Here is a 144179-nt window from a genome sequence, read left to right as displayed (position 1 = left end):
CACCGCTCTCTAAATCATGTCATGAGAGTTCTCTCGGATTGCTTCATCTTCACACTTGGCTAGTATTGATCGGAGAAGAATGACTCGTGACTTCTTGAAGTCGTCTCAATGATAACTCAGCGTGGATATGAATAGAGGTGAGTCATTCGAGTGTCGTTTGGTTGATTCCAATTCCACTCCTCATCAATCAGCCACTTGCTCGTTGATTTCAAAGCACGCTTGCCTTACGAAGCTAGCAAACACTATCTACAAGGTTCAATCATGAATCGTTAGGTACGCCTAGCGTAAACTTACTTCCCGTAAAATTTTAATTATGTGATCATTGTCTATATGTGTTGTATCCTTGAATACGTGTGGTATAAGTGATGTAATGATTAAAAATTATTATTATTTTATTTCCGCTGTGCATGTTTATGAAACATGTTTTAGCATATATCACATTGATCATTTCCCAATAGTAGTATCAAAACCTGATCATATTTCGACATGATCGTAAAATTATTTTATGAGTGATAGTTGGTGATAGATTGATTTCTAGATTTTTTTTCTAATTTTTTAGGAAATTATAATTTGGAAAGATTCTAAAATAATTTAAAATTTTTCATTTTGAAAATTTTCTATAAATAATTTTAAAATTTTAAATTTGAAAGGTTCTAAATTTTTAAGATTTTTTTTTTATAAAGTTTCCCTAATTTGTTAGAAAATTCTAATTTTATAAAATTATGAAATAATTTAGAAATTTTCATTTTGGAAATATTCTATAAATTAATTTCTAAAATTTTCCTATTTTTATTACATATTTATTTTTTTAGAAAGTTTCCTAATTTGTTAGGAAATTCTAATTTTGAAAATTCTAAAATAATTTAGGAAAATTTATTTTGAAAATATTTTGTAAATTAATTTTTAGAATTTTTCCTATTTTTATTACGAATTTCTATTTTCAGAAAGTTTCCTAATTTGTTAGGAAATTATAATTTTAAAAAGTTCTGAAATAAATTGAAAATTTTCAATATGAAAATATTCGGTAATAATTTAGAAAATTTTAATTTGGAAAGATTCTAATTTAATAAGAAAATCTAATTTTGAAAAGTTTCTTAATTTAATAAGAAATTTTGTAAAGTTTCTAATATTTTTTAAAAAAATCATATATAAAAGATTATAAATTGATTAAGAAATTCTAATCATAATTTCCTAATTTTTTTGGTAATTTAAAATTAGAAATTTTTTTAATTGATTAAATCTTCTTCTTAATTGAGAATAATTTTCTAGATAAAATATATAATTAAAATATAGAAATTTATTTTCTAATTTAATTATAAGAATCTTGTTTTTTGTAAATCAAATTTTTAATCATACTTTATTTACAAATAATATTATAATATCTATGATATAATTTATGTTAGGTCATGCCACATATGTATGTCATATGAATGCATTAGATGTTTATACCATACGTGTGATGTGCTATATCATTATATATGTCATGTGTGCGATGTATAATGTGCGTAGATTATATACACTTTTATCCATACTTTGACGCACATTCACATAATTTATTTGCACTTGATCTGTGTATTTCTACACCTCTTATCATATGTTCAGCATAATTATTATTATTTTTATTTGAGATCTACTCTTTGTGTATTTTTTTGTTGACAGAAGTCACTTTTGGGATGAAAACGACGTTCATAGACGATTTGGAGAACAAGCAAAGACAAAGGGCTTGGCTGTGTGAAGTTCACAAGGTCATGCCACTTATCTGAGGTGGAGAAGACTTTGGTCGTGTGATCTACACGACCGTGCCAAGAAGTAGAGGAGGAGATGGCCATGATCGTGTGAAGCCACATGACCGTGTGGTTCGTCCAGAGACCAAGCAGAACATGGTCGTGTGAATCCACACGACCGTGTCACCTGACCAGAGGACAAGCAGAGGTTGGCCATGTGGATGCCACATGGCCGTGGCACGGGCCGAGCTAGGCTCGTGCCTAGCACTATTTAAGGGGATTTCTTCCCCTTTCTAAGAGGAGAAAGGCTCTCCCTTTGGGGGATCCAACTTGGCGCCGATGTACATTCTCTCCACTCCCCATTCGACAATCCAAGGCCGTTTTCATCATCTCATCGACTTCAGAAGTAAAGAATTGGATCCGAATATCACTCAACACAATTGGATAAGTTTCTTCTCCCTTCTTCTTCTAGTTGGGTTTTAATGCTTTCAATTCTTATGTCTTTGAATTCTTCCCTTCGTGCTATGGAGTAGATCTATTATTCTAGAATTAAGGGAGTAATTGTGATGTGGATTGATGTAAGAACTCATGGATACATCAATTTACTATCTATATGACATTACCATACCTTGTATCTATTTGATCTTATATGTATGTATTGTGTTTGAGCTTAATTCTCATATTTAATTGAATATTTGTGTAGAATTGTTAATTCCGTTGGGGGGAATGCCCTAGATTATATGACTGAGAGACCCTTGTGACAGGGGTAACCCGTTTCCAGATGTCTAGGGTATTACCTTGAAAGGAGAAGCAATTCCCTACAAGGAAGTAGGGAGTTAGACATGATTGTTATATATATCTCTATGGTTATTGAGTAGTGCATTCTTGTGATTTATGATCGAGGGACCCTAGTGATAGGAGTGACCTATTACCAGACTTCATAGGAATAATTTATATTTAATAGCATGGGATATTGATCCAAATAGCATTCCGGCTTGACTACTGCAGGGAAGAGTCGGTAATGAATTTAGCTTCCTACAAGTGTATGAGAATTGAGGATGGAAAATTGGTGAACCATGATACATTGATAAACATTATAATGAAACCAAACCCCTAGAATATCTCCCAAATCAAGTCTCTCTCTCTCTCTTTCCTTTTCTCAATATCATTTCTCTTTACTTAGCACGTGACTCTCAACCATTAATTGTTTAGCTAATTTTTTGTGAGAAATCACTAGTGCTTATAACCAGTTCTTGTAGGTTCGATAATCTTTTATATTACTGACAACGTTGTCGTACACTTACGGCAACATAACAATGTGTTATATTATTAATTATGCCATGATTAGATGTAATTATGTAATGCGTGTGTGATGTCATGTCATCATTTATGGCATACGTGTGATGTCATGTAGATAGTGCATTTGCATGGTGATGATAAGACTTAAATCCCTTATGTAAAATATTAAAATATACACCTTCTGTTAATATGGTAAAACTAGAGTTTGATTGATTTCTTTTTGAGTTATTGGCCAAAGTCAAACTCAACCTAAAATTAAATATGTTTAAACCATCGAGATACGATCTCATGATTAACGGGTTAGTTTTAACTTGAAGTGTTGATTTGTTGTGCCAAAGCTAAGGTCAACATGGATAGAGGTAAAGTTGAGTGATATACATTTGATGTATATTTGTTAATGTGTTAACAACCTGATGTTTATGTGAATATTCAATTGGTTGATAGCATAATTTGATAGTTATGTATATGTGATAGATAATCAGTATACGTGATACCTACCACTATAACTAAGAATGATTTGTTGGTCAAAGTCAAGGTTGTTCTTATCTATAATGGATATCAAATCACTTGGAAAAAACCTACGATCTTCCAAATTTTAAGTAAGAGCTTTTGAATTCGATAAGTACGTTGGAATCCATATACGTGTATAAATTATTTACATTTATGGAATAAATCATCTCTCTCATATTTGCTTGATTATGTATTTCTAGTTTATTAGAATAAGCATGTTTTTTTTAATTTGTGCTCAACTTTAGAAACCAACAAACTGATCAGACTGAACTTCTTGGATTGCCTTCGCAGCTTAAGAATTGTTCTCAAGGCTAAAAAGGAAGAACTGGCTCAAAAGGATCCATGTTACCATTGTGGTAAGATGGAATATTGGAGAAGAAACGGTAAGATTTATCTTGAGTGCATGAAGAAGAGAAAGACATCTGATGCCCTACCTCCTTCAAATTGCTTCGAGATTGAATAATACTTCTTCAATTATTTGGTATTGGATACTAAGTGTGTCTCACATATATGTAATGACATATGTGGGCTAAAACAATAGTAGACGATGAAATAATCAATTAGCTTCATACACGTGACATAGTCGCCTTAGCCATATAAGTAAGAAACACATGTCTGAATTACACAAGAGTGGAATTCTGAAATCATTTGAATTAAATTCATTTGATACATGCAATTCATGTTTAAAAGGCAAGATGACTAAGTTATCTTTTTCTGAAAAGGTGAACTAGTGGGAGAGTTGCTTGGCTTTATACATACTGATGTATGTGGACTGATATCAACTCTAGCACGAGGAGGTTACAGCTACTTCATTACCTTCATCAATGTTCACTCATGATTTGGATATATGTATTGAAATACAAGTCTGAGGCCTTTGAAAGGTTCAAAAAATTCAAAAATGAAGTAAAGAAACATCTTGGCAAAGGTATTAAAATACTTTGATCCGATCAAGGTGGCAAATATTTAAGCCAAGAGTTTCAAGATTATTTCAGAGGCAAAGGGATATTATCTCTATGAACTCTGCCTTATACGCCACACCATAATAGTGTGTCTGAAAGGAGAAATTCAACCTTGTTAAATATGATTAGGTCAATGATAAATCTTGTAAGTCTTCCCAAAGCCTTTTGGGATTACACACTCGAGACAATTATTTACTTGCTAAACAGAGTTCTAACTTAGGCAGTCTCTATTACTCCATTTATGAAATGGACTAGTAAAAATCCTTATTTATCTTATTTGAAAATATGAGGTTGTCCTGCTTATGTGAAGAGGACAGTATCAGAAAAGTTGGATGTTAAGTCTGATAAGTGTATATTTATTGGTTATCCTAAGGAAACTAAGGGTTACCAATTCTATCATCTCTTGGAACAAAAGGAGTTTGTTTCAAGGCATGTTGTATTTCTAGATAAATAGTTTCTCTTGTAGAAAATAGTGGGAGTAAGGTTGGACTAAGAGTAGTTCAAGTGACTCCAATAGACACACAAGAGATGCCTAATCAAGAATCACAATTGATTACTCATTAGGATGATGTAGCAGTCGAACCTGTTGATACACCACCTTTTTATAGATCTAGTAGGATATGTCTAATTCACAAGAGATGTGGATTTCTCATAGGTGAATGAGAGACCTATTACTCATTGAGGATGAGAAGCCTACTAGTTATAAAGAAGTTCAAAAAAGTTTAGAAAGGGACTCATGGTTTGAAAACCACGAAATCGAAAATGGATTCCATGTTTGGAAATCAAGTTTGGCACTTAATGAACCCGCCCGAAGGTATAATACCTATTGGGTGCAAATGAATTTTCAAGATGAAAATCAACATGGATGTGAGTTTGATTTCTCACAAAATCTTAATGCCTTAGGTGTACAAGAAGGTTAGTGGGAGTGCGGTCATATTCCTAGTGTTTTATGTTGATAACATATTATTTCTAGGAAATGATGTACCCTTTCTACAGTTAGTTGAAGTTTGGTTGTCTAAAATATTCTCCATGAAAGACATGAGAGAAACAATCTATATCCTTGAGATTAAGATCTATACAGATAGATCGAAAATGTTGCTTAGTCATTTACAGTCTACATATATCGATAAAGTGTTAAAACAGTTTAGCATGAAAAAAATCCAAGAAAGGTTGTCTTCCCATGTGGCATAGATTTACCTTTCGAAGTCTATGTGCTCGAGCACACAAGACGAGAGGATTCACATAATTTAGATCTTATATGCATTAGCTATAGAATCAATTATATATGTTATGTTATGTTATGTATGTGACCTAGTATATCGTACGCTCTGATTTTCACGAGCAAATATCAATCATATCCAGGTATGGATCGTTCGGTAATTGTCAAGGTAATCCTTAAGTACTAAAGATTTGTACTTGGTATATGAAAAGGGTAATATGATTATATGTGGGTATATTGATGTCAATTTCTAGATAGACAAGGATGATTCTAAGTTCCAGTTTGGATACGTATTCATCTTAAAATGGAAGCGCAATAAATTGGAAAGATTCTAAGCAAGAAGCCTTTGCAAATTCTATCCCTGAGGTGGAATACATTACAACTTCTGAAGTAGCAATGGAAGTGGTTTAGATCATGAAGTTCGTCACTAAACTTGGATAAGGTTCTGAGCATTGTTAAAGTAGTACCAGTTTACCGCAACAACAATTAGGCCATTGACTAGGCCAAGGGATCCAGGTATCATCAACGATCTAAAACATATGCTTTGCCACTATCACTTAATCAAATAGATTTAAATAGGAGTGAAATACAAATCAAGAAAATTCTTACCGAAAGGAACCCAGCGGATCCTTTGAAAACCCTCTACCTCAAAACTAGTTTGAGAGTTATGTAGAGGTCTATGGTATTGGATATCGTGGGGATTGACATTAGGCCTAGTGAGAGTATATTATATTTGAGAGGTGTCCTAAGGTAATCACCTTAAATATTGTATCATTTATTGGATACATGAAATTCACTATTTGAGTACACATTCCCTATGTGTATAATTGGATCTTAAACTCATACTAAATGTCCGCAATACGATTCATAGCATGAGAGAACTTGTGATTCGATCACAATAAGTGAGCATCTCTACATGTGTAATTATAAATGTATTGAAATATTCCCTAGTCGATGAATTGATGAGTTTGGACATCATCAATTTTGTAAGACTAGCATGAGTTATACTTTTTGGTCTAACCAAGCAGATGTTCCTCACTAGATGGAGACATTGGGATGTTGAGAGTTAAACATATATGTTAGTTATGGCAACTAGTTCATTGGAGTGATATGTTATGAGACTTCATATGGATCTCTACATATATAGATATGTCAATGAAGATCTCATTGCAGCTTGAGTGCAAGCTTCCTTCGACTCGAGGTATTCAAGTTACCTAAGTCATGGATACTTATAGTTTGACATCTTGAGCAAACCTCTCCTTGGAGGTGTGGACCCAAGATGATTGAGTATAAGTCAAAGTATCCGAAGGTGTTTGGATAGCCAACAAAGGATTCATCACTCCTTACAAGGAGATATATACCCTATGACTACTTATCAGGATTGTTACTCAAAGTTTTTAGCCAAAACATCACATGTTAAGAATATGAGACTCTTAGACACATGTACAAGTAATTTGAATCCATAGGACGAGTAAGTATTACTTGGGCTAGGTGTGACATAGTTAACCTAGTGGAAACTAATACATAGACCATGTCCTAACCAAGTGGATATAAGACGAGTGAAAGAAACGAGGCACGACTAACCATAGCTACTAAAAGGTTTAGAAGTGGTTCTAGAATCAACCGATGATTTTCAGGTCAATTTTGGATTATGATGTACTATTAGGTGTCACTCATGATCATTCTATAATTAATGGTTAATTATGGACAACCAACATAATCAATAACCTATAAGGTCACATACACTACGAGTTTATCTTAGAGACTTAAAATGAGTTTGAGAATTGAATTCTCAAATCAAGAGAGAGATAGAGTTTGGTTGGACTAAATCAAAAGGACAAATATGGAAAGATATTTATCGAACAGAAGTACGAATGGACCATGACTATTTAGGAGATATAGATTTATTATAATTTGATAATAAACCAAAAAGGGTTCTGTTTAGTTATGAAACAACTTGATTTAATAATAAATCAAAAGGGTTTGATTTAATTATGAACTAAGATGATTTTGTTTTGAACCAACCTTAATCTTAATGGTAATGGATCGGGTTGATTTTACTTATTGGATTTGGGAGATGACTTACTCCCCAAGTCATGTAGAATTATATAAATATCCTCTATAAGGAGAAGAGAGTAGTGATTTTATTTTTGAAAGAAAACCCTAATTTGATTAGGGCTTCTTCTCATCCTCTTCTCCCTCTCCCTCTCCCTCTCTAGCTACCGCCCAAGCTCTTGTCACCCAAGAGTTAGCGCCAACCATCTCCATGTTAGGATGTATACTAAAAGCCTTGTTTTTTTATGAACATTTATTTTAAAATTAGAATCACATTAATCAAATGTCTGCATTTAGTTAAATACAGTTGTCCATTTAATTTATATTATAGATAACATGGTGTGTGGTGTCACACAGAAGATCATGTTATCAGTTCCTTATAAATTATAAACAGTAGCTCACAACCAAGATGGATTGGGACAAACCATTGGAATGGTTGTAGTATAATTTGGTATTAGTTTATCTTGACTATAAAATTACACTAGTACACTATGTGTGTATTGAGCAGGACCATTTGAGGTTGTTCCTTTTATACTGACTGCATAAAAGAACATAACCTCTGTTATTATGGATGTACATACTCTTAATCTCGATATAATAACAAGCACATATACTTAGTATTTATTTCTTTAATTTATCAATGGGTGAGATTTATTCTTTAAATCAATAAGCTTGATAAGTTGGGAAATAATATTATTTATATAGTGTGTTGTTGATTATAGAAGAAAATTGTGTCATAGTTATCTAGGTTGATGATGTTCCCTTGAGGATCTCATAAGGATTGCCATGTAAACCTTGCAGGTGGACTTAGTCCGACATGACAATGAAGTTGAGTGATACTACTCTTGGAGCTAGATATTAATTAAGTGAGTTGTCAGTAACTCATTTAATTAATGGACATTCGATATCTTAAACACAGAGAGATTAATGCACTCATGATATGAATGAGCCCATAATGTAATATGGGATTGGTGCGGTAGTTCAATAATAACTTTTTAGTGGTATGAGTTATTATTGATGAACTTAAGTTTGGTGTTTAGGTCGAACACAAGAAGCTCAAGCTCATCGGGAGGCTAAAACCTATTCCTCCTCTCGGTTCCTGCTGTAGCCTCTATAAAGTCTCGCGTTCACCCGTTTTGATTTTCCTTCTTACTCAAATGAGGGGTCGGCCACATCCTTGCTTGGTGCCCAAGCAAGGGGCCGGCCAAGCCATGCTTGGTGCCCAAGCTGGGGCCGGCCATACAAGAAGAGAAAAGGAAGTTTTGTTGAAAATAAAATTTTGTTAAAATCTTTTCTTTTATAGCTTTCTACAATGGATTAAAAGAGATATTTTAATTTTGTTAAAATCTTTCCTTTTTTGTAGTTATCTACAATGGTTAAAAGAGAAATTTTAATTTTGTTAAAATCTTTCTTTTTTTTTAGTTATCTACAATGGTTAAAAGAGAGATTTTAATTTTGTTAAAATCTTTCCTTTTTTGTAACCAACCATTATAGGAATAAAAGGAAGATTTTGTTTAAAACAAAATTTTGTTATAATCTTTCCTTTTATAGCTATTTACAATGGTTTAAAAGAGAGATTTTAATTTTGTTAAAATCTTTCCTTTTTTGTAACCATCTACAATAGCAAATAAAATAAAATTTTATTAAAAACTTTCCTTATTAGCCGCTAGCAAAGATTATAAAAGAGGAGGAAGGGATGCTCTCAAAAAACAACCAAGGCTCCTCTTCTAATTTCTTGTGGTCGGCTCTTCCCGCTTTTCCCTTTCCTCTTCATAAGGGTCGGCGGCACTTGGAGAAGGACCTTCACCTTGTGGCCGGTTGCTTGGAGGAGAAGAAGAAGAAGGCATCTTCACTTTGTATTCTTTGGTGGTCGAAAGCTTGGAAAAGAAGGAGAATGTCGGGTGTCTTTGTCTTGGTAGATCGTCGCCCACACGTCCAAGAGGAGGAGAGGAATACAGCAGACGATCAAGAGGTCTTTAGCTACAAGGAAAGGTACAACTAGTTCTTTATTCCGCTGCGAACTAGTTTAGTTTTTCTTTGTATGGATCCTGAAATACCAACACAAGAGGCTAACGATTTTGAGTTTCGATTTTATGCTTCGATTTTATGTTTCAATCTTGTGCTTCGATTGAGGTCTCTTTAGTTAAACCTAGGGTTTACTGTGAGGAGTTTAAATATTCAATTTCTTTGAAAGACTTTGTCTAGGAAGTGGTGGATGATCTCATAACCAAGAAGGTCGAGTGCCTCGCCAACGACCTGGAAGTCAATCCTTGAAATAGATATTTAATCAACTTTTGTAATATGGTTTAACTTTTGAAGAACACATGAGTTGAACTTAGAGTAAAAATATTAAGTTTCGTTTCCAATCCAAGTTTAACTTATGAAGAACACATGATTTGAATTTGGAGTAAAAATGTTAAGTTTCGTTTCCAATCCAAATTTAAGAACACATGGGTTGCTAGGAAAAGTTATGTGCTTGTACAAATTTTTATACAGGGGAAACAGAACGGAATTCCAGGTAGCACCCAACACTCCAGCCACTTAATTTGGTACCGACAAATTCAGTGTCGACGATTTCGATGCTGACAAATTCAGTGTCGATGATTTTAGTGTCACACCGCCCTCCAAATCATGTCGTAGGAGTTCTCTTGGATTGCTTCATCTTCATGCTTGGCGAGTACTGATCAGAGATGAATGACTCGTGGCTTCGTGAAGTTGTTTTAATGATAACTCAATATGGATATGAATAGAGGCGAGACTTTCGAGTGTCACTTGATTGCTTTCAGTTCCACTCCTCATCAATCGATTGCTTGCTCGTTGATTCTGAAAGAGGCTTACCTTGCGAAGTTAGCAAACGCTATCTATAAGGTTCGATAATGAATCGTCAGGTACGCCTAGCACAAACTTACTTTCTATGAAAATTTAATTATGTGATCATGTCTAGTCGTGTTATATCCTTATATGCATATAGTGTTGATGTAATAATTAAGAATTATTATTATTTTTATTTCTGCTACACATGTTTATAAAATATATTTTAACACGTACCACATCGGGCATTCCCCAACACTACTCACATTAGTGTCACTATGCAAGTTGTCCCAAGAGATGACTTTCACTTGATGGTGAAAGATACATCTATACAAGGAATGAAAAGAGAGCAAAAGTAGAGTCGATTGATATTTTTTTGGATCTAGAAAATGCATTTATGGTATCATTGGTTAACAATGATTCCTTAATTGATGAGCTTTATAAATTAAACATTATAACTCCTATGGTTGACAATGTGGTTATGCATAGTAGAGGTACAAAATACAAATTAATTGATGAGAATTCATCTAGGGCTATAAATGAACCAAACGTTCGTGAACAAGCTTAGTGTTCAGCTTGGTAAGAGCTTGTTTATATTCTTTCAATATACACAAGATCAATTAAATAAACAAGCTTGAATAACTCGTTAAACTAAACAAACAACTTTGAACACATATGTGTTCAGCTCGTTAATGTTCGTAAACAACGTTCGTGAATAATATTCACGAACCATGTTCATTAATAAAACTATTATTAATATGCTAAATAAACAAAACAAAACAAAATAAAATAAATAGACTTGAATTATCAAGCTCCATAACTAATAAAAAAAGTACAAGTTTCAAACAATCAAACAAGCTTAAATTTAGAGCTCGATAACATCTAAACAAACCAAGCTCGAACCAAACTTAAATTTAGAGCTTGATAGCATCTAAACGAACTAAGCTCAAGTCAAGTTTCAAATAATCTCAAGCTTATAAAAAAATAAATCAAGGCAAGCTTAAACAATCATTTCAATGGCTTGGTTCATTTTAAGCTCGGCTTGGCTTGGCTTGACTTGGTTACCTTATCAAACAAACTTGAACACCCTAAAGCTCAGCTCGGCTTGGCTTGGCTTGACTTGGTTACCTTATCGAACAAACTTGAACACCCTAAAGCTCGGCTCGGCTCGGCTCGGCTCGGCTCGGCTTGTTTACAATCCTAAATTCATCCATGTTGTGGCATAGGTATTTAGGATATATATATAGACAAACCTAAAAAGGTTAATGTTACATGGAATTTTTAATTCTCTTGACATGTCAGACTTTGATGTCTAATTGAGTATTTTAAGGGGAAGACAACTAACAAAAGAAATAATAGAGCAAGTTGTTGTAGTGATGCTTTAGAGTTAGCACAGATGTATATTTGTGGATCATTCCCTAAGGCATCTTGAAATGGACACACATATTTTATTAACTTGATTCGACTATATGTACCTTATTCATGAGAAATTGCAATCTTTGGACATATTCAAAATTTTCAAAGCCGAAATTGAAAATCAATTAGGTAAGAAAATTAAAGTCGTTCGATCTAACGGTAAAGGTGAATATTACGATAAATATGATGGATCAAGTGAACAACATCCAAGACCTTATGCGAATTATCTTACTGAGTGTGGGATTGTACCTCGGTATACCATGTCCGGTACACCTAGTAGAATGATGTAGCTAAGCATTGCAATCAAACCCTAAAGATATAGTGAGAAGTATGATGACCTTCACTTCTCTACCAGAGTCTTTATGAGACGAGACACTCAAGATTATAATTTACATACTCAATAAAGTACCTAATAAAGCAATAACTAAAATCTCATTCAAGATGTGGATGGGTAGACAACCTATCATTAGACATTTACACATCTAGGCTTGTCCAGTTGAGGCTATGCCTTATAACCCTAATGAAAATAAATCAGACTCAAGGACTGTTAGTTGTAATTTTATGGGTTACCCTAAGAAGTCAATGAAGGATCGAAAAGAATTTAGATATCTCCACAATTGCATGATATTGTCCACTTTGGGCCTAGACCCTCATGACTTTGCTCTTGGGCTCTCCCCAAAAGGCCTCATGCCAATGGAGATATCTTTTCTCTTATAAACTCATGATCTTTCTCATGTGTTTCCAATATGGGACTATGTTTGCAACCTTACAACCCCAACAATCCCCCCCCTCAAACAAAGGACCATAGGCTTCCCACGTCCGATCCTCGACCCACCATGTCTTCCTGCCCCTCGGTCCACCCGACCTACTAGGACTTCATTACCTAGTCGCAACTAAGACTTCCTGCCTGGTGTCTGGTCCTCTTGATCCGAACATAGGAGCCCCCACTTTCTTTGTTCGAGGTCAATATTGTACCCACATGGCTCAATCAGACCATAGCTCTTGTGCACAGTCGGCGGTTAAACCTTCTGGCAGTCGGGGCTCTGATACCACTTGAAGGATCGAAAAAAATTTAGATATCTCCACAATTGCATGATATTGTCCACTTTGGGTCTAGACCCTCATGGCTTTGCTCTTGGGCTCTCCCCAAAAGGCCTCATGCCAATTGAGATATCTTTTCTCTTATAAACTCATGATCTTTCTCATGTGTTTCCAATATGGGACTATGTTTACAACCTTGCAACCCCAACAGTCAAGGGGGTATAAATTTTATCATCCTTTAATAGATTCTTCTTGAAAATGAGAGATGCCAAATTCATTAAAGATAGTAGGAATAATAAGGGTAGGAAAGTATCTTTTGAGGAAAGTATTAGCGATCCTCCTATGGTCACTACAAGTGTAATTAGTAGCAGTATGGTCACCATACCACACATTATGGATATTGCACATCTAGTGGGAGTAGTGAGTCGAGATATTCCCATGTCACTTCTAATCAATTGGAGGAGTCTACCATTGAAAGTGAGATATTGTCTCATATTGATGAGTAAGTACCTTAATCACCTCAAGTATAAGTGCCTTTAAGGTCATTCATAAGGGAACGGAGAACCACAATTTCTCATGATTATGTTTATCTCCAAAAGCATGATTTTACATTAGGTTAGAAAGTGATCTTACATTTTTCCAAGAGGTCAAACAATACTCTAACTCTGAAAATAGATTAACGTCGTGTAAGAAGAGTTGAAGTCTACGATAAATAATGATGTTTGAGAACTTGTCGAATTACTTGAAGGTTTGAAACCCAGTTGTAAATGGATATTTAAAACTAAGTGAGATTCAAAGGATAATATCAAAATGTATAAGACTTGTCTTGTTATTAAGGATTTACTCAAAAGAAAGGCATTGATTACAAAGAGACTTTCTCATACTTGTCGATAAAAGACTCCCTTAGGATAATCATGATACTTGTAGCTCATTATGATTTGGAGATACACCAAATAGACGTAAAGATTACATTCAATGGAAATGTTAAGGAGTCTATATATATGGTACAACAGGAAAACTTTAAGTCCTTAGACTCAAAGCACCTAGTATGTAAATTAAAGAAGTTCATTTATAGTTTGAAACATGTATCTCGTCTTTGGTACCAAAAATTTGATCAAATGATCATATCTTTTGGATTTAGAGAAAACTCTATTGATCAGTGTATATATGCCAAGTTTAGTGGAAGCAAGTTTGTTATACTTATCTTGTATGTTGATAACATATTACTTGCAAGTAATAATAAAGGTTTGCTGTATGAAACCAAGTAAATTCTATCTAGTATATATTTTTAAAATGAAAGATTTTAGTAAAGTATATTTTGTTTTAGGCATACAAATATCTTATAATCGTTCAAGATACATTCTTCGATTTTCACAACAAGCATATATTAAAAAGGTACTTATGAGATGTGACATGTAAAACTATGTACCTAGTGATACATCTGTGTCTAAAGGTGACAGATTCAATTTACAATAGTATCCACATCTTGAACTTAAAATAAAGGAGATAAAATAATTTTTTTATGCGTCAACTGTGGGAAGTGTCATGTGTGCATAGGTTTATACACGACCAAATATAACATTTATAGTGGGAATATTAGGTTATATATCTAAGCAACCTAGGACCGTTATACTGAAAAGCAGTAAAGAGAATGATGCAATATTTGTAGAGAACTAAAGGATATATGCTCACGTATCAGAGATCAGATCACCTGGAGGTGATTGGATATTCTGACTCTAATTTTTCTGGATGCTTGGATAGCAGGAGGTCTACTTTAGGCTACATTTTCATGCTCATTGGAGTGGTTATATCTTGGAAGAGTGCCAAGTAAATGCTAGTAGTCACTTCTACTATGGAGGCAGAGTTGATATTGTTGGAACCCCATGGGTGTTTTGGTGTGATCAACAAGTTAAGTTAGGTCCTGTGTGTTTCTAACCTTGTGTCTAAGTGTGCATGAGCTTAAGAGCACATGTAGTCGAGCGGAAGACGCAGCTAGCGAGAAGGACGGCAGTCCGAGGGACGAGGTGTTGCGGAAGAGTACACCGACGGACGAGTAGGAAGCGTACGGTGGTTCCGAGGGACGAAAGCCGGAGCGGAAGATTGCTCGGGGAGCAAGAGATGCAGCTAGCCAAAAGGACGGCACGCGGTGCGTCTGAGGGACGAAGACTGCGGATGAGTACGTCGGCGGACGAGAAGGAAACACGCGGCGATTCCGATGGACGAGAAGCCGGAGGGAAGCCCGCTTGAGAAGACCGGAAGTTGGGTTCGGGTAAGCCCTTTTCCGGATGGCAGAGATCACCCAAGCGAACGGATCCGGAGTAGAAGACCCTGACCGAGCCAAATCGGAGCAGAGGTCCCGGACGAAAAAGTCAACCACTGTTGACTTTTAGGCTCCGGGGCATCCGAAATCCTTCCAGACGCTCGGACCTGGTTTTTTCACCACATCGCGTCAAACGCGATCTAAACGTTGGGGATAAAGTTTTATCCCTCCAGGGCACCCGGAACCCCTTCCAGGCCCCCCGACCAAGGCTATAAATATAGCCTTGGTCCAGAAGCTCTTCATCAATTCAGAACAACTCATTATAACAACACTTGTACGCTCTCTCTAGTTTAGCTTCTCTAGTTGTGCGCTTCACTGCTGTAAAAAGGCTTCTCCGCCAGAAGGAGATAATAGTACGACGTCTTCCTTGGATTAACAACCTCCCCGGTTGTAACTAAGTCAACTCTTTGTGAGCCTTTCTTTTTCTGTTTTCTGTTTACTTTATTATTCTGCAAGTGTTCTGTTGAAAGTTCGAGAAGAGTCTTTGTTTATTCTTTTAGGGCTATTCAACCCCCCTTCTAGCCGGCCCAACGGTCCTACAGATATCATGCTATGAAACATCAAATCACGGGATTTGACTGTGAAACTTCATCACAGTGCTGTAGATCATTAATGACATTGACGGACCATTAAGAAGGATGAACTGTAATAATAAAGCTGCAAAACTTTATGCTAAGAACAACCGCAGTTCATCGAAGTCCAAGCACATCAACATCAAGTTTCTGGCAGCTAAAGAAAAGTTCAGAGTCGTCAAGTGATGATAGAGTACATCAGCGTAGATTCCATATTGGCAGATCTACTCACCAAGGATTTAGTGTTTAAGGTATTAATTCATGCACATGTTGTGGATATGAGAGTCTTTATTATGAAAAAAGAACTCATTTAGTGAGAGTCTGTATTTTCTTTATTACTTTATATTTTTGTTAATAAAAACAAACACTTTGTTTTGATTATTGTATGTGCTTATAGTTCAAAAGATTAATGGAAATTTTATTTATTTATTTGACACTCTGAAATAAAGTATCATGATTTATTGTTGTTGTTTAACATTGGTGTTTATAAATATGATATAGATTTCTTTTGGAATCATAAGGTTTAGATCATAATTTGCTAGTGTAGTTTAACATAAAATATTTTTTTTGTAAATATGATCAAACCCTTTTGGATCACTTTAGGACTAGTTGAAAATTTACATGTACTAATTACATTTTATGTAATTTTTATTTTACACATCCACATTTTAATCTATGTCATTAATGACATTGGTATTGTGATTACTGTTAGACTTATTACGAGCATATATAGTAGTTATGATATCTTTAGTCATATACTAATAAAATTAATGAACCAGATTATTTATAAGGGTATTATGTACTCATAAAGTTTCATATCAACTAAAGTTATTCTTGTATTTCATATACAACTCACGTGTAGCTAAAGTGGACGATCGTTAGATATTATTATCCCTTTAGTGGGCTTAATTGTATTATTAATATGAATACGAACTAAACCCGTTTAAGTGATATAACTTGAGGTTGTTAGGTTTTGATTTATTGGATGTGGGTTTAATGAGTAAAAACTTTTAGTCCGATCCGTTATCATCTATGAGTTGATAACATATCAAAGTGTTTATATAAGAGAGAGGTCACCAAGGGATTAGAGTATCTTGACATAGCCTTTATTCCTCATTAACGAAGGTTAAATGACATCGTCAACCCTAATTCCCTTAGAAGACCTTTCCTATTGTTTCCTCTTTTTCTTCTTCCTCATGGATACTCAGACAACGCTACAAAATAAGGATGACTCTTCAATTAGGTTCCTTGTCACTTTTGGTTAATACTTTTCATATGATATGCTATGTTTTCATTAAGACAAGATCCATGCTCATATATTATATTTCTTATTTCGAGTTCTTTACCGTTCTTAGAATTCATGCCACTTAAGTTATAGAAGTTCCAACATGCTCCACATATCGCCATAGTAAAAAGTTTTAGTAATGTAGTATTATATTTATTTATCCAAATTTCTATTTGAAAGAGTGAATTAGTAGATATTTCAAGATGACACTTTGTGTGCACTAAGACATAGGGTAATAACAAAGTCTTTGAACCACATTATTATCAGGTTAGCACATGCTTGAAAGGATAACCTCTGTTAGTGCTCCTCACATGATTTTGATATTTGATAAGCATATTTAAATAAGCAATTTATGTTTGACAATTTAATCGAATGTGTAAATCGACTTGCTTAAACCGATGGACTAAATGGATCAATTGAAAAGTATTTTGACTGTAAAGGAATACTTAAAATATTTATAAATTTGAATAAAATGTATCATATAAATTACCTAAAAACTCCAAAAAAAACAGAGTTTCAACTATTACTATTTATCATTTATTGACCGCATAATTTGGTTTAGCAATCATCAAATGATTATTGTATGATAGTTATCCATTAATTGATTTGGAGATGTTTTAGTCAATCAAATAATTTTTCTAGTAGACCAAAATCGCTAAATATGAAATCTAAATTTAAATTGAATAGAGTACTACGTAATTAGTATCATTGTAAATATTTACTCTAATAAATATTAAGATATTAGAATCATTGTAAATATTTACTCTAATAAATATTAAGATAAATTTCTAATAGATATAAAATATTTTATTAGGTGCAGGATCTTTTTTATAGAAAAGACTGTTATACCAGGTATACCTCTATATATATATATATTATAGATCAATAATACTGTATTATTTAGGACTAGTAATATTATTTTTTACTCTAATAAATATTCTTTTGGATGGTCTTGTCCTCCTTAAGTACTCGAGTTACGAGGGGCATCTTAATTTTTAAGACAATTGATTACATATTGTAAGGATAACTGTAATATTTATTAATAGGGGTGTTATAATACTCCTTAGTATTAACACCCATTGTGAAGGGGTATTATAACTCTCCCACTTTGAACGTGTTCAAACAATTGAATAAAATCTTAAAATTAGAAAAAATAAATAAAATAGGTAACTAATAAATAATAAAGATATTTTTAATAATATTATTATTTATTTAAATTTTATTTATTTAATATGATATAATTTTAAATGCACGGTGGGATCCATGAATAATGAATATTAACATTAAAAAGAATATGGGTAAGAGATATGTTGTTATAACGACTATATGACAATGGACACTATATTTTTTTATGAGATGACGAGCGTTATAACTCGGATGCTCTAAGTATTATGCACACCTCTATAATTTTTTTCATTGCAATTCAATAAAGAATTATTCTTACATTTATTCACTTATCTTCGTACTTATAAAATTATACTCAAGCTTATCATTGTAAAATGATATAAAATATTAATCAATTTTTTATTTGTAAAAAAAATCATAAAACCTTTTAAGTATTTATATCTATGTAAAAATAAATTTTAAATTTATGACTTTTAAATTACTATAATGACCTTCTCAGCCACACTCATTGTCTCTTCGCTTTCTTAATTAGAATTTAGGCTCTATATATACATGCGAAAGAAGTGAAGTGATGAGCTGTAGAATTGCGTCTCCAAATCCATGCACCCCTCCACCGGTTCTCGCCGACGCCCCATGGAGGCCGCCGCCTTGGCCGGCCGCTACGATTCCGACCGAGACAGCGTCCGATCCTCCTTCAGCACCGCCATCGACTCCCGCCGCAGTTGGATCAGCGACATCAGCTTCGGCAGTTCCAGCTCGGTCTCCCTACGCTCCCACTTCACCGCCAGCGATACCGGTGGCGCTGGCCCTCACCAACCGAAGATGAAGCCCCACAAGGCGAACCAGGCCGAATGGGAGGCCATCCGCCGCCTCCGCGTCGCCTCCTCCGGCCAAATCCGCCTCGACCACTTCCGCCTCCTCCGCCGCCTCGGCAGCGGCGACCTCGGCAACGTGTACCTGTGCGAGCTCCGCGCCCCCGCACCTGCCTGCCTCTACGCCATGAAAGTGGTAGACCGTGAGGCCCTTGCCTTCCGCAAGAAGCTCCATCGCGCGGAGATCGAGAAGGACATCCTTCGCACCCTTGACCATCCTTTTCTCCCCACCCTCTATGCTGACTTCGAAGCTGCCCACTACTCCTGCCTCCTCATGGAGTTCTGCCCCGGAGGAGACCTCCATGTCCTCCGCCAGCGACAGGCAGGCCGCCGCTTCCCCATCTCCTCCGCCAGGTAAATTTCTCAAATCCCCTTATCGTAATGCCACAATCCATCTCCGTACCGGTGGAGCATTTTGACAAACAAAACTCCTGCGTTCATAGGTTTTATGCGGCGGAGACGTTGTTGGCGCTGGAGTACCTCCATATGATGGGGGTGGTCTACCGGGATTTGAAGCCGGAAAACATCCTCGTGAGGGACGACGGCCACATCATGCTCTCTGACTTCGATCTCTCCCTCAAATGCGACGTCGTCCCCAAACTCCACATGATGCAGCGCCTCGGCAGCGGAAAGCTCCCGGCGAAGAGCACCGCCGCATCCTGCGTGCCTCCCATGCAACCCGTCCTCTCCTGCTTCTATGGCGGCGACAAAAAGGCAAAGCGGCCACCGCCGAAAAAGAACCCCTGCGCGGACGACCCGGAAGAGACCGAGCAGGAGAATCAGATCGAGGTCGACCCGGAACTGGTGGCGGAGCCGATCGCTGCGCGGTCCAAGTCGTTCGTGGGCACGCACGAGTACCTCGCACCGGAGGTGATCTCCGGCGGAGGCCACGGCAGCGCCGTCGACTGGTGGGCCCTCGGAGTGTTCCTCTACGAGATGATCCACGGCCGGACGCCGTTCAAGGGCGAGGACAACGAGAAGACCCTCGTCAACATCCTCAAGCAACCGCTCGCGTTCCCGCCGACGCCATCCCCAACAGATCCCAACAAGAACACGGACGACGCGGCGAATGCCCGAGATCTGATCGCGAAGCTGCTGGTGAAGAACCCCAAAAAGCGCATCGGAAGCACCAAGGGCGCCGCCGAGATCAAGCGGCACGAGTTCTTCAAAGGCGTCAACTGGGCGCTCATCAGGTCGGTAAGCCCACCGGAGGTGCCCAGAAACAGAGCAACGAGGAGCAGCAGCAGCAGAGCACCCGCTGTGACGGTGGCGCAAAAGCTGAACAAAAAGCAAAAGGATCACGAGCCTTACAAAATCCCTCACCACATTGATTACTTCTAACTACTCCGAGAGCGGTCTCTCTCTATCGCTTTTGCGTGCGTATATACCATTTAGAATTCCATCATGGCAAATTTTAATTTACCCTCTAAAATTTAATTTAATTTGATTTATTGTCTCAAGAATCAAATTAAACTTTAGAGGGGAAAAATTAAAAATCCCTCCACCTTATCCAGTTATTTAGCGTTGCACTATCTGTCTGTTATGCTTTTGCTCTCACACTTCGTTTCCTTGTTTGTCTTTTGGGTCCTTGTAGTCTTTTGACTTGAGAGTTATCATTGTCATGGTCTCTCTTTTGGTGAACTTGAAACCTTTCTTTAGGTTTTATATATATTTTGACTATATTAAAAAGGTAGCCAAGTGCATGCGTATGCATGGAAATCCTTCCTTTCCTTCCAAATCTCTTAAATACGCACGTAGCGCAGTATTTAAATACGTAGCGCAGAGGCATGCATGCAATCATGGAAGACTTTGCATGATTTGCATGCATGTATATCTGTATCTGCACCATGTTGACCAGTGGATCGAGTGTGAGAAAAAACCATAACTTTCTCATTATCTCACTTAGATAAAATATGATGGTTCATAATAACTAGTTTTAAAACATGCATGGGACTCTTGTCACTGTAATTATTCAACTTGTGATGGACAAAATGATCGATCTACCAGAGTAATCATGCATGCCAAGAATCCAATAGCTAGAAATTGTAATGGCAAATATCCATGCAATGATGGGACTCTCTTCCCTTAGATATGCCACTCCAATTGATCATTTTTTTTCACCTTGAGAACAAATGAATTTATGAAACTCTCCCTGATAAATAGCCGCCAATCATGCCTTCACTCTCCAACTCTTGAGTGCGTATAAAACACTCGAATGATGAAGTGCAATAGATGTTGGTTAGTTTCATGATACTACTATACGAGCTATATTATTAAACCATGCATGATTAAATGAGGTGGGGTTCATGGCATAATGCGATGAGAAACTATTTACAAGGCCATCATTAATTGCCTGAAGAGAAGTCCATTTGATGCTTGCTGTAATGATATGGATGGGACTTAAACACGCAATTATAATTATTTACTTAAGCAATAATTAGGCCCGGTGTTTAGGGCTAGAATCATGCCCTCTGTGATTTTTCACTAGCAAGATGATGAGTCAGACGAACGAGATGGTACGTGCTCTCTATCAATTTTCAATTCTAAGAGATTTTCTTTGATTTTAGTTTATGGTCTTGGCCATAATATATTTTGTCTTTTCTGAAATTGTAAAATTAATCACATTGTTTGTAATATACTTTCTCAATCATAAAAAGCTTTGCAGTGTTATAGAGAAGTTAATTCTATTGGAGTCACCAATGAAAGGTGCAATACAGTGAGAACTATATCAATACTCTATCCATTTAGGATAGTGTGAGGTATTAGACAGCTCTTCGTTGGTCTAATGGTGAAAAGAAGTCCATTGAAGGTATATGATTTGTATTATAGCTTATGTTGATAAATTGTTAAAAGTTGAATGCTCTAATGAGCAACCTTACTATAAAATTTTTGTTAAGAAATTGATTTTGACATAACAAACAAAGAGACTTTAGGCATGAACTCAAGCTCTTCAAAATCTCTAAGAACTTTTGATAAAAATGTTTGATGCCTTTAGAGAGTTTCAAATATATAAAAAAGAACACTTATAAATTTAGAGGACCACCAAGTGTATTGACATGAATTTGAGACCATTAGCTCAGTGGCATGGGGCGGAGGTTGCTGCAATGAGGCCATCGGGTAGAAACTCAGTGGCAATGGGGGAATAAATCTCCTATCCCTGTATCTCATCCGGTCCGTCCCATGTTAGCTCGGATGCTACGATTTACCTCCCTCACAATGACCGTGGGTCCGGTCGGTGGGGACCCTGGGGGCGAGGATTTCATCTTTTGCTGTAATAAATTTGAGACCATTAGAACTTTACACTTTTGACCTAAAATTTTTTTGTTCGTTAGATTCAAATTTAACATGAATCTAAGATTTTTAAAATCATCAAATATTTTTAATCAAAAGTTTTTATTTAAAAACTTAAAATCTAAAAAAAATTGAGGACCACTATAAATGCAACAATAGAGTTTGAGATTTTAGTATCATAAAAAAAACTTTTAGTTAAAAGTATTTAATAATAGTTATTTTTTAAAAAAAAAATAATTTTGGTGAAGGGTACGAGCCGCTGCACGGCACCGTGGTATCGTCCACCAATCCGCGATGCTAATGCGTGGAACAACGGGGCACACATACACACAAACGCCTCCCATTCGGCTCATATCCATCGTCAGATCTCCAGAACTTCCATCGCATCCACCGTCGGAAGGCTCTCGTATCCGCCTACTCCGCCCTCCTCCCTCCTCCCTCCTCCTCTGCCGTAGCCATGTCCATCAACCTCAAATCACACGCGTTCGCCAGCAACCCGCTGAGATCCAGCCACCCCAATTCGGACCCTTCTTCCTCCCCCACTTCCGCCCTCGACGCCCTCAAGTCTTTCCTCTCCGGGGGAGACAATGAGTCGTCAGCCGTTGCAAGAGTTTTGCCTTTTCGAAAGGGCCGAGCTTTGGCCCGCTCATCCGTCTCCACTTCCAATTCGGGTCCAAAGTGGATCCTTGGGTGGGTTTCTCCTGCGAAAGTCAGGGGTATCAGGGCGGAATCTTTTGTCTACTTGGGTTCGGATCCTGAGGAGGAAAACGGCATCGTTTTTTGGGCGGTTGACGTTTCTGACGCAGCAGACCTTGAGCTGGGTCACGGTGGCGATGGTTATGGCTTCGTGGATCTAAGAACCCTGATGATTGCTACTGATTGGACTGATGCAGATGCAATGGGGGAGTTGGCAATTGCCGGACACGTAAAATGTTCTTATCGTTTGATTCTTTTACCATTTTGTATGAGCCTCATCATCAGAAAAAGAGAAAAATAATCATATCGAGATGAATGTTTATACTTTATGGTTATTGATAGAATTAATTACAACAGGAGCTACCAAATCTATCATTGTTACCTGAAATCTCAAATAAGCCGATTATGTTGCCTCTTGCTTAGATTATGTTGCCTCTTGCTTAGATTATGTTGCCACTTGATGGTGCCCTTCCTATCTGTCATCTTACAGTTTCAGTCCTCAAGTTGGTTAAAAATGTCTGCAGATGTTTTTATCTGTTTCTTCTCTGTGTTGCCATGTTGTTTTACGTAAATTTTGAATTTTCATTCTTTTGTATGACCAGGCTGGGGCACTACTAGAGTGGCACAAAACATCACGTTTTTGCGGGCACTGTGGAACTCCCACAGCCTCCGTTGATGCTGGAAGGCGAAAGCAATGCACCAACGGGTCCTGCAAAAAGAAAATATACCCACGAGTCGATCCTGTATGGGTTCATCCCTCTACTTATGTCACTGTTCAATTGGTCACTTTGCTGATTGCTCACTGATGTGCATATGGATTATGCTTCGGAGCAGGTTGTTATTATGCTAGTTATCGACAAGGAGAATGATTGTGCACTTTTGAGCCACAAGTCAAGGTCTTCTCCTCGTATGTGGAGTTGTCTTGCAGGTTTTATAGAGGTATTGGTATCATAGTGTCATATTCAGACTAACTGATACCTTCTATTGCATCGTTTAGCAAAACAATCAGTATGACATACATGTGAATTACGTTGTGATGCAATTTGAACACTTGTTGTTTTTAATGTTAGTTTAAATAGTAATTTCTGCATTATAAGATCTCAACCTTTTATATGTTCTCAGCCAGGGGAGAGCTTAGAAGAGGCGGTAAGAAGAGAAACTTTGGAAGAGACTAGTATTGAAGTTGGTGATGTTGTTTACCACAGTTCTCAGCCATGGCCTGGTACCTACCTGTCTCTTCAGTTTGATCTCTTAAGGCATGGCATGTGGGGGTTATTTGGTCGGCTTTTACTGAATTATTGGCATTGCATTCAGAATATTTTTTTTTGAAATTACTCCTTTTTGTTACATATGCTCACAAGTTTTTAAACAATATTTAATCTTTTTTGTTATGAAAAACAATAACAACAACAACCAAGACCCATTCTACTAGGTAGGGTCGGCCTGTTATGAAAAACAATCCTAATCCTATTTTTTAAGCATAGTTTCTAAAGAGTAGAGGTGAGCCTTGGCGCAATGGTAAAGTTGTTGTTGTATGACCTAAAGATTAGGGTTTGAGTCTCGATAACAGCCACCTGTAAAATAATTTACAGCGTAAGACTACGTACAATAAACCCTTTTTGGGGACCCCTAATGGAATAAAAGGTTCCATAATTAGGATGTTTCCAACTAACATTGCTATAGCTATTCCAGGCAGCTAATACTGAAAAAAAACAAATAATTAGAAATTTTCAGCGACTTAAACCAGTTGAAGTTACAGTCTCCCATAGTATCAAGTTTCATAAAGTTTGGCAAAACTCATCTACCTAATCTTTTCCGAACATTCTTAGTTAAACTTGAAACCTGTGTCTGCATTTAATCATTTGGGAGATTCCTTATTTTGTGAAGATTCTGGTAGCTTTGTCCAAAACTATAACTAAATAAAAAGGTTTGTTGAATAAACTAATCCCCAAAAACCTCCTGTTGTGAGGGAGGAACCAGACAAATAGATTTTTGCTCCATTGTTTCTTTTAAGTATATAACTCTGTGAAGATATCTTGCTCTAACTCTCTCTGGCGAATACTATTTGCACAAGGAATGAAGCAAGAGAGTGAACTAAATACAAAATTTCATACACACATAATAAGCCCAAGACAGTGATACTCAAGTTAAAAAAAGGGAAAGGCAGTTTTGACTGTCAAGCTTAGTTGTGTATCTTAGCTACGTGAAATTTTGTTGATATTGTAATGCACTAAATGCTGATGCCACATGGTTCATGAATACTTCGAGTTCTTTTTTTTTTAATTTTTCTTAGAGAAGTTCGTGACAGAAAATAAACAAAATGTGTTGGCTCACTTTTTTGCATCTTCCCTGACTAGATGATAGAAAACAAGCATCGTTGCTCATGTTTGAATTTTCTCTTATTTTTTTTTCTAACAAAGGTAATTTTTTGTTTTTTTATTTTTGAAGTATTTGGTTTTCTCAGTTGGGTCTGGCAATATGCCATGCCAGTTAATGATGGGTTTCTTTGCATATGCCAAAACATTCAATATTCATGTGGACAAGGCAGAGCTTGAAGGTAACTACTACTCTCAATATGCGATGCTAAATTTTATAAACTATAAAACTGGTTTATATTTTCCTTCTCTTCTTTCCAGATGCTCGCTGGCATAGAAGAGAAGATGTAAGAAAGGCACTTACCTACGATGAATATGAAAGAACTCAGAAGACGACTGCATTCAAAGTCAACCAAATCTGCAAGGGTCTTGAAGGAGCTCAGATCTCCTCGGCAGACTTGAATACTGGAAGCCGAGAGCTTATGCAGATGTTCGTTCCCGGACCCTATGCAATCGCCCACCATCTAATTTCTTCATGGGTTCATGATGGTGTGAATTGCATCCATCAGTTGCAACCAAAGCAATTGAGTTCTCTGTCCAACTTATGATTCAGCTTATTGATATTTCCAGGTCAAAACTGGAGTTGAATACAGGTAGCCATATCTGCGAAGACACTGACATTTACATCTCTTCAAGATAAGAAAGAAATTAGCATTGTCTTGTAGTTTCGTGAATCTTTCCCCGCCATGGTTTGGTGTCCGGTAAGGGACAGGAATGTATTTCTCAAGAATCATAGTTCAATTCTCACACTGAGTAATTGAACTACTGGTGAAACTAGGGCTCTACATTAGGAGCCGCTGTGAGGTCGTACCATCTATTTCAGAATTTTATAAAAAAATGGATCAATGAATCGTTTGTCGTACTTGTGCGGTGTTACATGTTCTATTGTATCTGGTAAATAATTTCAAGGGTGGATCTTCTTAACCAAGAATTCTTGATCCCCTAGACCACACAACTGGTATAAAATTGAGCCACTCACGTGCAAATCATGTGCACACAACTGGTATAAAATTGAGCCACTCACGTGCAAATCATGTGCACACGTCAACGCCCAAAAGCCCCAAAAACCCTAGCCCTTGCGAACTCTCCTCCCTCCAGCGTCGAAGCGTCGCCTCCCTCCCTCCAGCGTCGGCCTCCAGCGCCCCCGGCGACCTCCCTCGTCGCCTCCAGCACCTCCCCTCCCACGACTTCGAGCGGCCTCCAGCATCGCGGCGACCTCCCTCTTACGACCTCCAGCGATCTTCGTGACCTCCAACCTCGCGAACTCTGCTACTGTTGCCTTCCTCGCCGTGGCGACCTCCCTCCTGCTGCCTCCAGCAACCTCTCTCCAACGACTTCCCGCCACCTCCAGCGACTTCCCTCACCTCCAGCCGCCTCCCTCCCTGGATTAGGTAATAATGGTTGAAAATTTTATTTTGTATATACAATTTGCAAACCTAAATGTGCTGCTGCTCAATTTCCACAATTGGCAGTTACTAATGATTTTCAGCTTTGCATCAAATAGGTAATAGTGGTTGAAAATTTAATTTTGTATATACAATTTGCAAACCTGAATGTGTTGCTGCTTGATTTCCACAATTGGCAGTTATTAGTGATTTTCAACTTTGCACCAAATAGTTCCCAAGCTTATTAATGTGTTGTTTTCGAATTGCTATTTTTTTAGAAGTTCCCAAGCTTAGTGATTCACTGTAATGGAGTCTACTAGCTGAAAATTTTATTTAAAAATATTTTTTTATGCATTAGACTTTATATGATTCACTAGTTACTCTTTGTTTATCTAGCTGAAGGATTTCCACTATTATATTTGTGTTTGAGTGCTACTGGCCATATAATAATTTTTCATCGCTATTTTTTTTAGACTATGTTGGGATCTTTGTGCCCAATGGAGGGGGGGTGAATAGCGGTTCGTCGCGCTCTTGCGTCATTTGCTTCGTCTTGATGATTTGCAGCGGAATACAACTCGAAGACAAACTATACAATGCTAACAAGTAGGATTTACTTGGTATCCACCTCAAGAAGAGGTGACTAATCCAAGGATCCACACACCGACTCACTCCTCCACTATGAAATACTCCTTCTCGGTCGTAGCTAGAGGCGGAGAAGCTTCGTACAAACACACAACACTACAACACTCACACAAGAAGAAAATACAAGAATACAACTGAAATACACACTTCTTCTTGCTTACTTGTTGCTTGTTGTTGTTGCTGTTGGTGCGATTAGCACTAACGGTCTAAACTTAGGTTTTGATGAATGACAAATCAGGTTAAGTTAGGTTTGTCGTGATCTAACACTCTGATCGAGTGTGCAGGCTAAGTTCAGACAGGTCGACGGGCTGACCGGATGTCTGGCACGAAGTCCAAGTGAGTCGACGGGCTGACCGGACGCTTGGCGAGAAGTCCAGCTAGGTCGACGGGCTGACAGGATAGCTGGCGAGAAGTCCAAGCGGGTCGACGGGCTGACCAGACGCTTGGCGAGAAGTCCAGACGGGTCGAAGAGCTGACCGGACGTCTGGCAGGTGAGTAAAGGTAAGTCACTGGAAGGGAGTGACTGTGAGGACGCGTTCCCGGGAAGGCAACATTAGGCGTCGATCCGGCTTAGATCTATTTCGGATATCTAAGTCGAGATCGTGACTAGATTCCGATGTCAGAAAGACGGAATCTAAGTCATACTATTTTTGTCAAACTATAAACTGAACTAACACTCTGTTTTGTAGGTTATAAATTATATATTTGCCTCAGACTAACCTTGTCTTACAGGAGAAGAAGTCTTCTGGAGAAAAGAGGTCCGAGCGCCCGGAGGCAAGTTTTATCCCATCGCGTCGTCGCCACGTGGAGCTCACTGGTTGGATCTGCCACGTCCCACCAGGGCGCCCAGAAGGGATCCGGGGCGCCCTGAGCTTTATATAAAAGAAGGGGCAGGGGTGGAGTGGTGTCGGCCTTTTTGTATGTCACGAGGCGTTCCAAATTAATAAAGATTGAAACTCATTAAAATCAAAACAAATGTTGTAGCAACGAGTCCCAAGTAGTATTTTTTTCCAAGGGTAAACTAGTAAATGTGTGAAAATTCTAGAATTTATTCAAATTGAATTATCACATCCACAAGGTCAAACTAGCATTTCCATTTAACTTGCAATTCAAATTCAGTTCTTCTAACAAGGTCAAGAATAGATTCAAGTTAGGTTGATCTCCTCTAAACATTATCACCTTCATTTCCTTCTCATCAAATAAGCATCATTAAATTGGATTGTATCAAATTATTTAATTCCTATCTCTAACAATTACAATTACAATCACGGTATCCATTAAATTCAAGCACTCAATATAACTGCAAAATCGAAATCAACATCTAATTCATCAACACAGTCTAATTCAACACTCAATCACCAAACTTCCAATTCTCAATAACCATAAACAGAGATAACAATCAAAACTTAAGTTGACCAATCTTCATTCAAGCAAGATCACAAGAACAAAAACCAAAATTAGAGCAAAGAATTACTAACTAAATCACAAGAACCTACAACTATCAGCATCAGTAGCAGAATTAACCTAACAGCACTAAGGTCAGCATCATTATCAATTTCAGGTCAATAGTCCGGGTTTTGAAAGCAAGGAATTGAAAACTGAAATTCAAAAACTCAAACAGAAATGAGATTACAAGAGAAATGTATCAGACCTAAAGATCTGAGCAAGGTTTAAGAACAATTTAAAGATAACAACAACGAAAGCTTAACCCTAACACTCCACAAACCAAATTCCGGATCTCAACTTCTTCACTCTGCTGTTCAAACATAGGTGCATCGGAAACCTCCCCTCAACATCCAACAGCTATCACCAAGCTCCAACTATTACCAGGTGGCGTTCACAGCTCTTGGAAACCTCCCCTTAAACTCACACCCGACTGGTAATCTCATCACCCGAAGAACAAAGCTAAAATCCTGTGAATTGCGAAACTAATTCAATTGATCATATCTACTTAGCTTCGCAGCAGAATGGATATCGGAACAGACTCAGAAACCTCAAGAAACCTCCCTTGAAGCATCTGTTGATTGCGAAAATCGTTGATCGAGAAAACTCCCTCTGCCAGGATCACGGCGATGAAACAGAATCCCAAATGCAGCTGAAGAAACCTCCCTTCGGCCACTCTTTGATCTCGGAAGGTGAACGCCGAAGCTTGGAGATCGCCGTCGGTGAAGAATGATGCTCTCGGATCTAGACTTGAGGAATGGGAAGCTCGGCGACGCAGAGAAGAAGAAGAATGCACTGTAGCTCAAAATCGCGAAAACGCCGAGTCCAGGGAAACATTGTAGCTTCTCAAACGTTTTAAACCTCTCCTCATCTGATCGGACGATCCAGATTGACTTGGGCTCGATCAACGGCTGTGATGTCTTCATATCTGGATCAAAACCTCTGGATCCTCATCTATGGCTCAGATCTATCCCTCATTAGGTTGGATGAGTCGGATCTTCAACGGATGGCTCAGATCTGCTCAATCTTGGATGAACGACCTATAATGCTCCGAGGCTTGATCGACTTGATTAGCCCTTGATTTGAGCACAAATGCAGCCTGATCTGATCGGGTCCACGACCCTTTTGATGCCTACAAAATAAGAATCAAATATTAGCACCAAATATCATGAAAATTAGCTAATTCGCAATTAGGTCCAAAATCAAATGCAATATTGAGATATGATGCTAATGTGAGATTAAACTATGAATAAACCAATAAAAACATGCATTATGATTCAAAATAATATAGCCAAAATCATGATTATCAAATCTCCCACACTTAATCTTGGGCGTCCCGTTCAAGTCAAGAAAACTAAAAATCATCTCCAAACAAATTTCCTAGCAATACCTAGAAGATGGTAAAAAGAATTTAACTACGATCATTTTAAAGATCACAAACATTCATGAATACAATCCAAACAATAATCAGTAGGTATGGTAGTTTCAATCCAATTGAAAAATTAAACAAGTTGTAATCTCACAAGGTATGTACCTATTATAGCCCTCACACTCAAAATATGTATTAGTGGAGCTCACTCAATGCAACTCACAACATTTCACTACCATAAGCTTGCTTAGTGTCTAATTCTCCACCACCATAAACATAGCATACATGAATCAAAAGGATTTATCATTAAGAATTAAAATGGAAGCAAAAAGAGCAATTAAAATGAATGAAGTAGCAAAGGAGAATGCTTAAATGAAGAAAATGAAAGTATTAGAAGAGTATACTTGATGAGTTGACCAATTTGATGTAGAAAGAGATGAATACCATTTGTTTTTAACAATTCAACATATCAAGCTAACCTCTCCTTCAATTTGATGGCAAACAAAGAATCTTGATACTCTATCTTCCACTTGATACTCTCTTGATGTGCCATTTTTCACTTTTTTACTTCACTGTTTTTTTTTCTTCTCTCTATCACTATTTTTCCATTTCAATTCTAGCATTTGGAGGCAAAAACAATCTCACATCAATTAATGAAGAACTTCCTCCCCCACACTTAAACTTCAATACGTCTCGGATTGAACTCAACAAGTGCCCAACTAGCAAACTGAGTTTTAACCCACATCTCTTCCATTAGCAACAACCAATACACAAAATCAGAAACCCACCTTATATCACTGACCTTAATTCAATTTCCCGGATTGAGTATCAAGATTTGGAATTCCAAATCATATAAGCATGATAATTGAATAGTTGAACTTGTCAATGTCCCTCATTAAGCATTCAATCAATAAAAACTTGAATTCAATCCTCTAATTGATCATATCATCAGTTAAAAGATTGGTACAGAAGTAGGTCAGTGAGTACATTTCAATTTCTGACCACTCAATCTAAAGAATTCAATACAGCAGCATTTTCTTTGCTCAACAATTCATAGTTCATTTTAAACCTTGTAGCACTTTTAAAATTCTATTAATCCGAACCTTTCATTACAATACCACAACTTAACAGCAAAATCTGATTTCAAAGATTAAATGAACAGCACAATCAAATTCTCTAATGTCAGAAACTTCCAATAGCTTGATCACAGAATTATAGCTCAATTTCATAACATGAATAGAATGATTCCTACCAATTGAATTTCAAATTTTTCTTCCCAATGTCAGATTCCAGCAGCTACCAGACCCACTGTTTCAGTTTTGTTCTTAGATTTTCAGAAATTCTTAACTCTGAAATTCTGATATAGAATTTGAAAAGATCATGGAGAGAAAAGAACACCATTTGTTTTTAAAAATAGACACAACCTTTACTTAGTTCCTCACTGATTAGAGGGCAAATGGTTTCATTTCTCTTAGCACAAGATTTCATTTAGCTTTGGAATGATTGAAACTTTAATTCGAAACATCATCAGTTGGCACACAAATTACTGTTAAAATCCTCAGGACAGTCAAATGAGCTACTGCTGGATTTAAATCTGAAATGATACAGAAAATGCAGAAATGAACTCATACTTCAGAATTGATCAAAAATCAGCATGCATCTAATTAGTTAGATTTCTCAAATTGAAAACTTCTCCTTTCATTGGCTTCCTTCTTTTCAGCAACTTGTGTACATCAAAAACAATTCTGATTTGATTAGTGATCCCATTACATTCTGCTTCTTGCATTTCTTCTTGAAAACAAATTGATTGGAGAGAAAGAAACACCTTATAGTTTCAAATTCATATTCACTACTGTTTCCTTGTGCCAAATGATCACCAAAATTGAATTGACAGTAGCATCAATTAAAGGAATTGCTAATTAAAAAACATCACTGTCTTTCTTCATTTCTTCTTCTACAGCTCACATTAGTCTTCATTTGCTGTCAATGGCACAAAAATCTATTTGACGTTTAACTTTCTCACTGTTCTCTAAGTGCCAATTCAGACCTCAACTTAAGGATTTAGCTTCAGTGACAGAATTGATGAATTGAAGCTAAAGGAGTTGCACATTTTGATAGTTTCCTATTGAAGCTTTTCAAACAGAATAATGGACATTTATAGCTCCACAGCTTCAACTTGCTTCGACAGCATTAGTCAACAACAAAATCTATTATTAGAAATCAGCTTCAACCCTTCCAAGTCCAGGATTAATCACATAAAAATTTAAATCTTGATATTTGCATTCCCATTGTATTGACGAAACAGATTAAACTCATCAAATTCCTTGCAGATCAATTCAAAATACCATCACTTCATCAACACAAATAGCTCTCACCAAATAAAGATATTACATAAGCTCTAGAATTCTGATTTCCCATCATTTCTTGCACTGCAGATACGTAGTTTCAGAATTCAGTTGCTGGAATATGAATCAGAATTCAACATAGCTTCATCTTCTTTACACCAAATCAGAACAACAACCCGTGGTCTCATTTAAAGCATCAGCAGATTTTTACACCAACATGAATTACTGATGCATCAATTTGAATTCCTGATTCTAGAAATCAGTAGCAAATTTCAGTACAATCTAGAGAAAGTTTCACTGGTTCTTGTTCCTTATACTGCTGGAAAAACAGAGCTTCCTTAATTGAGAGGTTTCAAGACTGAATTCAGTTTTTTTTTTCAGATTTCATTGCTTATCAGGCATTTTTCATTCCTGCACAGATTCCCTAGCAGGCTCTAGTAACCTCTTTAGCATTCCATAAATTCTTAATGGCATGCATCTTCAACACCTCAAATACTCAAATAGCTTCTCAATTAACTGCACAACCCATTCATTCATATCAGAGTTACTAAGGACACTATAGCACAAAGATAATCCAGAAAACATTTATTTGAATTAGTTTCAGAATTCCTGATATCAATTCAGATTCAATCTAAAATCTTTATGCAACATCAGCAACTTAGTATCACCATAGTATCAAACTCCAACATTCAAAGCTATTGGAACAAGCTTTTGACATGATAAACCTCAAGACATAGACCCATTTAGCATACAATCTCAAGAGCCCTTCATTCATGGCAATATTTTCAGCATTTTCTTTTCTAGAACAGTAGCATCCCAACTTTAAAAACCTTAAGCATTTAACCCCATTACATCTTCTCAAACTTCATCTTTGGCTTGGATTTTTTTTTCAACCATTAATAAGTGCATCCAAAAATCTAAAAACACTTCACACCTCCCCCACACTTAATCCTTTATCATCTTGCACAACCTAACTCATCAAGTATTTAACCAAAACACTCAATTAAAGAATGACAAGCAAGGAATATCAAGAATTAAAAATGTTAGATGAGTATAAAGAAAATTTTGAGGAAAGGAATTGGGAAACATCAAGGGAAACAAAATTGACAAAATCCTCAACTTCCATGCACACCAATGCTATTATGACTTTGAAAAGAAACTGAGCAAGTTCTAGAGTTTCAATTGCTATGAATGCATGCCACATAAGAGAAATAATGCGATATAGGCTTAAAGTGGACCTCACCAGGTATTTCATTTATGCAATCATGCTCAACTAATCAAATTGGAATCCAACACCATTTTAACCAATATCATGTAAGAAAAGCATCCAATCATATTAAATGACCTAAAATTGATGATCAAATTTAAGAAATTTTTACCATCTTGGAAATATTACTAGAAAATTCCATGGAAGATTTATTCAATTGAAATGCTATATACTAAATAAAATGCAAAGTATGGAAATAAAATGCAATTACTAAGTATGAAACTAAAGAAACGTGTGAAGCAAAAATAAAAAACAAGGAACAAACTCCCCTTGATTCCGGGCGGTTGAAGAAGATTTAAAAGAAGAATCTACGCCGGTAGTGGAGTATCCTAGGTTGCAATAAACTTCTTTTTATTCACCATTTTTCCTTTGCAAATCCTTTCTGGAGGTCTTAGGCGGTTCAGTTCAAGCATCCACTCCGAAAGCTTGTGTTCTCCTACCACATCAATAAAAGAAAAAACCTCTCATACATATGTGGAATAAAAAGAAGATAGGAGAATATTAGTGTGGGTAGAAAATTTATCAAGAATTAAATCACAACTAATAAAGTCAACAATTGGTACTTTAATTAGATTTTCTGATGAATCACAAAAAATACTCACTTTGTCGTTTTGAACGGTACCTGAAGTGGTGATTGTTACCTCTTCTTCATCATGATGTGGCTCAAACCGTGGTTCTGGTGATGGTACATCCTCATGTAGTGATTCTTGGGTACTTGGCTCCATAACACAAGTCCCTACACTTACATCTTCATCTTCATCAAATCTAGGTGATTCTTGAGATAATGCTTCCACTAAGCATTCTCCTACACTTAAATCATCTTCAAAGAAATGTTCAGAACCTGAATCACTAACAACATCTTCAGCAACAATATCAGTAGGATCAGAAATTTGCATAATTACATAATCATAACAAAAAATACTAGAAAAATCATGTGAAGTAATGGGAGTAGGGTCAGGTCTGACAGAGTCGCTACTTTCCATCTCTCCACTGGAGTTTTGTGCTTGCAGCTGATTGATGGTTGATGCAATTTGATCTATCTGGCTCTGTATGTTCTGAATCCTTGAAAATTATTGCTCTTGATGCTCACTCATTTGTTGCATGATCTCTCTGAGTTTCCATGTTGACTCATCCATCTGAGGGTCATTTTGTTGAAAAGAATTTGGCATAAATGATGTTGAAACTTCTTGGAACCCAAATGAACTCTGGTAGGCTGGATATGACTCAATGAATGGTCCTTGAGCACTTTCATACCTGAAACATGAATTATCCACCCAATTAGTATTAAAACTATTCGAAAATGACTCATACCTATTTTGTTGATCCATGTTTGGGTACAACTGATACTCAGGCTGAAAACAGTGATAACTCTCCATTCCTCCTCCAAAATTCTGAAAGTATGGATCAATGCTAAAAAATCTCCTGTTTTTCACTACAACACTAGAAATAAATGTTAGAAGACTCAAGAGCATAAAGTTTCAAACACATGAAAGTATGAACAGTAAAAGCACTTAAAAATTCAAGAATAAACCAACATGAAAATGCAAAAAGAATTAAGCAATCAAATCAATCAATATGCTAACAAATAAAATCACTCAATGATCAATCTAAAATTAACACACATTGCTAGTTATTTCCCCGGCAACGACGCCAAAATTTGGTGTCGGCCTTTTTGTATGTCACGAGGCGCTCCAAATTAATAAAAATTGAAACTCATTAAAATCAAAACAAATGTTGTAGCAACGAGTCCCAAGTCGTATTTTTTTTCCAAGGGTAAACTAGTAAATGTGTGAAAATTCTAGAATTGATTCAAATTGAATTATCACATCCACAAGGTCAAACTAGCATTTCCATTTAACTTGCAATTCAAATTCAGTTCTTCTAACAAGGTCAAGAACAGATTCAAGTTAGGTTGATCTCCTCTAAACATTATCACCTTCATTTCCTTCTCATCAAATAAGCATCATTAAATTGGATTGTATCAAATTATTTAATTCCTATCTCTAACAATTACAATTACAATCACGGTATCCATTAAATTCAAGCACTCAATATAACTGCAAAATCGAAATCAACATCTAATTCATCAACACAGTCTAATTCAACACTCAATCACCAAGCTTCCAATTCTCAATAACCATAAACAGAGATAACAATCAAAACTTAAGTTGACCAATCTTCATTCAAGCAAGATCACAAGAACAAAAACCAAAATTAGAGCAAAGAATTACTAACTAAATCACAAGAACCTACAACTATCAGCATCAGTAGCAGAATTAACCTAACAGCACTAAGGCCAGCATCATTATCAATTTCAGGTCAATAGTCCGGGTTTTGAAAGCAAGGAATTGAAAACGAAAATTCAAAAACTCAAACAGAAATGAGATTACAAGAGAAATGTATCAGACCTAAAGATCTGAGCAAGGTTTAAGAACAATTTAAAGATAACAACAACGAAAGCTTAACCCTAACACTCCACAAACCAAATTCCGGATCTCAACTTCTTCACTCTGCTGTTCAAACATAGGTGCATCGGAAACCTCCCCTCAACATCCAACAGCTATCACCAAGCTCCAACTATTACCAGGTGGCGTTCACAGCTCTTGGAAACCTCCCCTTAAACTCACACCCGACTGGTAATCTCATCACCCGAAGAACAAAGCTAAAATCCTGTGAATTGCGAAACTAATTCAATTGATCAGATATACTTATCTTCGCAGCGGAATGGATATCGGAACAGACTCAGAAACCTCAAGAAACCTCCCTTGAAGCATCTGTTGATTGCGAAAATCGCTGATCGAGAAAACTCCCTCTGCCAGGATCGCGGCGATGAAACAGAATCCCAAACGCAGCTGAAGAAACCTCCCTTCGGCCACTCTTTGAGCTCGGAAGGTGAACGCCGAAGCTTGGAAATCGCCGTCGGTGAAGAATGATGCTCTCGGATCTAGACTTGAGGAATGGGAAGCTCGGCGACGCAGAGAAGAAGAAGAATGCACTGTAGCTCAAAATCGCGAAAATGCCGAGTCCAGGGAAACACTGTAGCTTCTCAAACGTTTTAAACCTCTCCTCATCTGATCGGACGGTCCAGATTGACTTGGGCTCGATCAACGGCTGTGATGTATTCAGATCTGGATCAAAACCTCTGGATCCTCATCTATGGCTCAGATCTATCCCTCGTTAGGTTGGATGAGCCGGATCTTCAACGGATGGCTCAGATCTGCTCAATCTTGGATGAACGGCCTATAATGCTCCGAGGCTTGATCGACTTGATTAGCCCTTGATTTGAGCACAAATGCAGCCTGATCTGATCGGGTCCACGACCCTTTTGATGCCTACAAAATAAGAATCAAATATTAGCACCAAATATCATGAAAATTAGCTAATTCGCAATTAGGTCCAAAATCAAATGCAATATTGAGATATGATGCTAATGTGAGATTAAACTATGAATAAACCAATAAAAACATGCATTATGATTCAAAATAATATAGCCAAAATCATGGTTATCATGGAGCTTCAACAACAACTCTGCATTGACGATCTGCTGTTCTGTGCTCCTGCGACACCGCAAAGCTCCGACAACGCGCTCTTTTCCTTTTTGATTTCTTCCTCTGTCGGTACTGCTTTATTTTTCATTAGCAACTGTACTTTCAATTGTAAAACGATTATTCGAATTGCTAGTGACTTGCCCAACGAAAGCACCCTCGTGTGCGGGCTTGGAGTAGGAGTCGCCAAAGGCTCCGAACCAAGTAAAATTGGTTATTGTAGCATTGTTTTAATTTCATCGTTTCCGCCGCGCTTACTCTTGTAGAAACTTTTATAATCGCTATTCACCCCCCCCCCCTCTAGTGAAACTTCACGATCCAACAGTTGCCTCTTGAATCTTGGAGATGCACTCCAAGAACCCTCAAGAACTGGCAAGAATCTCGGAGGAGATCGCTGGTGAAAATCACAGAAAATCGTAGGAGAAGAACGCAAAGTTCTGTGGAGAAAACGCTCCGCCCAGACTTTAAACAGTGCTTCCAATCGATCCAATCCATCCTCAATCGATTGCCACGTCAGCACTGCTCCATCGCAACCGTCCATCACCTGCATCCTGCCCAACGGTCGAATCCCAATCGATCGGTCAATCGATTGGGACAGTCTGAATCGATCGGTGGATCGATTCAGACGCTTTTTGTGTTCTCGCGATAGCGCGAGAACTTCCCTGCCCAATCGATCGGTTGATCGATCGGCAGCTCCCAATCGATCGCCCGATCGATTAGGAAGGCCTCTGTGCTCGCGAATTATGGTCCCAATTGATCGACCAATCTATTGGGTCATTCTTTCCTTCGCAACACACTCTAATCGATCAGCTGATCGATTGAACCCTAGTTCAATCGATCGCCCGATCGATTGACCAGCCTGGACTTGACTCAAACTCAATCCAAAGTCTCTAACCCAACTCCCGGTCAACCGTGACCTATTGGGTCTCCATGCCTAGTATTTGGTCACACCCGACCAACCTCGAACTAGCCTTCTAGCCTCCTCCATCAGCCTTGCGTCCCTCGGATATCTCCCTATCCTTCACGTCTTGTCTTCAAGAGCTTCCTTCGGCCTCATCCTAGTTGTCGAGTTCTCCTTGCCAAGTCATACTAGGACTTACCTTGCTAAGACCACATGCTTGGACTTACAACCTTTGCCAATATCACACTTGGACTTTCCAATTGTCTGTCTCCTCACCAGGACTTTCTCCTTTACCAAAATTACACTTGGACTTTCACCAGGACTTTCTCCTTTAACAAAATCACACTTGAACTTTCCAATTGTCTAGCTCCTCACTAAGACTTTCTCCTTTGCCAAGATCACACTTGGACTTTCCAATTGTCTGGCACTTCATCAGGACTTTCTCCTTTGCCAAGATCACACTTGGACTTTCCAATTGCCTAGCTCCTCACCAGAACTTTCTCCTGCCTAGCTCCTCACTAGGACTCTCCCGTGACCCTGGCTCCTCACCAAAACTTTCTCCTGCCTAGTTCCTCACTAGGACTTTTCTGTTGCCTAACATCTAGTTAGGACTTTCCGAGTCAAGTCTCCTGTCAACCTTGACCTACTTGACTTGTATTCTCATCAACCTGGTTAACCCTTTGACCATCTCCATAACTGGACGATTGATCCAGCAATCTCCTTATATTGTCAAACATCAAAACTTAAATCCCGACTTAAGCTTGACTCAACTAAAGCTTAGTCAAACTGGTCAAACTTGACCAAAGGAAATTGCCCCAACAGACTATTCATTGTGTTTTTTCCCGCTAGATCAAAGTAATTATCATAGAGGGTGAATCTACGAGTTGTCATCATTTGAACTTTGAAGAAAATGATACTAGTCGGGAAGATGACTTTGATGTTATTGATGAAGGTAATAAGATTCATATTGGGAATATATGGAGTTTCAATATATCGAATTTTACTTTTTATACATTTTTCTTTGTTTGTTTGATTTTATAGGCTTAAACATTGAAACAGATTTGGATATACCACAATTGGGGTTGGAATTTGATACAGAAGAAGATGCATATCAATTTTATTTGGCATGTGCTAAAAAAGTTAGATTTGGCGTAAGGAGAGGTAAAATCCATAATGATAAATCGGGTAAATTACTTGATAGAGTTTTTTATTGTTGTGCCCAAGGCAAAAGAGGAAAAGACAAACGAGATCTTTATGTCAAAGCAAGTCGTGATGAAACTAAATTTGGTTGTGAGGCTAAAATGAAGATTGGTAATCGGAAAAAAGCAAGTTTACTGTAGTGCAATTTGTTAAAGAGCATAATCATTATCTCTCAAGTCCAAACAAAACTCACCTCTATAGAAGTCATAGAAATATATCTTTTTCTGCAGTGAAACAGATTGAGATTGCAAGTGATGTGGGAATCCTCCCAAAAGCATCCATAATCTTATGGCGAGACAAGCAAGTGGGAGGGAGAATTTAGGATTTATTCCTCTGAATTTCAAAAACTACTTGCGATCCAAAAGAACAATAAATATGAGAGTTGGGGTTACAGGGGGTGTATTGGAGTATTTGCAGCAAATGCAGTTTGATGATCCTAATTTTTTTTTATACTATTCAAGTTGATGAAGATGATTTGATTACTAATATTTTTTTGTCCGATGCTAAGATGAGAGTTGATTATGCTACTTTTGGAGATGTTGTTTGCTTTGACACAACCTACAGAAAAAATAATGAAGGTCGATCAATTGCGTTGTTTGTGGGCGTAAATCATCATAAATAATCGATACTTTTTTGTGTTGCTTTATTATATGATGAAACTAGTTTGACTTTTGAGTGGTTGTTTAATACATTAACTAAAGCTATGGGTGAGAAAAAACCAACTACTATTCTTACATATCAAGATGCAGCAATGACAAAAGTATTAGCTTCTAGATGGCCTGAAACACATCATCGTTTGTGCATTTGACACATTTATCAAAATGCCGCCATACATTTGAGTGGAGTTTTTTCTCAGTTTAGAGACTTTGCTAAAGATTTTGCCTCATGTGTATATGATTTTGATGAAGAGGAAGATTTTATTTCAGCATGGAATATGATGTTGGCCAAGTATGCACTTGAAGACAATGATTGGTTGAGGCACATGCACAACATAAAGGAGAAATGTGCTTTAGTATATGAACGGTAAATGTTTTGTGCAGATATGACTACAACCCAAAGAAGTGAGAGTATGAATAGTGTTGTGAAAAAATATGTCACTTATAAATATAAGTTTTTAGACTTCTTCAATCACTTCCAAAGACTCCTTGATGATCGTCGATATGAGGAATTAAAAGTTAATTTCAGATCAAGTACAACTGTTCCATATTTAATGTTTCCAATTGAAATTTTAAAGCATGCTAGTGAAATTTATATTCCTGAGGTATACAAGTGTTTTCAACAAGAGTGGTACTTATTGTTAGGATCTCTTCGTACGGCTAGAGAGGGGGGGTGTGAATAGCCGACCCCAATTGCTCGCGTTTATTTCTACAAACTAGGGTTAGCGCAACGGAAACTAAATGCAGAAAGAAAACAGGAGAAGAAATCAAACCTCTACGCAAGGATGTAACGAGGTTCGGAGATGAAACTCCTACTCCTCGGCGTGTCCGTAAGGTGGACGAAGCCTATCAATTCGTCGGTGGATGAGTCCCCGGAAAATCGGCTAAATCAAACTCCTTGTGGGTGGAGAAACCTCGCCACAATCACTTGCAACAGCAAGCTAAGAGTACAAGAGAATAGCAAGAACAAAATACAACAGGAATGTAAACACAGTAGCTTGCCTTCTCGTTGACTGGGGTCTCGGATGAAGTAGCAACTTCACGGACAGATGCAACAAGCAACTCAGCAGCAGCTGATCCAGTCGTGGAATGAAGCTCACGCGAAGCTTCGACAAGGAAGAGCTCAACAAAGCTCAAGCACTTCGCAACAGGAAGGAAGAAGAAGAAGATTAATCGCAGCAGCAGCCCTCGACCCCTTTATACCTGCGAAGAAGACACGGGAAAACTAGCCGTTGCTACGCGGCTAGAACTCGACCGATCAGTCCAGGATGGATCTGATCGGTCGCGGGACCGATCAGCCCTGCCGATCGAAGGCTTCAGAGTTGCCCAACTCTCGTGGAACTGATCGGTCCCGACCGATCGGCGTCACGATCGGTCCTGAGGACCGATCGAGCTCCATCTTGATCGGTCCCCACCGATCGATAAGCCTGACCTTACTTTGTTATCCGATAGGTCACGGACCGATCGGATACACAACGATCATCGGATCGATGCGGGCAGATCGATCCAGCTTGGTTTTTGCCCAAACCAAGTTCCAAACCTTCCAAACCAATATCCGGTCAACCTTGACCTATTGGTACTTCATCCCTAGCATCTGGTCACTCCCTTGACCTGCTAGAATTCCTCGCCAATTGTCCGGTCAATCCCTTTGACCTACTTGGACTTTCCTCAACACCAGATGTCCGATCATCCTTGATTTATCTGGATTTTTCCCTTGCCCGGCTTCACTCACCAAGACTTTCCACCTGGCTTCACTCACCAAGATTTCTACACTGCCTAACATCCCAGTTAGGACTTTCTCACTGCCTGGCTTCACTCACCAGGACTTTCCAACTGCCTAACATCCCAGTTAGGACTTTCCCACTGCCTGGCTTCACTCACCAGGACTTTTCCACACTGCCTAACATCCCAGTTAGGACTTTCCCACTGCCTGGTTTCACTCACCAGGACTTTCTACATGCCTAACATCCCAGTTAGGTCTTTCCCTCGTGCCAAGCTCCCTGCTTGGACTTCTCCGTGCCAAGTCTCCATACTTGGACTTTTCCAGTGCCAAGTCTCCATACTTGGACTTTTCCCGTGCCAAGTCTCCACACTTGGACTTCTCGCGTGCCAAGCTCCCTGCTTGGACTTTTCCAGTGCCAAGTCTCCATACTTGGACTTTTCGCGTGCCAAGCTCCCTGCTTGGACTTTTCCCGAATCAGGTCAACCTTGACCTAAGGTTGCACCTACAATCTCCCAAACACCTATTCTTGTCAAACATCAAGAATAGAACTCTCTCACGAGTGTCAAACATCAACATGCAACTCAACTAGGTCAACCTTGACCTAAGGTTGCACCGACAATCTTCCCAAGTCAAACATCAAAATATAACTCGAGTCAAGTCACCTCAAGTCGGGTCAACCAGGTCAACCTTGACCTAAGGTTGCACCAACAATCTCCCCCTTTTTGATGTTTGACAAAACCCATAATCAAGTTAGGTTAACCCGATAACCTAACTTAGGTTTTCTTGAACATTCTCTGGACATTCTCCCCTTAGGTTAACTCGATAACCTAACTTGGGTTCTCTAATAATTCTCCCCCTTTTTGACACACATCAAAAAGAATTCTAATGTTCTTCCTCAAGCATTCCTTGACATTCTTTCCCTAGCTTGGGTTCTCCAATTATTCTCTAATGAACACTCTCCCCTTTTTAACACACACCAAAAAGAAAAAGGAGGGTATCAAGGTCAAGAGTTTCTTCCTAATGAAAGTCCCATACCTTTCATTGAAACTCTTAATTTCCCCCTTGACACTCAACAATCAACTTAGTGATAGTCCCATATCACTAATCCTCAAAAGTCTTAAGGAGTAAAAACTCCCCCTAAAAGTCAACTCCCCCTTGACTAATAGGTAAAACTCCCCCTAAAGGTTAACTCCCCCTTGACCATTGCACCAACAATGTCTTGGTGAGTTTCAACCCTTTAGAAATCCAAAACACCAACTCCCAGCTGAAATTTCAGACAAAACAGTCGAAAAATCAGCATTTGGCACGCCCTGATCGGTCACAGTGACCGATCCAGCATCCCCTGGACCGATCAGGCAACCTCCTGATCGGTCCACAAGTCTGATATCAGATTTCTGATTTCTTCTCCCGAAATTCAGAAACCTCTAGAAAATCATAGAAAATTTCAAAAATTGTAAAATTTTGAGGATACATTTCTCATATCATACACTATCAAGGAAAAATAGTTTTCTTTGAAAATAACTTCCATTTTCAAATCTTGATACAAAGTTCGAAAACTTTGAAATAGTTCAAGTTTAACTCAACTTTGTATCACAATGTTCAATGATGAATGCTATCACTAGGAAAGCTTCATCAAGGTTTTTCAAATCAATTTTAAAATGCTTTTAAAACCATTTGAATTTAGGACCATAATCTTAGGGCTAGATGTACATGACTTGTACACAAGCTTTCTCTATGATCCTTAATTTCTTGAATTAGGGTCATCTAGGTACAAGGACAATGCACCTTGATCCTAACTCATGATCTTAATATCTCACACACATCTAAGGTGTATCAAACCACATTCAAGTCAATTCGATGTGAGATATGGGTTAAGGTCAACTTAGGCTAAGTTCTCATGCATTTTCTAAACACCAATTTGATCTCAATATCAAATTATATGTTTGTCCTCAAATCAATTTCATTGATTATAATGCAAGAGATGATGACATGACATATAATGATATCATAAGTAAAAACATGTGCCAATGTCATGATGTCATGGCATAAAGTTTGAAAATTTAAATAAAGCATGACATATAAACTAGCCTAAGCATTATCATGACATTTCAAATGATAATAAAATAAATATGATGTCATGGCATGACATATGGCAACCAATCATGGCAAGTTAGCACAAATAAAATACCTAAATTCCCTATCTAAGTATCCTTAGCCTTAGCTAACTTAAAATCTAACCCTAGATTGCCCATATATCCCTAAGAGAAAACCAAAATCCCAATTATGGTATTTCTCTAGGTTTTCTTAAATTGTGCCAAATAAGATTAAAATCGATATTTTTTAAATATGGCACAATTTACTCTTCAAGGAGTAAATAATAATTCTTTTTCATTTTCAAAGGTTATCAAAACCTTGAAAATGCTCCTTGAGTGTCAATTTCCTCAAAGTTGGGTTAACTACCCTTCTAATTGGAGTTGACATTCTCTAACCCATCTATGGGATAGATAAGATGCTCCTAGGAACCCAATATCTATGTGAGCTCATTGGGTTCACTAAATATTCACTAGGGATGACTTCCCTAGCAACCCTCCTAATGACCCTCCTAGGCTTTGAAGCCTTGGTCATTTGGGACTCATCAAGATCAACTCTAGGGGTGACTCCCCTTGTAACCTTGGTAATGGTCTTCCTAGCCCTAGGTTTTGTTCCATAATCGAATGGAACATTGTGGTAAGTGGGCTTGACCACTTGGGACTTAGATTTGTGACCCAAACCTTTCTTGTCCTGGGACTTTTGACCCTTAGGCCCTAGAGTTGACTTCTCTAAATTTTTAAGGGCCTTTTCTAGGGTATCAAGCCTTGATCTCAAGACTTGATTATCCTTTTCTAATACCTCAAGTTTTGATTTGTCATTCTTTCTTGAGGTGTTCCTAGGCATGTGTCTAGTTGATTTAGGGTTTCTACCTAGGTTTTCCTTAACCTTAGAAGTGTTAATCCTAGGGTTAGCATTCCTAGTAGTATCCCTATCTAGGTTGGCATGTTTAGCACCTAAACACATGTATTGATTTCTAGTGTTAACATGCTTATCATTATTGACTAATGCAATAAAATTACTAGCATGTATCCTACTAGAATTGCACGAATGAGCCTTAAAAGATACCTTAGGGTTTGCCTTAGCTCCCCCTATCGATGTGCATCCCTTGTCCTTGTGAGGTTTCCTCCCCTTCGGACATTGGCTCCTATAGTGTCCCCGTTGCTTGCATTGAAAGCACACCACGTGCTTCTTGCCTTTGCGTGTTGGGACGCCGGCTTCCTTGACCTTTGGTGCCGGTGGAGTCTTTCTAACCCTCTTTGGACACTTGCTCTTGTAGTGCCCAAACTCCCTACACTCGAAGCACATTATGTGTAATTTGCTAGAAATTAAAGTGTTTGAGTTACCTAGGTTTGTGGATGGAGATGAGCTTTCTTCTTCATCCCTTCCGGAGGTAGAATCTTCTTCTTGCTCCGATCTTGAACAAGAGGAACTCTCCTCCTCTTCTTCCTTGGATGTTGAGTAGCCCTCAACTCCCAATTCGCTCCCTCCATGATGTGAGCTACTTGGCTCACTAGGCTCCTCTTCATGGCTTGAAGTGGAGCTCTCCTCATGGTACTTGGCCAAGTTATCCCATAATTCCTTGGCATTGTTGTAACCTATCTTACACAAGATGTTAGTAGGCAATGAAAATTCAATTATTCTCGTTACCTCTTCGTTGATTTCAGATTTGTGAATTTGTTCTCTTGTCTACTCCTTCTTCTCAAGTGGTTTTCCTTCCTTATCCACCGGAGGAATAAAACATTCTTGTACACAAAACCAATTCATTATGTTAGTCATAAGAAAGTACTTCATCCTTACCTTCCAATACGCGAAGTCACCGCATTCGTAGAAGGGTGGAATGGTGACATCTTCTCCGAGTAGATCCATCCTCTAGCTCGTGCTCCCCGGGTGTTAATCCGATGAAGAGCAAACCTCGCTCTGATACCACTTGTTAGGATCTCTTCGTACGGCTAGAGAGGGGGGGTGTGAATAGCCGACCCCAATTGCTCGCGTTTATTTCTACAAACTAGGGTTAGCGCAGCGGAAACTAAATGCAGAAAGAAAACAGGAGAAGAAATCAAACCTCTACGCAAGGATGTAACGAAGTTCGGAGATGAAACTTCTACTCCTCGGCGTGTCCGTAAGGTGGACGAAGCCTATCAATTCGTCGGTGGATGAGTCCCCGGAAAATCGGCTAAATCAAACTCCTTGTGGGTGGAGAAACCTCGCCACAATCACTTGCAACAGCAAGCTAAGAGTACAAGAGAATAGCAAGAACAAAATACAACAGGAATGTAAACACAGTAGCTTGCCTTCTCGTCGACTGGGGTCCCGGATGAAGTAGCAACTTCACGGACAGATGCAACAAGCAACTCAGCAGCAGCTGATCCAGTCGTGGAATGAAGCTCACGCGAAGCTTCGACAAGGAAGAGCTCAACAAAGCTCAAGCACTTCGCAACAGGAAGGAAGAAGAAGAAGATTAATCGCAGCAGCAGCCCTCGACCCCTTTATACCTGCGAAGAAGACACAGCAGAAACTAGCCGTTGCTACGCAACGGCTAGAACCTGGACCGATCAGGCTTCAGCCTGATCGGTCTGGGGCTTGCCTGATCGGTCGCGGGGACCGATCAGGCCCTGTGCCGATCAGAAGGCTTCACAGAGAGTTGCCCAACTCTCTGTGTGGAATCTGATCGGTCCCCGGACCGATCCCAGCGTCCCTGATCGGTCCCAGGGACCGATCAGGCTCCATGCTGATCGGTCCCCAGACCGATCAGTAAGCCCACAGCCTTCTGTTTGTTATCTGATAGGTCACCAGACCGATCAGATACACAAACGTATCACTGGATCGGTCTGCAGACCGATCCAGAGCTTGGTTTTTGCCCAAACCAAGTTCCAAACCTTCCAAACCAATATCCGGTCAACCTTGACCTATTGGTACTTCATCCCTAGCATCTGGTCACTCCCTTGACCTGCTAGAATTCCTCGCCAATTGTCCGGTCAATCCCTTTGACCTACTTGGACTTTCCTCAACACCAGATGTCCGATCATCCTTGATTTATCTGGATTTTTCCCTTGCCCGGCTTCACTCACCAGGACTTTCCACCTGGCTTCACTCACCAGGATTTCCACACTGCCTAACATCCCAGTTAGGACTTTCTCACTGCCTGGCTCCACGGCCCAGGACTTTCCAACTGCCTAACATCCCAGTTAGGACTTTCCCACTGCCTGGCTTCACTCACCAGGACTTTTCCACACTGCCTAACATCCCAGTTAGGACTTTCCCACTGCCTGGTTTTACTCACCAGGACTTTCTACCTGCCTAACATCCCAGTTTGGTTTTTCCCTCGTGCCAAGCTCCCTGCTTGGACTTCTCCGTGCCAAGTCTCCATACTTGGACTTTTCCAGTGCCAAGTCTCCATACTTGGACTTTTCCCGTGCCAAGTCTCCACACTTGGACTTCTCGCGTGCCAAGCTCCCTGCTTGGACTTTTCCAGTGCCAAGTCTCCATACTTGGACTTTTCGCGTGCCAAGCTCCCTGCTTGGACTTTTCCCGAATCAGGTCAACCTTGACCTAAGGTTGCACCTACAATCTCCCAAACACCTATTCTTGTCAAACATCAAGAATAGAACTCTCTCACGAGTGTCAAACATCAACATGCAACTCAACTAGGTCAACCTTGACCTAAGGTTGCACCGACAATCTTCCCAAGTCAAACATCAAAATACAACTCGAGTCAAGTCACCTCAAGTCGGGTCAACCAGGTCAACCTTGACCTAAGGTTGCACCAACACTTATCTCATGATTCTAGTCTTGAAATTTGTGAGGATGTTGATACATTTGCAAAATATAAAGTTACTCCTCACAAAAAGAGAAACCATCATATAGTTACACTTGATAAGAAGTCTGAAAAAATTGAGTGTAGTTGTAGAAAATATGAATTTGCTCGAATTTTATGTTCTCATATTCTAAAAATATTTACGTGGAATAATATCATGAAGATCCCAAGTCAGTATGTACTGAAAAGGTGGACAAGAAAAGAAAAAATTGGATATTTTGGAGTTAATGATTCAATGGCCAACAATGCTAGTTTAGATCCAAAAGTACTTCAAAACATGCGATACAAAGATTTGTGTGGGTTGAATGTTCAGTTGGTTACCAAGGCAGCAGAAAGAGATGACACTTACAAGAATGTTAAAGATGTTATGTTGAGCTTGTGTAAGACGGTGGATGATAAGTTACAACTTAATGAATCTAATATCCAAAAATCAAAAGTGAGCCGAGAATCTTGGGAATTTAATTATGGTGAAGGGAACTCTATTGGAGTGAAAGGAATTAAAACCAAGAAGAAAATAGTCTCAGGTAAAAGGTTGAAAGGTGGGATAGAGAAGACTTCAAGGAAAAGAAAAGCATTAAGTAAAACAAATCAAGCTTCAACGATTGTAATGGTTTCTACTCCATAACTTTCAAATTTTTATTTATTTGGTATTATTTGTTGTTAAATTTATGTTATAACTATCTAAAACTGTATTTTATTTTTTTGTCTTAGCCTATAAATTTCGTGCCAACAATTGGTAGCTCCGTTGATAGTGTTAGTATAACTGAGACTCAATTTCCACTATTATTGGCATCACAACTTTCTCAGGTATTTATTTTTAATACAAGTTCACAATCTTTCACATTATTGTAAAATTCCATTACTTTCACTGCTGCTGTAGTTAGCTGCACTGATTGGTACACTGATTTCACTTCGACTATTCAATTTTGGTTCAAGATTGCATAGATAGAATAATTGATAACTTCATAAACTTGAATTGCTTTCACTGCTGCTGTAGTTAGCTGCATTTGCTATTGTTGCACTAATTACAACATGATCATTTAGAAAGTACAAATAGACCTCGAGAGACCATTGCTGTATTTGCCATTGTTGCACTGATTCCACTTCGGCTATTCAATTTTGGTTCAAGATTGCATAGATAGAATAATTGATAACTTCATAAACTTAAATTGCTTTCACTGATGCTATAGTTAGCTGATTACACCATTTAGTAAATTAGCTTGGTTTTTAAAATAGTTTACAGTTGAGTATACACTTGATACTATTATGTCATAGGTGCATCAACCATCTCATCTTGGTAATTTCCCGACAAATTACCTGGAATAATGCTACAAAAGGTATAGTGACTTTTTTGCTTGGATTTGGTGATTAAAGTGTGTATGTAATGCTATAATTTCAAGTATTGTGCATTTTGTAGGTTTTTGTTAAATTTGAAAGCAGTGTAATTTTTGATGGGCTGGATTTTGTGAAAACTTCTTTAGTGGTAAACTAAAGTTTATGTTGTTTTGAGTTTACTTCTTTACTGTTAAACTAAAGTTTGGCTGGTTTTGCTCAGCTTGTAGTAGGTGATATATGGCTGGTATTCGGATGACATTCGGCTGGATTTGTCCACTTCTGAGAAGCTAGAGTTTATATTCGGATGGCATTCGGCTGGATTTGTCCACTTCTAAGAAGCTAGAGTTTATATTCAATGGCATTTGGCTAGATTTGTCCACTTCTGAGAAGCTGCATTTTAATTTAGTCAGCTGGCAAATTCCCTGTGGCTGGCTTTGTCATTTTTTTTTTGTTTTGAGCTTCTAAGTTTAGAACTTCATACCAATTCGAACTCTAGCTGGTCAAATTTACAAGTATTGCGTAGCTTTTTGTAAACTTAGATTAGAATGATCCATTAATCTTGTGTTTGATGGTTGGTATGAAAAGGATATGTTGAATCATTGAAGCATCCAGAGCTTTTATTTGGCCCAAACATTAAATATGAAAAACAAATCACATTAATTGTGAATGTGATGGATTATGCTACGGTCAATATTTCATCTTATCAATTCTTTTGGGTAGTATGCCATTTTATTGATTGTTGACGGATAAATATCAACTTGGTTTACTTTGTCAAAAATCAAAAAGAAAAAAAAATGCAGGCTCATGGTGTGTTTAGCTTCCATCGCCAAATATATTTACATTATCTTTTGTGGAATTTATCTACTTGCCAATGAAAGAACACGTGCTCTAACAACTACTCAAATAATACCTCAATTCAGACAGTCTCACAAGAAAGAAAGCAAAAGAAAAAGAGAAACAGACAACAATTCTAATGTTCCTGATGTTCCACCAACCATGGAATCACTTCCTGTTGCCACCAGGGAACATAAACAAGATTAGAAATGCTTTTGTCACATACATTTGTTCCTTTTGTTTTCACAGCCATCATCACAAAACACCAAGTGTGCCAACCAATGAAGCAAATTAGAGTTCTAGAGCATTCATCAACTCAACAAAGCCATCCATGATAAACCATGGAATCACTTCTTGATGAATTTAAATAGTATTCAACGATCCAAACACTGACCCAATAGACAATTACAAACTAGCCTTTGAGAAATCAACATGTTTACAAAACCAAATAGATAATATAATGATAATGGGAATTAACTAGGAATACATTAGCAATAACCATTAGCCAACTGTCATATAAGTGTCACATCATTTAGAATTACATCACAATATCAAATTACATCAAAAAATAAGTTACATCAACCACATACTCATCATCACAATCCAAGTACATACAACTACAAAGATAGCAACTCTAAATTTCCTATTCAATGAACATATTTCATCACTCAACTGCATTATTATATGATTGTTGTTCTCATCATCCAAAACATTCTTGTATTCAACTCCACCCTTGTAACTCGTATATTTCTTCAATTCACTAATCTCTAACTTTAATTTGTTGTTATTCTTCTTCAACTAATTAATAATTGTCTTACTTCTCTCTGACGGTTCTGGGTCATACCATAAGAAGAAGTCATATTCCCTTTGCTGAATTTCAAATCAACTTAATCAAAACTCAATAATAAAAAAACTCACAATACCGTGTTGATATAACAAAAATTTACTCTATATTTTGGACATAAAAAAAATCACCTTGTTTGGAGAATAGCTCATAACCCATAATTATATAATATATGGGGAGCTTCACATTGCTCATCGTTCATACGTTGTCGAGTGAAAGATGATGTTGATGAAGAACCAGACGCCATGATTTTTTTTCTTGTACCTGAACAATACCAATATGCAAAAAAGACATAAATTAGATGGTTGTATAAGATGACTGTAAGACATAAACAGATATGAATGTGCCGTGAATATTGATGATCTAATAAAACTCAATGATGTAACGTCGGAGCATTCTCTTGGTCCAAATGGAGGTAAGATCAATAAAACAACTCTTTTACACACTTTTGCAACAATTGTATGTAGATACTGTTTTTTTTTTTAAACTATTTTTGTTGTGCCTTTAGGCCTTGTCTACTGCATGGATTACTTGGAGAAGAACATTGATTGGTTAGAGTCTAAGCTGAAACCTTATCTTGATGGTGAGCACAAAAATTTCCAAATTTTTTTATGAAGTTATCAATTATTCTATCTATGCAAATCCATGCCCATTCCATATAATGAACTTGGGTATCCATACCCGATTAAATGGGTAATGTATCATAGGTATCACCTATCATCCAACTTGTTTGTCCATGAAAGAAGAAAAATAAGAAATTAGTGATTCTAATAACATTTATTTTTATATAATATTAATAAATTTATTCGAGTACCAACTACTCATATCCATAAAAATCCAATCCATCCCATGCCTGTCACGGTGTCCAAAAATACTTGTTCAAGAAATCGTTAAAATGGATATATAAAAGTATCCATACCTTTTAGCCTAGCATATTTCCTGTTTGCACCGCAATGGTATTAGAAGCAAGTATGTAAAAGGGTCGAGATGGATTGAACTTTGCCACAGGCTTAGTTTGGTATATAAATTTGGAGATTGATTTCAAGCTCAAACTTGGTTTTGCTAGTGGATTCAAGCTTGATAGTTTCAGCTTGATCTAAAGTTTGAATTCAACTTCTTTATGTAGCTAAATAATTTCAGTTTAAAAAGGCTAAACCCTAAACCACAACAACAATCGAAAAAGTTCTTACTTTCTGCGATGCAGTCGGTAGAGGTCGTTGGAGGTGGAGGACGGGAGGTTGCTGGGTCCCCGATTATGTGGTCCAGCGGTGCTGGAGGTCGGCGATGCTGGCTCGCTGGAGGTCACAGGAGGGAGGTCGCCGCGACGAGGGAGGCAACGGGAGCAGAGTTCACGAGGTTGGAGGTCACAAAGGTCGCTGGAGGTCGTTGTGATGGGGCTTTCGCTGGAGGTCGCTGGATGGGGCTTTTGCTGGAGGTCGTCGTGAGCGCTGGAGGGCGACGCTGGAGGTCGCAGGAGGGAGGTCACCGCGACGAGGGAGGCAACAGGAGCAGAGTTCGCGAGGCTAGAGGTCACGAAGGTCGCAGGAGGGAGGTCGCCGCGATGCTGGAGGCCGCTCGAGGTCGCGGGAGGGGAGGTGCTGGAGGCCGAAGGCGACGAGGGAGGTCGCTAAGGGCGCTGGAGGCCGACGCTGGAGGGAGGGAGGCGATGCTTCGACGCTGGAGGGAGGAGAGTTCGCGAGGGCTAGGGTTTTTAGGGCTTTTGGGCGCTGGCGTGTGCACATGGTTTGCACGTGAGGGGCTCAGTTTTATACCAGTTGTGTGGTTCAGGGGGGGACCAGGAATTCCTGGTCCAGAAGATCCGCCCTTGATAATTTCCCACTACTCCAAGCTTCTTTTGTATGTAGATGTTGCCTTAGGGTTTGACTGGGTTGATTAGTATATGGTAAAATTGTCAAATCAAATAAGAGTCGATTCTTGACTAATTCAGGAGAAATATCCTTCCATGTGATGGTCTGTTCAGTTTCTGATTTACTTCTCTATATATAACGCCCAAGGTCCACCTATAATTTTTTGCCAAATTTTATATGTAAATGTATAAGATCATGTTTATATTATATCTTAAAGTTCAAGTGTGGTTTAAATTAACATATTGATCCCCCCAAATTGAAATAAACCGTCAAATTCAAGTTGAACCCAAATTGTGTGAGATAAACCGGTCCGAGCCACGTTACTGGCTTACTGCCGCAATTTCCGAATTATGATTTGGTTCGAACCAGGCTTCTAGCCGTTAACTTACAATGCATCGGTTTCAATTTGGGCTGGCCGAAGCCGAACGCTTCACTCGATCGTGGTTCTCCGACAAAACAAAAAGCCCGCCCTTTGGTTCCGGCTTACTAGGGTTTCAAACCCACTGCTTCACCAAAACCCTCGGAGCCTTCTTTTTATTTTCTCCTCTTCCCCGTCTCCCTTCTTCTAGGCAGGGTCTCCGACAAGTTGAATCCCCTCCTCGGAGATCTTGGTCGAAGAGGAAAAGATGGTCTCACCGCACGACCTCCGTTCGACGTTTGAGGCGGCTCTTCTTGGTCCATCTCCTCCCACCCCATCCCAGCGAATCGAACTCTTGCACGCCGTCCGCTGCTCCGTCCCACTCTTCAAGTCCTTCCTCTCCTACCCCGTATTGTCTCTCTCACTACTATTGTCCTTTTTTTTTTGCTCACCTTCTCCGTTTGTAATTTTTTGCCTTCGTCGATTGGGGTTTTGGTAAGTAGGGTCCCAAGGCGTCAGACCGGGCTGAGGTCGAATCCAAAGAAGTGAGAATTCCGGGATCATCTCCAATCTTACTCGACGACACTGACGTGCAGATTGTAAGTCATTGATCTTCCAGCGTGTTTGATTGTATGAATGCATTGTGTGCTTTATTTGCAATTACTGATTACAAGAACCAGAGGGAGTTTTTTTATTGCTATATTTGGACTTTGCATCTAACAATCTGCATATAATATATAAATCAGTATTGTTTGCAGTGATTATTCATTGCATGATTGTGATGATCAAGTTCTTAGCTAATCCAGGTTACACAACTTCTATTAAGCCAATGTTGCATAGTGAGATTCTCAATAAATACAATTGTGCCTGTCTAACTAAGGGATAATTTTAAGAACTTTTGCATTGTGTAAAGCAATAAAATTGAGGGTTTTGTGAACTCGTTAATCGTGTAAATAAAAAATTATCCTGTCTGTATAGTTGCATGTTTTTATCATTATTTTGATAATGATGCTGGTATTTACATCAGAGATAAGCAGATACTTTGGCCTATGTTCTGTTCCAGAAATTCATGCATTTATGCTTAATTCCCCATTATCATTGTTGCATAGAGTATTAGTGGACTTCTTTACTTATGAGGTGGTTGGAAATCAACAGATCAGAGTGGATAATATCTCAAAACCTTTCTACTTTGTCAGTTTTCTTGTTTTATGGTTGACTTTTAGTTATGTAGAACCAATGTCTTTTGTCAAATGTCAGGTTAAATCCATGTAGCCAACCCCTAATATTTTGGGCTCTTGGCCCTTGTTTACATTCTCATGTTTTTTCTGATCGCATCAATTCCTTTTGACAACCATTTTGTAGTCTTCAAGGTTACTCCTTGCAGTATACATGATGTTTCATTAAAGCTTCTTTAGTAAAGGCTTTTATGGTGTTCCCGGGGACAATAACTATTTTGGGAATTAGTTGCTAATTTACTAGTTATGCTATATAACAAGTATGAATAATTAGGGTAATAACACTTTGTTTCAAACAGCTTGATCAACATGATTTCTTCATCAGTTTTCGCATTTGAAAAGTTCCAATTGCCATTCTGCTAGATTCTCTATTCGCCCTTCTGAAGCAACATATCAATGTCTCTTAACGTTCATGGATATTCCAAACTACAACCTATGCAATTTCATAGATGAGCCTATAAGTGGAATCATGAACTGTATCGGTGTAAATTGATGTTTTTAGGTCATGTTAATTGATAAGTTGCAACTATTGAATAAATAAGTTTCAAACACATAAGCCATATAATAGTTTAGTATGGTCAACATCCATTTTAGAATTTTCACTAGAAGTATCTATGAAATATAACACAGATTTGCCACTTGAATTTGATTCATTCTGATAATCAGTTGGCATCACTACATCATGTATTGAGTGCCTATATTGACCTGAATTACTAGTTTTCCCAGTACATGATATATAGTGGGTGTATCAGGCAAGTTGAAATGCTTCTGTTGCATTTCTGTATATTATTCAACTAATTTTTTTGTGGAAGCATCTCTTAACAATTTATTTATCCGCTTGTCTGTTAATCCATTTCGCTACATTTTTCATGCATCTAGGCGTTGAAATTGAGTGATGATCTGAATCTTAATGAAATCGAGTGTGTTCGTTTGCTTGTTGCTGCAAATTCAAAGGTAAATTAGTTTATACAATTTGTTGGAAGACTTAGATAATTGTAAGCTAGTTTTTGAGCATATCTAATCTGGTTTACTAATTGTGCTTGTTAGTGGGTTTTATTTGGACGAGAACCATTGGAGATACTTCGTCTTACAGCAGGCCTCTGGTATATGGAGAGAAGGGATCTTATAGCCTCTTTGCATGTCCTCTTACGGGTACAAACATAATATTTCTTTGGTCCAAGATTTTATAATATTCTAGCACACAACCTGCTTCCTTTCTTATGGATTTAGAGCCCCTGACTTTCCTTATCAATTGCAGACCGTCATAGTTGATGAATGGCTTGATGCTGATCTTATATCTGACATTCACAAGCATCTGGAAGATATATTTAGTTCTGGCCTTGGACAACGCCTTATTTTCCTCATCAAGGTTTAAAGTGTGCAACAGCATTTGCTATCTTTATTTGATGTTTATCCTTATGCTAACTTTATTTTAGCAACAGGAACTAAATCGTGAAGAATCTGCTGGTCTGGGGGGCCCTAGTGCTGAAAAATATGTGCTTGACTTTAGAGGTGCTATCATTGAACGACGAGCAGTTGTTGCTGGAGAAAGGCTGAGTTTGAGCCATTGCCTTGTGCTATCAATACTTATTCTACAAATGAGTAAGGATTAGATCAAGTTTTTTTTTAATGATCTGATAAGATCTCATAATTTGTATTTTACTTAAATGGTTGGTTAATCATCTTGAACTAGGTGATTGTTTGGTGGTGACAAATTGTGATAGTCATTAGCCTATTTTATCTTGTAAGGGATTTTGGTAGGTTAAAATTTAACAGAACCTTGCTAAGATATGATAGTCGAACATGTCTTTTGTAGAGTACTCCTATAATGGGTTACGTATTTGTTAGGAATTAGGCGTGATTATTTCTCATGGAATCCACACTCTACTTCTATATTTGTATTGTAGATGAATAAGGAATATTACATATAGACTTCTTATACATCACATATTTATACAGGAGCTCATAGCATTTCCCTCCAGCTAAGCTAGTTTGAATATATTATACAAACCTAGCTTATTAAGAATATATTCAACTCTAGATCGTTTTAATGGTTTGATTGACAAATGTGCTAATTGATTGTTAGAAGCTTGACTATATAGTTTATCCTCTCATGAAACACCAGCTTTGAAGCTTTATGTGTCACGTCCTTGAGGTATGCCTACCTAACAAACAGACAACATCTCTCTCTTATGACAACATATGAAACCTGAATATATTGTCACAAGGCTGTATAAGTATAATAACTACAATCCACATGATTGGTACAAACACAAGCCACATAAAGATAAATTGAATAGACTGCGTGCCGGGATGGCTTAAAACAACACATGTGACAAAGTTGTAAGAAACATCACAAGACTAAAATCCACAACCATACAATTATTACACAACTGAGTCTGAAAGCCAAAATGCAAGTAAAGCAGTAGTAAATAATAAGGAAGACGAAGTCTTGAAAGGGACGTGGAACTGACAAACATGATCCTCCAAGTGACTCTATATAAAAATCTACCTGCTACTAGAAAAGAAAAGGATACAATAGGGTAGTGAGTCCAGATGACTCCATGGGTAGTGCATGGACAAATGTGTAAGGAGATTAAAGTGTATAGGCTCATAGGTAGGAATTTTGTACACAACCTTAATGAATGTACATATCTGAACCAGTCTAACACATAACGTATAATGATCAGTAATCACTGTCACATGTCTACTCGTACTACATGAGCCACAAATGATAACATAACATGGACGATAAATAACATATATAGTAATGTCATGCATAATCAACTATCATATCATGAGCATGTACTATTGCAAGTAACGATAATAGATCATCATATGTGGGAGCAACGTTCTACAAGAAAACCCTCATATGCGGGATCAATGCTCCACTACAAACAATACATCATATATGGGAGTAACACTTCACCATAAGCAATATCATCATACGTAGGAGCAATGCTCCACGAGAAACAATATCATCATATGTGGGAGCAACGCTCCATCACAAACAATATAAATGACCAAGACAATATATAATTACTTATATGCTGTTCGTTTTTCTTTCACTTTCTCTTATAATTTCTCATTCCACCACCAAGATTCCTTATTTAGTGGTGCATGTCCCTTTGACTCACCGAGTACACTCTTAACTACTATTTTTAATCTTGATATCATTTTATCCTATGACGTATTAGACTCACCATATATTTTATCTAATACTTATACTTTTACCTTCTCCTTAAATATATTTTGTTTCCCATTCTTTAACTTCCACCACTTAATTTTAGGAGTCGTATATATTTTCTTTCTATTGATATTATGCTTGAGGCGTACATCAAACACTACTAACCTATGTTGGGTAGTTGATAACCTTGCAATTTTTATCGATCTTTCTATTATTTTTTCTAATCATAAGAAAGCCAATTTGCGATTTATTATTCTTATTTTTGAATGCGACTAAGTGTTCTTTTCTTTTCTTATAAATTTTATTAGCTAATATAAGGTCACATGCTATTGTAAAATGTAATATAGTTTTCCCTTCTTCATTTCTCGTTACAAACCCATAACCCCATGTACCCTCTTATATTCTTTATTTTTCACTCTGACATGCTCATTTAGATCACCTCCTATTAAAATCATTTCATTTGGCAGAATGTTTTGTAATATTTTATCTAAGTCATCCTAAAACCTTGATTTGGTAACTTCATCTAATCCTACTTACGGTGCATATACGTTAATTATGTTCATAGTTTCTTTCGTCACTATTATTTTAAGGGCTATAATTCTATCCTTTTTCTAACTATTAGTGCAAATTCATCATTTAACGAACTATTTATAATAATACCCACTCCATTTCTTGCTTTACTTTTTCTTGTGTACAATAACTTAAAACCCAAGTTTTCTATCAGTTTTGCCTTCTCGCTTATCCCTTTTGTCTTTTATATACATAAAATACTAATTTTTCTCCTAATCATTGTATTTACTACCTCTATTAATTTACGAGTGAGAGTTCTTATGTTTCATATTCTAAATCTTAGATTATTAGTTTTCCTATCATATTTGTTCTTATCTAACTTATGGTGTAAGAACTCTTATCTATTTAACACTACACCCAAGTTCTCATTGAGATGTAGTGGTTCTTACTGATACGTTACAGTCGGACCTTGCAACGCGAACTCTTGCATATTTAATACTACACTCATATTTGTAACAACCCAACATAAGTTAGTGTTGTTAGATATACGCCTTAAGCATAATTTTAGTAGAATAAAAATGCGTATGATTCTTAGGATATAGTGATGGAATTTAAAGGATGAGAAGCAAAGTATTTTTAGGGAGAGGGTATAAACATAATTATTAGGAGAAATAAAACATGATTACAACATAGATAAGATGCTGTCAAATTTAAAAACAGTGGCTAATAGCATAATACTTGATTAGTCAAAAGGATAGACACCACTGAATAAAAAATGTTGGTGGTGGACTAAGAAAGTACAAGAGAAATTGAAGGAAAAAAGAACAATCTATAAATTACCGTACACTTGTAAGAATGAATAGAACTTTAAAAAGTATGGCGTAGCTAAAGGGGGGGGGGCAAAAAGTAGTAAGTGAAGCTAAAAATGAAGTTTTTGAATATTTGTACCAATAGCTTGATACAAAAGAATGGATAAGGGATATCTACAGAATAGCTAAGGTGTGAAAGCGAAAACAAGGGATCTTACCCAAAGAAGATGGATTAAAGATAAATCCAATAGTGTACAAGTAAAAGATGAGTAAATAAAGGAGCGACAACATATGTATTTTTTTATTACTTTTTAAGGAAGAGTTAAATGTCCAACTTAGCTTAAGAAAAATTTAAAATTTTTTATCATAAAATTCAAATTTCAAAAGTAAAATAAATGCTAAATAAAATGGAAAATGAAAAAGCAATTGGATCATATGATAATATAAAAGTGGTTAGGCTAGTAGGGTATTGAATGCTTAATAAAGTTATTTAACCTGGTATTGAAAATGCTTAATTAGTGGAAGCTAAAGGTAATTACTATAGTATTTTGTATAATAACAAAGGAGAAATTTAAATTTAGTAATAGTAAATGTAACAAAACTATTGTTAAGATAAGAGATGAGGGGTTACTGCAACTAATGTTTTAAGTATCTAGGATCAATTTTGCAAAAGAATGGTGGATTTGAAAGAGATGTTTTATATATGATATAAGGAGGATGATTGAATTGGAAGAGGGTGTTTGATGTTCTTTGTGACTTGTTATGTTATATAGAGCTGAATGTTGGGCTATGAAGTGAGTACATGAGCAGAAAATGAGAGTCACATTGATGAAAATATTAAGGTTGATGTGCGGACATACGAGGATGGACGAGATAAAAAGTAAGAATATTAGAGAAAACGTTGGGGTTGCACATATTGATACAAAACTTTAAAAGATGCATTTAAGATATATAGATATGGATTTTGACGATCAATAAATGCTCAGTTAAGCTATTTGAGACCATGATTAATACACATTAATTCAAGAAGAGAGACTAAGAAAGCTTGGTTAGCAATGATAAAATATTATAAAATTCATTTAAATATAGGTGATATAGTATATGATCGATACCAATAGTGTAACAATATCTATAATAGCCGACTATATTTAATGGGATAAAAGATTAGTTATTGTTGTTAAAGCTATAAATGAACATAATGTTCACGAGCAAGGTCTGTGTTCAACTTGGTAAGAGATTATTTGTTCAAAATACACAATGTTAATTAAATGAATAAGCTTGAACAACTCCTTAAAGTAAATGAACAGGCTTGAGCACACATATGTTTAGCCTCATTAATGTTCATGAATAGAACTTGTGAATTATTAGTGAACAATGTTCATGAACGATCTCCATGAATAAAGTTTGTGATTCATGTCCATCAACAAAGCTCTTATCAAATTTGCAAATAAACAAAAAAAAAACTCTCAAAACGAACTAACAAACTTATAATATCAAGCAAGTTCACCAACCAACCAAATTTAAGAAATGTAAAAGTTTTAAACAATCAAACAAATTCAAATTGAGAGCTTGCATCAAAACGAATCAAGCTCAAACTTATAAAAAAAGAAAGCAAGCCAAGCTTCAACAACCATTTCAACGGCTTGATTTATTTTAGACTTGATATTGGCTTGACTTCATTAACTTATCAAACAAAATTGAACAACCCAAAGTTTGGTTTGACTTTGCTCATTTACGACCCTAGTTGTTGTTGTTTAATTTTGATGCATAGACAAACAATAAGTTTATTCTATCTATTTCTTTGGCCAACATTGTAATTACTACGTCAGGTGGATAGCATGTGTTGTCACATGTTATCCCTTCAGCTCCTTACTCTTCAAGCTTTAAGTCCTTAGATTCCTAGTCAAAGATGCACCTTCTTCCTCTTGATTCAAAGATGCTGAAGGACATGTGAAATCTTCCTTTGTTTCTCTGAACTCACAAATTGAATCATAATGCCACTGAAACCTGGGGCAGCAGGTGAATCTCTAGCCAGAATGTGAAAGTTGCTTGTGGAAGTTATTTGTAGAACAATGGAAACCCCCTCTTTGTTTTGTGGTCTTTCGTAGGTTTCACATGCTGGTCAGTGGATGGAACAAAAATTTCGAAACTTGTCTAGAAGATCTTCAATAATCTTTCACATAAATATCGAGTTAAATATGGATAAATCTACTTACCCTATCCAATAATTGGTATTGATGCCTTGTCTTGTAGATTCTCAAGGGATAATGTCCTAACTTTACCTTTAAACCCATTGTGTGAATTTTGTCATTCGGTGTGATGACCTATGTATTGTTCTTGTTTTTTTTCATTGATTGCAGCACCAAAGGATGTAAAAGATGTGTTTTCAATTTTGAAGGATTGCTGTGCTGAAGCTAATAGTAGCACTACACATCTTCAGGTTTTGAGTAAAACTTTGATTTTTTTGCTGAATTAATACTCAGATATCTCTTTTTTCTTCATCACCACATGTGGGTCTCTTTAATCCAGGATACCATTTAAGTAACATGATGTTTTTTTTTTGCAGATTATATTCAGTCTTCTTTTTACTCTTATTATTAGCCTTATCACAGATGCACTCAACACAACTCCTGAGAAACCCTCCAAGTTGTTCAATGACTCATCATTTGGACATGAATTTCATGATCTGGTTAGCTAATATACTCATGGTTTTGCTTCTTGCTCTTTTCTCATTTATCTACAACATGTATACTAACTGGTTTTATCACTCTTACTATTGTAGATAATGGCTCCTATTAATGATCCAAATGTTGAGGGTTTCATAGACTGTGTTAGATTTGGATGGATGATACATGTGATGATAGTTCAAGAAAGAAGTAACTCAAGAGCCACTTCGGGTGCATTACCTATTCATTTGGCTGATTTTCACTCCTGCTTGGAGCATGTTTGTTCCCACAATGTTTTCCGATTTTTTCTTTCTGGAGTTCTCCAAACAGCTGCATACCAGGTTTATGTTCTGATCACTCTGTTTTCCTGAACTCAGCACAATAAGGTTTGCAAGCAACATAATTATATATTACCCCTCTTTAATGGATCTAAGTTTCACTAATCTTGGAAGTTTTTCTTTTTGGCTCTATTATTGTAGTGGTTTTCTTAAAATGTTGCATGCTTATTTTGTTCTTGATTTTAATTGTTCTTATTATCTTGTTCAAGACCTTTGGTTTTGTTTCTTGTTATGTATGAATACTTTACAAAGTCTATTGGAATCAATTCAGAATATACGTATTTGCCTTTTCTTATTTCTATTGATGCTTTTCAGAAATATGCTGATCTTTCAATTTGTTATCACAGAACCAGGATGAGCATATAATCTACATGTACAATGGTTATCTGCATAAGTTGATGATGTGCTTTCTTTCATATCCTCTTTCTAGGGACAAGGTCAGTAGTACTTTTATTTGCTTTTACCTGTATTATCTATTAGCTTTTAGACTGTACAGGTTATTGTTTAATTTTTTGCACATTGTATGTTAATCTGCACGAGGCATAATAAAAAAGCAAGTCAACAAAACAATCAATTTATGTTTAGCATTGTATTCAATATAGGATGCAACTTTCTCTATGTTCACTAGGCAATAGTGAATAAAAGAATTTATAATAAAATTTAAACAATTTTCTCTTCACAAGGTGGGTAAGGGACTTGGGAATATATGGAAGACTTAATTGCAGATTTGTTCCTTTGGTTATCTTTCTTCATTGAAAAAGAATAAATTTTTTTATTGTTTGCAATATTTTTGAACTTCAATTATGTAAAGGAGCAAGGCTTAAAATTTTGAGATGTGCTGAGGTTTTAGTTTATGACTGGAATCATACAATTTTTATATCGTATTGTGCCGTGTTGAGATCGGTTTTGAAATTTTTAAATATAAATTATATTAATTAAAAAATATTTTTATTTAAATTTGATTCCTATTGATGCTTACTATTGAAAAATAATTGAGATATTAAATGTTGAGTTCAGTTTTTTATATTATCTCATGAAAAGTTGGATACTTATTAAGTAAAAGGAAATTTAGGATTAACTAAAGTCACCAAGTAGACATGACAGGGTTTAGGTAGGTTCAAATTAGATTTAATTTGGATTTTTTTTTGATCTAGTTCAAATTGAACCAAATTTATATATAGAATAATTTAATTTGTTATTAAAGTATAGGGATTCATGCTTGGAAGGCCAACAATAGAAGATATATATTTTCTCAGATAACTAATTAAAAAGTATGAGGAACAAAAATAAGATCTACACATTGTATTGGTAGACCTAGAAAAAGCTTATAATAGAGTTTCAAAAGAAATTATATAGAGAATTTTAGAAAAGAGAGGTATTAGCGTAGCATATATTGAACTGATTAATGATATGTATGAAGATGTAACAACAAGAGTGAAGACTAACCAAAATGTTTCCTATAAAGATAGGGTTATATTATGATCAACTCTAAGTGTCTATTTTTTTACATTAATTATAGACGAACTCACTAGACACATCCAAGACACGGTACTATGATGCATGTTGTTTGCAGATGACATTATTTTGTTAGATGAGATACATGAACAAGTGAATGCTAAACTCGAATCTTGGCAAGAAACCTCGGAAGTAAAAGGTTTTAGATTTAGTAGAGTAAACATAAAATATATGAAATTTAAGTTTGACAATATTAAACGTAATGAGACAATTGTTAAGATAGGAGACGATGAGTTATCTTGAACCGAGAGTTTTAAGTATTTAAGACCTTTTTTCAAAAGGATGGAGGTATTCAGAAATGTCTTATATAGAATATAAGTATAATGGTTGAGATAGAGGAGAGTGTTGAGTCTTCTATGTGATCGTAAAATACCTTCAAAACTTAAAGAGAATTTCTACAAAATGACGATTAGACCTGCTATGCTACATGGAGCTAAATGTTGGGCTTATGACTTGAGCACAGGAGTAGAAGATAAGAGTTGCAGAGATGAGAATGTTAATGTAGGCACTAGATTTTAGACCTTGGGTGCTAGATTCGGTACAAATTGTACACACAAAATTGTACATGTGATAAATTTGTTAAAAAAAGTCAACTTTTAGCTTGAAACATCTAAAACTTTTGCTAGAACAGTCAATTAACCTATAGTTTCAATATGCTTAGGTGGCATAGTATGGACAAAGAACATTATGGGGAGAAACGTAGTTTAATGAAATTGTAGCTGCATCTTTGATTGGGACTTTCGGTTGCTAGCAAATGAAGGAAAATATGTTTTTTAAGAGTTCTACCTCATGAGCAAAGGGAGTTGTAGGATTAATGGACAGCTTCAGATGTGAAAATTATTCCAAATTCTGAAACATGCTATTATTGTTTTTTAAGCGAACAATTTCACATAATTATTGAACAAAATGGAGGATTTATTCAATATTTAAAGGATTTAATATAGGTTATTTTTGGAAGGTCGCTCTCCATGATTGATTACAGACTTCTCTTTTTTTATCTTTTAAAACATCATTGGATAATGTTTTTTTTCTTCTAATTCCAGCTGGTGTGAGAGTCAGGAGACAACTATAGCTAGTTTGACCACAAGAAATTTCTCTACATGTCTTGTATGCTTTCATAAGTCTTAAAGTTATTCACTCATTGCATTGTCTAGTGGGCTCTTATAACTGTAATAAATCACCCCCTTTGAAATAGTCCATGGTGTGGTTATGGAGAGTTTGCTTTTGTTAGGGTTTTATGCCATTTAGCAGTAAACACTTGTGAAATGTCTAAGCAGCTCAACATGGTATTTGCTTCTAATTCTTGATCCTGAACTTGCTAAATATATAGTACATCGATTTATTCATCGTAATATCAAATAGTATTGTTCTTTTTTAGCATCAGGAAATATAAAAAAGTCAAATTGCGGAAGGAAAATAAATTGAAGTGGTTCATAATTTCACATACATCATGAATGACGTTGATAACCCTGTAGAAGCTTTTTGATTGAATTTGGTGCAAAATGTTGAAGATCAATAGCTTATTAAAATTAAAGGCAACCAGGTGCATGAAGCTCTCGCCAGCCGTATCTTGTATTGCAAGAGGCTATTTCTGCAACTCGATCCCGTGACCTCTTGGTCACATGGCAACAATTTTACCGTTGTGCCAAGACTCTCCTTCAATAGCTCTTATTAAAATTAAAAGAGTTAAATTTAATTTGCTCAATCAGCCTTGAGAATGCCAGTCCTTTCACACTTGAGCTTTAACTTTGTGTTGTCTATAGTAAGATATTAGACAATTTTTCTTTGCTATTCTTGCTTTGTGAATCTCCAATTGATGTTTGTGCCAGCAGTTTTTTTTTTATCTTTTAATTTTCTGCACTGACATCAGAGTCAATTTGAATGAACATTGATTTAGCTGGTTATGGTGTTGTGATGATCTTAAAAAGGTGGAATAATTAAGTTTTTCTTTTCATTCATACTGTTTTTTTTTTTAATTCACAATATCCACTTTAGATCACAAATTTGATATTAACCATATCGTTTATTCTGGTGTAGGTGAAAGATATGAAGGATAAAGCTATGAGTGCCATTAGCCCATATCTCTTGTCTGGAGATAGAACTCTTAGCAGTAAGCAAGTTTCGGATATTGGTTATGAGTCATTTGTATCACTTTTAGAATTCATCAGTGAAATTTATCAGGTATTTTTTTGTTCTTTTGCTTGTGTAATGTTAGTCTATCTTCTTACTAGATTTGATTGTGCGTTCCAAAATTTCTAAGATTCTAAATATAACAGATTAATTTCTCTCTCTCTTTTTTTTCCTATTGTCACCTTGACAGATGCATGTTTTTGAATGAATTTCTGTTCCCATGCCTGGGTCAAACTTTACCACAAACTTGCAGAATTCATTGTAGCAAAGAACTAATTAAGATTCTTATTCTCCTATAGCCATGGTCATCAAGGAACTGTAAAGATGTTGATAGCTTTATTTTCTTTTTGGAAGGTGAATATGTAGGTGGATTTGATGAGTTTCTTCTATTAAGCCCTTTTTTCTGCACGTACCTCTATTTCCACTTTTCCTCTATTGTTTCCTATTTGGTTTTTTCCTTCTGTTTTCTTCATAAACGATACAAAATAAGTTGGCAGGATCTGGATTTGCAACCTATAAGCCATCACAATTTCCTGGTAAAGAAAATACAACTGCAATTGTGGTAACCTATATTGTTTTGTACTTCAATCTATTGTGTGTGTGCTTTGTTTCTGCATAGTAGATTTAAGTATGCACTCAGTTACTAACTTTAGATGCCTGTTTGTTCTATTTATGTTTTTTTTTAGCTTGATGATTTTGCCTTGTTTGATCTGCTAATGAAGACTTTGAGATTTTGTTTCAATTTATTTCTTTTAGTTTCTTTGATATGCTATTGCAGTTCCTTATGAATTCATCTTCTCAGAAAGAACCGGAGCTTTTATATGGAAATGAAGAGCTGTGGGCATTTATACACTTTGCTGGGGAGGATCATACTAATATACACACTCTTGTAGCATTTTTGAAGCTCCTCGGTACTTTGGTATGCTAGAAATGGCTTCTTTATGTCATGATCATATTGTGTAAATAGTATTTATGTTGTGTTTTTACCCAGGCTTCCACAGAGGAAGGCGCTTCAAAAGTATATGAGCTCCTGCATGGTAAAATCTTCCGGTCAATTGGATGGAGTACTTTGTTCGATTGCTTGTCTATATATGATGGTATGTTCAAACAAGCTCTACAAACCTCTGGAAATCTGCTTCCTGATATCCAGGAAGGTGATGCACAAGCCCTTGTTGGATATCTAAATGTTCTACAGAAGGTTTGGTCATTTTAGCACCCATCTAGTTCTTATTTTTTCAGTTTAGTAATTAACTAATCACAATGCTTACATGTTTATGGAACTACTGTGTTATTTTTGTAAGGCGACATTCTATGTCTCCTTGGGATTATATTGATGATGATATATGGAAAGATTGTAATTTGTTGGTATCTGTTACTTACTAATTGTTTGAACTCAATAGTGTGTATTCCAGCTAGATGGAATTGTTTAAAAACATACAACAACAAACAACAACCTTTATCTCACTAAGTGGGATATGGATCCTCTTATGCCATTGGGCTCATGATGGTAGGTGATCAAGATGACAAATACACATTAATCATGGAAGATCAAAAAAGGTTTGATTAACAATGAAAAAACAACATAAAATTCATTTAGTGACACTGATTCTATATATCTAAGAGGTAATTCATGAATTCTAACCCGAATTGGCACTGATTTGAGATTAAATCTCTCTAAGCGCTCCTCTCTACTCCAAGATCTATAATAAGCAATCTATTTTATATAAACCGTGGACCCCATCCAATCCATATCATCTTTGAATCTGAAAAAGAGAAAATAAGATGACTCTGAATTTAGCTTGACAAAGGTTTTGTCTAACTTACAACAAAGTTTGCCTTCAACTCTGCAGTAAAAAATAGAGATCTCCAAGATTTTGCAGTGTGCATTAGAATTAGAAGCTTCAGCGATGGTTGTGCCGAATCTAGTGCTAAATCAATAAAGCTACATTTGTACAAGCATGCTGCCATTTACATCTCTTCTAATCCAGTTTTTCATGAGAGGATAACATTCTTCAACCAATTTGAGGGGAGTGTTGGAGGCCTATCTGTAAATACTCTAATATATTGGAATCTATGTAAGATGATGATCATACAATACACAAATAGATACAGCCATATAGGAAACTATGTAGGGATTAAACTTAATAATCTTCCTCTACAGTATGCTTGAATCTGTTTCTTCTCATAGTCACCATGTTTCAGTATTATTGAGGAAGGGCAAAGTTGCAAAGTTTAATGTTGTAAAAAGATACGACTTGGCTTGTTTTTTTAGCATACTTAATGAGTGTAACTTTCTGTTTTCACACTTCCTAAAGTTCACAAGAAATGCAAATTGGGTTCAGGAAAGGCATTAAATTAGGCAGCCTTTTTTACGCTGGAGGATGGAAACGATGTTCGTCCTCTTTTATTAGAAAATTTTTATTTAACTACGTAATGATCACTTTGAAAAGATGCGAACTTAAGACAAGTCAAACTGATCAATCAACACATTGCTCTCTACCTTTTTTTTTTTTAATATATTTGAAGTTTTATGTGCATAATGCCATCGAGTGGAAGCAAAAATACAGGTTTTAGTTTTGCATATAGTTTCCACTAATGGTTTCTAGTTTCATTATTGTATTAAACAGGAATGATGAAAGAACTATTTTCATTTGTTCATATTCTTATTTGCGAAACTATTTTAGTCAATGTTTTTAATAGGTGGAAAAGCATGAAAATTTATGTCCTTTGTCAGTGACTATTTTTGAAGGTATTAACTTCTAGGCATTAATTGAAGGAAATTTCTTGTTTTGATAGTTAAGTTTGAATCATTTTTTAGAACAAAGTGAATGGAGTACTTGAAATATTTATGGTATTGTGTTTCTGTAATTAGTAGTTTGGATTGTCTGTTATGTGTATATAGTTCAAATTAATGACCTCAAGAAGTGTTAGACAGCAATATGTTGCATTGCATTTGTCCCAATAAGATTGATGGGCTAACTGATTTGGCATGGGGAGTAACTATGACTTGTGGAAATATATTGCAAATCTGTACAGCAACATTTATAACATATTTAGTATTCATCTTTTTAAGTTCTGATGCTTTCATAGCGTAATTTATTGTGAAGAAACTCCATGTTTACTGGATTTTCTTAGTGCATGTGGTTTATTTTGCTTTTCTTTTACTTAGTTCAGCATGTTGATATCTGGGAATTTCCACTACATTTACCCTGTGACATGTATCTTATTATTTACTCAATGTGTTCTGAGTTAATATTTCCAATATCTGTAGACATTGTTATCAAGTTATTTAATTTTTAGCCTGAATGATTTATTTTTTCATTTATCAGAATTGACTAATAATAAACCGTGATAGGTGGTTGAAAATGGGAATCCTTCTGAAAGGAGGAGATGGTTTCAAGACATTGAGCCCTTATTCAAGCTCCTTGGTTATGAGAATGTGCCACCATATTTAAAGGTTACAAGCTATTTCCTATTATTATTCTTGAAATTTATTTGCTATTTTTAAACATATATTAGAATATTTAAATTTCTATGTAGGGTGCTCTGCGAAATGCTATTGCATCTTTCATCAAAGTCTCTCCTGCCTTAAAGGATACCATCTGGAATTACCTTGAACAATATGACCTTCCTGTTGCTGTTGCTCCTTTTAGTCCTATTGGACAGCACGCACCTTCACAGGTACTCTCCCTCTTTTCGTGTACCTATCTTTCATCTGTATTCTTGAAGATTTTGTTTGACAGATAAATGTTTTTAAGATCATCATTGTATACTGTTGGAATTTTGTCTTATTTGAATGTTTTGACACCCTGGAATATGTATCTTATCTGTGCATGGTTTTCTGATCACTGAAATTTATTTATTGCAGTTTACTCTAGTTTCAATTGTTAGTTTTCTTTCAATTAATGGTGCTATCCTGGATAGTAGCTAAGATTTCTAATTCATTTATCTGAAATAGACAAGATGGAGTTTGTTATGTTAATAGGGCAAACTTAACCAATTTCTTGTCCTATCTTGAGGAACACAAAGAGGGGTTGAATATGATCATCTTTTCAGCATTGTGTTTTCTGTTTAAATAACTAGTAGAATTTCATCTTTACTTGATCTGTATTGGTGGTTATGTTGAATGAGTGGAATTTCATGTCTAACTGATATGGTCATAAGGAATACATGTTCTTGGAAGACTGGTGCCTATTGTTTGAGCATATTAAGCTGGTTCAATGCAGTAGAGGATTTCTGCCCTGTTCCTTCATTGTGTATTAAACTGTTTCCAACTCATAGGTGTCACTGTTGTTTGGATGCATGTTTTAGGTGTCGATCTTGATAATTAGACAATCAATATAGACACTGTTTTGACATGAATAAATGTATTGTATCATTCAGTAAGGCACAATTTTAGTGGTATCAATCAAGACAAGGCCTATTGTGGTTGGTACCGTTTGGAACAAATATCTCTTTCAGTGATTCATCCTTCAACTTCGTTTGCCAAACAAATAGGAACACTATAAATAGAAAGGGGAGAGGAAGAGGAAGCTCAAACTTGTGTTGAGAAATCTAGATGCATCCATATTCGATTATCATAAACACCTATGCTTGTTCCAATTCCTATTATGGTTATACAACTCCAACTTCCAATATGGGTAATTGTGATATATTTATGGACACATGGAGAAACTAGTTCTAATATGAAATGTTCTAAGAGCATCATGTAATCCGAGTCTTAAGTTTGATCTATGCTTAAAGATCAAATTCTCTTAGACGATTTTGCACCACACTCGTTTTGCTATTAGTAAGATAAATAGTTGGGATTCTTCTTATATCTTGGAACTATTTTTTTTTCTCAATATTATAATTCACTTTTTATTGCTATAATATTATATTAGAGAGTAACAAGCTTAATGGCAGAAATTTATTAAAACTCATGTTAGTTGATCTTAGTATGCTTTGAAGCTTACTAAATATCAGCTTGTCATGGTGCCAAAATCATATCATTTCTGCAGTTGATTGAAACTCTATTGAATTATTAATAAATCTTGTTCTACTGTAGAATGTATTGAATTTCATGTGAAAATAACAATTTGACAAGGTCACAAATAGAGTTTGCATTCTTAGGAGATTGCTATCCATTATTATGGTGCATCAAACACAATTTAAGAGCTCTTATTGTTTTCCTTTAAAAAAATTGCACGGCCTTGCTATAATTCGCGGCTTAGTGCATAAGATATTCAATCTTACCATAACTGGGACTATACCTTATTGTTCTTTCCTTGCTCATTGAGAGAACAAAATAATTTTTATTGGTCAACAACTATTTTGAAACTTCCATTCCTTCAACTAAAATTTAGTTGGGGATGTGGCTGAGCCCTAAAACATCATATATTAAATAATAACACTTTTATTAAAATATATATATTAACAATTTAGTTTTATTTAACAATTTATACTGAAATTATGATTTTATACTTGTTATAATCTTTTTATTATTTATATTCATACTACAACAACTACTACTACTAAGTTTTTATGCCACTAAATGGGGTTGACTATATAAATTCTTCTCCATGGGCTTAATCTTTTATTGTATCCTTATTTATATTTAAATGAACTTTATCATGATTTATCATTGCTAATCAAGTTTTCTTTGTTCTTCCACTTTCTCAATAATGTGCATATTTGTTATGGTCTCATATCACCTAATTGGGGTATCTATTGATTGCCCTAATATATTTCTATACCATCTTAAATGCGTCTTTTGGAGTTTTCCTTCAACAGGTGCAATTTAACACTCTCAAATGTTCTCAATATTGTGTCATCCCTCATAATATATCCGCACATCCACATCTTTGTAACTTTTATCTTCTACTAGTGTGCTTGGTTTATAAGCCAATATTCAGTGCATATAATATAGTAGGTCTAATCGCCGTTTTGTATAACTTCCTTTTAAACTTTAGAGGTACCTTACAATTACGAAGAATAGCTGATGCCCTCCCTATTTTAACTGTGTTGCTTCTATCTTATGTAAAACATCTCTATCAAACCCTCCATCATTTTGTAAAAACAATCCTAGATGCTTAAAATTTTCAGTTATAGGTAACTCTTCATTCCCTCTCTTAATAATTGTCTTGTTACACCTATTACTACCTCTAAATTTAAATTCTATATATATTCCACTAAGCTTAAAACCTTTAACTTCCTATATTTCCCGTCAAGATTTTAGCTTAGTATTTAGCCCTTCATATGTCTCATTAACCAAAATAATGTCATCTACAAACAACATGCAACATGGTAACATTAAATATATTCATATTAATAAATTATATTTTATTATTAATTATTGGATATGCATTAGATATTCTTAAAATTTTAAAATATCTATTATAGTCTCATATATGATGTTTGATGTCTTTCTCATTTGTTTCTGTTCCTGCTGATTCAGATTTATATGAGTTCTTTGACTAACCAATTGTGATACGAATACTGATTTTGGTAATTATGCTTCTTACAAAGCCATCATGTTCAGTGTTCCATGTCTCCTCATATTGTGAATGTAGTTTATGAATTTATGGAGCTGAACTTCTAAAAATTCATCTTGTGTGCAAGTTGTTTCATTTATCATGAATTAACTTTTGATCAGGATGTGATTTTTGAATGTTGGGATGTGAAGTGAAATGCTTTAGCATCTCTTGTAACACCCCACCCTCCTCACTACTGGTCTGTGAGGGCGGAGCGCTACTGGACTACTAACTTTACTTAATTAGAGTTGTTCACATGTAAAGATCAATTCATAAACTCTCTAAACATGCAACTAATAGCAGCGTAAAACATAAACAACTTATCTCTACATTCTACTCCAGCATATGAACACAACTAAAACTATACATCAATTTAATCATGCTAATTATATGTATTAATTTGAACATGCATGCAACCACTATACAACTCAGATAATAGATCTAATGTGTATAACAATTTAAATAAAGAATTCTAAATACATGGCAATCTTAATAAATTCTTATGCTAAATCCCAAGGCTTCTATAGTCCAGGCATCACACATCCATCCGCATCTCCTTGTCGTCTTCCTTTGCTATAGCTTTTCCTTTCCTTTATCTGCAGTAAGAGGAAATGCAAACTATAAGCGAATGCTTAGTAAGCACTGTCTAACTCACAAAAACTCGAATGTGCATATAAATACAGCAATGCTAAAAACTGAATCTGTAAAAAGAAAACTACTCATGCTCATCTAATAGCAAAGCACTAAAATTTGCATACTCATGATATACAAGAATAAAACTGCATGCTGGAAGACAAGGCTAATCATGCTTAACAAACTAATCAGGAAACAAATAAAACTAATACTGCATGCTTCGAATTAAAAGAAACTAACTTGCTGAATTTTAAACACTTTCTGAATCTTATTTCTTTTGTTTAAAAACTTATACTTTAATACTTCAAAATAATAATAAACTTTCTTCTTGGGCCCAGGCATAGTACCAAAGCGCGCTCCCTAATAGAAACTGGGGTAGCGACCCATCAGTCCTACGAAGGTAAAGACCTCGGTCTTACCCGGGCCAAGACCTCGGTCTTACCCGGGCCAAGACCTCGGTCTTACCTGGGCCAAGACCTCGGAATTGGTCACCTGGATTTGTTTAACGACAACCTCGGAAGTCAGGGTACTAGCCTCTTAAAAATAGTAAAATACTTGTTATCTTTTATTACTTCTAATTTATAATGCTTTGGCATTTTCTTCAAGCACCTTGTGTGCCAAAATCCCTAAAGTCTTGACTTTGGGATCTACTTAAGGCCTTGGCTTTTTCTTTCTTTTCTTTATCTTTCTTATACTTGTTAATACCTCTAATAAAAGAATGCTTCTTTAAAAACTGAAATGTTTAAACAAATTCTAACTTTGAAATGCATAAACAAAAATCTGCATACTATGCTAATCGAAATTCTGCATACTATACTAACAAAATTCTGCACTTGTAAGCTTAATAAAATTCTGCACTTGTGAACTTAATAAAATCTGCATTATAAACTTAATAAAATCTGCACTTGTAAGCTTAATAAAATCTGCACTTGTAAACTAAAAATCCTTGCAAACATGTTCACAACCGAAACTTACATAAAGCAACAAAATTCAAAACTGTAAAACTCCACACGAACAGAGCATGCTCATCAAGTCACAAGCAATAGATCTAACTCAACCAACCAAAACATTAAATTCCAAACAGCATGCTTTAACAAGAGAAATCTAACTACAGTGCTTAAGGTAATACTGTGGTCTTCTAATGTGTTCATGCTCTATACTTCATCTCAAAACTAAATCTATTTAAGATCACAAGCAACCAAAAAAACTAAAACTGTTTCATACTTTAAGAATCTAAAAACTGAGACTATCTGTTCATAACATATGCACCCAAACTAAAGCATAAAACCCATGACATGCCAATCCAAATCTGCATACATAAAAACATAATGCACAGCAAACCCGAATGCATTTATACTAGCATAAACATGCACAAAAACTAAATCTGAAACTTTATGCACAAAACTAAACCTGAAACTGAATGCCACGGCAGGAAACCATAAAGAATAGAATGTTCAACATGCTCAACCCCTACATGCTCCTTCTTTGAGACTCACGACAACTGAACAAAAGGAACCCAAATTGCAACTATTTTGCATGCCTTGTAGCACGGCAAGGAAGACCAAGATGCAACTAGTAAGGAAAACATTGCTACTGGAAATCTAGAACCATACTTGTTACTTATACCCAGTGCCATGGCAACAACAAAACAGAACATTGCTAGATTCCATATGGTCCTACATCATGCTTCAAAAAAAAAAAACGAGAAGAAACAACTCCAAGCTACTCCTACCGCAGGTGAGAAGCACTTACCTTGCTTCTTGAACTCACAACCGAACAAGAACCCTCTAGGGTTTGCGGAGGCTTGCAACTTCCGGCTCCTTCTTCGTGCCCACAGCTTCTCCTTGCTGAGAGGATCGTGAGAAGGCGAAGAGCTCTTGGATTGGACTCTTGATCGGCCGCCGGAGGCAAGACCTAGCTTCCTTCGGTTCCGCCTGAGCTCCGCCGTCGCGAGCGAGAGAGAAAAGGAGAGAAAGGGTTTTCGGTCACCGAAGAAATCAAGCCCTAATTTCCTCTCTTTATAACTCCCATATTTTGTTAACTTTTTAAATAAATTTCGCTACCTTTTCTAAACAGAACCGCCCGCTTGGGCACTTGGTCAGTCGGATTCGCTTAAGGCTCGGGTTGGGTCGGAGGTCGCGGGTTCGAATCTCAGCCGCACCTCTTTTATGCTTAATTATTTTCTATCAATAACTACTACTACTTAAATTAATTCTGTTCCTTCTCTAATCAGCAACGCCTGCTTGGGCTCCTGTTGACCGGAGGTCTCCGGTTCGAACCTCGGCTTAATTTCTTTATTTTTGCAACTTGTTTCTTTTGGTAAAAATACCAAACGAACTCCAAAAATTACATAAAAATATTCTAAAAATTTCTAAAAATCTCTAGAATATTTCTAAAGCATTTCTAAATATTTTTAACCACTATTAGAACTCGTAATGAGGAAATTTGGGTTGTTACATCTCTTTTCTTGCTATATCAAGATTATGAAATTCTGATATATTTGCTTGCAGTTATTTTGTGTTGGTTTCATAAAAAATTATTTTCTATTGCATGCTTTTTTTTGTGCCACAGATTTATGACATGCAATTTGAGCTAAACGAAGTTGAAGCAAGGAGGGAGCGGTATCCATCAACTATATCATTTCTGAACTTGTTAAATACTCTTATTGCACAAGAGAAAGATGAAAGCGATCGAGGGCGAAGGTGCTATCCTTTTTCAACCTGATAAATATTTGTACTAAATGTTACTGAACTGGTTGACATTAGGGTCTTGCTAAGTTGCTGACGTTATACTTTCTTGCAGATTTGTTGGTATCTTTAGATTTGTATATGATCATGTTTTTGGGCCTTTTCCTCAGAGGGCATATGCTGACCCTTATGAGAAATGGCAACTAGTCCTTTCTTGCCTTCAGCACTTCCAAATGTGAGTGATATTGATGTATGGTATTATATTTGTAGTCCCAATCTTACCTAGCCAAATGCCTTTTGGCGAAACAGTCTGTTCTTATATTGTTTCTATACACTTCATGTCACACTATTCCAATGACATTACTGATTCTACCTATATTTGCTTGTGACTTGGATTCAGTTCCTTATAGTGTGACAAAAAGGAAAATAGTTCTGTAGTATACTTCTTTTTCACATTTATTGGGTTGTTAAAACTATAGTTGCCAAATTTTTTATATCTTTTTCTCTTGCTCAGTTGTGTAATCTTGGATTTGACTACAATTGTGATTTTGCAGGGCTCTGAAAATGTATAATATAAACAAAGAGGAGTCTGGAAAAGCTAATAACATGTCATTGTCACCAGGCGTGGCAGATACATCTACAATTGACAGCCAGATCCCTGCATTAGAACTTCTAAAAGTATGTGTTTTGAAAAGGATATGAATATTTTTTATTTATAATTTAGTTGCTAATTACTGAGTTGATGGATATTTCACTTTATAAACAATGTGGTAATACAGCTAGATTCTCACCTTTGTTTTGGGAGTGTTTTTGTATATAAGGATGATGTGTATCACTCTAATTTTCATCCTATTACTTGGTTTATGCAGCCAAGCGTACTTTTCTTGAAATCTTGACTTCCTAGTCTCGTATGAAGTTTGAACACTATGCTTGCTGTTACTTTCTTTCTAGCTGAAGGCTCATTGCAATAGCATTATGCATTTTTGAGAATCTGACATGATCTTTGTTCAGAAACTTTAGCATCTTACATAACCTGTATTTGTGACATCAAGGTGCACACTGCTCCATTTTGCCATAATAATTAGTAAATGGACATTGAATGTATTATATATCTACAATAATAACCAAATCTTATCCCATTAGGTGGGATCGACTATATGGATCCTTTTATGCCACTCTATCTCCAACTATATCATCATCTATATTTAAATAAATTTTATCTTATTTTATTGTTACTAACCAAATCTTTTTTAGTCTTCCTCTTCTACGTTTGATATGCGTGTTTGTCATAGTTTCACATCCCATAACTGGAGCATTTATTGGTTGTTTAAGTACATACCAGTATCATCTTAAACGTATCTCTCGAAGTTTTCTCTCAATAGATGCAATTCCTATTTTCTTTCGAATGCTTTTATTTTTTATTCTATCCATTCTCGTATGTCTACACATCCACCTTAACATCCTCATCTCTGCAACTCTCATATTTAAATCATGTGCTCTTTTCATAGCCCAACATTTCGCTCCATATAACATAGTAGGTCTAGCTGCGGTTTTATAAAATTTTCCTTTAAGTTTTAGAGGTACTTTACGGTCACATAAAACACCCGATGTTTTCCGCTATTTCAACCATCTTTTTTGTATTCTATGTAAGACCTTTCTCAATCCTTCTATCGTTTTATAAAAATGATCCTAAATATTTAAAGCTCTTGGTTCTGAGCAACTCATCATCTCCTATCTTAACAATTATAACATTACGTCTAATATTGCTAAACTTAAATTCCATATATTTTGCCGTTATCGGAAATGTTTCAATTACTCTGTTTGAAGTCTTTACTCTAATTGTTACATCCTTGTACATATCCTTAATTAGTTCAATATATGTTACGCTAACATCTCTCTTTTTTAAAATTTTCTATATAATTTCTCTTGGTACTCTATCATAAGTTTTTTCTAAGTTAATGAATACCATGTGTAGATCTTATTTTTTTCTCTCGATATTTTTCAACTAATTGTCTAAGAAGATGCATATCTTTTATTGTTGACCTTTCAAGCATGAATCCAAATTGATTTTCGGTTACCGTGCTTTTCCCCAAAGTTTCATTGTATGACTCATTAGTTTAATACTCCAATAGTTTGTAAAATTTTATATGTTTCCCTTATTCTTTTATAAGAGAACTAGAGTACTTATCCTATATTGATCAAATATTTTTTTTATTTTTAATATTATGTTAAATAATTTTGTAAGCCATTCAATACATTATTTCCTTAGGTACTTCCATGCCTCTATCGGAATATCATCTGGTTCAACGATTTTTCCATCGTGCATCCATTTAAAACTTATTCTACTTCTGAAGTTTAAAATCTACGATAAAAATTTAAATTTCTATACTCATTTGACCTACTTAAATTACTTAACCTTCATTAAAAAGTTAATAAAAATACCTCTTTACTACTCTTTTATTTCTTCATCGTTTACTAGTACCCTATTACATTCATTTTAATATATTTTATTTGGATAAGATCTTTTGTCTTCCTTTCTCTGAATTTAGCAATTTTATAAATGTCTCTTTCCCCTTCTTTTGCATCCAATTTCTGATATAATAATTCAAAAGTTTCATTCTTTGCTTCATTCACTACTTTCTTAGCCTATTTCTTAGCTATTGTATAATTTTTTTTAAATTTTCCTCGTTCTTACAAATATATAATTCCTTATAAGTTGTTCGTTTATCCTTCACTTTTTCTTATAATTTTTCATTCCAACACTAAGATTCCTTACTTAGTGATGCATGTCCCTTTGACTCACCGAGTACACTTTTAGTTACTATTTTCAACTTTGATACCATCTTATCCTATGTCGTATTAGAGTCACCATATATTTCACCTAATACTTATATTCTACCTTCTCCTTAAATATATTTTGTTTCTCATCCTTTAACTTCTACCACTTAATTTTAGGAGTCGTATATATTTTTTTCTATTGATATTATGCTTGAGGCATATATCCAACACTACTAATCTATGTTGGGTAGTTAAGCTTCGGATGACCTTGCAATATTTACAAATCTTTCTCCTTTTTTTCTAACCATAAGAAAGTCAATTTGCGATTTATTATTCCCACTTTTGAACGTGATTAAGTGTTCTTTTATTTTCTTAAAAAATATATTAGCTAATATAAGGTCATATGCTATTGCAAAATCTAATATAGTTTTCCCTTCCTTATTTTTCGTTTCAAACTCATAACCCCCATGTACCCTCTCATATTCTTCATTTTTCACTCTGACATGCCCATTTAGCTCACCTCCTATTAAAATCATTTCATTTGGCAAAATATTTTGTAATATTTCATATAAGTCATCCCAAAACCTTGATTTGGTAACTTCATCTAATCCTACTTGCGGTGCATATACGTTAGTTATATTCATAGTTTCTTTCGCCGCTATTATCTTAAGGGCTCTAATTCACTTCATCCTTTAATGAGCAATCTACTACAATATCCACTTCATTTCTTGCTTTACTCTTTTCTGTGTACTATAACTTAAAACTCGAGTTCTCTATGTCTATCCATTTTATCTCTTACACATACAAAATACTAATTTTTCTCCTAATCATCGTGTCTACTACCTCTATTGATTTACTCATGAAAGATCTTATGTTCCATGTTCCAACTCTTAGATTATTAGTTTTCCTATCTTGGTTGTTTTTATCTAACTTATAGTGTGATAACTCTTGCCTATTTAACATTAAACCCAAGTTCTCATGTAGATGTAGCAGTTCTTGCAGATCCTGCAATGCGAACTCTTACATATTTAGCACCACACCTTCAAATACCTAAGTAACCCTAATTTGCCAAGCTAAATTCCTCTTTTAAAATCATTTTGACAGCCAAGCTTTTTTGTTTTTGGCCAAAAAGTTATTTATTAGAAGGTATTTGAGAATTTGACGTATAACCATAAACTACATTTGAGTTGAAACAAGACAAGTCATCCAGGTTATTTTCCAAAAAAAAATCTTGATGGCCCAAATCAATTCATTTTGACCCAATAAATTACCAAAGGTTTCATGGGAGCCTTGGTTGGAGAGTATTAGTGTTTTTATTGGAAAATGGTCATTAAAATAATTTTCTTGAAAACCTATCATTTTAACTATGACAAGGGCTCCAAAGACTTCCTAGGAGTCTCATGTACAATATCTAGGTGTTTAAGTTCAAAACGGTGTTAGAGTGATTAAATCACAAATCCCTTTGTGACTCAGAACATGTTACTTTACCCAGAAAGTCATAATGGATCCTTCCTGAGAGTTATAAATGAAGTTTTCAGTTGTTTCTGATTATAAAATTACCATCAAGGTCATTTTTTAATATCTCTTCTATGATCCAAAATATGTCATTTTGATTAAAATACCATACCAAAATCTGCTTTCCAACCTCAGTAGAATGTTAAGGTAATCTTTGTAAATCACCTTTGTGACTCAAAACATGTTATTTTGTCCAGAAATTCACAATAGAGCCTTACTGAGAATCCCAAATGGAATGTTCTGTTGTTTCTTATTATAAAATAGCCATCAAGGTCATCTTCTAAAATCTCTTTTATGATCCAAAATATATCATTTAAAATATCATACAAGTCTTCGTGCGAGCCTCAAGTATAGTGTATGATTTTTTTATTTGAAAACATCAAATTATCTTGATCACCCAAGAGGTCATTTTGTACATACCGTAGGCTTCCTAGGGCTGTTAAGTGGAATGTTTAATGAATTTTGGGTCTAAAATGTTATTTTTGAGTTGAAAATGGTTTATCGCCTTGATAGCTTAAAGTAAGTTTGGCTTAAACATTTATACCAAAGGCTTCGAAGTAGAGTATCATGTGGACTTTCCAGGTACTTTAATGTTGAAAAATTTTGTTTGTGTTGAAGTATCATACTAGAGACTTCCTGTGTCTTAGGTGGAGTGTTGAAGTATATTTGTATTGAAAAGAATTATTTTTGAGTTGAAACTGACTGCTAAGATGATTATAACAAACCCAATCGTTAGGTTCACCCTTCTTTGTTTGTTTTTCTTGGAAGTTCCTTTTTTTTTAAACTATAACTATCAGGTTTTATCCTAGATTAAATTTAGTTTATACTTTATATACTCTGGTAGTTCTGTCTCAGTGAGTTTTAAGAATGTAGCTCTTCCTGTAGGACTTCATGAGTGGTAAAATTGCTTTCTGTAACATCATGAGCATCATTTCGCTGGGTGCTGACATCATCATCTCTGAGAGGACTAGTCAATCATACGGTCAGCTATTAGAGGAAGCTTTAAAACTCTCTCTTGAAATCCTTGTCCTTGTTATGGACAGAGATATATTTCTTGCTGATTTCTGGCGCCCTTTGCATCAGGTTTTAATCTATGCCTATCTGGCCATTTTTCTCGCATGCCATGTCATTGATTTTATCGTATTTTCTTTGATTGTACAGCCTTTGGATGTCATTCTATCTCAAAACCCTAACTGGATTTTCACACTTCTGGAGTACATTCGATATGATTTTTCTCCTCAAATTCAACAAAATTCTATAAAAATCATGAGTATACTCAGGTACCATCAGATAAATTTCCATTTTTAAGCTTGACACTCTTTTTCTTATGGCACTTGAAATTTCTGAATGATTGTTTGTCAAAAATCCTGTTTGGTTATGCTTGAGGATTTACATCTAAGCTTGTCCTTGACAGTTCTAGAATGATTGGCCTCGTACAGTTAGTGTTAAAATCAAATGCTGCTAAATGCCTTGTCGAGGATTATGCAGCTTGTTTGGAATCACGCTTCGAAGAGTGCGAGAGCATTGAGAATGCTAAAGATGATCTTGGTGTTCTTATTCTGCAGGTACTTCATTATTTTTTTTCTGTATTGGTGTTAGTATAGTAAAACTATAATTCCTGCTTAATTTTCTCTTATTTTTTTCAGCTTCTTATTGATAACATAAATCGCCCAGCCCCAAATGTTGCACATTTGCTTCTTAGGTTTGACATAGATAGTCCTGTTGAGCATAGTATCTTGCAGCCAAAAGTTCATTACAGGTAGAGTAAGCAATTGTATAATTTCTTGTGTCTGATAATGGCATATTGTTTAGTACTGGATGGATTTGTGCAGCTGTTTGAAGGTTATGCTTGATAATCTGGAAAAACTTTCGAGGCCAGATATTAACACTTTACTGCATGAATTTGGTTTTCAGGTCAGAATGCCATTTTTTTTGTTTGGCTCACTATATTTCTGCTCTAGTTAGAATAACATTTTCTTCAGATATGATAATTTTTTCTCTTATTGCAGCTTCTCTATGAGTTGTGCATGGATCCCCTAACAAGTGGTCCAACAATGTATCTTTTGAGTACAAAGAAATACCTTTTCTTCTCGAAGGTGTTCTTCATTTGTCATTTAGTTGAGTCTAAATTGGAATTTCTCTATTTTTATTCCTAATCTGTGTATTGATCTTGAAGCATTTGGATACAATTTGTACAAACCCACTGCCCAAAAGAAGTCATAATCAATCTCTTAGAGTGAGCATGCTTCATGAGGTATCTGCAATACTTCCTCCTTTCAGCGTCTAGACATTGTTTACTACCACTTTTTACAATCAGGATGGTACTTACATTCATTCCTTTGAGTGGTGCCTCAAATAGAATTTGGTTGAGTTTTTGACTCGCACTTATCTTTTTGTCATTTGCTCAACATGGTTGAATATATTTAATCTAGAAGTTTGGGATGGATTCCTTGGGCTCTGTTTCTTTGAGAGATTAAAATGAGGAAAAGAAAAAGGAAGAGAGGAGATATGCAGTTTTTTGGAAGGAAAATTCTCTAGGAAAAGAAAGTTTGAAGAAAGCTTTCTCTTCTATTTTATCAAATTGATTTCTTTTGGGTCATGTTCAATCTCCAACTCTTTAATGGAAAATAAAATTGTAATATAAATTATTATTATTTTTCTGTCCTGATTTCCATCTTTTGGATGAATTTCAGTTAGATTAAATATGATATCTTTGTTTGCTTTCCCTATCTCTCTCTCTTATTTTCTATTCCTCCTAAGCTTAGCCAGTTGAGGACTGTCTAATACTGATGTTAGGTAAGATTTGACAATTTCTAAGGGTAATTTTTAGTCAATGTTATACACTGATTTTTGAAGAGATGCTATTTGTTTGATCTTTTGAGATAAGCATTGAGATTACTTAAAAGGTTTCGTTTAATTGCATGGAGATCATTATATAAAAATTTGATGTTGTTGTACATGCATATGTAGTGGCCTCATTGATATTGCATATGCATTCCCAATATGCATCAAGGCTAATTTATAACCCAATAACATTGAAATCATACTGGATATTGGTTATGCAACTGCAAATCAGGTTTGGGCTATTTTTTTAATTTGGAGTCTAATGGAAAAAGAATTTCTAATCTGAGTATTGATTTCTACATGCTCCATGTTTTAGACTATATGGATTGCTGTTGTTAATTATTGAGATATGTTATGGGATATATGTAGGTTTATAGAAGGTTGATTTTTTTTTTGATAGATTGAAAAATCATTTTATATGGATTCAGCCTTCCTGATTGGTGTATTTTGCGGTTTATGTAGGATATATATATTTTTTAAGATGTTATGCATTTTTTGTAAATGTGATAATCTTAAATACTTTTTGTCTCTAATCTGATTGAGTAAATATTCATTGCTACCCGCTGTGTGTTTTATGTTATATGGATTTCTATGTTAAACGTCCAATGTGTTATGGGATAGATTTAGCTTTCTATAGAAAGTTGATTTATTTTTTATGTTATGTGGATTCCTTAGTCTCACTGGTTCATATATTATGTGCATTATGTAATATATATATTTTGTTATATGTCATGTTATGCATCTTTGTGAATGTTTATTTGGTTTTTTTAATGGGATCACATAAGCAGCCTTATAGCTTGTATTTGTTTTGCTCTATCATATATCACATTTTGGCAGTGTCTCAACCACATACCACTTTCCTTTCAATCCTTCATGAAGATTTATTAAGTTTTGCATGATAGCTTTTTCTATTTTTTGTTAGTTCTTTCACATAAATTCAAAATATTCAGTGTTCAGTATTGGTAGCGTGACTGTGTAAACCTTTTCTGTTGCATGCAAAAGTAATATTTCAATAGTGGAAAACTGCTTCTGACTCAATTCTATCCATTTATGTTTGTGTACTTGTTGTTCTACTTTTAATTGGTGCATTGAAACAGTTATACTACTCAAACTAAATATTCTTGATATGGAAACTCATATTATTCTATTACATATCTTTTGTAAGGCTGGTATGATTATGCACTTTATCTCCTGTTTTGATTTATTTGTGTCATTTTGTGTTTAATATGTTGCTCTTAAGTCAACTAGGCTTTGTGGATACTACTCTTTGGCTATTATAATGCTTCTGGTATATAGTGCCAAATTTATGGGAAATTGATTGTATCAAATGCAAACCATTGTGTTCCAAAACAATATATGTTGTGATGATTCATTACTTGTAACCCAATGAAAATAAAGGTCTAGTTAAAGTGAAAGATGCCTAAAAATTGTAAATTCGTGTGTTTTTATCTTCAAAAAGCTGATGTAGTTTTATGATACTTTACTCTTCATCCTCTCACTCAGATATTAATATACAGATTTGACTCTGATTCTATTGATCATTTGTAAAAAAATTTAGAGATAGTCATGTTGGGCACTTGGTTCTCATATGTGGATATTTCTACCAAGGATATAAATTTTGTTCCGTGCCGAGCGGAACGGGTGAAACTTATTGTTTCGCTCGCACACCGAAATTGGCATCGACGTTTAGAAAGTTTCGAAGCCCATGGTCGGCCTCAAAGGTGTCGTCCGAGCCTTGCGGCTGCGGAGGAAGCATTTTGTGAGCCTCGCAGATGCGGCGAACTCGTCACGCAAACCCCTCTATCGTGGCAGACTCGTTGCGTGAGCACTGCGGCGGCGAACTCGTTACGTGAGCCTCGCAACCTCGGTGGAGTCATCGTACGAGCCTTGTGGCGGCGGCGATGAGGCGAAGGCGGAGAATCGCGAGAATGAGAAAAAGTTAGGTTTTATAAAATGTTTTAATTGAAACCATTATATTATATATATAATATCTTTTTTCTAATTAATTATTAATTTATATTTTATATAAATTAATAATTAATTAAATAAATGGTTAATTAATTAATATAATTATAATGCATATTTTTATTAGAAATATAAAAAATTAAAATAAAAAATAGATACTTTATATAATATATAGTTATATAATTTAAAATAAATTTTAAAATAAACTTTAAATTATTTATATAAATTAAAAATAGATTAAAATTTTATAAAAATATTTAAAATAAGTTGAAAATTTTATAAATAATTCTAAAAAATTAATTGTTAATATATTTTTAATAATTATATATATATTTTTTAAAATAAATTTGATTTTAGAATTCAATATAAGCTATATATATACACACAAACACACACACACACCCTATTGTCATGATATGATACCGAAATCGTATCGTTCCAATCTAGGACCGTAACATCGACACGGGTCGAGATTTTAAACCTTGATTTCCACCTGTTTGGGAAAAAGAAATCTAGTTCATATGCGTTTTTGACTAAATATTTGTTTGAAATGATATAACAAACAGGATTACATCAAATGTTATGGTGTGTTCTTATTAATCTATTGTATCTAGAATTTTGATCAGTTTCATCTTTCTTCTTACTGTTTCTTAGATTCTGAAAGATATTGTGCTTTTAACATCTCAATTCTATTGTATATCGAGGCTATGTATACATGGTTTAATAACTGAACTTATTCTGCATTTTTTTAAAGGCTTTAAAGAGAATCTTTATATGAATTTTCAAAATGCCTATACAAGAATCTTTGTAAACGTTGATTTTGGGAATCATCATGTTTAGGCGGATAAGTTATTTGATGTGAATTTTAATTGCTAATTATCTTGTTAGGCCTGTATGAAAATATTGGCATATGTTTAATTTTCTTTGGTTGTTCCCCAATTTATAAATTGATTTGTTTGCTAGTTTAGTTCTTTTACGTGCAATGTTATTCCTTTTCTTTGTCGTCTCCAATTATATTTGTCTTGGATTTTTTAAAAGGTCCCTGATTGTCAAAATGTAAATTGATTTTTTGCTGGTATATTCCACTGTGAGTTTTCATTCTCGATGTTAGTTTTTTTATTTCTCGATTTGAGGTAGTTTTTGCTCTTGTCCCATCAATTTTTATCCCAATTCTTTGCGGCTTCAATTTTGATCTTCATCAATTTGGTATCACACGGTTTCGAGTTGCCATCAAATTGGTATTAAAGCAACTTTCTGCTGCCATTATTTTGGTATTAGTGTGTCCTTGTTCTATAGTAGATGTCTAAGCCTTTTTAGGATATGTATCATGTAATTAATAAAAGTCTGTATAATACATTTTTTTTTTTGAATTACCTATGATTAACTATCATTGTGGAGTTGAATTTTAAGATAGCGTACTTACTTTGCTTGGAGTTCATATATTCATTTCTTATTTTGCAGCTGAGTAATCACTTATTTGTTTGGTTATTTGCTTCAAAAATTTTAAGCTTAAGAAATGGATGACAACATACATTTATAGAGGTGAATGGTTAGTTGTATATTGGCTATAGTGATGCACTAACATGAATTCATTGTCATTATTCAGAGGGCATGGCTGATAAAGCTGTTAGCATTGGAATTACATACAGCCGATATGGGTGAATCAACACACCGAGAAGCATGCCTTTCTATTTTGTCTTTATGTTTTACTCAGATTGCTGGTGGTAATTACCAGAGTCCAGAATTATCAAGAACTTCTGAGTTTGATGCCAGCAATTTTGCACAAAGAACCACAAAGAAGAAAAAGGTGCAAATTTGATACTCTTTGTTTCTCATATCTAGTTGATTTTCACAAGCACAACATGTTATTTATGGGTTTAAAATTTAGTGGTTGAAGCATATGGATAGGAAAAGTTGTTTGCATACAATTGTGAAGAAAAATATGGTGTACCTGGAATGGCTAGCTTTTCAATGGTGCAAAACTTGACTATGGATTTGTGTGTGTGTTTTTTTGTTGATATTAGTTGATTAAATTTATTGTTTGTGCATTCTTGTGCTTGCTGTTTTGTGTCCCTGGCAGGGCCATACTTGGCACTCTGTTTTGCGTTTGTATTGTTCCTCAATGAAGGAAATGAAAGAGGTGAAGCTAAAGCATGAAGTGGGGCTAGTAATTATTACTTTAGAATGGTAACACATGGGAAAGCAGCAATGGTAGTGCAAGGTGGAATTGTATGTGCTTGGGGCTCATGCACATTTAATTCTGTAGTCTTGTCCAGAAACCATGTAATTATTTTTCGAAGTTTATTGGTTTGTATGCTCCAGCACTTGTAATTCTGTACCACCTTACCAGTCAAAAATATGAAAGTTTTAGCCTCGTGATAATTACCTCTAATGCTGAGTGCTCTTTGTGGTAGAAACTTGAGAAAGGACAACTTGAATTTCTCCAATCCATAGAAGAAAATGGACCTTACAATTCCATAGAGTGCGTTTGGTTCAAGTTATCATATAGGTAATCACGAACCGATATTATGGGGAATAAAATATAATATAATATTATTTGGTTCAACCTTTGGAATACTCATATTTGGAAACAAAAAAATTGGAAAAAAAATTTCGGAATCATGTAAAACCTCACATTTCCAAGGGTAATCACATTTGGATTATATCCTCCCGTTTGCTGACGTGGCGGACATGCTCCATTAGTTGCGAATTGCTCAACTTGAACCAAACAGTCAACCAAACATGCCCTTAATATGATAAATAACTCTGGGCAATTTTTTCATAAATTTTTCTTCTGCCTAGAGAGAATTCAAGTAACCTTCTTATTCAAATACTGAAATGGCAAAATAATATTTATCTCTATTCTCTTTTGCTTTAGTCTATTATTGATTTTTTTTCTATGCTGTTTAAAACTGGCTTAATTTTGCTTTCTTATCCTTAAGGTGTTGGAACTACTCGATGTTGTGCAGTTTCGAACTCCTGATATAGGTTTACAATGTCCTCAACTCCTTCCAGCTTTTAAATTTGATGCACAGGTCGCCTCATTTAATATCAATTGTTGTCTTTTTTTCATTTCTTTCTTAGTTACCTTTCAGTCATCATTTCTTTCTTCAGGTTAATGATATCCTAAAAAGTTCTTCAACCTCTGAAAAAGGTGGTGTTTATTATTACTCAGAAAGAGGAGATCGATTGCTTGACTTGGATGCACTGCATGAGAAACTTTGGCAGGTTTTTAATTTTTTTCTCTTCTTATTCTTGTTTCATTTTGAGTTATTGTTAGTGAAATAATTGACTGGCATATGGTACCTGTTTCTGTGTACCCACAGTTTTTTGGTATTTATATCCAAATGAAATGCAGTGTTTTCTTGGGGCCTTTTTCAGTTATGTTCCCAGGGAAGTTATACTATTAATGATGCAGAGAAGACTGAGCTAAGAGCATCAATTCAACAGTTCCTTAGATGGGCCTGGAGGTATAACAAGAATCTTGAAGAACAAGCAGCCCAGCTTCATATGTTGTCGGGGTGGTCTCAGATTGTAGAGGTATTTTTTCTCTACCCATGGATTTGACTATGTTAATAGTCTATATTGTTTCACCTTCGCATAATGCTGATTCTTTTAGGTTTCTATTTCTAAAAGAATGCTCCTTCTGGAAGACCGGTCTCAGATATTGTTTGAGTGAGTGTTATTTTGTTGTCTAACTTTTGAAACTTGATCACATCTGATAAGCCCACCTTTTGATTTGAAGGTTGCTTGGTGCTTCATTGAGTGCATCAGCATCTCCTGATTGCACTTTAAGAATGGCATATGTATTAAGCAATGTAAGATCCTTCTGCTACTGTTTTCTTTATATACTTGGTTTGTATTTTTTTTGAGCCTCTGTGTTTTCTACCTGTGGTTTTTCAAGGTTGCGCTTACTTGTATGGCTAAATTAAGAGATGAACGATTCTTATGTCCTGGAGGTGTCGATTCTGATAGTGTCACGTGCCTTGATATCATATCAGTAAAGCAATTGTCCAATGGTGCTTGCCACTCTATACTTTATAAGCTTATGATGGCTATTCTAAGAAATGAATCATCTGAAACTTTGAGGCGGCGGTACTCTCCTAAAATTTCTGTTTCTTGAAATTTTAACCAGACATCTTGACCCTAATCATGCTGCTCCTTAACTTTCCTCCACAGGCAATATGCATTACTACTTGGTTATTTTCAGTACTGCCGTAGCATACTTAACCCAGATGTTCCTGCATCCATCTTGAGATATTTACTTAGCACAGAGCATGATGATGACGATGAACTAAATCTTCAAAAGGTTCCTTTACTTTAATGTTGTAAATTGCCTTGAACCAATCTGTCTCTAAATACACAAGTGTTTTTGTCTCATTCAACTGACAACAGATTGGCAAGGAGCAGGCTGAACTGGAGGGTGCCAACTTTTCCATAATAAAGAAGGAAGCTCAAGCAATCATTAATCTGGTAAAACCTTTATGTCTTATTGCGTCAATATGTATGTCTGATATAGTTGGCGCTGTATGATCATGTAACTGGTATCTAAAATGGCAATGTTTGGCATCAGTTAAGCTTGGTCACTAAATTTTATGAAGTGTGATTTCCTGTTGTGCATCATCGTGTGGATTAACTTGGAAGAATATTGAATCGAAGATCTAGGAGTAAGTGTGACATAACGCCAAAATCTAACCTCGAATCATCCAAGATTTGAAAGAAATCGATGAATCAAGGGGATAAGTATCTTGCAAAAAGAAAATAAAAACTCAGAAAAAAAAACTTCAAAAAAAATCTCACACAAGAATTAAAGGAAAATACATTAATTCAAAAGTGTCCTGTTACATGTGTTTCTAAACCTTTGTTATAGATTGACAATAATTTTTTCTTGGTAGAATAAACATTATAAACTCTAAAAGATTTTTTTTCCTAAAAACTGAACAAGTGTTTAAATTATCCAAATATTTTTTTAGAAATATAACAAAGTCTAAAATTTGATAATATCCAAACTGTGCTAAATGCTTCTTGATATATGTAAACATAGGATTTACTGATCTTGATGAATCTCCTATTCGGAAATTATGGCGAATTTTAATGCCACCGATAGAAATTATGAAATTGAATTGGGTCAACAATATATACAATATTGATTCTAATTTAAATCTGCATACATACTGTAGACATTCTATTTATCATCATTTTGTAAGGGGAAAGATGTAATGCATGCCCAATACCGAGCTAATCCATTCTAGCAGCACATTCAATGTCTTACCTGTTTTTTTGGCTTCATTTTAAGTTTTGTATCATTTATTACATTTCTTATATGATAGAAAATTTCTTTATTGAGAAACAGAATCTCTTAATACTACACTGTAATTAGCTCTGAGATTCTTCTAAATTTTGTTTTTTAAACATGTATCAAGTACTCTACATGAACTTTTAACAGTAGGTTTGGCACAATAATTGTTGAAATTGTTAATATCATACTATGAAAAAGAGTATGGTATCATACCATATATATTTTATCTCTCTTGTTTGCTAATTCCAGGTAACAAAGGATGCCATGCAAGGAAGTGAAGTTGGAAAGCCTGTGTCTTGTTATGTCCTTGATGCATTTCTTAGTATTGACCGTGATAAATTTTTCCTAAATCAACTTCAAAGTAGAGGAATCTTGCGGTCATGTCTAACGGAAATAAACAACTTCTCTTGCAAGGTATGCCTTCTTCTATAAAAATTTATCACTCTCAACTAGTACATGAAACTCAAAGTTGTTTGTGAGGAAGAGTTTATAGTTTGTAACTTTATAGGCTGAGTAGTTCGATCACCTAGAATTCTTCTATCAATGCAAAATCATGTGCAACTTTGGAGTTTTTCAATATTTGATTACAACCTGCACCCTATCTTCACATGTTTAGAGACAATTGGCAGTTAGTCTGACATAACACAAGCTAGATATGTGCCCCATATGACAAGTTAGATATGGATATCTAGCACAAGTTAGATACAGATCTCAAGGGGTTACCTGTTGCAAGAGAAAGCAAATTGGTAGCAAAAAATTGTGTTATTGAATGGCTGATCAGAAGTTAGATATGTAATTTTTTTGTTGGCCTTACAATAACCAAGACTAGGTGTGCCAGCAAATTAAAAGAACTAATTGAATGTAAAACCAAGACTATCCAAAATAAGCTTCATTACCAATTTTTGCAAAACAAAATTAGTGTGTTCCGATCTCATGATCCTGCATGTCTCAGTTTTCTATCTTGCAAAAATGAAGATTTTTTTTATTGAACTGGAGATAAAATTGGATTACTAAATTGATGATGTACAATGAGATATGGGCTTCATTTTTAGGTCTTACAATAACTTGTCTCATGAGATTGACAAAAAACAGACTAGTGCTAGAAAAGTTGTAAATAATAATATCTCAGAATGTTAAATAGAGAATATCTAAATATTTTCGATGTGACTTGATTCAAAACAAGTAAAATAAATGTTCTCCAACCTCTCAATGTTGTATTCCTCAGTTGGCCATCCCTCAAAAGTGAAGAAAATGCTGATGAATGTTTTTTTATTATTGATAAAATAATAAACGGTGAGATGGGTAACCACTTTCGTTTGCCATAGAATAACATGGTCACATAAGATTCAAGCAAAATAGATTCTTTGTTCATGCAATAGTAATAGTGGCATTAAAATAAAATAAAATTTCCATCAAGTAGAATTTTTGTAAAATAAAAAAATTTTGACCCTAAAATACTTTTTTATGCTTCACCTTCATGACAATTTTTTTCTGTGTCAAGCATAAGCTACTCAAAATATATTATGCTATCATTTAATCATTCTACATGCTTCATTAGATTAGAACATATTTAAGAACTCGTAAATTAAATATGTTTTATTCTCACTTTTATCTCCTTGTTCCCATAGATCTATTTCCAGATCATTGTGTGCATGCTTAATTTGGGTGTTTTGAATCTTGTTTTCTGTTCAAATATTGTCTAGGTCATTTGAAGGTTGCTTGTAACTTGATACTATATTTGATTATTGTGCTTCACTAAATTGAAGATTGAAAATAGGGCTACACAGATGTTTCATCTACTATAATATTTTCAGCCTGTACAGGATGCTTGGTGCTCATTGGAATCACAACAGAGATTGTGCACCCTGGAGGCTCAACTTTCTTTGTTGTTGAGAGTCAGTGATAATTATGGGAAGCATGGTGCTCAAATCCTTTTGTCTATGGGTGCCTTAGATCAACTTGGTTCGTCAAAGGCTGTGCTATTGCAGAGCCAGGTAGTGTTAATTAGTTGCTAAGTTGATTATAAGATACATGTTTCATGATTAGGTGACATTTCCAGACCTCAAGATGGTATGGCACTCCTTCTGCAAGAGATAGACTTGGAGAGGCTGATAAGAAAAGATTGCTTGTAATTCCAGTTCTTAGATTGGTTTCTAGTTTGACATCACTTGTTGAGTCATCAGAGTACTTGGAGGTACTATTATTTCAAAGTATTTCTTCAATTTTTCAGTTAAAGCAAAGTGACAACAGTGAACAAATAGGTAGGAGAGTGATCAGAATCAACTGCAACCATCAAATGAATATTCTATTATAATAATGTACTAAAATTCCTTCTGTAACATGAAATTATCAAGTGCCTCAAACTAGAAGTCAAAATTCAGGAAATAGTATAGCCATCATTCCTAGGTTTGTTTGTTTGGTTAACCATGTTGTTCATATGGTGAGGTTGTTATTCTTAAAATTTGGTTATTTCTAGTGATATTTGGTAGAGTTTAATGACACATTAAGATCCATGTAGCCAGACAATAGTTGGGACTCTTAGGCTTTTTGGTTGATGATTTTTTTTTTTTATATATATTCAGTTTGCAGCTTTCAGAAAGTAAAATTAAGGTATTGAAAATTGGAAATGAAAAGATAAATATTTATCAGATCGTTCGACTTTAATAAATTCAAATGTGACAAAAAGTCATTTTTAAATATTTATTTTTCGGCTTTTGAATTTTATTTTATGAGAAACAAAGAAAGTATTGAGAAAAGCTTTCCAACCAAACAAAGCCTGGGCTTTGTTAGTGGCATTAATGTTTTGTAGTATTTTCACATTTATGGTAAATGTTGATGCTCAAAATTGGTATAGTTCTGTTATGTCGTGTTAGGTCACATCAATTGTAATTCATGCCCCATTGTTGAATACTTGTTTTAAGTGTCATTTGAATAAATTGCTTATGGTTCTACCCTTTTTTTCGTGTTTGTTGGAACTTTTTTTCATAGATGCATATCTTTGTGATCATGACAACAAATAGTTGAATGACAATGTTTTACAGAAAAAAATATTTTGTATGTGGATGTCTGACATAAACTGTAAGTGGATGCTGAATAAAGATATTATCTATCGAACTTGTTTTTCTGTATTTGCTTGATGTGGTAAGTGACTATGATTGATTAAACTTCTTGCTAGCTTAAGGTAGGTTTTGACTTTGCCTAGTTGGTAGAACGCCTTATACAATTGGTTATCAATGTACCTTAAGTACAAAAATGAGTCATGTGCAAGAAAGAATTACTTCTAGCAAAGAGACATTCATAACTTCTATTCAAGCTATTTATGTACTCGTGAATGATTTCACCAACCTTGCTTCTATTAACATTTGCACAGTTTGATGCTACTATAATACTGTCAAGTGCATCAGCTGCAAAAGGTATACAACACCTTCTTTAGCTTCAACGTCTTCTTCTTTGTTTTGGACAATTTCCAAAACTTTTTAAAAATCGTTTCTTGTCTCTTAGAAAATAGAATTTAGAAGTTGAAAATAAAATAAAGTAAATACTTAGAATTATTTTTTTATATTTTAAATTTATTAGAGGTGGATGATGTGATAAATATTTTTCAAAAACTTTTGAATGACTTTTATTTTCTAAAAAACGAAAATTGAAAATGAAAAAGAAAATTTTTAAGTTGCCAAAGAAGAAAATTTTCAGTTGTCAAATGAGGTCTTACAATCTTGAATTATTAGTGCTCAACATTTTGAGACTTCACAAAGAGTTCAGCAAACTTCACAATATTAGGTAAAACTTCATACCATAGCTTTTTCTAGGTTGGACAAATTATCTGAAAATCATTTAATTGCAGCCAATGCATGAAAAACAATGTTTGTATCACAACCCTTCTTCCTGGTAGAACTATTCATTGGTTCTGCTGGAGAGTATCTTGGTCTTGCAAAAACAATTAGTGGGCTTTCAACTGATTCTTTCAGAAGAATTATAATGACTTGTGGTGTGGGCTTTTTATTTGGTGGGTAACATCAATGAAGCTACAGAGAAGCTATCAGCTTAGAAGGGAGAGCAAATTAAAGAAATGATTTTCAAACTGTGTATTACAATGATTAAATCTTCCTATACTAACTCTTAACGAATTATTTGGGATTCAAAAGTGAAAGAAATCATTTTATCTAATAATGGTTGGCAAATTGGCATATCACCAAACCATTCTCTCATTGCCACTGTTAGAGATATACAGGTCTTTACAAATGACCAATGGTTAATTGTGGCAAACTTCAATTCTCCTCCATCTTTACTCAGGAAACATCGTAGAAGGTCATCAGCAGGTAGTGCAAAGTAGAATTTCACTTGTTTTTGTTATCAAATCTGTGTGTGAATAAGGTTGATTTAAATGAATATTCTAGTATGAACAACTAACAAAATAAAGTTATAACTACAATGATCAGAATATATATCAGAGCATGGCCTTTTCTGTTGAGAAATAGAGAGATTTTGTTTCTTGCTCACTTTTCTTCTTTTTCAGCCATTGTTTGCCCTTTTTTTTGCTTAACTTACCTCCCAACTGATCCTCAAAAGTAGTAATGGATTCAATTACCTTGCAATAGTTTTTCACTAGTGTTATTTATTCTGTATGCTTCCTGCCTTCTTATACTCCTCCTTGTTTCTCTGTCCTGCTAGTTTTGTATTCCTGCCAGTTTTCACTAGTGTTATTTATTCTGTATGCCTCCTTTGCCTACTACCTATTTTGCCACCTTATATTATCTTGAGTTTGCCCACTATCTGACGATAGCGATGTTTATTAAGATTGTAGTTTATAGATTGCTAGATTGTATAGCTTCTTTTGAAATTTGACTAAGGTAATGTAATGTGGAGCAAATAGAATATGAATAGAACAATACCATATTGCAATAAGATTTTATCCAGCTTTCATATATTCACAACATATTTTGGTTTTCTTAATAGTTAATGTCTTGTTTGTAAGGGACAAACTAATCCATTGATTTTTTTTGTAAAATTTCTTTCGCAGTCACACCTCTAGTGTTTCCTGTTTGATGGATTTGCCAATGATGTATACCTAGCTGCATGAGAAAATCTCAAGTTTCTAGATTGTCATATAAGTCTCACAAATATCTTAGATGGAAAGTAGAAGTGTCAAATGGGTTAAGCCACCATCACATATGTACTTCGCATGATCCAACCCTAAATGAGTTGGGTTGTACTTGGATATGGACTAAGGATGACAATTTCTTTTGAATTTGATGGAGGATTTGATATCCAATCCGAATGGAGGAGGGTATGGATGGACTACCGATATTCGACTTGAATACCCAATTAAATTATATATATATATATATCCGCCCATGACGAACCAGTCATGACGGGTCCCAAGCCCGGATAAAGGAGGGTTGACTTAGGTTGTTGGTCAGCGTTAAAACTATGACAAATATTCAATGAATGGATTCATTAAACTATTGTGCTAATGCTAGGTTGTTCCCCGGAAGGAATGTGTTGCAGGGTTTGACTGTAATGTCTCGGCAAGGACCGCTACATGTCTAGAACTCGGGTGTAGTGCTAAATATGCAAGAGTTCGCGTTGTAGGGTCTCGGTAAGGACTGCTACATCTCTATAAGAACTTGAGTGTAGTGTTAAATAGGCAATAGTTCTCACACCATAGGTTGGATAAGAACAAATATGGTAGAAAAACTAATAATTTAAGATTTAGAATATGGAGTATAGAAACCTTGTAAATCAATGGAGGTAATATATACAATGATTAGGAGAAAAATTGATATTTTAAGTGTACAAGAGATAAAATGGGTAGATAAGAAGGCAAAACTGATAAAGAACTCGAGTTTTAAGTTATGGTACACAAGAAAGAGTAAAGCAAGAAATGGAGTGGGTATTGTTGTAAATAGTTCGTTAAATGATGAATTTCCACTAGTAGTTAGAAAAGAGATAGAATTATAGCCCTTAAAATAATAGTGGCGAAAGAAATTATGAACATAATTAGCGTATATGCACTGCAAGTAGGATTAGATGAAGTTACCAAATCAAGATTTTGGTATGACTTAGATGAAATATTACAAAACATTTTGCCAAATGAAATAATTTTAATAAGAGGTGATCTAAATGGGCATGCCAGAGTGAAAAATGAAGAATATGAGAGGGTACATGGGGGTTATGAGTTTGAAACGAAAAATGAGGAAGGGAAAACTATATTAGATTTTGCAATAGCATATGACCTTATATTAGCTAATATATTTTTTAAGAAAATAAAAGAACACTTAATCACGTTCAAAAGTGGGAATAATAAATCGCAAATTGACTTTCTTATGGTTAGAAAAAAGGAGAAAGATTTGTAAATATTGCAAGGTCATCCGAAGCTTAACTACCCAACATAGATTAGTAGTGTTGGATATATGCCTCAAGCATAATATCAATAGAAAAAAATATATACGACTCCTAAAATTAAGTGGTAGAAGTTAAAGGATGAGAAACAAAATATATTTAAGGAGAAGGTAGAATATAAGTATTAGGTGAAATATATGGTGACTCTAATACGACATAGGATAAGATGGTATCAAAGTTGAAAATAGTAACTAAGAGTGTACTCGGTGAGTCAAAGGGACATGCATTGCTAAGTAAGGAATCTTAGTGGTGGAATGAAAAATTATAAGAAAAAGTGAAGGAGAAACGAACAACTTATAAAGAATTATATATTTGTAAGAACGAGAAAAAAAAAAAATATACAATAGCCAAGAAATATGATAAGAAAGTAGTGAATGAAGCAAAGAATGAAACTTTTGAATTATTATATCAGAAATTGGATGCAAAAGAAGGGGAAAGAGACATTTATAAAATTGCTAAATTGAGAGAAAGGAAGACAACATATCTTATCCAAATAAAATATATTAAAATGAATGTAATAGGGTACTAGTAAACGATGGAGAAATAAAAGAATAAGAGGTATTTTTATTATCTTTTTAATGAAAGTTTAAGGGACCAACTTAACTTAAGTAATTTAAGTAGGTTAAATGAGTATAGAAATTTAAATTTTTATCGTAGATTTTAAACTTCAGAAGTAGAATAAGTTTTAAATAGGATGCACGATGGAAAAGCAGTTGCACTAGATGATATTCCGATAAATTTATGGAAGTGTTTAGGAAAACAAGGTATTGAATGTCTTATAAAATTATTTAACATGATATTGAAAACGAAAAAAATATCTGATCAATGTTGGATAAGTACTCTAGTTCCCTTATATAAGAATAAGCGAGACGTATAAAATTTTACATACTATAGAAGTATTAAACTAACGAGTTATACTATGAAACTTCGAGAAAGTAATAGAAAAAAGATTAAGGAAGGAGACCACAGATAATAGAAGATATACATCTTCTTAGATAATTAGTTGAAAAATATCGGGAGAAAAAAAAAAGATTTACACATGGTATTCATTGACTTAGAAAAGTTTATGATAGAGTTATAAGAGAAATTATATGGGGAATTTTAGAAAAGAGAGGTGTTAGCATAATATGTATTGAACTAATTAAGAATATGCACGAGGATGTAACGACTAGAGTAAAGATTTCAGGTGGAGTAACTGAAGCATTTTCAATAAAGATAGAGTTACATCAAGGATCAACTCTAAGTCCCTTTCTTTTTACATTAATTATGGACGAATTCACTCCACACATTTTAAGATAGGAGATGATGAGTTGCCTGAAACCAAGAGCTTTAGATATTTAGGATCATTTTTGTAAAATGATGGAAGGATTGAGAGAGATGTCTTACATAGAATACAAGTAGAATGGTTGGATTTTATGTGATCGTAAAGTACCTCTAAAACTTAAAGGGAAATTCTACATAACCGCAGTTTGATTTGCTATGTTATATGGAGCTGGGTGTTAAGGTATGACTCGAGCACATGAGCAGAAAATGAGTTGTAGAGATGAGGATATTAAGGTGGATGTGTGGACATACGAGAATGGATAGAATAAGAAATGATATCATTAATGAAAAAGTTGGAGTTGCATCTATTGAGGGAAAACTTCGAGAGACTTGTTTAAGACGATACGGACATGTAACCAATAAATATTCTAATTAGGCAATGTGAAACTATGATAAACACACATACTAAACGAGGAAGAAGAATACCGAAAAAGACTTGGTTAGCAACAATAAAAAAAGATAAAATTTATTTAAGTATAGATGATGATATAGTAGGAGATAGAGCTCAATAGTGTAAAAGGATCTGTATAGCCGACTCCACCTAGTGGGATAAGGTTCAGGTTGTTGTTTGGAGTATGCTGTATAAATGTTTAATCCATTTTTTTAATTATATAAATATGATATTAATTCTAATATGCTTTTGTTGAATGATAATAGGTAGATGGAAAGAAAAAAATTTATAAGTATAAAAAATATCTAATCCTTTAATGAGTATGACTATAGGGATGGATATCCGATACCTGATGGGTATAGGGACGGAGGATATGGAACCCGACCTGAACCTGACATATTGCCATCCTAGTGATCCTTGACTTTGCAGTCCGTAGATCAGAATTCACTCTACAAAAAATCGAGCTGTGCCTGGTGTAGCATGTGCATCTTGTGCCTCGCTAGCATGTCTATCCTGTCTTGCATTCCCATATAAATTTTATCATTTCTCTTCTTTACCCTAAAGCATTTTTGTTAGAAAAAAAGACATAAGGGTATAAATTGCCACAACAGCTTGATCTTAAAATAAACCTATTCCTTAATAATCTCCTACATTTCATTCCAATTTCCAATCAATCTATCTCAATCAGTGAGCAGTGTCATGGTGACATGGCCACTCATATCTCTGCGTCATGGTGACATTGCCACTTATGTCACCTCTCTTCGTCCATTTGTTATTCAATAAAGAAAGGGGCACTTTTAGTTTCTGCATTTCAATATTTAAACATTAACATTTTTTATATATATTTTTTTACTTTTTAAGTTTTCTTTATTCTCTTTTTGTAGAAACATGGTAGGTGTGTTGTACTGGCTCTAATGGTCCTGAAATGGATTCATGTAATGTCAATATATTTGAATGGGATCAGTTCAATACTGACAAGAAATTATGTGTTATAGAAGATAATAACATCATTGAGTTTCTGCCAGTACCAAACATTAGATTCATTGCAGGTGAGGTTGTAGGTGGCGTGAATACCTAAGAGGCTAAGACTGTTTTTAAAACTGTTTCAGGCTAAGACAGTGAAAAACACATATTAGCTCACCAACTGGTTAACATGGTAGCAGTAGCAAAAGCTTGGATGGAAATATTATACCCACCAGACTCAATCAAAAACATGTTTAATTATGCAAAAAATGTAAAAGTGACATGACACAATCTGAATATGTAAATCAGTTAGTTAAATTGATCTGATTACAAAGTAAATTAGTTTTAGAAAACTTTAATAAATATTTTATATCATCCAATTTATCTTTTTTATGAAGTTTATGTAGTTGTAGACGTTATAAGTTTTTTTTAACAATATATAATTAGTTTTAGATTATTTTGTATAGTTTATGTTTATTTGAATGACACAGCGCATTTATATCACAATTAACATGACATGGCACAAATCAGAGCCTGAGCTAATGCTGTCTCTGGTCTCTAACTTAAATCTTGAAGAAGTAAACCTCTGTTTATTGGGTCATTCTTGCTGAATGTTTTCCACCTGTCTCTTTGAGTAAAGCACTCAATTATATCTTATTATGGTACATTATTATTTGTGTTATGCTGACAAAATGCATTCTTAGTATCTGGATTTGGCAATCTGGAGTATGGAATGAAGTTGCTCTGTTAATTTGTGTTGAGTTATATTAGTATGTATATTTTTATCCATCCTGTTCAGCCCTGTAGAATCTCCAATTGTTTTTTGTTCAGGTTAAAAATAAAATTGTACGTGAAGTCTTAGATTTCGTCAAGGGACACCAATCAACTTTCAATCAAATTCTGAAGGAAGATATCTCAGATGCTGATGAGCTGACTTTGGAGCGGAGTAACCTTGTTGTCTCTATTCTCAGCAAGGTATCATCTCACTCTGAAGTTTCTTGGATTCTATGTCATGGGTGTTCATTCAGTTCAAAACAAATCGAACCTAGCCAAATTAACCAAACCAAATTTTATATATTAATTTTTAGTGTTCAAACCAAAATGAATAAGAATGTAAATTAATTGAAACAAAATCAAATTTTTTCTGTTTTATTTGATTTTGATTGAACTAAAATTTCATCTCTACATTATAATTTTTAAATTTTATTATAAATTAAATTTTTTTGATCAATTGTTATTTTATAATATGTAATATGTTAAATTAAGTTGTTATATTATAAGTTTTTGTTATAAATTTAATAAATAATAAATGCTACACAATGAATTTCAATGAAAAATATATATTTTATCATTAAAAAAAGAAAAAGATAAGTTTGGTTTACTAATTATCAAACCGAAATCGAACTTTGAGTGTTTTGTGCTTTGGTCAATCCAAACCAAACTAAATCAATTTGATTAAGAATTCAAACTAAGTCAATTTTAATTCAGTTTATTTTGTTTTAGTATGGAACTCCCCCTTTCTGTGTTCTTTCCATACTATGTTTTGCTTCACTAAAATTCCAATGTCTTTGTTTCATTGTTGTCATAAATTTATTCATTCAAGGTATGGCCATATGAAGAAAATGATGAATATGGTTTTGTTCAAGAACTTTTCTCCATGATGCACATTCTTTTTAGATTTGAGTTTGCATCTTCCAATTTTGCCAAATTTGAATTTCCTATATATTTCAAAAATATATAATATTAAATTATACAATTATTTCTATATGATACAGTGAATAAATGGATTGTATTTGTCAGAAAATAGATATCTTAGCAATTAATATTAATTATAAAATGAATATCAAATAATCTAATTTGATTAGCTCAATGCATAAAACAATAGAACATATCCTTTAAGCTTCCCTCTTATTCCCAATTCAAAGATATGATATTCCTTGTCCAACCCTATTGGATTCAACTGATTTGATATGACTGCTATTAAGATTGTCTGACTGACAGATCCATTATTGGTATATATTTTGCAAAGTATGAGAAGTCTTATTGGGTTTTGAGGGTAGAGGTGTCAGTGCTGCATGAGGATGGCTAGATTTGGAAAATATCTTGACATGAGCAAGCTGGACCAAGGCCTGCCCCACAATGATAGCTAGTGCCCTTGACTATTCTTGCCTAGAGGATTTGAGGAGTCAGGTTCAGATAAGAAGAAAGTAAGGAGCCCCTCTCTCTCCTTGGTGTGGGCCAACCAGTTGCTTGGCACAGAGAAGAGTGCTCAAATGGAATCCGTGAACAGATTCATGCGCTGGAGATTTGTCTAAGGTGTTGCTGCTTTCAATGGCTTTCTTGTAGAGGTGGCCGCACAGGTTGGAGAGAGAGGTGTGATGGAGGGATCATCTCTGACAGATGTGGTGTCGCCGATGCCTCAATACCACCTTGATATGTGCTGGTGGAAGTAATTGTAAGCAGAGAAGATTGAGGAGTGAAGGGTCCAGTTTGGATCTCGTTGAAGAGCATGACATTGCCAGAGAGGTTTGTCATGTGGCATCGTGTTGAAGATGTTGTGAGCACCTAAGAGGACAAGCAGAGGATGCACAAGATGTGGATCTGGTGCTTAACAGAGGTCTGGGTGTGACAGAAAGGAGGGATCAAATGCATGTTGGTGGCTGCCAAAATAATGCTGCATTCATCGGCAAGTAGATGAATAACACAGATGACAGTGAGATATATGTGGAAAGGATAAAGGTAAGGCTGGTAACTTTTTCTTAAGGAGAAAGCCTTTTGAAAAACCCTAACCTGAAGAAAGGGGTCTTAGACTATGTAGAATTTTGGTAAATATTGTACTTCATTCATATTAAATGAGACAGGGACTGAACAGAGATCAATTACACTATTAATAGAATATCTCTAACACTTCCAATATATAAAATTTTTACTGTGTTGGTAAATCCCTACAATTCTATTAAATTCTTGACTTATTTACTTTTTTTTGCTAGATAATTGCTTTTATTGTTGTTTAAGAACTAGTAGTTCAAGTATATTGCTTCATGTCTATTATGTTTTCTAGATTCAGGATATTAACGAACTATCAAGGCTGGAGGTTGATGAAGTAATCACCCTATGCATGAAACAGGGTTATGTTTCTTCTTCTGATAATATAAGGAAAAGGTAATGATAAAATCACTTCAACTGCAGTTCTTTTGAATTGTCTTTAATGCTCCTGCATTTACTAGAAGCAATAACTTTTTTGCGTTGAAAAAATATAAAATTATGTTCCACCTGTTTTGAAATTTTAAGGGGCTACATTATTTATAGAGATTGTTTTCTGTACCTTATGTTAAAGGAATTTCTTTTGGCAATTCATGATTTCAGTTATATGACAGTAAAGAAGCAAATATGCTTGTAAACAAAAATAGGACCTAGGTTTTAATTTGCATTTGCTGAATATATCATCCATGACTAACAATAGAAGGATTGGCTAAAAACTGTCAAAGGTGGCAGCCAATCATATTTAACTTTTCACACAGGGCAATTATTAGAACAATGTTCCCACTTAAGATATGATGAATATTGTAATTTTTTATGACTGGAGAACCATCAATAAACAGATTTTGCTTCAGGGGGAAAAGGAGAATTCTGTAACCAATTTAATGATTGGCTTCATTTACAGTTATTTATTCGTCATCAGTAACCACATTGCTATTATTGGTAAAACAAGCTTTGGTATGAATTTACTTCCAACAACTTATAGCTTCTATGGACCACAATCTTTTGTCAAGTAGCTGAATATATACATTTCGAGTTGGTGTCAAGAATATTTCTATTGAAGGAATCAGATTTATTGGGTATTAGGTGTAATGAGTTTAGTCACATTAGTACTTTTACATAGGGTTTTGATATTATATATATTTACACATGTAAAAGTTATTTATATAATAAGGCAACCTAACATTTCTTTTCCTTAAGGGTAAGACTTCTGATTTCAATGTGACACCTGGCCCACTCCACCTCCATTAGATCTTCCTTTTATATGTCCACAGTTTCATGCGCAGACCCAATAACATGTTGAGCCTTCCTCTTCCATGAAAGTCTTACTATTTCTTGATGATACTTCTGCCTTGAGTTTGTACCTCATACCATCTGAACCATGAGTTCATCTTGTGAACATGCATTCAGAACATCACACAGTTTTTGCTTGTTCAAAACACCATTGGGCATCACAATACCCTGGATGTTTTCCCTACCATGCATGACAATCCCCCTCCTTTTGTTCCATTTTGACTTTGTCCTTCATGAGACTCAGTTGTTCTCCATCTGCTTCCTCATCATTCAGGACTGTGACAACACCAACACTTTGCACCGTAGGCAGTCAAGCACAATGCAAGCTACCAAGAGGTCGTTGTTCTTCTTCATTAGATGAAGGCCCCAAGGCTTGCCCTACTAATGTTGTAGCCTTCTTCTCTGTAGACCGTGTTGTGCCTACTTTGAAATTCCAACAGCCAGCAATCCTCATATGGACCAATCATATTTCATCTAGATTAATGCAGATGAAGACCAACCATAAACCCATCAGCCTTAGTGTTGCTACTAAGTCTATCACAACCCTAAAGGCGTCGTACCTATATGAGGATAGCCTCCTTTCTCATGACAATATTTACCACTACATCATAACCATAGAATAACACTACTAAAAGGAATAATTCATTCAACTAGAAAAATAAATATATAGACACTAATAAAAATCGTTTTCAATATTGTCAGAGGGTATCTCTAAACATGAGCATCATAAAATAATTAATCTAAACCATGAAAATTGACTTAGGTCTTTGAACCTAGAAGTCAAACGAAAAGTTGAGAGTGAACACGCAAATACAAAGTGAAGTAAGAGGCGATGTGCATGATATTCTATCATAGAAAACAAAAAATAATATTGAGTAAGTTAATTGAATTGTATGTTTTTTAGCATCGTGGCAATTAATCGATTCTCCTTTAGTTCTGAAATAGTTTCATCATCTTCTCTTGTTTCCTCTTTTCTTCTTTTATATTAATACATTTTCATTCTTTCTTTAATAAATTTATATAGAGGTAATTGATCCGCAATTCACTCGGTTAGTAGTAGTTCATTTAATCTGGTATTACTTAAGTAGAAACAAGTTGTATTTCAGTTTCTTCATTCTTCATTATTCTTAAGGTCGTTCAAATTCCTTTTATTATAGTTTCTATTACCTATCAGCTCCTATTAAAGTTTGTGTTATCACTCATGACCATGGTACACAAGTATAAAACAAGGAGAAATTAAGAGCATTGTAAAAGGTCAAATGATAAATATCAAAGGAAAGATTGTACAATAGTTTTTGAAGTTAAACCTTCATATGTTTTATCACCCACATATATACATTCATCTTAATGTATATTAGGAAGCAAGTGCAATAAAAAGGGCAGCTCATTGCATGAAGCTTCCGTGGGGGGAAGGGTCTATTGTATTGCAAGAGGTTGTTTCTGCCACACGAACTTGGGACCACTAGGTCACATGGAAGCAATTTTACCATTGCGTCAAGACTCTCTTTTAAGCAAGTGCAATAAAATATTAAATAAAATTTCACTCTTTAAATCGTCTTGATTTGTAGAGTAGTTTTTGAAAGTAAACTCTCCTCTCATGTATATTACTCAAATATATATCAAAATGTATAGTAGGAAGAAGTACAGCACAATAAAACATTAAATTATTTTGTAATCGTTCTAATAAATTTGATCTTTAATCCGTTTTATGACGCAAGATTCTTTTAAGTTTTCCCCCTTTGAAACACATATTCAATTAATCTTTGTTATAATGTTTCATCAATTTAATAATGCACAAGGAAAATATCAAATAGAATCAATCAAGAAACACCCACCTGAACAAGAGCTTTTTGCATCGGTTCGCCCTAAAAAACTCTAAACCTCTTTGGCTGATGGATCTACAAGGATACACCAAAAGAATCTTATATTAAGCCCTAAATGACAAGACAAACACGTACAATGAAACACAAAGGCAAAGGGCTTAGGCAAAACTTTTTGTGCATGCATATAGGATTAAACTCTTCCTCAAGAAGGATTAATTATCTTCCAATGAAATAGCCTAAAGAATAAATTTTAATTTAATGACAACTTAAATGTAAGGTACTAAAATCAACCGATAGAGCATACAAAAAGGATTTTAATCTTGTTGTTCCTAAAGGAGAACGATAACACTAACTATGAACGACAGAGATCAAAACAGTAACTGAACAAAATGGGGCATATGTGCTGAATTGATTGAATAAGTTCCTACTTTCAGCTTTAAAGGAAGATAAAAAAAAAATGGATAAAAGGATTTCACCATCAATAATACAAGAAGAGGAGAGACGAAATAACTCCACTGCTGTTCTTCATGGTTTGCTGCTCGTGCCAAAGTCGTAGGTGCAAGAATGACAGCGTTGTAGTGATGTTATCCAGACAAGAGGGGAGAAAGGAACAATAATGGTGGTGTCACTGCGGTGGCAGCAGTGACACTGCAGAAGCGACAGAGGTGCAACGGTGGAGGCAGTGGTGTTATGTGCGATGATGTTGAGTGGTGATGATAATGGAGATGCAGTCTGTGAACAAGGAGAGTGAGAGGGTGGTGATGATGTTTAGTTTCTGTTTGCGAGGAAGGGGGTAAAAAAAGGTAACAAACAGGCAGGGAGAAGAGTGGGTTGGGGTATCACTTGCAAATTTTTGCAATTAAGTTTACTTTTTAGAAATTTCAATTAGGTCCTTAGTTTTTTTTTTTAAAATAAAAGAACTAATTCAAATATTATAACAATGTCACCCACATCTAAATAAATATGATGGGGAGTCTACTGTAGTTTGGATCTGGCTTTGTCTCAGATTTGTGCTGTGCAATTAAGTCAGCGACCTCCCTTGAAGCAGCTGCTCTTAAGAAATCTTACATAAATGGCTAGCATGCCTTTGCTACCTCGATTCTGCTGATATTTCTTTCATCAACGGCATCAATTATTGCATGTTTTCCCTTTCTTTGCAACCTTTGGGTCATTCTAAGCCTAAGCATTATCAGGCTGCTTCCAACCACTTCTGGCCAAATTATTAACTGCCTCTTCAAAGCATGGGAACAGCCACTTCTATCTTTTGAAATTTACCAACACATCGACTTTTTGATGTTGAATATCCTCTTTCTGATGACCTCTCTCTTGATTGCTAAAATTATATTCATATTCATCTAATGGTTGATATCCATCTGTATCATGTTCTGCTGCATTTTCTTTTTTTTTTTTATCTGTATCTCCGATCTTCTTTTACTATCTATGTCTTCAATCTTCTTTTATTTCTGTAAGATTTGAACATAGAATTTTCTCATTCTCATGTTGCTATGTCCTGTAAAGAGTTGAGTTGTATTATGCATTTCCAGTGAAGATCTTTCCTTACTTTCCTATGCCTAGCAATGTCGAGCTATGGTATGTTGTATGGCATTACTTAAGCGAAAAATTCAATAGACTTGTTCCTGATATCTCGTCATATTAATTTCATTTCATCCTTTCTCTTTTTATCCTCTGTGGTCCAACCCATTTCCCAGGACCCACACTGGCAGGAGCTTCGTGCACCGGCTACCTTTTCTCTTTTTATCCTCTCTTTCATCATTGTAGTGTTTATGTGACAATGAAGCAATATAATATTTCTTTTTCCCAAATTCTACACCTCTAGTAGTGAAATTTGCAACCCTAGCACCACCAAATAAAAAGAAGCATTTCACAATATATCAAATGTTTGAGACTTGACCACATGCTGCGTTACTTAGACTCAGTTATGAGTATTTGACATGGTATGGATGCACAACTATTTCTAAAAAAATTTACATGTGATCAATAGAAATTTATGTGTCCACTTGAAATATCGAAATCTGAGTGTTATTTTTTTTTTCTTGGAGTAATTTCTAACACCTATGGATGTGGATGGATGTGTAGAGCTAGAAGGAAAGGCAAGGCAGAAATTAATGTTATAGTTGACTAGCTGTTGGATCTAGTTTATAGTAAGATAAAATTAGTTATAATTAAACGAGTGTTTTTTAAGATGCCCAATTGAGCATTAGATAAATTAGGCAGTTAGAATAATGAAGTGATTGAAGGTGTGCAAAGAATTTTTTTGGAAATGATCCAGGTATTGCATTTAGTAAGGTTTTACAAACTAAATGGTTGGTGCAATTGATGCTTCTATTGTAGCCAGTGCAATTGGCATGTTAATTTTCTTTTATTAGTTTTCTGGGCATCATTAGCTACAATTGTTTCATTCTTAGGGTGAAGTGAAACACTTGTGGTTCATGCTTAAGTTTCACATTTTTGTGACGCCAAGGGTGCTAGGATTGTGTTTGAATATTTATTTATTTTGTAAATTACTATTGCCATATCAAGGATACAAGTTTTTAAGAAGCTGCATGCCAATAGGGAAATGATATTGTTGAAGCCATTTACACGCTCTACAGTATTTTCCTCCTTTTTTCATCTGTTGCCTGAGAGTTGAATTGACATTTTAATCTAAGTATTGAAATTCTTCTTTTCATTGATGATATTTTCATTTGTTTTGTGAAAGCATTCCACTCAAGGGACAGCATTTGTCTCAACTAGTGGAGCTAGTGTCAATAGAGCTTTATCATTTGATACTTGCATATCAGCTTTTCAACAATTGAATGATTATTTAATTTTAGAATACAAGGGGAAAAAACATTTTTGAAGTTGCTTCAAAATTCATTACAAATGTTGAGATATAGATTGATTTCGAATAGAAGGAATAGGGATGAATCTGTGCAAGTACCATTCAATTTGTAAAGAATTAACATCACGTCCTTGTTTCATGCATTGTTATAGCATGTGGGATTTCTTTTGTGCCTTTTCTTTTTCATTTATTACACGTGCTTATCCTCCTACTTTTTCCAGAGTAGGGATGAATCTGTGCATATGAGTTTTTCTTTAACAGTGGCTTTTTCATATTTATCCGATACAGGAGATACATTGCAATGATAGAGATGTGTCGCATGGCTGGAAATAGGGACCAGCTTATCACACTTTTGCTTCAACTTGCTGAGCTAATCTTCAACATCTTGCTTTTTAGCCTTCAGGATGAGTATGAACATTTTACTTAGCTAATCCGTGACCATCCGTGTATTATATAAATTATTGTTGGCCTTAGTTGTATAGCTTTCATAAGGGAATCACTAAGATGGATTATCCATAGGAATGCAATTGTCCATCCCCAATTTCTGCTAGTTATGCACTTTCTTTACCTTTATGGTGGATGATATATGGGTTCAGGGTTTAATTTTTTTAAAATGAAAAAACAATGTTATAGCCTTGGATGACCTAACAAAGAGTATCTTAGGTTGTGAGGCACAGTAGCACTTCATGCCTGGCCTTCCAAAATAAAAATGATATGCAACAAAAACATGTTTTATTCAATTCCTAATCTGTTACTCAATTGTTGTTTTGTTTGCCAGGATAAGTGATTTGCAGTCATCGTTTAGTGACAACATGCATCCAATTTTAGATAGGATCGAGCAACTGAAAGAGGTATGTCTGGAGAATTTGAAGAACTGGTTACTTATAGTTAAGTGTTTATTATTTTATGACGATACGTGACTCTAACTGACTTACATTTAGTTGTGCATTCTTGCTGTTCTATATTCATCTCACCTTACTGTCATGATGTCCCAGGGTTCCAATAATTTTGTCTGATAGTTGAAGTTGATCAAATGTTTATTTATTGCTAAAGCAGATTTGACTATGAACTGAAATGTTTATGAAATAGTGTAGTCAAACTTTGGTGCTTGTTTAGGAACACTCAGGTAGGAGCATTTTTATGGCAGTAGCCACTCAAGATTTCAGCACACATCACATAGACTTGATATTTTACTGAAGCCTAGACCATTTATTTTGGCTTGCCAGATACAATTTAGTTTTCTAAATAGCTAGATTTGAATCCTCATATGTTTTGAATGAGCAGGATAAAATAGGGCACAGCTTGAAGTTTTTACAGAGAACTGTCAGCATTCTTAAGGATATTCTTATCAGGAGCATAGCAATCTGAATTAATCATGACTTATATTACCTTTCAGGTAAGTGTACCTCATCCTCTATTTTCCAACTCGATCCATCTTCTGTTCTATATATGTTGTCTTCCCCCTGTAGAAATACAATTTGCAACATGTTCAGGTTATGCTCTGTCAACATTGCCAGTCAGCACGGAGATTCTAGTGTATGGTCTATGAGTCTCTTATGCGATGGCTTTGATCGCTTGATGGCAAATTTCATGGGATAGCTTGAGCGTCGATGCACTGGGACAATGTGAACAGCTTCATGATTTTCTTGAAGTCGAATAGCGCATGCATGGTGTACATTTCAGAAGGATTGTTGAGTTGAGTTGTGCTACGGAAAACTGCCTATAGAAGAAGAGTATCTCTTTGCTGCAGTCGAGAAAGTGTATAGTAGAGCTGGATTTTGAATGATTTTTCAACGAGGAATGTAACGTAGAAAATCATGGTTGGTGAGCAAAGCTATATTATTATTATTATTATCATGCGGTGACTTGAATCTCCTTCGTATGCCACAAAATGTAATATAATTTTGCATCTTGCTAATTATTGAATAATGTTTTTTCCTATTATGCGAATTGGTGAATTATTGCTAAATTTGGGTATATATATATATATATATATATATATTGTTATTTCATCAACTTGATCGGTTCTTCTAGCCTGCCTGCCCGATTGATTGATCAATTAGTCTGCCCAATTTGACTAGCCCAATGGCCTAATCAATTCACTTCCCCAACTAATTGGTCCGGCCTGACTGATTCAGGTGACAGGCTGATTTTCTATACAATGAGAGTTTCAGTCAATTCAAAGTAGAACTTTCTTGTCCCTATGGATTAGCACAATTGATATGTATTTGATATAATAAATTTTAAAGTTAATTTTCAATGGATGAAAAAATATCTTATTAAAGTTCGATCTCTTTTATGTAAAAATTGTTGTACTTAAAAAAATGGCTTAGAAGAGCCGTTGAAATGATAACTTTGTTTTTTTTATACAAAAGTAGAACTTTCTACCAAATATCTATTGTTTCACACGATATTGCCATTTATATTTTCAGAATTAACATGTAAATAATTAGATTAAGCATTCAAGAGAAAATTTGTGGTAAAAGGTGATTCGTTGTTAATCTATTTTTAGACTAAGAGGATGTTTGATTAAATTTATTAAAAATATTTTATAAGATCTAATAGCTTATAAGTTGTTTTAGGAGCTTATAAGCTGTTAGATTTTATTTTAAAAATAAATTGTTAAAGTGTTTGGGTGAACTTATTATAATCAACTTAAAGGTATTAATACGTTTGGTATTATAAAATCTTTTTATTAAAAAAAAGATCTTTTTATTAATGTGTTTGGTATCAACTTAATATGTTTGTTAAAGTGTATGCATTTTAATTATTGCATGTAATAAAGTTAAATTAAACATATGTTAAGCATCGATTTTTTAATAAAGTTAACGTAAATTTCAAGCAATTAAAAAATTAAATAACAATTAATTAACAATAATTAAAAGAAAAGTTAAGACAAAAAAACTTATAATCAACAAATAATTAAAAAAATAAAAATATTACTTTAACCATATGTGGCAGGTTCATGTGGAACTCCATTCTCCAAATGTTTAATTATTTGCGTTGCTTTCAACACTTGCGTTGCCTTCGGATAATAGAGTGTTTTGGTCTTCAAATTGTTAGCGTTCATGATGTCCACTGCCAACTTCAATCTCATCAACTCAAACACTTGCTAAGCATATAAGGTAATCAGGAAGGATAACCAGTTAAACATAAAATTTGGCAGAATTGAATATTGAGTTGATGCAACCGAAGATTAATAAATATTCAGTGTCAGAACAAAATCTCATTTCAATATAAAGCAAAGTGATATTAATGAAAACAACAAAGTGAAATATGACGGAACAATTTAAGCAATTGAATAGCAAATACATGACTAAAAAAAATCTAACACTAAAATTATCGCCCACTTCTTGCAATTTCCATAGCAATTGAATCACGCATTGCCATCCAATATATATTGCCAGGATTATCTGTTGGATATTGGGGCCTAAATGGACCAATACGATTGTGAGGAGGAAAAATCGGAAGCCATCAATTGTTGAAAGTCGTAATTGACTTCAAAATTGAAATCTACGTTTCGCGTAGATAGATTTAGACTATTAATTTGCTCAAAACCGATTAAGGGTGAATGAGAAATTAATGTTCAAAGTCGGCCCAAAATAACGTTGGTTATTCATTAAGGAAATGCAAGGGAGAATAGTCCCACATCGGAAATTTCCGATGTGCATTCCTTACTTATTAATGATGTTGAGTTATTGGAGTTAACTCAGAAAAGTACCAGGTACTCTCTGCTCAGGGGCGAGCAGGTGCTCGCACCTGTGAGCCCGCCACCCACCACGTGCGCACGTACGCAATGGGCGCTGTGGGCGCTTTGTAGGCGTGACGTGTCAGGCTAGTACCTGACATGGCAGTGCCTATGTGACATCCTCGTGGGCAAAGGGAGATGACTGGACAGTTGGTTGGGCGAACGGATGGCAGCCGTTGATCAACGTTGATCAAAGAAGTATGGTGGATCGCTTGTGATGCGATCTAGAGCGTTGGATCACAATGAGTCACGATCTGACGGCTTGGGATGAGACATGATCTGAAGCATCGGATCAATGGATCCAGATCCGATGGCTGATAGATCTGAGGGTCACAACTCTTAGATCTGATGGATGAGATTAAAGGGGCTATGTGAAGGGTTATAACTCTTCAGTCCGGACGGCCCAGATTAATCCACCCAAAGGTCACACCCCTCCCTAAAGCCTCTTCCTTCTCTATAAATAGAACCCTCCAGATTGGAATAAAAAAAAACTCACTTAATCTTCTCTTCCTCAAGTATTCACTCACTCATCTTGTGCATTCAAGAGTCCAAGAAGCCTACGAGAAGGTTGGCTGGTCTCGGAAGTCGGAGTGCTACGATTCCGAGACGATTGTCGTCGTTGTATCTTGGGAACGAATTACAACAATCCGTTAAGCACCGTAGCGGAGCAATATCGTTTACGGAGATAGTGTCGAACACTAGCCTCGACGATCAGTTTGCATACTCCGGAATTTACCGGAACCAACATTATCTTCATTCTCCACCATAGAGTTTGCTGTAAATATATTGCATTCGGTAGATGGTTGATAACTTTCATACTCAGTTATTCGGAATGCCTCATCTGAAACATTTTCCTTTCTTATATAGTTGTGAACGGTCATTGTTGCCAGCACAATTTCTCTGTGTATCAATATGATATTAAGGCATATCAGTCAAAATATTCCATCTTGCTTTCCAAACTCCAAATGTTCGTTCAACACAATTCTTACATGACGAGTGGTAAAAATTGAATTTTTCTTTCAAATTTCTTGGTGCACATAGTTGCAAGGTCCTAGCTCGGCGAAAGTCTTCAAGATGATACCTTACTCAAAGTTGGATTTGACGTGACTCCTTGGTTTCTATTGTCTTGATTTTCCATTTCCAAACTAACAAAATAAAATAACAACAAAAAAAAATAAAATGAGGAAGTACAATCAACAATGGAGTTTGGATAGGGGAATGATAAAACTAAAAAGATGATATTGATAATTTTTACTAATTTAGTATTTATATTTCTATGCCACAATATAGTGTATAAGTGGTTTCTGTTGGTCCAAATTAAGCAAGTTTAATGGAATTCTTGCCGTGGATGAGAATTTAAAGCATTTTCATTAGCAACATAGCTACAAATTATTTTATAGGACATCTTCTCATTTTAGGATGCTGAAGCATAATAAATTAAAATTCTGGAGTATGTTACAATGAAAATTATCTTCTCATAGTAGTCAAAATATTTTTGAAACCATGAAATTTATAACTTAGGGAAGTAAGAAGGCCGAGACAATCCAAGAGTCTTCTTGAAACTGAGATAAATCTATAATTGGTGATATTGTAAATATTTTCATCATCCCAATGATAAATCCTCTCAACACACTAGTATGTTTTGGATACTAAAGACTATGAAAAAAATTTAATAGATTTGAAGAGACCTTCATATTTTTATCCATACATAAAGACACTTTGACCACAAACTATAAAAGACCTTCAAAGCATGAGTCATAAGATTGATAATCAGATTTGAAGACAAAAACAATACTAAAATTCGAGAAAAAAAACTGAACCAAAGCATATTCAATCAAGGATTACTAATCTTGCAACTACCATTGGAAGATAAGCATATAGGAAGAAATTTGATAGAAAAAATAAATTCTAACCATACATTGTTGAATTTCTGCACCAGGGGAGAAAAAAATTGGAAAGGGACGTCGATGAAGAACATGACACAACGCTGGAAGAGATGTCGACGGAGAAGATGACAAGCGCTGGAAGAGATGTCGGCGTAGAAGATGACAAGCGCTGGAAGAGAAATCGACGAAAAAGATGACAAGTGTTGGAAGAGAAGTCAACGGAGAAGATGAGAAACGCTGGAAGAGAAGTCGACGATGACAAACGCTAGGTTTATAAAATTAATGGAGGGTAAGATAGAGATTTATGAAATAATATAAGGATATTTTAGAAAAGAAAATTATTAAAATAAGATTTTTTTAAAAAAAGTAAAGTCTCCCATACTTTTTTTAAAATAACTTATAAGTTTCAAAACAATTTATTTTGACAACTTATAAACTGTTTGAAAAAAAATTTACCAAACAAATTTGAAAAGCTTATAAGCTCCAAAACAGCTTATAAACTATTTTAGAAAGCTTATAAGCTCAGTCAAACACCCTCTAATATAAAAAAGGTAAATAACGGATGATTATTAGCTATTAGTACAGTTGGCCAAGGCATAAGGAAAAACATGTTCGGATATATTGAGTTTTGATCCAAGACCTCATGTGACAACACTTAATGCTTCAACTATCATACCATCCAGGGGACCTTTAAGAGAATTTATGGAAATATAGAGGGAAGACCATTTCCAAACAAAATTACGAGACAACCAAGGTTTCTAGTGTTGCTGGTGCAATGCTGTTACTCAGCTACTTGTTCTACCACAGGAACGCTATTTCCCCACCTTTCTTCCAACCCATTACTCTTCAAAGGAGGCAGTGAAAAGAAACTGACCGTCGAACTTCTACTCCTAATCTGTTTCAAGGACCGCAGTGCTACTATCGTGCTCTTCATGTATAAGCTCTCCATATACTCGATCTCCTCCAACTCTGGAACCCCTGCGGCCAAACAGGAGCCTGATTGTGCTGGCTTCCTTTCTCCGTTCTCTGTGTTGCTTTCTCCTGAAGTTGATGGTGGGTCGTTCTTGGAGAAGAGGTGGTCAAGCATCGCCACACACTCCTTCACAAGCTTGTTAAGCAGATCGGTCGTAAAGAATGGCTGCTTAAGAACCTTTTGGATGAAGGGCTGCCTGATAAGTGCTCCAGTTCTTTTATCATACTTCTTCAGTATTTTCACTAGACCTGAACATCATCACAAATAAACGCAATCAGACATGAAGGATTGGCCAAAAAACATACATACCAAAAGAAAAGAGAGCAGTTCATCAATAATACTGCAGCCATTTGTAATTTACAGGATCTTTCTCCATTTGCAATTTATAGAATCATTCATAATCCTGTTTTGACATATCACAATCACATAACCATGTATACACAAATGGAGAGATGCTAGTTCGGCATCATCTTATGGAGATGTCGTAGATGAACTATCCAATATTCTTTTTTTTTTTTGTAAGAATTATCTTGATAGTGTATCGCTCAGTAAGTAAATATATCATTAAACAAACAAGAGATCCACAAAACAAAGACAATATATATTGTTTACTAACTCAGAGGAGTATCCCTTGCTTCTGAATAGATAGTATAGTTGCCAGGCAAACCATTAGCGTCCATCCATTTCAAAAGTTCCCACATCAAATAGCAAATGCCGAAACAAGTTAACAATCATGTCCAATATTATGGAGCTATATTTTTCTTTTTCATATAATAATTTCTAGATATTCTACTTCACATATATCATTTTCTAAGTTGTTCACAATCGTTTATAATTATCTTGTTCAGCACCAAGCTGCAAAACCCATCTGGATAAACAAGGCTCAGCTATAAACATTTTGCACTGGGCATTAACCATTAGAAAAGGGGGAAATTTTTAATTACATTAATTCAAGCAAGAATGATTCTTGGTGTTTGATTTAAAGTTGATTCTCATCATTCAATTCTTTCCTCTCCATCACGTCATTTAAGTCGCACAAATATTTTAAAGAAATCTCATGTTAGACTAGTAATCAAACAAAGCTGACTTTGTTCTAACATACGATGTTTAGACAGTTATATGAAAACATACCTAGGGGATTTTTTTTTTAAAAAAGAGGTAATTGGTGTGATATTTTCATGAATTTGAACTGTGCTGAAAATAAGAAAAAATAGATGCAGCTATGTGCTACAGTTTTAACCTTTCAAATAATGGCCACCTAGTCAAATTAGAGGTAATCCAATTCTAAAATATATGTTGGAATCATAGCCAGTCTTATTATTTTTAAAGAACATGAATCCGCTCCACTCAACTGCCCACACACCTGGAATAGTTTTGATAGATGTTAAAGCATAACTCTCAATAGCATAAGTTTTTCGGAGAAGTGCTCACTCGATCAAACATAAAAGTAGTTGTTTCCTTATTTATCAGACTCAGATCATGACTAACATAACGCGAGCTTCCTTCCTAACAACTTGAAGAAGTATGATCGGAAAATTTAACAAATAATACATGCAGTATCTAATATATTAGTTCAGTGTTTGAAAACCACAATAAGTCAAACCCATTTGGTTAGTCTAAATCAGTTAAACTGCATCAATAGAGTTCTCTGTTATGGAAGTTACAACAGGAGCTGCTTAATTGTGTCACCATTGATCAATTCGTCAATGTGTCTGCTGAGTGCTAACATGTCATAGCCTAGCAAAGCAAATTTACTAAGCGATATATCATCAACCTAATGAATCTGATCAATTCGTAAGTGAATGTAGGATAAAACCCACAAATTGCCTCAAGTTAAAAATACCCTACACAAAAACAGATCAAGAAAATGATGAATACTTGGCAAGAAATGGTATGAAAACCTACCAGTGTAGTTCAGGGCACTGTAGTTCTCGAGAAGAACCATCTCTCCATGAAAGTTTACAATTTCCTTCCTTACTTTCATCAACTCCTCCTTGGAACCCCTAGAGATGGCTGCAGTGACTCGATCCTGCAAGTCCTGCACATTCACAGATTCATGTCGATGCAATTGAGTGAACTATCCCATAATTACCACAAATAAAGCATTCTTTTCTTAAAAAAAAGCGCGATCTAGCCATGAATCAGTCTAAAAAGTCACTCTAAAAAGAGAAGATAGGGGAAAGAGACAGGATCAACCTATCTACTCGTTCCATCGTGAGGAACAAGAAGTGTAGATTTAACATACAAATAATAATTTATTTGCGCCCAGGAGTTTCAGTAGCCATATTACATTTCCGCCTGTCCAGATTTCAAAACAAACTATAACTACTCAAACCTAATTCTCCATGGAGTAGCGGCGCGTCAAATCAGAAAGTTTACCATACCAAACGATTTAGTTGATGGTATCTGAAATTGAGATCGAAATCGAAACCTAATTCCAATTTCCCGTGCTATTTATCATTCATCAATTCATACAACCACCGGAAACCGAACAAGAAAAGCCACATACCTTTTGGCGGATGATGTACTCCTCCTCCTTCTCGACGAAGAAAGTATTAAACTTGTCAAGCTCGGCCTCAAGGAGACTCACGAACTCCTCCTCCTCCTCCTCCTCAGCCGTGGAGGAAGGCGCGTTGTCGCCGACGGCCACCTCATCGGCCAACTTGGCCCGCTTGGCCGGCAGATCGGCGCCGGATATTAGCTTGAGTCGCCGCTTGAGGTCCTTGTAGGAGAGGAACTTATCCCTCCACTCCGGCAGCGTCTCCTCGATCTGGCTGCTGAGGTTCTTCCCAAACTTCATCACCGAGACGCAATCTTTCCGATCTAGGATCGAAGCTAACGAGGATCACGAGGGAATGAGCGCAAAAGGGGGGAATTTTGGAATAGAGCGAGAGGAGAGAGAGGGGGTCATATAAAGGAAAGAGATGATGAAGAAGAAGAAGAGGGAATATGCCGGACGATGGAGAATGGAATATGCGGGAGGGGGGAGGCGGAGAGGATATCTTGGGTTTTATTCTGGCTTTCGTTGCTTTGTTTGTGTTTTTTGAAAATATATTTATTTTTTATTCATGATGACAAAAGATGAAGAAGATAAATCATAAGTAAATATTAATCTTTGTAATAATGACTAATATATAAGGGAGACAAGCAACTATTAATCTTTATAATAATAACTAACATATAAAAGAGACATTTATCTCGACTTATGTCTAATATATTAGATGAGAGCATTAGGCTCATTCACTTGTAAATATAAAAGAATTTAAGAAAAAAATTGATTTCGAGGGATTATTAACAAAATAACAATTAATAAAAAATGTGATACTATATTAACATAGTAGAAAAATCATTGCATTGCATGGTGTATATAGCAAGGATTTAACACACTAAAACATTCAACATGAGACTAAATTCAATGATAGTTATAATAACCTAATACCTTAATAATTTCTAAAGGCAGTGTTTATCTCACTTATCTCAATGTCTTTGCCTCTCATGAGTTGTATCTCACTTATATCCATCCTTTACTTTTTATATTTAAAGAGTAGAATGTCTATTGTGATGGATCTTATTAATATATTATATATACTATCTTTTTTTTATACTAGATATTTAGATTTTGCAATCCAACTAATTTTGATCCTAAAAAATAGACCCCACATTCCGCTCACATAATCGATCATTCTTATCCTAAAAAATTGATTTTATTAATAAATAACATGATAAAATTACAAAGTGCGTTTATGTTGACGTGTGGATGATCCTAATTTAATGATAAAGTTATAATTAATTAATATAATGCTCTTAGCAAATGATAGCACTAAAAGGTCAAACCGGCTAAAGGTTTTAGCAAGATGCGCTTAATCCTTTTAAAAAGAAACTCAAATCTTAATTAAAATATGATATTGATTGAATTATCCCCGTCTTAATATTAAACGATAGTATTAAACTCATAAAAGTATTTTTAGAATTATTCATTGAAAGCGTGATGACTCGTCGGGATATAATGTTCAAGAATATGAGCATTTTATTTATTTGAAAAAAAATATCTGAAATAGAGATTTTTTTTATTACAAAACAACAAAAATTATCTTATTTCTAATTAATAGTTTTTAATTTTTTTAATTCTTCAGTGTTACTTTTTTGTTTCGTTTTGTTTCTCGTCAATTTTTCATTAGTTTCTTTATGTTTAATTTTACATTCTTTTTCAATAAATGTAAGGCAATTAATATTAATTTCTTCATTTTAGGTTTGAGTAAATAGTTAAATTATCCCAAGGTTTAGATATATTTAGATATATCCAAAATTATTATCCCCAATTTCTATGAAATACAAGATACTCATTAAATGATAAAAATAAGAAACTAATGTATACGATTATGACACAGATTTTATTCAAGTGATTCAAGCGAAGGAAAACTCTTACGCCTCATTCTAGATGAAAGAAAGTAACCGGACTTTAATTCATATTATGAATAACCTAAAAATTTTTTATTTATATTCAAAAATTAGGAAATCATTTAACTCTAATTGATACCTTTTTTAAAAAATAATTTAATGATTTCCTTAATTTTGGAAAGGCATCTTTAAATTCATTTTTAATACTCCTAAAATTGTGTTGGTTAAAACTTTTTTTTTATAAAACTAATAATATATCATTTCTTATTTTATTATAATATTTACAAAAGTCATTGGCAAATAAATACTAATTTTTAATAAAAAGATCTTAAATAATTATCCACCCGAAATAATTAACGTTGGGAAAAAATAATGTAATAATTTTTTCATGTGAATGGTGGAATAAATTTGCATTATATTTTCTGCTATACATTAAAAAAACATTTTATTTATTTAGAAAAAATAAAATAAGCATAACTAGGAGTGGAAATGAATTGGATCGAGCTGAATAATATAGAAATATTGATATTTGAGTTTAAGTTTGAAAAAATATATATGATATTCGTGTTTGTACAATCATGTTCTAAATAAGAAGTTTTAATGATTGAAAATTATTTAATTTTAGGTTAATACGTTGGATCTAACTTGAGTTATAAATTTATATGATAAGAGAAGTCCAAGAAGATCAAGGGTTGAATTCTTGGCAAGATGATGTCCTTGTAGGTTGGAAGATCGGATGCAAGACAATAGAAGTCCAAGAACGTCAAAGGTTGGATTCTTGGCAAGATGAAGTTCTTGTAGTTGGAAGACTGGATGCAAGACAAGAGAAGTCCAAGAAAGTTGAGACCAGATTCTTGGCAAACGATAGAAACCCGAGCAGATTGGATGCTAGGGTAGACAAAAACCTGAAGATGAGGAAACTCCAGGCACAAAGTCCAGGGAATAGAAGGTTTTTGGCATGAGGTAATTAATTGAAATCGGTTGATGTCTTTATCAATTGATTGGTAACTAATCATCACAAGCACTCAATGGTCCCAAATCGATTAACCAATCGATTAGGTAATCGATTGGCGCAATCGATTAGAACGTTGTGATGCACAAAGAGTTTCTAATCAATTGGTGCAATCGACCAGGGTTCTATGACTCACAGAAGAGGTGTCAAATTGATTAAGACTATCCTAATTGATTGGTGCAATTGATTAGGGGTTTCTGCGACACATAGAAGAATTGTCTAGGTGCAATCGATTAGAGGCTATCTACGAACTCACAAAAAGCTGCCAAATCGATTCGCTAATCAATTAGGCATTACCAATCGAATGGTTCATTAGTTTATAAGACTTTCTTAGCGAGAAAAGAATAGTGCCAAATCGATTGCTTAATCAATTAAGGGTATCAATCGATTGAAGACTTCCACCAATCGACTAGGATTCAAAATGGAGTAATCTCAGCTGTTGATCTGAAGTCAGTGATCGTTTAACGGAAAAGTTAGAAAATCCACAATCGATTAATATTTTCTTCTAATTGATTAGAGGCGACAAAAAGCTGAGAAATAACTAGATTTCAAAGCATTCAAAAGGGGCAATTCGGACACAAAGAAGAAGAATTGTTACATTGCTCACAAGTGCTCAAGTTCAAGTGCTCAAGCTCTCATCGTTGCTACATTCTTAAGCTACTCAAAGAAGAAGAAGTTGCACCACACCCTAATCTCTTCTCTTCTTCTTCCTTGTGAGCTATTTCATTTAAGAGAGAGTTGTAAGCTGTGTAAGGTTTCTCCACATTTGGTGTTGTTCCGAGAATGAGAAGTTTATAGTGGATGTTGTGATCGGTAGTGTGATCCTTCGATTAGTCATCTCAAGGAGGTGGATATCAAGTAAACACAAGGAGTTAGCATTGCTACTAAGTTTCCGCTGTGCAACCATCGATTAATATTTTCTTCTAATTGATTAGAGGCGACAAAAAGCTGAGAAATAACTAGATTTCAAAGCATTCAAAAGGGGCAATTCGGACACAAAGAAGAAGAATTGTTACATTGCTCACAAGTGCTCAAGTTCAAGTGCTCAAGCTCTCATCGTTGCTACATTCTTAAGCTACTCAAAGAAGAAGAAGTTGCACCACACCCTAATCTCTTCTCTTCTTCTTCCTTGTGAGCTATTTCATTTAAGAGAGAGTTGTAAGCTGTGTAAGGTTTCTCCACATTTGGTGTTGTTCCGAGAATGAGAAGTTTATAGTGGATGTTGTGATCGGTAGTGTGATCCTTCGATTAGTCATCTCAAGGAGGTGGATATCAAGTAAACACAAGGAGTTAGCATTGCTACTAAGTTTCCGCTGTGTAACCATCAAGAAATCGAAGTGAGCTATTCAACCCCCCCCCCCCCCCCCAAGTTAATCGGTAGGTCAATAAGTCCTAACAAGTGTCATCAGAGCTTGGTAGCTTTTGAAGACTCACATCCAAGGAAGCACAAGTTTTAGAGCTACAAGATGTTATTGAAAGAGGGGCACAACACTTCGCGACCACCATTCTTCGAAAGCAACAACTTTATTTACTAGAAGAGTTGCATGGAGCACTATCTCATGATTGAAATTAACATGTGGTTCTCAATCACGGAAGGATTCATGGTGCCAATAGAGGATGAGTGCTTGAATCCTCAAAATGGACTATTGAACAAAAAATGAAAGCTCAAGCTAATGCCAAGGCGATTGTGACTCTTCAATGTGGATTGAGGTTGGAATAACTCAACAAGATTAGACCTTTCAAGTGTGCCAAAGATTTATAGGACAAGCTCATTGAGCTAAATGAAGGCACCAAGGATTCAAGAATTGCCAAGAGAGGTTTTCTAATAAACCAACTGTAAAATTTCATAATGAAGGATGGAGAAATGGTAAGTTCATTATATGGGAGATTCAAGGGACTCCTAAATGGTCTCCATTCAGTTGGAGAAAGTGTAGAAAATCAAGATCTCATAAGGTATGTACTAAAATCCTTCCCAAGAAACTTATTATGGTCATCAATGGTAGATGGATATAAGGTTTCAAGGGACTTGTCACTGGTAAAGTTAGATGAATTATTTTGTGAACTTTAATTATATGAGCAAACTAATGTAAGCCATAAAGAGAAAGGTATAACATTGGTTACAGGTGAAAAGAGGAAAAGCACAAAGAAAATAAGAAGGAGAAGAAGGAAGAGACCTCTTCCGAATCCGAGTAAGATAGTGATAGTGATAGTGATGAGGAGCTATAGTCAAGTGAAATGGTAATTTTTGTCCAGAAGATAATGAGACACTCAAGGAAGTTTGACAAGAAGGATGTCAAGAAGATCTTCACTGATGACAAAAGAAAAGGTAAACCTCTTATGGATTCAAAGTCTAAAATTGATGAAATTTACTATGAATGCAAGAAAAAGGGGCACTACAAAATAAAGTGTCCAAAATTGAAGAAGCAAGAAGAAAAAATTAAGAAGAAGAAGAAGGCTTTGAAAGCCACATGGGATGAATTATCTTTGAGCTCATCGGAAGAAGATGAATGGAAAAGCTCAAGGTATGTGACACTCATGGCCTTAAGCCATGCGGAAGATAACAAATGGGAAGATAGTCATGGGGAGGATGTGGATTTTTCAAGTGAGTCATCATCTAGTGATGACGAGGTAATCTCTCCCAAGCTTGATAAGATGTATGCCACTATTGCATGTTTAACTAATGTTCTAGCAAAATTAAAAGATAAGGTTAGAAAGATACAAAATGAATTAAAATCATTTAAGAATGAAATTGTGTCATGTGAAACTTGCATGCATCATGAAAATGACATGAATGAATTTGATGAGCTTAAGGATGAGAATGCATCTTAGAAGTACTTTGGTAAAGTTTACTTCAAGCTCAAAATATTTGGACATGATTCTAGGAGCTCAAAAGGAGTTTTATAACAAAGCGGGCTTAGGGTTTAAATCATAACATAAAGAAGTCAAATTCATGTCTTTAGTTAGTAGAAACCATGCTTCAAGGGTTAAAATTGTGCAAGCTTGGGTATCCAAGTAATTTGTTGTTGATGCTACTGGACTCAAAATTTGGGTACCAAAACATTTAGTTTGCCATGTTTAAACAGGCATGCGCCGAGGGAAACCATCCAATAATATGGTTTATAGATAGTGGATGCTTTAGACACATGATGGGAGACTCGTCAAAATTTTCATCATTTAGACACAAAAGTAAAAGTACCGTTTCTTTTGGTAATAGTGGTGAGCTAAAAGTCATAGGAAGAGGAGATATTAGAATTTCTAAAAAATTTATGATAAAAATTATTTTATTAATGAAAGACGTGGTCTTTAATCTTCTAAGTGTTAGTCAACTATGTGATTCGGATTATGAAGTTGAGTTTAACTTATCTCAATACCTAATCAAGCATAGTGAACTAAATACCATTATGCTCATAGGCTATAAAAAAGAAAATATTTATAAAGTTAAATTATTTGGTGCGACTAATGTGGTTGCTAAGTGTTTCATGTCTAAAGAAGAGGAGACTTAGCTTTGGCACCATAGATTTGCTCACACCAACATGAGAAATATCAAGAGACTTTCAAGGAAAGAGTTGGTACAATAATTGCCAAAGTTGAAGTTTCAAAAAGATAAAATATGTGATGCATGTCAAATGGGTAAGCAAACCAAAGCTACCCATAAAGATAAAAATATTGTAATACTTCAAATGCATTAGAGCTCATTCACATGGATTTATTTGATAGTAGTAGATATGTTTCTTTAAATGGTAGTAGGTATTACTTTGTGATTGTAGATAATTACACTAGATATACATGAATATTTTTCTTGAAGTATAAGGATCAAACTTTAAATACCTTGATTACTTTTTGTAAAAGGGTAGAAAATGAAAAGAATCACAAGATAAATAAAATAATAAGTGATCATGGAGGTGAATTTGAAAATGATAGGTTCACATGTTTTTGCATGGAAAAAAGTTATAAACATAAATTTTCTACCCCTAGAACTTCTCAGCAAAATGGAGCTGTTGAAATAAAAAATAGGGTTTTGCAAGAGGCCGCTAGGAGCATGTTGAATGAATATTCACTTCATAGTTACCTGTGGGGCCGAAGTAATTAATACGACTTGTTATGTATAAAATCGAACATTAATACATAGGTTTCTAGGAAAAATACTTCATGAATTATGGTTACCTAGAGTCCCCGACTTTAGGATTTTGCCTAAAGCGCTTAACCCGCTAAGACTTTCCACCTAGGGTTATCATTCCCTAGGACCAAGGGTTACCTTCCCCTAGAGTTTTCCACAACCTAAGGTTACCACCCCATATAACTTAGGGTTACCTCCTTTTAGGGTTTTCCACCTGCCTAGTATCCACTAGGACTTTTGCCTAAGAATACTTAGGACTTTTCTGCAAGCTTAATCACACTTGTTATATAACAAGACAACCTAACTTTGAATCCTTTGTCATTATCAAAACATAGGTTTGATTGTCTGGTGCTCACTGCACCAACACTTCCTACATGGTTATAATCTAGTGTGGGTCAAGTAGGGATTCATCTATTATTTTGAGTTCAATTTTGAAAATTAAGGATATTTGACTTAGGTTTCTGAAGGATGATCTAGTCTGAACTCTCATGTCTAAGTCACATATAATTTGTTTAACTGGATGGTCTAAGCTGACTCTTATTATTCTAGGTTCAGCTTGTGTTTGTATATTTTCTTGTGATTAATTTTGTTCATCTTCATATTCATATATTGGGTTTTCACTTACTCTCCCTAGGTCAGTGCTAGCTCTAATGAAATCAATTGGTCGATATTGAGGTTGAGCTGAGTTAGATGAGTTAGATTCTTTAGAGTTTGTAATTTTGTTGAATTTTACATTGGTTGTTTCTTCGATTCTTAGTGTAATTTTATTGTAAACTCTATATCCTCTACTAGTTAGGGAGTACCCTATGAAGATTTTGTAAGTACCTCAAGGTAATTTTGATGTGATCAACCAAGGCAAGTTAGGTTCTGTTGGTATTTAATCCTTGTGTCTAAGTGTGTAGGAATTTAGGAGCACAGGAAGTCGAGCGAAAGACACAGCTAGCGAGAATGACGACACTGAAGAGAGTCGACGGGCTTGGTGTGTCTGAGGGACCAGGTGCTGCGGAAGAGTATGCTACAGACGAGAAGGAGGTGTGCAACGTTTCCGAGGGGCGAGAAGCTAGAGCAGAAGACTACTCGAAGGTCAAAAAATAGGTTCGGGTGAACCCTATTCTGAATGGTCGAAATCACCTAAATGATTGAAGTAGTGGAAGAAGCTGAACTGCCTTATAGAAGGCACCTTCCATGACTTGGGAGGCGCCTTTGATTAATAGTGCGAAGGAACCTTTAATCCATGGAAGGGGCCTTCCATGAACAGTGTGAAGGAGTCTTCAATGGCTTGAAGGAGCCTTCCTAGTGACTGTTGGTGAAGATAAAAACTTTATCTTTGCACGAATAAACTTGCCTTGCTGGAGACGCCTTCCACCCTATGGAAGGCATCTTCCAACCTCGGATAAGCTTCTCTACCTACACTAAGAAGATCTTTTTAGTGCTTTCCTCGGTCTTGAATTAACAGCCACCTTGGTTGTAACCAAGTGACTCCTTAGTGTCTTTAATTTATTAGTTGTTTAATTTTCTTTTTATAAGTATGCTACTAATCTGAGTTGAAAGATCGAGAAGGTTTTTGTTTTATTTTTTTAACAAGCAATTCACCCCCTCTTACCGGCCCAACCTATTCCAACAAGTGGTATCAGAGCCAGGACACTTCAGAAGGACTAACCGCCAACCAAAGCATAAGAAATGACTGGATCGAGCATCAACCCACTGAAGTTCGAGGGGGAATTCGTAAGATGAAAGAAAAAGATGGAGGTATTCTTTAAGACAGATTTTGATTTATTATTAATCATGAAATTTAGTTTTGTAGCACCAGAGGGCAAAGAAGAATACCAATGGATGAAGAAGGAGCACGCCGACTTCGTGGCAAATGAGAAAGTAGAGTTTTATCTGCTTAGCATCTTACCACCTCAAGAAGTCAACCGGATCGGAGCCTACGAGTCAGCCAAGGAGCTCTGGGAAAAATTCCTTGAACTACACGAAGAGACCTCATAGACAAAACTCACGAGACAGGATTTGCTCTAGAACCATATCAACAGTCTCTAATTAGAAGAAGGTGAAATCGTTGCACGCCTTCAATCTAGAATAAAGGACCTCATCATCGGACTCACGAATCTTGGAGAAAATGTAACCAATCGAAATTCGCTAAGGTACGCACTTAACGCATTCCCTAGGACCACTGAATGTGCATTATTAGTAGATGCTTATTATATCTCTAAGGATCTAAAAGTAAGTATTTTAGAAGAGTTGTTTTCAACTTTCAAAGTTCATGAAACGAGATGTGGAGATCTGAAAAAGGAGCCCAAGCACAACATTGCCTTAAATGTAAAAAAAATGGATGAATCAAATTCTGAATCTTCTCTTGATGATGATGAAATGACATTCATGGTAAGAAAATTTAAAAAGTTATTTAAAATTAACAAAGTTAATCAAGTGCAAGGTAGAAGAAGAAAAAGAAAGGTAAGGTGCTACCACTGCAATAAAGAAAGACACGTGAAAGATAACTACCCAAAATTAAATAGCAAGGACAAGGACAAGAAGCCAGCCCAGATCAAGCATAGAAATCTAAAGATGATATGGGATGAAACGTCATCCAAATCAGAGATCGAAGGCCTCATCGGACTTGCGCTGGTGGTAAGCCACCAAGAAGATAAAGACGAAGCAAGCTCGTCCGAAATGAGCATCGAGAGTATCGATGAAGGGGGAGCAACATCAGAAGACACCAGCACTTCAAGGGGAGCTTCAGATTACGGGATCGACAAAATAAGTCAGGTATGATCTCTACCTCCTGATAAATTATTTCAGTTTATAAAAATGTTATCAAAAAATTCCTATAAATTAGAAAAAGAAAATGACAAATTAAAAGGAATTCTAGCAACATCTTGTCGATTAGAAGACTTCGACAAGATAAAAATGGAAAATGAAAAATTAAAAACAGAAATAAAAGAGTTAAAAAATCGTGCATGCTCATATTCAACAAGTTAGAAGATCTAATGGATTAAATAGGCACTTTAAATACCATAAGGGAAAAATTAGAAAAATATCATAGAAATGAGTTCCTAAGAAATTTTTTATTAATCCTATAGGAAGGAAACTATTTTGAGTTCCAAAATAATATTTAGGTTAATTTTTTTTCATATCCTATTTTTTTTCTTAATTAAATTTTTTGAAAGTTAAACCTAGGGTTTTGAGAAAAAAATTAAATATTTGATTTCTTTAAAAGGTTTTATCTAGAAGTGGTTGTTATTCCAATAACTAAGAAGGATTAGTGCATCACCATAGCCTGGAATCTAATTACTGAAGTGAATGTTTAACTAATTAACTGTTAAGTATTTAATTGTTATAAAATACTTTCAAATAAATTGCTTTGCATAAATTCTATTAGAAATTAATTAGAAGTTATTTTTTTTAAAAATAATTCATCACTTATCTGTAAGAAATTTTTTAAAATTTTCAACCTTATATGAAAATTTTTATCTGCCTTATATATGTCTGTTAATTTTTTTCAACAATTAAACTATTTTTCAAAATTTATTTATAAATCCATATTTTTCGAAGCTTAAACTTTTATATTTTTTTGGATAAGAGTGTTTTTCCTTAGACTTTGTTTTAGAGCTTTTTTAAAGTCATTCTATCATACCCCATTTTTAATATGATCAAAGGGAGAGAAGTGAAGATTAAGTCTAGGGGGAGGGTAATTCAATTTATTTAATTTTTGCACATTATTAAATTACAAAGTTGATTACTTTGTTATTATCCTAACTTAACTTGGGTTGTTGACATTAAAAAGAGAGATATTGTAAGTATCCCAAGGTAGTTTTGATGTGATCAACCAAGTCAGGTTAGGTCCTATTGATATTTAACCCTTGTGTCTAAGTGTGCAGGAACTTAGGAACACAGGAAGTCGAGCGAAAGATACAGCTAGCGAGAAGGACGGCGCGGAAGAGAGTTGACGGACTCGGTGTGTTTTAGGGACGAGGTGCTGCGGAAGAGTACGCTAGCGAACGAGAAGGAGGCGCGTGACATTTTCGAGGGACGAGAATCCAGAGCGGAAGACTGCTCGAAGGCCGGAAAATGGATTCGGGCGAGCCCTATTCCGGATGACTGAAATCACCCAAGCGATTGGAGCAGCGAAAGAAGCTGAACTGCCTTATGGAAGGTGCCTTCCATGACTTGGGAGATGCCTTCAATGAACAATGTGAATGCGCCTTCAATCCATGGAAGGTGCCTTCCATGAACAATGCGAAGGTGTCTTCAATGGCTTGAAGACGCCTTCCTAGTGACTGTTGGCGAAGGTAAAACTTTATCTTCACACGAATAAACTTGCCACGCTAGAGATGCCTTCCACCCTATGGAAGGCACCTTTCAGCCTCAGATAGAATTTTCTAGGGGCTATAAAAAGACCCCTGGAGCTAAGAATAATTCAACAACTCCTGTGTTCATTTCCTAGCACATTTCTGAGAATTCAACGAGTGTAATAGGCTTCTCCGCCTACACGAAGGAGATCTTTTCAGTGCTTTCCTCTGTCTTGGATTAACAACCACGTAGGTTGTAACCAAGTAACTCCTTAGTGTCTTTAATTTATTAATTTTTAAATTTCCTTTTTATAAGTGTGATACTAATCTGAGTTAAAAGATCGAAAAGGTTTTTATTTTATTTTTTTAACAGGCAATTCACCCCCTCTTGCCGGCCCAACCTGTTCCAACAGATTCTATTTTCTACTTTTCAGGTAAATTTTCCTAAGTATTTTCTTGTGTTTAATATGTAAACAGGATATCCAAATACCTTAAAATATTTAATATTTGGTAATTTATTATAGTAAATTTTAAATGGGGTTTTATTATATTTCTTATTTATTGTTGTTATATTTTGTACATAGCAGGTTGTACTAACATCTTCTACCTAAAAATATTTTGGTAATTTGTATTCATTAAGTATTATTCTAGTGGCTTCTTGGGGCATGAGAATTCTTAGTGGTACCCATTTTCTAAGCATAATTTAGTGAACCTATGATTTTTAAACTCACGACTGTTATCACTCCTAATTCTCTTGATTTTTAAATCTTTTTCATTTTTAATTTATTTGCAAAGATTGCTAAATATCTTACAGATTAAATAACTCTTCCGGAACTACTGGAAGAGTAATCGAGTACAAAGAAAATCGGAGAAGTGTAACACGGTACACTTTCCGTTTGCATAAAGTAAGTACAGTAATTAACTTGTTACCAAACACTTGTTTGTAGTTGGTTGGTTTTAGCTTGGTGTTTGGGAAGCTTCTCGATGGTAGTCGGGTGTAGCAGAGTCATAGCAGAGTAGTACCAGCAAGCCGGAGTAGTTAGAAAGTCGTTCGGATGCATAGAAGTTCGTATAGAAGTTGATGTTGAAGCCTTGGGCGAAACAACTTTTTATTGAGCATGGAAGACACCTTCCATAGCCTTGAAGGCGGCTCCAATGTGATAAATCTGATCCCGAACCACCCGCTCCATATCTGCGAAGAAATCTGAATTTTATCCTGCTGAAGGTGCCTTCCATGGCATTGAAGGCGCCTTCCATGGCATTGAAGGCGCCTTCCATGAACAGTGTGAAGGCGCATTGGGCATTGTTCACCCGAAGTCTTTTGTGCTCCTTTTGTCTTGCAAAAAAGTGTCAGTCCAATAACCTGCAAGACAAATATTAGCACAATATTGATAATAAATAGTAATTAGACCATGTCTCCTCGATAATAAGATTTAGTCAGAGTCTCAATTTAGATTTCTAAAATAGACCTATATTGGATCGACATCTAATGTGTAGGATCAAAATGACGCTAGAGGGGTGGTGAATAGCGTTCTTCAAAAATTGTAACTCAAAATAGGTACGCAATGGAAGAATAAAGGAGGAAAAAGAAATGGAGAAACCAAGCGCTAGCACAAGAAGTTTTACTTGATTCAGATCCTTTGACGACTCCTACTTCAAGGTCCACACTCGTCGAGTGCTTTCGTTCGACAATTCACTAATAATTCGAACAATTACAAGTTAAGGACAAGAACTAAAAGTAATGTTACCGACAACAAATAAAATAAGAAAGTCTTGATCGTTGGTTATCGGAGAGTTTCATAGCGTCGTAGGAGCTTTTTTGGAGCACCACGCAAGAGTGAAAGTCATAGCAGTTGATGTTTTAAGGCTCCTGATCGAAGGCCTTTATATAGGCCCATTCCAGGAGCCTGGAATCCCTCTAGGTGCCTGGGCCACGTGGCTCATCCAGTCGACGCGCTGCACCTCAATTTCTGGATGAGTTTTCAGGTCTGAGCGCCTGGACCGACTCCCGACACCCGGACTTCTCAGGTGCCCGCGGCACCTGCCTAGGTGAGCTGGTTCGAGCACCTGGACCAGCTCCGAGTGCCCGGAGTCCGGGCGTTCGGACTCCCCTTTTCTTTAGCAGTTTCTTCCCTACAAAAAGGGTTAATGCAGGCAATAAAAAATATATTTATCCTACAAAACAGAGTTAGCACAACACAATAAAATAAGAGTAGTAATTATATCCTATCTCTCCGAGATCAGGACTAGTCAAGGTCTCTGCTTAGGTTTCTCAAATGGACTTAAGCTGGACCGACGCCTACAATTTCCTCAACGGGAAACACGTCCTCACTGGATCTCTCCTTCAGTTGCTTACCTTCACTTACCACTTGTAGTCGCTTGACTTGCCTTTGACCCACCAAGTCTTCCTACTAGTTATCAGGTTTGCAGACCCAATTGGATTTTGGTCGGTTTGGCAGGTTGACTGCTCACCCCTAAAAGGAAGTACAAGAATACAAATAATTTCAAACAATATTGTAGAAAATAACTAAAAGCAAATGCTTTGTATATCTTATACTTAGGGAGAGGTTTGAATAAAAAATTCTAAGTTAAATTCTAAGGAAACTGAAAACATTTGAGTAGACTTTTACAAAAATTTTGTAAGGAAAGTTCGAGAACATTGCAAAAAAAATTCTAAGTAAATATTTGCAAAGTAATTTTATTCTTAGTAAATATTTTCCAACGATTTTCTAGTAAAGATTTTCAAAACAGCCGGAGAAATTTTTCTAAGTAAGATTAAAAAACTTGTACAGAAGAATTTCTAAGATTAACAAAAATTTAAGGAAAAATTCTCTAATTAAGATTTTCTAAAGAAATTTTAAAAATAAATTCTTTAAGGAATAATTTTAAAGAAATTTTTAGAGAAAAATTTTCTAAGGAATATTTTTAAAAATATTTAAGAAAAAATTTTCAAAAAAAATTCAGAAAATTTTTTAATCCTTCCCCTGAATCTGATATCTTTATTTGAAAAATAATGATACAGTTGCCAATATCTTTAGTATATATCTAACCGTTAGTTAGTAACTAAGTATACAGAGGATAGCAGTGTTCACTTGGTTAGTCAATTTAAGTAAGATTTGATCCAACTTATTGTTTAGTAAGAAAGATTGCTTAGCTTGATCACTGTATTTTGATATTTTAAGCCCAGACTTATGTTGGTGCATGAATATAAGCATCTGAAGTCTAGGCAAAATGCCTACGCATCTCACACCATTCTATGTTTTTGCATACACAATTAAGGTAAACCTAGTGTGTTTGTGAGATGCTCGATTCCTAGATTTATAGGATCATGCTTTATGGGTTTAATCTAGGCTATGGCCAAAATAAATTTTGGAATTCTAAAAAAATGAGAAATTTTTAGAAGATATAATTTTTTTTAGAATTTAAAAATTATCCGAATAAATATCTTCCCCCTTAATATAAGAATTTTTAGGCACAAGTAATATCTTTGCAAATAAGTTTAAAGAATTAATTTTTGAATTTTAGATTAATTAATTAGAGTTAATCATAATTTAAGTTCATTTTGACCTTATTCATCTCACTAGTCTAAATTTTCAGACAAGGGATCCTATGATTTCATGAGATGAGTTAAGTTAAATTTCAGGGTTTGGTTTAACTTGTGTTAGATTCAAGTTTAACTTTGGATTTAATAAATAGACATTCTTTGGATAAATTTCTAAGCTGTGGTGAGTCACCTAGACATCATTAAAGTAACCACGCCTTCGAAGTTTTCCAAATAGTCCTATCTACTAAACTTAATAACCAAACTTTGATCTAAACCAGCTAGGATTGGTAAGGGGTAGCTTCAGTTAGTTTTACTAAGCCAAATGTACCAGGTTGAAGTCATATCTTCCTAGACATATATAGATAGAACTTTCCTAACCTACTATCATCCAATGCTTCTTTAGTATTGTTTGTCAAGTTAAACTTTTGTCTCTTTTTAATCTAATCCTAATTACCTAGCTAGGTATACTATTATTATTGGAGGTGTCAACTAATTTGAAGTCTCCCCTTGAATTATTGAATTTATGTTTAAGTTTTAGGTTTATTTCAATTTTTATAGTTATAATAGACTTGATTGTAACTTGAATTTAAATTAGTTTTATAGTTTTTTGACTTAAATTAATTTTTCTATTTGAGTTTGAATTGTTTGACTTCATTTTATATTTTAGGTTTCGGTTTGATTTATTTGATTTGATTTTATTCTTGAGTTTGGAATTTAGCTTTGAAGGTTTATTTTGGTTTGGTTTTGAATTAATAGGTTTAGTTGGATTTGGTTTTAGATAATGAATTTCATTTTTTAGGAATATAAAATTAATTGAGTCCTACTTGCATGGTTAGACACGCTTTCAGAACCCAGACTTTAGTTTATTTCTTATTTTGACTTATAAGTGATATAAATATTTTATTTGTTGAGCTGGACTTGTATCCAAGTCCGGATTTATTATACACGACCTTTTAGATTTTAAGAATTAGGTCTAAGTTTTTTGATCTAGTGGTGAAAGTTTCTAATAATCCTTTGAGTTTATTAATTTCACTTTTTAAGAATATGTTTTCCTCTTTAAGTTTTATATCTTGATTTAGATTTTTATTTTCAATTTTTTTTCCTTGAGGCGTTAATTTTCCTCGAGAAGTGATTCAATTTATTTTTCATATTTAATTAATTTTTTTATTTAAACATGTAATTATTCTAAAAAATTTAGAGGTTAAGATAGAAGATACCTCATTCGAACCTTTAGAAACGAGTGCGGACGTGTGGCTTGATTCATATTCGGGATCATTGTCTTTCTCCATCTCACTCTCTAGTTTCGGTCCAGATGCTATCAGTATCAGATAGTTATGGTGCTTCTGATCTTCGACGTCCGATTCTTCTAAGGAGGATTCGTCCCACGTCACCTTGAGTGCCTTCTTTCTTCTAGTTGTTTGGGTTTATCGTCTTTGATTTTTGGACACTCGTGCTTATAGTGCCCTTTTTTATTGCACCCGTAGCATGTGATCTTGGCCTTTGCGCCATTTGATTTGATCACCTTTTGTAGGCCCTTCTTTGTGAAGTTGTTCTTCCTTCTCGTAAACATTTTTCTGACCATGTTCATGAGTTGTTCTTCTTCGTCTTCCTAGTCAGATTCAAATTCTGGCTCTGGTTTGTTCTTGTGTTTAGCTTCTTTTGAGGGATATGTAAAAAGTGCAATACCTTTCTCGACCTGCTTTGAGTTAGTCTATTCATCGAGTTCAAGCTCACAAAATAACTCATCTAGTTTTAATTTATCTAAGTTCCTCAAAACTTTATAGGCATGAACTATAGATGCCCACAGTGTATTTCGAGGAAAAGAGTTCAAGGCATATCCGATTACATCTCTGTTTTTCAGTTGGTGACCGATTAGGTGGAGCCCGTTGAGAATATCCTCGATTCTTGTGTGCAACTGAGAAGCTATTTCTCCATCCTGCATTTTAATATTGAACAAGTTATTTAATAATAAATCATGTTCCATTACTTTTGCATCGCTTGCACCTTCATGCAGTTCGATTAATTTGCCCTAGAGCTCCTTGGTGTTCTCGAATAGGCTAACGCGGTTCAGTTCTTCCTTGGTTAGTCCGCACTAGATGGTGTTTGTTTCCTTCGAGTCGATTTGGGCCCTTTTCTTGTCTTCCGAAATTCATCTTTCTAGGTCAATTAGTACTTTTGTTGCTTCGTCCACCAGTACTCGGTATCCTCATCGGATGGTGAACCATTGATTAATGTCGGTCTTCAGGTACACCTCTATCCGCTTTTTCCACTACGGGAAGTCGTCCCCATTAAAAAAGGGAGATGAACAGTGTTGTATCCCTCGATTTGGGCCATTTAAGGAGCCTTGCACACAACGAGACAGAAAAAAGAAGTTCCAAGACTAGGTCTTGGATTAGCATTGTCAGAGAAAATAAAGATATTAAGACTGAAATGATGTTGCACTAATTCAGAGTAGTTTGCAAAGAAAAAAATATGTCCAAAGAGGTAATTGTACTAATTTGGATTATATCAAAAAAGCTCAAAGAACCAAAAATAAAAAAAATAAAAGAGTTTGAAAAAAAAAAACCCCCCTCTTTGCCTGATTAGTAGTTGTACCAATTCATAGCGGTACCCGCTCTAATACCACTTGTAGGATCGAAAATATGATTGGGGGGGGGGGTGTAAATATTGTTCTTCAAAAATTACGACTAAAAATAGGTACGCATCGGAAGAATAAAGGGGGAAAAGAAACGGAGAAACCAAGCGCTAACACAAGTAGTTTTACTTGGTTCGGAGCCTTCGACGACTCCTACTCTAAGGCCCGCAATCATCGAGTGCTTTCGTTGGGAAATCCACTAATAATTCGAATGATTACACAAGTTAAGTACAAAAACTAAAAGCAATGTTACCGACAATAAAGAAAATATGAAAGTCTTGATCGTCGGTTGTCGGAGGAGCTTCACAGCATCGTAGGAGCTTTTTCGGAGCACCGCGCAAGAGTGAAAGTCATAGCAGTTGATGTTTTAAGGCTCCTGGTCGAAGGTAGGGGTGGGTGGCAATTTCATCCGAACCCGATGGAGGATCCGACATCTGACCCGAATGGAGGAGGGTATGGAAGGACTATCAATACCCGATACCCGACCCGAATACCCGATTAAATAATATATAGACATATATTAAAGAAAATTTTCTTTTTCCAAAATCAACTTACTATTTTTGTTGATATTAGGAGGAGACTATATAGATGTTTAATTTATTTTTTTAATTATATATATATATATATATATATATATATATATATATATATATATTAATAGATTGTTAATTTTAATATATTTTTGTTGAATGATAATAGTTGGATAGAAAAAAGAAAAATTATAACTATAGAAGATATCCGATCATTTAATGGGTATGGGTATACCCATTGGAGATCCTATACCCGATGGGTATGGGGACGGAGGATATAGAATCCGACCCGAACCCGACCCATTGCCAACCCTAGTCGAAGGCCTTTATATAGGTCCATTTCGGGCGCTTGGAACCCCTCTGAACATCTGGGCTACATGGCTCGTCCAGTCGACGCGCTCCACCTTAGCTTCTGGATGGGTTTTTGGGTCCGGGTGCCTGGACCGACTCTGGGCACCCGGACCGCCCGGGTGCCCACGACACCCGCCCGGACGAGCTGGTCTGGGAGCCCAGACTCCCCTTTTCTTCAGCAGTTTCTTCCCTGTAAAAAGGGTTAGTCCAGGCAATAGAAAATATATTTACCCTGCAAAATAGGGTTATCACAATACAATAAAATAAGAGTAGTAATTAGACCCTGTCTCCTTGAGACCAGGATCTAGTCAAAGTCTCAGCTTAGGTTTTCCAAATAGACCTAAGCTGGACCGATGCATATAGTTTCCTCAACGGGAAACGTGTCCTCACTGGATCTCTCCTCCAGTTGCTTACCTTCACTTATCACTTGCAGTCGCTTGACTTGCCTTTGACCTACCAGATCTTCCTGTAGTTGTCATGTCCACAGACCTAACTGGACTTCGGTTGGTTGTCAGGTTTTGTGGACCTAACTGGACTTCCCTCCAGATATCGGGCCCCGAGGACCTATCTGGACTTCTTACCAGCTATTGAGTTCCGCGAACCTAGCTAAATTTCAGCCTAGTATCAGGTCCTTCAGACCGATCAACTCCTGCAAACTTGGTAAAGCAATTAGACCATAAAACATTATAACTTTAAGCCCCTTGTCATTAATCAAAACCTAAGTTAGATTATTAGTGTAAATTGCACCAACATAATGTTCCTTCGAACGGGGATGCGTTCTCACTTAGTCACTCTCCTCCAGTGACTTACCTCTACTTACCAGGTGTAGAGTTACCTTCTAGAATCAAACATTCATACTTCGAGAATCAAACATCCCGACCTACTAGAATTGGTCTTCTCCAATCTGGAATCGCACATCCCGACCTACCGGAATCGCACATCTTGACCTACCAGAATCGCACATCTCGACCTCATCTGGACTAATCTGTCAGGAATCGAACATATGGACTTGCCAGAATCACACATCTGGTCTTTAACTAATTAGGAATCAAACATCCTAACTAAAGTTATTCAACCCTGCACACTCGGTAATAATGTTAGATCACAACATGACACACTTTAACTTATTTATTATTCATCAAAACTCAGATTTGACCATCGGTGCTGACTACACCAACACATAGCAATCTCATGGACAATCTCTTGACAACTATTTGAAGATGAGCATATTTAATGATGGTCTAAGGCCTGGAGCAAGCAATTGCCATACTCCTTCAGGAACAAAGTTTAAGACAAATGCAAGGCCAAGAACCCTTAGTAAGAGGGTTCTCAAATATCTCACTCCTCCAAGGGTGAGGTTTAGATGAGCCAAATAAAAGGTCTAGCTTATGACCGTAAACAAGCTTTTTGGGAGGCAATCCAAGTTTCTTTCTTATTTTTGTTTATGCTTTTCTCTTGTTTCATAATTTTAACTTTTTGTTCTTTTTAATTTTAGGGCAAAGAGTTTGATTTTGGAGAGTGGCTCTTGGTATGTCATTTGATAAGGCACGAAGAGGAGTGAAAATGGAGTTGGTGGATACATTTTGGAGCCTACCATGGCTGCTCGTGCCCAGTGGCATGGGTCGTGCCATGCTCGAGCTCCTCGCCACGACTGCCATACCTAGTGGCATGAGTCATGCCCCATTCGGTGTCCTCGCCACAGGCACCCTTGCCATTGAGCATGGGCCATGCCTAGGTTCCAAAGACCTCCACTAGCACCCGTGCAAGCTGGCACAGGCCATGGTGGGCACCAGTAGAAATCACAGTGCCCAACACGGGTTGTGCCTGCCGGCACGAGCCGTGTAGAGCACCAAAGAGAACTTGATCTCTTTTGTGCCCAAATTTCATTAAGAGCAAGCACGGACCATGCCTCCCTTGATCTCACTTCTTTCCTTTTTTTCCTAACCGTAACCCTACTTGGTTTTTCTTACCTAATTCTCTCTTTCAGGATTCAAAGTTGAGGAGAAATGTGAATAACGGATAGAGGGATGCCTTTAACACATGAATGATTTAAATATTTGGCATGCATCACTTGGTAACTTCTCTCACTTTAAACTTCTTCCAAATTATAATTATGATTTCTTTGAGACATTGAAAAATTTAAGTCTAGGGAATGTACATAGTTTGGGTTGTTAGTTTTATCATATTTCTCATTGCGTAATAAACATTGTATCAAATAGAAGAACCTATGCATGCCTTATCCATTAAGCAATATTTTTATGTGTTCAGTATTAATGTTATCATATGGATACATTCTCTCATTTTTGGTAATTCATGTTTTCCTATCTAGTAGTAAAATTTTATAGAAGCGATGTTGAGTTTATTTTTATTTCACCATATGCCTACTTGATAATTTGACTATTACACTTTACTTTTATTATTTTTTCTAAAAGGTTGATTTAGTACAACATAATCATGAATTATTTTGTTGGATTAGTACTATGGTGACCATCAGACGGGATCCTCTAGTTCACAATTTGTGGACCAGAGGATGGTCCATTGATCGTGATTGGTGGATTATGATGGACCCTATGTGTTTAAGTGATGTCGTCCATCAAAATAGACCAATCTATAAAATGGATCATCCTCTGGTTCACAAATTACGGACCAGAGGATCCGTGCTTGATGACCATAGGTGACCCTTTCCAATATTTTAGTTACTGGATCATGCTCAATTTGTGATAACTCATTTGGAAAAATCAAAATCCCAAGTGAGAGGAAAGGAATAAAAGAAAATATTTGATTAAAATATTTCAATGAAAAGAAAAAAAATGAAAATGAAAAAAAAGAGAAAGGCAACAATGGAATAGAAAATAGTTGTCATAGGTAGAAAAAATGATATGTCCCTTTGAGACCAAGTTAGATTACTCGGAAAATATTTATCCATTTCTTTCAACACCGAGCATACCTTTAAGACTTTGTACTGGGAAGAAGGGGCGAACCTTGTATATGGCAAGTAAGTGTCTAATGTTAGAAACAATGGGAACACAATGGAATGACGATTTAACTGGTAAGGAGCTTGAAACCTTAGGAACAAACACTGCACTTAAGCTAGCTCGTTAGGCTTGGTGAAACTAATTGAATACCTTCGCTTAAAGATGATACTACTTGATAAGATAAGATGAACTTATTGAAATTTGGGAGATATGAATTCACAAACATTCTTGATATTGATATTTGCTTGAGGACAATCAAAGGCTCAAGTTTAGGAAATTTTGATGTGTGCATTTCATATAGGTTTTTTTTATCATAGTTTGGCATATATCTTATCTCATTTTACATGCATATATTTCATGTTTTCATCTTTGTATGCTTTTTTTTTTATTACTTTTAGTTTAGAGAACTATTCTTTGCTTATTTTGATTGATAGAGACATGAATCAAAGCGAAATGGGGAGTTAAAGACTAAGAGGAGAAGACCCCACAGTCGGACATGGGCACGGGTCGTGCTTAGATCTACTTGAGCGACACAGTGGCACATGCATTGGCACACACAATGCTAGCCTCGCCCTCCTTGCCACAGTCGCCCGTGCCCAGCAGCATGGGTTATTCCCTGCTCGGCAACCATGACATGAGCGGCCCATGCCCAGTGGCACGGGTCATGCCCAACTTTGCAGTCTTGCCACAAATGCCCATGCCCAGCGATAAGGGTCGTGCCCCATAGATCTAGATGTCTGATTTCAGCCCTTATAAAAGGGGATCTACCCATTGGGTTTGGGGGACTTGGACCAGGATACTTCGTCCTCCTCCTAAGGAGTGGGTTTTCTCCTCTAGGGGAAATTCTAAAGGCATTATCTTCATTAACTCTGAAGATCCATCCATCTCCGTCTCAAAGTGTCTCTGTCTTTGTTTGACCGATTTGTCGGGTGGACATTAAGTCGATGCATCTTTAGGGTTAGAAAGACTCCATTTATCTCCTTGGCCGACCAAGCGAAAACGTCATGGTTGGCTGAAAGACAAGCTACCGGCCTTTGTTTCAAGTCTAGTTGAAGCTCTGTAGCTATTCGGGTGACTCCATTTTCTTGGTCGGGATGGATCTGGACTTCCTTCTATTTTTCTTCCTCTTTGGATAATTTCTTCTAACTCTACATTAGGGAGAGAGGAGCCTCTAGAGCAACATGAAGATATTCTTGATTTTTTTTTAAATTTTTACGGGAGTCTAGATGGAAAAAATCCACGTAGCACTTACGAGACATCAATTGATCTCCTTTAACTTCCCTAATCTGATCATCCACTGAGAATTTGATTTTTTGATGAAATGTGGAGATTACTGCTCGGAAGGCATTCAATGTTAGTCCTCCCAATAAAGCATTATAGGAGGAAAAATCATCCACTACCATAAAAGGCGTCGTCTTAGTTCTTTTACAAGGTTCTTATCCAAGTGACACACACACACATAGAGAGGGAGAGGGAGAGGGAGAGAGAGAGAGCTGCCTGAACGGCTGTAATTGATGGCCTGTGAAGCTGAATAATGGACTGGCCATAGGACGCAACCCTACTTCTCCTATTTGCATCCGATTGAGAGCTACCTTCAATATAATGTTGACCGAACTGTCTATATCTATGAAGACTCTTTTTTACATTATAATTAGCAATTAAGGCTTGAATTACCAGGGTATTGTCATGAACGGCTTCAATTTCTTCTAGGTCTTCTAGACGGAAGCTTATAGAAGGGCCTATTTTCCACTCCCGACCGGTCCCCACGGAGTGGTTTTCTGGCCAACAAACGTGGGTTTTCTGGGCTCAATTTGAATCTCCATCGGTCGGACCTCCGAAAATCAGATTTATAGTTCCTTTAGGTGGACTCCTGACTTCTCCTTTCGCTTGTCTCAGTCACTCCCTCTGGGAGGTGTTAACTCTTGTTGTCGCTTGGGAGACACCTGGTCTCGTTGGTCAGGTCAATGAGCCTCCCTGTCATGATGCTCTGATTGGGAAGTAGAAGTATATTAAGGCTGGGGAAAATGCTTTCCCCTAAATTCACTCCGATCTATCGTTCTTCACAAGTAGTTGGGATAACCCTAGCATTCTTCCGTCGCATGGCCCCTTGATTAGTGATAGATGCAGACTCGTCCTCCCTTTTGGGGGAGCCATTGACGAGAACCTTGGTTTGTCAAGGAACTATTTCTACCAGCTGAATCGAACCTCCCTAGGGGAGGGGAGAGCTTGGAACTCCCAAATATTTCTTCCGAGTGAATTGAACCTCCTCCACATTAACATATTTGACCGACAGGCCAAGTAGATCATCAAAGCTAGTTTTTGTGTGTGTGTGTGGGGGGGGGTTCTTACATTTCCTTAGGCTTTTGCTTAAGAATGAATAAATTCAATGGTGTTTTAGGGTACCTTCGAATGATGGAAAAAAAATGATTTTGAAATTGCTAAACGAATGGATAAAGATCGCAGGGAGTTGACCGAACCACCTTTGAGTTGAGTCTAATAGTGTGGTCAGGAACACTCAACATTTCACACCATCAGAATATTGATGTAGCATGACAGTATTTTCAAATGTGCACACATGGTCTTTTGGGTGAGTAGTGTCACTGTATTCTCTAATCGTTGACGGTCCAAAATGATGAGACAACGGATCTTCCAAAATCCTCGTGTATAACGGAGAATTATCATGACCTTTCATCCGTCCAGCAGATTGTGCCCTGCCCTAGGCGAGCCCATGGGCCAGCATATTTCTCTTGGAGGATTTAGAATGTGCCTCCCGAGCATAGGTTCCAATGGGACCTCCAACTAAATTTTGAGATACACCGGTGGGTTGTGCTAACGTTGGCTAGTTGTGAGGAATTCCTGAAGTAGGAGGCCCACGAGAAGTTACCTGCTGCACTTGTTGTTGCTTGAGTACACTTTTCACTATAGTAGCCACTATCCGATCCAAGTCTTCTTGTGTCAGAGTGAGGGTTGTGGTTCTTCCGGTGTGATCCATCTGAATGTCTCAATTCAAGTATATAATTCTCCACTGACAGTGCTAAATTTGATCCCGTCTAAAAGCTATAAGAGATCAAAGTCGATGAGCTAGCTAAAATGTGGAAAAGATCAGGAATAGGAAGCCGAGAACCCAGAAAGTCTCTGGTCGACAATGGTACCTACAAGGCTGCTAAAAATATATAAAGGTAGACAGGACAATATATGAAATAGATAAACAGTATCCAACTAAGTATATGAAACAAATAAATAATACAATAATAAAGTACATTAAGACTGAATGTAAAAGCATATCAAACCCATAAGAGCAGGTCGGAGGCACTAGCACGACGTTGGAGGTGGCACAGAGTCGAGGGGGCATGGAGCTGGGGGTTGCACAGAGATGGAGGCTAGTGTGGAGCCTATGGACGACGCTGAGCTGGAGGGATGACACATAGCTGGAGGGATGGCTCAGAGCCAAAGGGACGACTCAAAGCTAGAAGGACAGCATGGAGCCGAAGGGATGGCACGAAGCCAAAGAGCCAGATGGATCTAGTAATTAGAACATAACAATGGCTCACAGGCCGGAACACAGCACAGAAAATGAAACATAGCAATGGCTCGTAGGCAGGAACACAACAAGGCGTGAAGACTGGAAGATGGCACATAGACCAAAACATAGTAATGTGCGAAGGCCGAAACATAGCGAAGGCAGAACACAATCAGATCGACAACAATGGAGTCTGCAACGACGGCGAACACGGTAGATGTCGGATCAACATGGAGCACTAGACGGGGTGCATGACAATGGTAGTCCGGAGGCCAGATAGGTGGCAACGACGTGAAACGTGAGGGAGTGGAGATAGTGAAGGGGTTGTGAACGACGTCAATCCAAAGGTGGCAGAACTTCGCACGTAAGAGAGAAGGGCGTCAGAGTCCGAAAAATGGGACTTCCTGGTGGTGGATCCGAAGTGGCACCAACGTACATCATTAGTGGGCATGAGAAGGTCGGCCGATAGAGGGTGCTGCGGGTGTAGGGGGCCACCGACAACTCGCAGAGGAGAGGTGGCTGGTGGCTAGACGCGAGGAAGGAGAAGGCAATATAGTCGGTGGGGAAGGCATGAGGAAGAGGCAAGAAAGTCGTGGCCTTGGTGATGGCGGCACGGAGACAAATTTGACCCCTGAGTCAAGACTTTTGAGATTGATCACTGATGACGAAGCGAGCGTGTGGATCGCTACCACTAAAGTTCACAAAAGGAAGCTTGAAACGGATTAGAATAGTGTCAGGATGCCCTAGTGTTGCCACTCCAACCCCCAAGTCAGAATCAATAAGAAGGTAGAAGAAGAATATGCAATAAGTAGTAGAGATCTTAAGATAAGCATACCCTTTATCTCTCCCTGCAGACCCCTTTTTATATTCTTTATTAACGGTCTTTTGCCTTCTATGTATTAATGCATGATCTTTATGATTTTGATAACTTTTGACTTTCTCTTGTATTTTTGATGAATGATCATCTGATGGCTTTGGACTTTCTCCTGTATTAATGATCAATGATCATATGATGACTTTTGTCCTTCTCCTATCCTCTCGAACGTCGACTGCCCCTTTTCTTCCTCGCACGAACCACACTACCGCCGTAGGCGCACGTCGCTTCCGTCGACCGCACCTCCATTCGCTGCCTCCATGAAAGGAAGGACACCCTCTGTCTCCCTGCCTCTGCCAACCACAACGCCCACAAGGACGCCTTGACGCAGCCTTCGCGTGGCCCCAGCATCATTGTCGCCTCCTCATAGGCACATTGGCTACCCCTTCTCTTCCTCCTCTCCGCACTGCCATCGCCGAGGCCACGACCTTCTTGCCTCTTCTCATGCCTTTGCCGTCGGCCATACCACCGGCTCCTTCCTCGCATTCGGCCACCGACCACCTCATGAGCACCACCTCTCCTCTGTGAGTTGTCTATCGCCTCCTACGCCCATAGCACCCTCTATCGGCCGACCTTCTAATGCCATGGATGATGTATGTCAGCGCCGCTTTGGATCTGCCACCGGGAAGTCCCCTATTGTGTTTCAACCTTCGTGTGCTAGCTTCTATGTTTTATCCTATGCCATGTTCCGGTCTTCGCACCCTGTTGTGTTCTGACCTAAGAGTCATTGTTATGTTTCATCCATGTTCCGACCTGTGAGCCATTGTTATGTTCCGGTTGCTAGATCCATCTGGCCCTCCAACTTTATACCGCCTGCCGGCTTTGCCCAATCCTCCGACTCCGCGCTAGCCTCCGGCTCAATGCAATCCCCGACTCCGCGCCTCCCCCATCTTTGTGCCACCTGCGATGTCATGCTAGCACCTTCGTTCTGCTCTTGTGGGCCTGGTATATTTTTATATTCAGTTTTTATGTACTTCATTACCGTACTATTTATCTGTTTCATATACTTAGCCAGATACTAACTCGAACATCGAAGTGAAAGACTCGGGCAACCCAAACTCCCCTTTAACGTTTTGTCTACCTTTATCTGTCTTCTAATAGCCTTTCAGACACCATTGTTAACCAGAAACTTTTTGGGGTTCTCGACTTCCTATTCCTGACCTTTTTTTCTTAGAGGTCTAGTGATTCAGTCAACCTAGAAGACAACTCCTCATCACCTTCCTCCCCTTCTGGGTCATGACAACTTGGTCCGCATTTCAATCAGCTCACCGACATTCCATCTCTCACAACTTCCCGACAGAATCAATCACCAAGATTGGACTCCAAAATGTCTACTCCTTTCGAGAACTAGTATTTTGATAGTTTTAAAAATCCTTCTAAGCATGAGTAGTCTCTAAGAAGGGTTTAGTTCTAACAAAAAATCACAGTCTTTGTTTATGAATCAACAGGTTAATCTTTTGTTATTGCAGGCTTCCACTACATCAATTTGTTTGGCCTAGCTCCCAAAGTTAAGTCACAAAGGGACTTAGTAGGAATTCATTAGCATGCCATTGGTTTGCTGCGTGCTACTACTTAGTGATAGTATTTTGTTGTTTAATAACACATAATCCATATAGTTCATTTCTCTTGCTAAGGTGATCACTGTGCTTTCCTCAGGTGCGCTTGTTAGAGTTAACCTAATAACCAACTCCATTTAATTACTCTAAAAGACACAAAA

General features: G+C 35.9%; 4 protein-coding genes across 4 annotated transcripts; 3 read left to right on the top strand and 1 right to left on the bottom strand.

Annotated features, from left to right (window-relative positions):
• Positions 1 to 18893: 18893 nt before the first annotated feature.
• LOC121986757 (protein kinase PINOID 2-like) lies at positions 18894 to 20879 on the top strand. The gene is made up of 2 exons (XM_042540700.1): positions 18894 to 19562; positions 19652 to 20879. Exons 1-2 carry the CDS (start codon positions 18937 to 18939, stop codon positions 20547 to 20549), a joined length of 1524 nt encoding a protein of 507 aa, XP_042396634.1. The 5' UTR covers positions 18894 to 18936; the 3' UTR covers positions 20550 to 20879.
• A 1984-nt stretch (positions 20880 to 22863) lies between these two features.
• Positions 22864 to 26234, top strand: LOC121986747 (nudix hydrolase 19, chloroplastic-like). Its single transcript, XM_042540692.1, has 6 exons — positions 22864 to 23424; positions 23798 to 23938; positions 24030 to 24134; positions 24318 to 24417; positions 25660 to 25752; positions 25832 to 26234. The coding sequence occupies exons 1-6, from the start codon at positions 22957 to 22959 to the stop codon at positions 26116 to 26118; spliced, it is 1194 nt and encodes a 397-aa protein (XP_042396626.1). The 5' UTR covers positions 22864 to 22956; the 3' UTR covers positions 26119 to 26234.
• Positions 26235 to 53274: 27040 nt separating this feature from the next.
• Positions 53275 to 109554, top strand: LOC122043936 (nuclear pore complex protein NUP205-like). The gene is made up of 44 exons (XM_042604497.1): positions 53275 to 53599; positions 53694 to 53789; positions 55305 to 55379; positions 55473 to 55577; positions 55684 to 55794; positions 55868 to 56027; positions 61292 to 61371; positions 61498 to 61620; positions 61714 to 61938; positions 62283 to 62372; positions 65488 to 65631; positions 66383 to 66499; positions 66572 to 66778; positions 68936 to 69037; positions 69121 to 69261; positions 75297 to 75427; positions 75528 to 75647; positions 75967 to 76090; positions 80591 to 80788; positions 80867 to 80985; positions 81120 to 81270; positions 81352 to 81464; positions 81538 to 81619; positions 81715 to 81801; positions 81882 to 81959; positions 86121 to 86321; positions 87457 to 87549; positions 87629 to 87742; positions 87896 to 88054; positions 88134 to 88189; positions 88260 to 88332; positions 88419 to 88609; positions 88694 to 88823; positions 88910 to 88987; positions 90063 to 90227; positions 91637 to 91807; positions 91873 to 92007; positions 99724 to 99867; positions 100496 to 100594; positions 101954 to 102054; positions 107899 to 108018; positions 108389 to 108461; positions 108895 to 109006; positions 109104 to 109554. Exons 1-43 carry the CDS (start codon positions 53459 to 53461, stop codon positions 108976 to 108978), a joined length of 5307 nt encoding a protein of 1768 aa, XP_042460431.1. The 5' UTR covers positions 53275 to 53458; the 3' UTR covers positions 108979 to 109006; positions 109104 to 109554.
• A 4287-nt stretch (positions 109555 to 113841) lies between these two features.
• Positions 113842 to 117208, bottom strand: LOC121986739 (SPX domain-containing protein 1-like). Its single transcript, XM_042540684.1, has 3 exons — positions 116727 to 117208; positions 116123 to 116255; positions 113842 to 114465 (listed from the first exon to the last, which is right to left on the bottom strand). Exons 1-3 carry the CDS (start codon positions 117015 to 117017, stop codon positions 114026 to 114028), a joined length of 864 nt encoding a protein of 287 aa, XP_042396618.1. The 5' UTR covers positions 117018 to 117208; the 3' UTR covers positions 113842 to 114025.
• Between the last annotated feature and the right edge of the window lie 26971 nt (positions 117209 to 144179).

The sequence above is a fragment of the Zingiber officinale genome, chromosome 1B (genome assembly GCF_018446385.1).
Source record: "Zingiber officinale cultivar Zhangliang chromosome 1B, Zo_v1.1, whole genome shotgun sequence".
Taxonomy (NCBI): domain Eukaryota; kingdom Viridiplantae; phylum Streptophyta; class Magnoliopsida; order Zingiberales; family Zingiberaceae; genus Zingiber; species Zingiber officinale.
This window is presented reverse-complemented; position numbering and strand designations above follow the sequence as displayed.

Coding starts and splice junctions, on each gene's coding strand:
- LOC121986757 (XM_042540700.1), top strand. CDS start 18,937: ATGCACCCCTCCACCGGTTCTCGCCGACGCCCCATGGAGGCCGCCGCC. Junction 19,563..19,651: donor TTCCCCATCTCCTCCGCCAG/GTAAATTTCTCA, acceptor CTGCGTTCATAG/GTTTTATGCGGCGGAGACGT.
- LOC122043936 (XM_042604497.1), top strand. CDS start 53,459: ATGGTCTCACCGCACGACCTCCGTTCGACGTTTGAGGCGGCTCTTCTT. Junction 75,428..75,527: donor GAAAGCGATCGAGGGCGAAG/GTGCTATCCTTT, acceptor ACTTTCTTGCAG/ATTTGTTGGTATCTTTAGAT. Junction 99,868..100,495: donor TTGTCTCTATTCTCAGCAAG/GTATCATCTCAC, acceptor TATTCATTCAAG/GTATGGCCATATGAAGAAAA.
- LOC121986739 (XM_042540684.1), bottom strand. CDS start 117,017: ATGAAGTTTGGGAAGAACCTCAGCAGCCAGATCGAGGAGACGCTGCCG. Junction 116,256..116,726: donor AGTACATCATCCGCCAAAAG/GTATGTGGCTTT, acceptor GTGAATGTGCAG/GACTTGCAGGATCGAGTCAC. Junction 114,466..116,122: donor CAGTGCCCTGAACTACACTG/GTAGGTTTTCAT, acceptor GATGATGTTCAG/GTCTAGTGAAAATACTGAAG.
- LOC121986747 (XM_042540692.1), top strand. CDS start 22,957: ATGTCCATCAACCTCAAATCACACGCGTTCGCCAGCAACCCGCTGAGA. Junction 24,418..25,659: donor CAGTTCTCAGCCATGGCCTG/GTACCTACCTGT, acceptor TGGTTTTCTCAG/TTGGGTCTGGCAATATGCCA. Junction 25,753..25,831: donor GGACAAGGCAGAGCTTGAAG/GTAACTACTACT, acceptor TCTTCTTTCCAG/ATGCTCGCTGGCATAGAAGA.